Raw genomic sequence first — 126,675 nt, forward strand, 5'->3', positions numbered from 1 at the left:
AAAAAGCACCTTGCAATCTCTCCCATGCTATTTCTCTTCCACAACCAACTCTGCAGAGGAGAACCTCAAAAAGCCAAATGCAAACAGGAAGAATTTGGGGGAGGGGCAGAGGCAGGTGCAGGTAGTAACCCTTCTATCATGAACCTCTTGTATGGCCAAGCGCACAGGAATTTCATGTACAATTTGGCAGCTCCAGAGGCTCCCAGGTCCAGCTGGGTCTGGGCCCTCCTGGACCTGCTAAGTAGTGAGCTGAAGCCCATGGCCAACTCCTAGGGGCCTGGGAACCAAGGCCAAGCTGAGACTTGCCTGCCTCATTCCCCAAATGGCCAGAGGTGCCTGGACTGGGCAGTTCCTCTTAAGAAAATCTTCAGACTACCCAGGAAAGGTTTGGCAATATGGACCACATCGGCGCAGAGCTGGGAAGGCCCTGGACTGCACCTTCACAGAGGAGGAGACTGATTGTTCAGTTCGTCCTGCCTCACCCAGCTTCCTGCCCTGGACTATGAGCAGGGACTCATGCAGGCCCATTCTCCACATAGTCATCTTGGGCTGTCTCCTCCCTGTGCCACACACATAATTGTGTGGTAACCAGCAATGCACTAAAGACAAAATTAGGCAGGACAGCCACCATAAACACCCCCTTCCTAGAACACCTGGGGATTGCTACTGGTTCCAGATTTAAAATAATCAGAACCGACCACTTCTCCCTGCCTTGGGGTTAAAAAGAAAGGAAGAAAGAAGGCCAGGTGTGGTGGCTCACACCTGTAGTCCAAGCACTTTGGGAGGCTGAGGTGGGACAACTTCTTGAGCCCAGGGTTTCAAAACCAATCTGGGTAACATGGTAAGACCCCGTCACTTAAAAAAAAAAAAAAAAAAAAAGGCCAGGCATGGTGGCACATCCTGCTAATCTGAGCTATTCAGGAGGACTGCTTGAGCCCAGAAGGTCAAGTCTGCAGTGAGCTGTGTTAATGCCACTGCACTTCAGCCTGAAGCCTGGGTGACAGAGCAAGATCCTGTCAAACTAAACTAAACTAAGCTAAACTAAAAACTAAACTAAATAAAATAAATTAATTTAAATAAAATAAAATAAAATTAAATTAAAAAGTCTACCACCATTAGAGCCCTTAGTCTTACCTCCCAGGTGTGGGGAGCACTAACCTATAGTAGACAGGGATTCAAACGCAGTGGCCACGCTTGCAGGTTGGCTTAGTCTTTTTATCCTGTTCCCATGTCCTTTTTTTTTTTTTTTTTTGGAGTCTCGCTCTGTCACCCAGGCTGGAGTACAGTGGCCGGATCTCAGCTCACTGCAAGCTCCGTCTCCCAGGTTTATGCCATTCTCCTGCCTCAGCCTCCCGAGTAGCTGGGACTACAGGTGCCCGCCACCTCGCCCGGCTAGTTTTTTTGTATTTTTAGTAGAGACGGGGTTTCACCGTGTTAGCCAGGATGGTCTCAATCTCCTGACCTCGTGATCCGCCCGTCTCGGCCTCCCAAGGTGCTGGGATTACAGGCTTGAGCCACCGCGCCCGGCCTCCCATGTCCTTTCTAACCACAGGTGTCTGCTAGGAGCTCCTCTAGGGCAGTCCAGTCCACCCGGGCTTAGATCCCAGCCTTGCTACTAACTGACTAGGTAGGTGCCTGACCCTCCTCTGGGTCTTTCAAGGTACCAAGAGTCTTAGAAGCAGTTTTTCCTTCCCCTCTCAAACCCCCACTGATGCCTCCTCATTCACTGGTGACCTCAGGACCCAACTCACTGTTATCGTCTCCATCTTTTTTGCAACTTTAACAGCCACACAGATGAGCCATACAAAATCCCGGCCACTCAGCTCTGAATCTACTTGGCTCGTGACTTTCTCCTTCACACCAATAACAGCTGCCAACTGCCATGGTTATATCTGTCATCAGAGACTTCATCGCCTCTCTAAGACTGCCAATTTTCCTTCTCTAGTCATAGCCTCTTCCTTTCTATCCCTCTAGAACTCCACAATTCTCTCACTTTCCAATTTGAGACACCTATTTTCTACCTCTCCTCTCCTCATCACTCTCCATAAAGACCTGAACGCCTCTCCCCGAGGGAAAAATGCTACACCTGTCACCCAGGGCTGCACCCACCAGCATCTGTCCCCACAGACTCCCATTAGGGTGGAAGAAAATCATATTCCACCACCCGACGCCCGATCTCTGCATTGGTCACTGGGCCCTAGCCCTTTTAGCCTTCTCAAGAATCTCTTTCACACATCTTCTTTTACTCTAGAATGCTCAATTTCTCCTTCTTTGGTGGCTCACTCGTATTGATGAATAAAGATGCCTAGTATCATCCATCTTTTTTAAAAGAAGTTCTCTGGTGCCATTTCCCTCCCATGCCACCACTCCATCTCTGTGCCCCCGACAGCAAAATCCTCCAGAGTTGCCTCCACTTGGCCTCCACTGACTTACATCTATTCTACACCCATTTCAATGGGGCTGCTGTCCTCAACATGCCTCCAAGTTTCTATCAGGGTCACAACTGACGTGCAGCTTTTCAGAGGTCACGGGCAATTTTCCATCCCGCTGTTTCTCCGCGGCACCTGACATGCCTGACTACTCTAGCCTGCAAGATGTCTGTTGAACTGGTCTCTTGGGTGTCCTCCTGCCACCTGGGCCATTTAGTCTCCTCCTTCTTCAGTGGAGAAAGTAGGCCCTACACCTTGCAGGACCCCTGAACAATGGTCTCAGCCAGCCCCTCTGCTATCCACACTCTGCCGCTAGATCTTAACCTTCCATCCCAAGAGAACAAGGAAAGATATATATATACATATCATACATATAATTTCTTTGAGACAAGGTCTCTGTCATCCACGGTGGAGTGCAGTGACACAATCAGAGCTCACTGCAGCCTTGACCTCCTAGGCTCAATCACTCGCACCTCTGCCTCCTCGGTAGCTGGGACTGTAGGCATGCGCCACCATGCCCAGCTAATTTTTGTATTTTATAGACACGGGATTTGCCATATTGCCGAAACTCCTGAGCTCAAGCAATCCACTCGCCTCGGCTTCCCAAAGTGTTGGGATTTTAGGCGTGAGCTACCATGCCAGGCCCATAAATATTTTTAATGCTTGAATCTCTTCCTGCAACAATTTGGCAGGACAGAGTAAGTGGTGGAAAGGAAAAAGGGAAGTAACATATTCTCAAGGTTAGAAAGTTTTGCAGTATCATGAAAATGTTGACAATCACGAGGCTCGTTTACAGCAAGCGGGCCACTCTTCCAGTTTGGGCTCCACTCAGTTTTACTATCCGAACAGTGGACAGAAATATCACTTGAAAGAGTAATATTCACTCTGTAACAGGAATCAGGAATGCAGAAATGAAGAAAAACAGTCCCTAAAGTTTTCAGTCATAAATCTGATGGCAGGAAGCACAAACAACAAACTTGTCTTGTTTTACTGCTTAAAACATAACAGGCCGGTAAACGTAAGTTTCACTTATAGCCATGTTGTGGGACAGATTTATCATCCGTACCATGGTAACTACACATTACACCTCGTATCTCGAGCAGTGAGTTCAGTCTGACTGCACACACCAGAGAAAAGGTGACATTTATTAACTAGAATGGCTGATTACCAGCACAGCCCATACATACCCAACTATCTCCCACTTGGCTGAACATAATCTTGTTAGGGCTGAAATGTGGCCCTAAGGGATCCATTGCTACAATGCTGCAGTGCAGAGAGGGAGTTGGGGTACAATTATGCTCACCATCATTTAAACAGATTTATTGAAGTGTGAGCAACTTGCATGTGTAATTAACCACCAGCTAGGGTCATTTTTAAAGAAAAAAAAGACATCAATTTTCATTGCATCCAAGGGAACAGCTTATGAACCTACAACTAAGAAATTATAACCATCTAATTTCTAAAACACAGCTTTCATAGAAAAATGTTTCTCAAGCTTAGTGGGTGTAAGAATGATCAAGTGAGTTGGTTAAGAATGTAGTCTTGGCCTCACCCTCAGCTTCTGATTGAGTAGGCGTAGGGTAAAATCCATACATTTTTAATCACTGGCCTTGGCACTTCTCATGTACTAGTGTGTGCTTCATGAGAAATCCTGTTCTAGAAATTTTCATTTCCTCAGAACAAGAAGTGGAAAGTAAACATTGGCTATCAACCACATTAACAAATCATTTCCCGGGTCCATTTAATAATCGAGTTTCTGAACTGAATATTTCCCATAAGAGATCATTTCTATGCTAATATGTTATTTGCTCTCATATTATAAGGTTTGTGTGACCTTGACTTAGTATAATCCTAAGTACTATCTCCTTGTGCTCAGTGAGGACTCAAAATATTATGCTGGATAGTCAACTGTAGGTTCTAGTAAATGTAAACAGTCTGTAGATAATCACAACATTGCAACTTCAAGAGGTGTCAAAGAAACTGATTTGCTCCTGGTGAAATGCAACCCATGATTTCAATTATAGCATCCTTTAGAAAGAAGTGTTTAGCGCATGTCTGCTTGCTGGACTTCCCTCAAGAATGGGAAAATATTTAGATCAACTCAGATATATATAAATTCCCCTAGTTACGGCATCATAAACTCAAGGCTATACCATAATAGTTTTCTTCACATTTACATTCAAATGTTCCAAATTAAGAAGACAGAATATTTTAGCATTTTGCTAAGTGTACAATTTTTACATTGGAAAAAAATCAAGAACACAACAACAAAAAAAAACCCTACTAAGCCAGAGAATTAGAATTCTATTATAGTTCTATCAAGTCTGGCCAAAAAAGAGGCTAGTTAAGTTTCTAAAAAAATCAACAGAATTTATGTCAGCAAAAAACAGAATATTGTAAATAGAAGTGCTAGTCTTTATTGGGTATCTCACATGCGCTAACCACAGTGTTCTACAAGTACCCCTCATTAGTCCTTAAACCCTGAGGCACTCAATTACCACACTTTATGGAGACAAAGTGCCAAGATCCACAAGAGCCAGGACCTGGAGGCTCCTCTTCCCAGGGGCCTCACATTCCCACCCTTCACTTGCTGCTCACTAAATTCAAAGCTCAAATTCAGCATCTGCAGCTAAACATACTAAAAGTAGTCAGTGTATAATGATCAAATTGTTCTACATATTAAAAGCAAAGTATCTATATTGTATGCTGTACCAAAATATCTCATGTACCCCATAAATATACACACCTACTATGTACCCACAAAAATTAAAAATTAAATTTCTTTTAAAAAAGCAAAATGTCTAATGGTGTCAAGAATTAGAGCATGTATCTAAAAATACAATAAATTCTCTGCTCTATGCATCTTATTAAAACTTAAAGAGATTCAGATGTCAATTTAAACTTTTTCACTTTAATACAATTCTAGTTCCTATTTGCTATACATATTAAAACTATTACTGAAAAACTAATTCTCCCATATTTTATGTCTACGCTGGAACCACAGAAAGCAAATGTGTATGTATCAAAAAATCTTTGTAAATCTAATGCTGAGGTCACACAGGACAAATTACTAACTAATACATAACTCGTCGCTGATTGTGAAATTGTCGTTCTTTCTAAGATCAGGCTACAATTATTGGTTCCTAAAATCCATTAAAGCTCTTCAAATGTTATATGGTAAATTTGCACAATGCATTCATTCTAAAAATGCTCTACATACCCACAACCTATAATTTTTCAGTAATGTCATCTGACAGTTCACCTTTCTTGCTCACAAAAGCTAATTCAAGACATTCTGCACTACACCAAGAACAATGCTCAACCATCAGTAAATATTTACATACATTTGTTAATCGAGTTTAAGGCCTATCATATGCAAGGCTACAGACCAATATAGTCAGCCTCTTGATCACAGTCCTAAATACTGCGTCACCCAACAGTGGCTTCCATTCACAGAGGTACCCTGGAGTACTCAGAGACAGCTACCTATTAAATAGACAAATGACACTGCAACCCTGTAGTTACCCATTCACCTGGTTATAGTATGTCCTCCTGCCTAAAGATACCTAAGCTTTAAAAAGTGACTATCAATGAACTGATAGTGGAATTCATACATTAAATTAATCTCTTTGAAAGTCACACAAGAATACTATTGTACTTTAGGAATGAACGAGCATTAGGAAATCCACAGTAGCTTATCTGCACTAACGCTAGATAACATTTAGTTACCCCATTATTTCTCACTCTCTCAAGAAGTCAACCAGACAGCTACTGTATGTCCTTGACCAAGTCTGAAAAGGTAAAAGGGCACATCTAAGCACTGCTGATTCAAATAACTCAGAGCTCAAATGCAGGGACAGAATGAGAAAAGATAACCATGTAGGTGTCAAGCAGTGTTTGTTATTTAAACTATAGAAGACAGGATCCATCCTTTGGTTTAGCATTACAGTAAATCAGTATAATTTATTCTGAAAACGTAATTTTAAAATCATTCTGGAGATCCAAAATAAACTAGAAGGGGAGTTGGAAAAATAGGAATGTTGTCTATAGTTTTAAAATACTAAATGCATTAAAATTTCCAGTGACGAATGACTATTTCAATGTAATTTCTTCCTGATACAGAAACAATTCCTGATACCTACCCTTCTGACAGAAAATATTAGACTTTTTCTTCACATTCAATTTGTTCACTTTCTTTCTTTTTTGAGACAGTCTCATTCTGTCACCCAGGCTGGATGGAGTGCAATGGCATGATCTCAGCCCGCTGCAACCTCTGGCTCCCGGGTTCAACCGATTCTCATGCCTCAGTCTACCAAGTGGCTGGAATTACAGGTGTGTGCACCACGCCCAGCTCATTTCTGTATTTTTAGTAGAGACAGGGTTTTGCCATGTCGGCCAGGCTGGTCTTGAACTCCTGACTTCAAGTGAGCCACCCACCCAACTCCCAAAGTGCTGAGATTACAGGTGTGAGCCACCATGCCTGGCCCTGTTTTCTTTAAACACTAGTTCTGCACATAGCATTAAAGAGAAATCTCAGAAAATATAAAGTCTATCAGAGTGACTGTATCACTAAGAGAAGATGAAGCAGAATATGAAAAAATAAAATTTACTGTTTATTTCTTTGTTACACAAAGAAAATTAAAGGTGGTCCAAGACATCTTAGTCCATCTCCTATGTCCTTCTGGCCATAATTACACACACAATAATGGCAAGCTAGATTAAGAGTCTAGCTCAGGGTCAAGTTTTTCCACTTTAATGACTATCTCCGGAGCGAAAGCAGCAGCACCAGCTTGTTGGTTCTCTGTCTCTGACTCCGACAACACTTCTTCCTTTATTTTTACAGGCTTATTACCGGCCTCCTCCTCTTCATCTGAAGACTCATCGAGCTCCCATTCATCATCTATGTCCATTTCAAATACTCTCACATGACGAAGATTTGAGCTTAACTAAAAAAGAAAGGCCATAAAAGCACTTTTAAATTAATGGCTTAACTAATATATCATATATAAGGAATTAGAAATCAGAAGTCTGAATCAAAGAATGGTTTTATAGGAAACATATTCCCATCAATTTACAACAAAATCAATAAACTCAGCCTTCATTTTGTATAAAAAGGTCTCCACATAACAACAGTGGCAATTTCATGAGATTAAAATCTAGAATTATTATTAACTGCTTAGTAAGCTTTATCAGAACGAGAGAACTAAATAGCTAAGTCCACATGACCATAATCAATACAAGCTATAAATCACAGCAAAAATATTTGCACAAAAGGACCTTACATGTCATGTATTTGATGAAGGTTCCAAAGAAGCAATGTTACTTCTTGTAATTTCTTAGTTGCTGAACGATCTGTAAACACTTACCACACAGGATACTTTTCGAAAACCATTCCCAGCAACATACTGTGCTTTCATACTTTCCAGTAATCTCCAATGCTTCTCGAAATGCATGGTACGGGTGGGAATAGCACTACATTGTTCATCTAGCCTAAAGAGGGAAAAAACCCACCCAGGAATGAAAAGGGGATCTTCTCCTCCCTAGTTTGCTACAGGTGGTATTAGGGTCAATTATGGCTTTGACTTCTACTCATACTTCCACTTCCAATATAATTTTAGCAACTAAAAAAAGAGCTGTGATATAATATTCTATAAAAATTCATCTATATTCTGGCTGGGCACAGTGGCTCATGCCTGGAATCTCAGCACTTTGTGAGGCCAAGGTGGGAGGACTGCTTGAGTCCAGGAGTTCAAGGCCGGCCTGGCCAACAGAGTGAGACTCCATCTCTGTAAAAAATAAAATAAAATTAGCCAGACAAGGTGGCACATGCCTGTAGTCCCAGCTATGAGAGGCTGAGGCAGGAGGGTCACTTGAGCCCATGAGTTTGAGGCTGCAATGAGCTATGATTGCATCACTGCACTCCAACCTGGGTGACAGACACAAGCTCTGTTTCAAAAAAAAAAAAAAAAGAAAATACTGCAATTCCAAATAGGCAGAATATCATTTTAGTAAGGTTTCTGACTCCCTTTCAAGGAAAGCAAATGGATACATTTTTAAATTAGAGATCTGCTTACTTAAGTCTCAATTAAAGCCATCTCTTGGAATTGACAGTATACTTCCCACATGGGCACTGAGGTCTTAATTCTGGAAGGAAAATACTGAAGGCAAATCAAAAATAACTAATTCCAACCAACTAGGGTTAATGCAATCCTTGAAAACGTAACTAAAAAAAGTCCCATTCTCCACTCCAAATAATTCCCCACCTTGATTCCAGCAAATACTTCCTGATTTACTAGTAAAGGGAAGGGATAAAAAAAGCTATTAAGGCCAGCATATTTTGAATGAAAAATTGGAGCACTTCTGCTCAGCTACCTCTGTGGTTACCCCTAGTAATGAAATAACCATTATCTAGCATGCCTGAAAGGTTGGAATTTATAATGTGCATTAAAAAATATTTAACTGTAATATCAAAAAGACAATTTTACCAGTTACCTTGTAGAATAAGTCCCAGTGAACTGATATTCTGCAGAATCTTCACTGTTATATACTAAAGACAATGGCAGCTGGACCAAGAGTCTATCTCTTCCTTCACGTCCTACAGTGTCTTTAAGAACTACTGTTACAGTTTCATCATCATAAAACTGTGCATCTAAACAACTGTAGATGCTAGAATTAAAATAAGTTTTGTTATATCAAAGATGATCATGACTACTGAGAAAATACTGTATGCATGTCATACTGGCAGCAAGCAGAAAAAAATTTTAAAATTAAGTGACATTCTGTACAGTAACATTTAAAATATACCATTGGTTTGTATTAAAATCAGTTATTTTTTGTACTGATTATTCACATATATAACCAAATCTTAAAAATGGGTAATCATGACCCCCCAAAATCTGTGAAGTTGTTTCAGTTCTAGAAAACCCCTGGCCATCGATGGTTAGGCCTTAAGAAATTCTATGAATGACATAGAAATTAAGCCTGTGGAAATTCTATGAATGACACCTTATATACACGTTCAGCAAACAGAGTTGACTAGACTGAGAAATAAAAATAAGATACTACACATGAAAAATAGGCACAGCAACTCCAAAGACTTTATCATAAAAAAAACTTCTTTTATGTGAGGAAACAAGTGAGAAAAAGATCAGCCTATGATTAGTCACTTCTTTCCCTTGCGAAGCCTCAGGGATGGCTTAGGTACTGTTACCCTTTTGAATCCTAAGAAAATCTCCCATCACTGAGAATGGCATCACCTCATAATTTTTTTGGTCATAACAAGAACTTCAGTCCCGCAGGGCATCTGCCCACGGGAACCACATTACTTTCTTTGCCAACAGGGAGCTCGGGAGTAATTATACGAAACCATATGACATAAACTGCAGGGCAGTAAGGTTCTATTCAATCACAAGTCAAATCATTCTCTATGTATAAATACACAAAGAATCCTGCCCTCGATGTGGGAAGTGACAAAGCCCTTTTACCTATATCATCACCGTAACTGAGTCTGGCCCGATTCCTAAACATATACACACATCACCCAAACAAGATTCAAGACTTACCTTCTTCTGACTTTTTCCGTTGTGGCATATGTAAAGCTCCCAAATTTAATAGCAATTAATCCATTACTCACAGATCTCCAAGAAAGAAGAGGGGAAAAAAAAGACTCAGTGGAACAACCTGGATAGTCAATAATCCAAACACTTAAAAGAACATGATTGTCAGGGTCAGTACATTTACTTCTCTAGAACACTGAGAACTGGTTTAAACGCCTAGATAGATAAACCAACTTGGTTTAAAATCATACAGTCACCAAAGTAAACAGATTTAGCCAAAGACATTTGGCATTTGGAATAGAAATAACCAAATTCTTTCTTTTTGGTTACATCTTGGTCTCAACATTTTCTTCAAATTCAGATTTAAAATCATTTTTAAGATACCAATGGCATTCTAAATATGATTTGTTTTTCAGAACTTCTACTTTGAATTTCTGAGTAAGTCTCTGTTAGGCAAGGCCTCTTGTTTAATGAAAAGCATACTAAACCCTAGGCAAAAATCATTTCTATAAGGCAGCCACTTTAGAAGTTTTTAACTACTAAAAATTTAAAACTTCTTTAACTTTTAACTTTCTGTAAGCTTTTAACTTCTAAAAAATGAGATATAATATTCTGAGCTGTCATATTTTTCCTAACTCTAAAAAAAAAGTCCTACATACGATGACTATATGCCAATAAAAATAAAATAATCTGGAACAAGATCATATAACTTCCTAATTCAGTGTTACTCTTAATGACATGAAAACTAACAATTACATGACAAATCTAAAAGTCACAAGGTAGTTTAAAATCTGAGATGCTGGAAGGCTGTATGCTTTATTCTTAAAAATAATAAACTCCTCTCTCTGAGTCAAACTTCAGATTAATACTTACTGGGAAATATCAGTATGTCTCCTTAAGATGCACATTTTATAAAGTGAATCTTCTAGAATAGTAAAAAGAAGATAATGTAGATTTGAAGTTTTATTATTCCACCTAAGAAAAAAAAATTGTAATATTTTTTAACTATTGATGGATAAAACGAAATTGTACTGTTCACTCAAGATAGAGAAGAAACATACTTACAGAAAAGGAAATTTGAACAATCTACGTGTAGAATCCTCACTAAAATAAAAAGGAAAAAGAAATGAGAAAAATTTAAATTGGCTGCTGAATTACACCACCCAATAGGTAAACAGAATTACCTTCTGGTATCTCTATACAATGGAATACAGATTGCTTGATTCATCGATTTTCCAATTACATCCTATATAAAATAAGATTTTAAAATATAATTAGAGCATTCATATGCACACAGATAACTCTACAGAAAGTGACTGACCATCACTGTTCAAATGTAGTAAAAAATCGCCTATATCACCAAACCTTGTACATAAAAAACTTTAATGACAATTGTAACAGTAAGGAAAAAGAGAGAAAATTCTGAGCTAAAACGACCTTGGTGCTAAGCACATGGCAGGTTTAAGACCACCTCCCTCTGGTCTCATAACAACCATTCATTCACATCCTTCAGTAGTAAACAGAGACACATCAGCTCTGTAACCAAGACTATTTACAATGAATTTCTTCTGGGAACAAATAAAATACTCAAGATGTCAACACCTTTAGTAATCTTTATACACACACACACACACGTGTGTGTGTAAGAAACTTAAGTTGGAGTATTAGGTTGAACCATATGAAATTGTTATTTTTCTTAACCAAAAAGAGTTGAATATCAACATTTTCATAGTTCATTCTAAAAATTAAGATGGTTTACATTAAGTGAGCCACATACTGTAGACACTATTGCTACTACATAAAGACATGCATTTCTTTTAAACTTACTGCTGGCTTTTGCAAACACTGATCAATAATATTCTCCATCCGCCTTTTCACAAAATGCAATGATTTTCGAGGATAATAAGGAAACAGCAAAGGACTTTCTGGTTTCAAACAAAAACAGAAACAAAAATAAAAGAAGCTATAGCAAACTTATAATTAGAAGAAAATAATCTAACATTAGAGCCAGTCTGCACAGTTTATCTCAAGGTAGAATTTCCACTGACCACTTCATTGGATTTTCACACGACCTCATTAAAAACGACCATGGCCTTCTGCCTTTCATCAACCCCCACTGACAGCTCACTAAAAACAATCTCTCTCACTACAAGCTTAGACTCACCAAAATCCAACTGTAGGTCTCTGCTGGCTCTAAGAAGAAAGGAATGATTTGGGAACCATCAAATATATGATGAAATACAGTTCATTCTTCTATTCTTTGCCACAGTGAAACGACAACAGCAGTCCAGTACTGCTCAGCACTGTTTTTTAAGAGTCTCAAAAACAAGAGACTGGAAACTAGCTCTATATAAATAAGCTCTTTACTTTTTAAAAGATTACTTTATCAGGAGAAAATAACATATAATTTAGCACTTACACCTGCTGTGCTAGGTTTCTAAAATAAGTTTTGTTTTCTTTTATTGCTTACAACAGCCATATGAAGTAAACACCATATTCTCCAATTTACAGATGAAAAAAAAAAAAAATGAAGCTCAACAGGTTTAGGCAATTGCCCAGTGTGAAAATAACTAAGTATCTAGATCTATCAATCAAACCCAAGTCTGACTCTAATGCCCACCCTCTTCCACTGTGCTTCGTAGGCCCTCCCTTAGATAAAGTCATGCTGGATAAAATGAATTATAATCACATTAACATTTTAAGTTCTCAAAGTGACAGATGCTATGGTATCACAGAAAGACACTGATCTTTGCTTCCAGTTCCTAGAACAGAGCTTCCAAAACCCTTGGAATTTCCTGAGTGATAAAGGTGACAGGAACATTTTTTTTTTTTTTTAAAGACAGAGTCTCATTCTGTTGCCCAGGCTGGAGTGCAATGGTGCAATCTCAGCTCACTGCAACCTCTGCCTCCCGGATTCAAGCGATTCTCCTGCCTCAGTCTCCCGAGTAAAGGGACTACAAGTGCATACCACCACACCCAGCTAATTTTTAGTAGAGACAGGGTTTCACCATGTTGCTCAGGTCTGGAACTCCTGATCTCAAGTGATCTGTCCACCTCACCCTCCCAAAGTGTTAGGACTACCATGTTTTGTTTTAGTGAGGCAACTCTTGGCTGGCACCTAGACAGCTTTAGGATAGGGGCTGGCCACCAAAAAGAACAAGCCTTGATTAGAAGTTTGGAACTTTCAGCTCCACCTGCCAGCCTCCAGGGAGGAGAGAGGGGCTTGGAGGTTGAGTTCAATCACCAATGGTCAACGACTTCATCAATCATGTCTACATAACGAAACCTCCATAAATACACTGGGACAATGAGGTTCAGAGAACTTTCTCGGTGGTGAATATATCCAGGTGCTGGGAGAGCATGGAAGCTCTGCTCCTTTCTCTCTATACCCTGCCTGATATAGCACTTCTATGTGGCTATTCCTGAGTCATATTCTTTACAATACACTGGTAAACAAAAATTAAATGTTTCCCTGAGTTTTGTGAGTCATTCTAGCAAAACTATCCAACCTGAAAGGGAGGAAAGTTCTGGGAACTCTTGACCTTATAGCCAAGTCTGACAGCAAGCATGGCTACCCAAGAGATGTGGGTGATCTAGAAACCTGACATCTGACTCGAGGGCAGTCTTCTGGGACTGCGCCCTTATCCTGGGAGGTCTGCGCTGTCTGTAATTAGTGTCGGGATTGAATTGTAGGACACCCCGTTGGTGTCAAAATTGGTTGGTGTCAGGAGGAAAAAAATGTCTCTCATTTTGTTGTCAGAAACACTGAGTAAAAACCGCTCAGACGCAAACCTACAGACTGCTTCTGTGCTAAGTGCCAGGCATTAGTCTAAGTGCTTACGCAGATTAATTGATTTAATCTCCACACCAGTTTCTTGAGGGAGGCATTATTACCACCTTCTTTTTACAGATGAGAAACTATGGCACAGAGAGGTTAGGCAACTTGCTCTCAGCCGCGTTACTACGAAGCAGGAGAGCAGATTCCAACCCAGACAATCCAGCTTCCAGAGCACCAGCTTTTACCCATTACACAATACTGACCCATGTACCCTAAAGAAACTACACAGATCAAGTATTTAGCACTTGATTTCTGCAGTGTAAGAAAACAGTTGCACTGATATTTCCTCACTGGAATTCAGTATGGAACTCAATAGTGAGTTCCATCAGGTCTGTAGCTAAGATCAGGCCTTTCTTATTCAGACACATAAGATGTAGGGGGAAAAAAAGAGAGTAGGACCTATTTTCAGCCTGGCAAAGTTCCCTAATCAATAATAGCCAAAAGAGCAACAGGGTCCAGGTGCCACTACTCTTGACACACCGCCACTGGCCCTCCACAGACATCCTGCCTTACTCCCTGGGCATCCTGATTAAATACAGTAAATGAGTAGCATCTCCTGTACCCATATCCTCCCTCCATTCAATAGCCAGCTTGCACCAATGCATCTCCCTACTGACCTCAAGACTCTCCGGCAATACAAAATAGGTTCTGCTTTGAAAAAGAATTTGCAGCATATGTAAAGTTCTGGGCATCAAAGAATTCTCTCCCTCATTCATGCATTCATTCATTCACAGAAGCAGCAACCAAATAGAAGTGGCAGAAATTACTATAGGTTGAGTTTCACTTTATCCAAAACGCTGAGGTCCGGAAGTGTTCTGGATTTTTTTGGAATTTGGAATATTTGCATATACATAATGAGGTATCTTGGGGATGGAACTCAAGTCTAAACACGAAATTCACTTGTGCTTCATGTACATCTTATACAATATATTTAATAATTCTGTGCTTGAAACAAAGTCTTGACTGCACTTTGACTGGGACCCATCATATGAGGTCAGGTAGGGAATTTTCCACTTGTGGTGTCATGTCGGTGCTCAAAAAGTTTTCGATTTTGGAGCATTTCAGATTTTGGATATTTGGATTAAGATGCTCAACCTGTACTGCTAGTCTAGTTAAAACCTCAGGCTTTCACATTAACAGAATCCTAGCTCCATCACTAACCAGCTTGTGTGATCCCAGGCTTCTCTAACCTTCTGTTTCCTCATTAGTCAATGGGGATACCAAGTATCTACCCACAGAATCTTGTGAAGACTGAAGCAGGTATTGTGTGTATATACGGCAGATTAAGCAACCCATAAATGTTAGTTACCACCTTAAAGATCTAAGAAATTGCTAAATCTGGTCAGATTATTCTTTCAGACAGCAAAGAAATACAAGCTTTAAAATATTTTCATCTAAAATAGTAAGATGTGCTGGTATATTTAATGGCTGCTATTATGTGCTGCATCCCTCATAATGCTGGACAGCTTTACTGTATTAACATTCTGACATCCTAGAAAATGAAAGGCATAACAGTACACACACACACACACACGAAACTACAACCCGAGAATACAGTTGAGCATCACTGTGCTTTTAGAAGATAATAAATTGGAATTGGCAAAAAAGACTTTTCTCACTATTTGGTTCTATAGTTTCTCCTCAAAATCCTATTTTTTACAGGGTGCAAAACACTGAAATAAGAATACTTAGGAATAAGCAATCTTGCTATAGCATAGCTAACTTCAGAGTGTCTATCTATCATGATGATGTCATACACGATTGGTTATTTTGCTGTTCCTATAATTAAATAAGTCTAATAAACTTAGATAAGTGTTCAGCAAGTTTTCAGCAAAACTGTTTATTCAAGACCTAGTCTTAAATAAAAATAAACATGGCCCAAATCATGTTTATTTTTGGTTGGTTCATGAAATACCTTTAAGGTAGCTGCTATTTTGAAGAAAGTCATACCACTGGTTTCCTTCTGTGTTAGGGGGTGACACAAGATCATCATCTTCATCTTTCAAGTACTAGAAATACAGAATTAGAAATTTAAGTTTATTTCTAATAAACTTATTTCCCTTCCATACCTGGAAGGGAAAATGGAAAAAGAAAAAAAGTAAAAGACAAAAAAAAAGTTAAGTTTAGTAAATTGAAGAATTACAGTCTAAAATCTGTTCATATTTAACACTTTTTAATTTAACAAGCTACTTTGTTTTACTGCCAAGTCCTCTGAAAGTGCATTACTATAATTCTAAGTGAGCTAGCCAAAATCTGCTATGTGTATGTGGCAGAATTAATTAGTCAAGCAACTAAACAAACTGCAATATATTAAGATTACTATGTTGTAGATGTAGAGAGACCACAAATCGAACTTAAATTGTGTTTCTTTTTCATGAACACATTTTAATTTTATATATGCAAGTTATAAATTAGTTTCATAAGTTACCAACTGTCAATATACTGTCAATATACTCTATGGCAGTTGTTCTCCAAATGAGGTCCACAGGCCCCTGGGAATCCCCAAGATGCTTTTGGGGATCCACAAAGTCAATACTAGTTTTATAAAAATGTAGATGTCACCTGCCCTTTACACTGGGCTAACATCTGCACTGATGGTGGGGAAAACTGTGTCTCAGTCAAGAATCACGGTAGTGGTTCCAAATCATACCAGCAGTCACTGTATTCTTTTTCTGTCACATACTCATACTTTCATTTATCTTTAATGAAGTCATTAAATTATTAACTTTATTTTCAACTTTTGAGTACAAATCTTTAATATTCTGTGTGACAGAACTGAGAGTTATACATAGGCATTTTTGCTACACAAAAACATGGTGGTTATCTTGAGGAAAAGCACTTATGTTAAAAGCAAAAATAGGCTGGGCATGGTGTCAGGCCTGTAATCTCTGCACTTTAGGAGGCCATGGCAGGCGTATCACTTGAGCCCAGGAGCTCAAGACCAGCCTGGGCAACATGTCGGGTCTCTACGAAATAAAGACAAAAATTAGCCAGGCATGGCGGTATGTGCTACACTGTAGGCCCAGCTACAAGAGGCGAGTGGGAGAGGTGGAAGCTGCAGTGAGCCATGATTGCACCACTGTACTCAGAGGAAGCACCCTGTCTCAAAAAAAAAAAAAAAAAAAAAAAAAAAAAAAAATTTTTTTTTTTTTTTTTTTTGGAAAACCTGCATCTGCCCGTGTGCTTCACAACACGAAGACTTTTCTGATTAAATTGGTGGTGCTATTTAAGGTGGTAGCATTTAGAACAGCTGCATGACTCAGGGAACCAACATTTCCAAAATGACCAAAGCATGATGTTACAAAATTATGCATGGGCAAAGATCCGTTCAAAGTGTGAGGGAGATGAATGAATTTTAATGTAAAAAATGTTCACTGATGCAATCTTAGATTCCACGCTGAAACGAACCTTTAAGATATTATCACTTGTCCAGATTTGATGTAATAAAGCAAAGTCGCAATTATCTGAAAAAGCTAATAGAATACTTCTCCCTTTTCATATACACACCTATGTGAGGCCAGACTTTTTTCATATACACTGATACTATAGAAAAAACATATCAAAACAAACTGAATGTAGCAGCAGATATGAGAATCCACCTGTTTTCTATTAGGCTGGACATCAGAGAGGTTTGCAAGAATATGAAACATTACCACTCTTCACTAAATTATTTTTATTTTGTAAAATATCCTTTTTCACTAAAAGTATTTATATTAACATGTAACAGTAAGTGGGTATATTCTTTTTTTTTTCTTCTTTTTCTTTTCAGACTGAGTCTCACTCTGTTGCCCAGGCTGGAGTGCAGTGATGCAATCTTGGCTCACTGCAACCTCTGCCTCCTGGGTTCAAGCGATTCTCATGCCTCAGCCTCTCGAGTAGCTGGCAAGTAGCTGGGATTACAAGTGTGAGCTTCAATGCCCGGCTGTTATATTGTATTTTTGAGTGAATTAAGGAATAATTTTTTATTATGTTTAATTTTTAATACCTAATAATGCTATCAGCAATAGATAACTTGCATAAACAAAAGCTCTTTTCTAGTCCTCAATAATTTTTTTCTTTGAGACGCAGTCTTGTTCTGTCGCCCAGGGTGAAGTGCAGTGGCTTGATCTTGGCTCACTGAAACCTCTGCCTCCTGGGTTCAAGTGATTCTCCTGCCTCAGCCTCCCAAGTAGCTGGGATTACAGGTGTCCACCACCACACCCAGTTAGTTTTTGTATTTTTAGTCCTCAATAATTTTTAAGAATGTAAAAGGGTTCTCCTATCAAAATGTTTAAAAACTGCTGCTCTTTGGTAACTTTACTAAAAGGGCAGAGCTCCTGTATTACTTGGTATCGTGTTACTTTCCAGAAACTTTGGATAACAAAGACGAACACTGCTAAGGTTTTAAAATGAGTTCAAAGCCCATACCTGACCAACTCTTTCAACGTTGAAGTATTTTCCTTTTCGATTATAAAGGTCTGGAGCCTGGAAAAAATAAACATAGTTTAATTCTTAAGTAAACTCACGAAGAAAAGTATCTTAAATTTAAACCCCAAACTTTCCTTTTCAAGAGAGCTGTGAGTGGCAGTTATTATTTTCTTTTGTAGATTATAAGACACACAAACAAAAGTCTGGTTTACTGACTATGTTTAGAAACATAATTAGTTCAACAGTTTAAAAAAAGTAATGGCTATGGACTTCAATAACATTGGGTTAAATTTAATTATGTCTTGTCATTACCCAGGTTTACTACAATTTTTTTTTAAACTGCATTACAGGAGTATCAACTTCTTACCTCATTGAAATGTTCAGTAAGAAATTCAGCAACAAATGTGATATCTTTCTGAGTCATCTATCAACAAAAGGAACAAAAAGAAAACAAATCAAGATAAAAGAAAGCTGCTCAATAAAAGAAATGGTACATAATAATAAATGTGACATTTTCACCATCTACTAAAAGCCACGGGAAAACCGGCAAAGTTCTTTCAAAGAAATATAGATTATGCGACTGTGAAAATATGAACGCCTGGGGTTCCAAGAATGTAATTAAACATGTGAACTCATCTTCTAATCAGTTAATCCAATAGCTACAAAACTCTTTATGGCCTAAGGTTATTTATTATTTCAGGCCTTGTGCTAAGACCACATGTGCTGAGGTTCCTCCTTTGGGAATGGGCACTGGACCCCAGATAAGATGTGTCACCCTTAGTTAAGGGCTGCAGGCAAACAGTGCTGTCTGCTTCAGTGCAGGCCCCTGCTTCTTGTGATGACCTGCATTTACCCCAATTTAGTTCTTCAGCCGTCAGAAAATTATACCTAAGGATTCCTTCCAACAACTGACATATTTTACCTCCCAAAATAAAGCTAACAGTGATGTCAGAAAAACAACTATTGTGAAACTTTCCTGGTTTGCAAGGCCAGTCCCCCACAGTGCAAAAGATCTACTTAGCAAATGAGTTGTAGACAGTGGAGAATCCCTTTCTCATCTAGTTCACAAGCCTAATTTTAATGCTGTCCATTTTTTCAGGCTCAAAACTACCTAACCTATCTAAACAGTTTCAGCAGGGGTGAAGAAGAGTGAGCTGCAGGAATCAAGTGGAAATTCCGTCCTATTCTGTAGGACGTCCCTGGAAGGAGATTCCATCGCCGCTTGTTACAGTCCTTACAGGAACCCTTCCTTTCTTTCTTTAGAAAGAAACTGTTGCTTACCAGACTTTAACACAGGGACTAATATCTAAGCACCTGATTCCCAAGGAAAATAAGAAGCATTTAAAATTTAAGGAAGTCAAAGTAAGGAATACAAGAATGCTGTCTTACATGGATTATAAAACCTTATCCAAACACGAAAACTATAAATTTAGATAGTCGTAATAAAGGTATTCTATGAGATGAAACAATACACAAAACATGCTTTGGGAGGCCGAGACGGGCGGATCACGAGGTCAGGAGATCGAGACCATCCTGGCTAACACGGTGAAACCCCGTCTCTACTAAATAAATACAAAAAACTAGCCGGGCGAGATAGCGGGCACCTGTAGTCCCAGCTACTCGGGAGGCTGAGGCAGGAGAACAGCATAAACCTGGGAGGTGGAGCTTGCAGTGAGCTGAGATCCGGCCACTGCACTGGGGCCTGGGCGACAGAGCGAGACTCCATCTCAAAAAAAAAAAAAAAAAACCATGCAAATTTCTTTTTTAAAAAGGTGGTGCTTAAGGGATCTAATGTCTACATCCTGACTTCCTGTTAACTAATACCTGAGGAAGAGTACCAAGATGACCAGCACAGCTGAGTTCAAACAGGACAATGTGAACACTGTGAAAATGCACTAGTACATACTACCTTATTCAGCTCGGGAAGCACATGGTCTTCTGTCATTCTCAACATTGCTGGAAATACAAAGTTAAAAAACTATCTTTAAAAGCAAACTAAAACATAATTTTAATTTTAAATACATTTCAAAGACAAGGTGTTTGACTGAACTAAATCTTCAGTTTTACACAGCTTTTCACCAACAAAAACATTTTTCTTCCAAAAACTAACGGGTGCCAGAACTTTAATCTGCTTCATATTTTCAGGTTCAAAATTGTTGTTCTAACCATTCTAAACTATTCTTTTTCTTCTTCAATTCAACCTGTTGCCACTCCAGACAAATCTAACTGCTGTCTGTGCTAAGACTACGTGTGTAAGGATCCCTCCTTTTAACCTGGCGATGTTTCTGCTCTTAAAATCTGCAAGCCATCCTTTCCTCCAAAGTCTTACGATACCAAAGAAATCTGTTTATTTCCCTTGGTCTTTTCTGCTACGCACTTACAGTATATTTATGTACTTTTCTTTGATCTAGTATCTGTAGTTGACTCTCTTTGTCCTTTCATAGGATTGTCCTCATCAGTACTATGTGTTTTGTATTATGTTCCACCTAAGTCAAGACAAAGTATGTTTCATGTACTTCTGCATGGTATTTGAACATGGTTCTTCATTGCATTTGGTCAGTAATAAGCAAGTCAGAAGTACTTTTGCAAATACATAACTGTTTTTAATTAATTTAAATGTCTAAGTTATCTGAAAGGGGAGCTAAAATCTAGTTCCACTCATTCTTTCCATCCAAAAACACTACTTATGGAGCATACCCTAGGTGCTAGCGATATATCAGTATAAAAGATGTCCCTGCCTTCATGGAGATCACATTTTACAAAAAGAAAACCAAAGTTATACAGCTACTGGGGACAGAGCCAGGATTACAAGTAGATCTCCACTTCTCCAATCCAGTGTGCTTTCTACAATGTCCTGCTCTAATGAGAAGGACTGAGCAGTAAGTCATCTCTCTTCTAATCCTGATTCTTACTACAGTTAGAATGTGTAGTAAGGACAGACACTGCCTAAATTACCTCCAGTAATTATAAGTAAAACCAAACTACCTCTGCAAAAAAAAGACTCTTCTAAGTTCTCATTCACTTTTAATATTGTAATTTATTCTAATTAACAACATGGATCTTAAACAGGCCCGCCTGATAAGCACTCTGGTTCCTCATTCTGGTTAGTATTGGTACAGTCTGCAGAAATATCAAAAAGTATCAACATATGCAGATCACATTCAGTTTTTAAACAAAAGCAATTATGTTAGGTTAAAAAATATAAAGTCTGTTTTTACAATATTAGAACTGAAGATTTGGACATTTGTTTAAAGGATATCAGCACATTACAGGTAATTTACATTCTATTTTACTCTTTAGAGTTTCAACAAGTGTGACATAAACTACATTAAAACTAAATTTTGCATATGTTGGAGGGAAATATATGCTGGATTATTTTAAGGATATTGAGAGTTCACAGAAATAGCAATATAAATGGACCTAAATAAAATATGCATATACTGCAGAGTGAATACAAAACATTTAATATCAAGTCAACAAATACTTATTAAATACCTGCCCAAATGTGAAGACATTGTGAAGATACAAAGACAGGCTATAAGTGGTCTGCATTCTATTTAGCTGGAGCATCAATACACAATAGAAGTGGCAACAGAAATGTTCTACTTCTATGCAGCCACTAACCATTTGTGGCTGCTGAGAACCTCAAATGTGGACAGTATGGCTAAGGAACCAAATATACAGTTGTACAGGATTTCAATCTACTTAAATAGCCACATGTGGCTAGTGGCTACCATAGTGGACAGTAGAGATCTAAAGACAGAAGACCAAATAATCAAACAGAAGATAAGCTACCCAAGGACAGAGACTCTTATTTTTTTTTTCTTTTTTACTTTTAAAATCTAGCACCTAACAGTGCCTGATACTTACAAAAATTTTTTTAAATGTTATTTTAACCTATGGAGACATTACAAAGTTAAAAAATGTGAACTATCAGTGAGCAAACAGGGATAACACGGGCTACAAGTTAGCTTTAATAGTTCTGTGAGGAATGTTTCCAGCACAGAGAAAAATGTTTACGGTGACACATATTCCAATTATACTGATTTGATCTTTACAAATTATATGAATGTATTAAATTATCACGAGTACTCCAAAAATATGTATATTTATTATATACTAATAAAAATAAATAAATATTTCTGTGGGGAGGTGGGTGTATGAATAAAGTAAGACTGGCCATGTGTTGATAACTGCTGAAGCTAGGTGAAAGGTACAACAGGGATCATTATACAATTATCTCAATGTATTTGAAATTGTACTAGATTTATTGAAACCATCTAAGATAATACTCCTATAGTTTTTTTAAAGTGTTAAAATAAAAATGCATTTACTCAATGCATACAAGTTTACTGTATGTAACTTACCCACATACAGCCACCGAAAAAATGCTTTGAAGTTTTTCATACTACTGTCTATAACTCTAAAGAGATAAAAACAAAAAAATCAGAAATAAGATTATTATGTGGGAGGTTCATATATCACTGCTTAACTATCAAGAAATATCATAATCCTTACTGTTCTATTTTATTCTATCTGGGTGACATTTAAGTCTTTAGAACAGCAGATGTTACAAATTGAACACATACCTAAAAATAAAATTTCAAAAAAGAAAATACTGATTCTAAAAATAAAGCAAATAACTTAGATTCTAACTGGTTACAAGAGCCTTGCCACAAACTGTGTAATAGTCTTTCTTATTATTCAGTAAAGCATGAACTCCTTTTCTAACTTTGCAAATAAAATAACTCAGAAAAAAAACAGTTTTCAGCATTATTCTCATTTTAAAAGAAAATACTCATTGGTCAATAAGAAGAAAAAACATCAACTTCAACAGAAAACCATTATTACAAATTTGTGCTATGTCATTACCTCTGGTATCAATGGACCATTATTTTTGGAAGCTGATTTTTTATTCTAACAATTGAGATCTCAGAAGTTGAATTTCCCTTGGCTTTACACAAATGTCCCCCCAAAATTAAGTGTTATATAAATGGAAGTCATCTTCATTTTGATAAAACTGTTTCTGAATAGAGAGATGGGTTATCGCTTTTTAAACTATCTCTTTAAGCTCACATATATAAGATAATTACTCTAGACAAAAACCTGCGCTTTTCATTCCCAAATCTCAAAGCCCTTTCCAAGCATTAAGTTTCATAATACCACTGGAGAGGTAGGTCAGTATCATTAACCTTTTGGTACAAAGTAAAATGCCCGGAATAAAAGACTGAAACAACTCTTATGTTACTAAGCAATATAATCAAAACCCTCTTGCAGCAATGATAAAAGAAAGAAAAAAAGTTCCTTTGTGCAGTCAATATGTTCAACCCTATCCCAGGCCACGAGACCAACATCGAAATGCTCAATGCCTCAGTTTCTCCATCTGGAACCTGTAATAATTCTACTTACCTGAAAGAACAATAAGTTAAACTACCTTTCATTCATATTGAGAAGTGATCATAGAAAGCATAATATTTTATATTTGCTCTCTGCAAATATGGTGAACCAAAAAATACTTCAAAATACAGGAAAAGCAATGCCATTTCTCCTTGTGTTTTTTTGTCTTCTGAGCACACACATCTACAGCCTCTACCTTCTAAAATACCATGAAAATGGCCATGGGAGGAGAGGGGTACATGTGTTAGAAACTCACAAAAACAAAAAGAACAATAAAAAAGAAATTAAACTTCAGAAACGTCAAAAGTGACAGAGGACTGATGCAGCTCAACAGCAAAAGTGACTGACGCAGATTAAGAGCGGAGGCCCCTTGCCAGGCAGTGCATGGAGAGGGCACCTGGGAAGGAGCCTCCGCCCTGGAGAAGCCCAGGGTTGCTCAGACCTTAGCAATGTCAGCTCTAACAGAAGACCTCAGGGTGATGTGTGGGGCTGGACACAGTGACAAACTGGAACTATAACACAGAGTGGTCAATACGTTCTTTCCTCCAACACACGAAGAATGCTTAGGGGGCTACTCTCCGGAAGAGCTAAGGCACTTCCACGTGGGCACCAGTAGCCTGAAGCAAAGCTCCACATACTCTGGCATCTGCTCCCTGCTGCCCCAACCTACAGAGATTCCAAGCAACTTTAAACTGCCTCCTGAATAAACATGAGTAAGTAATCAAGCATCTGGTATTTAAAGAAACCTTGCGGCCGGGCGCGGTGGCTCACGCTTGTAATCCCGGCACTTTGGGAGGCCGAGGTGGGCGGATCACGAGGTCAGGAGATCGAGACCATCCTGGCTAACACGGTGAAACCCCATCTCTCTACAAATACAAAAAATTAGCCAGTCGTGGTGGCAGGGGCCTGTAGCCCCAGCTACTCGCTACTCGGGAGGCTGAAGCAGCAGAATGGCGTGAACCCGGGAGGCGGAGCTTGCAGTGAGCCGAGATCGCGCCACAGCACTCCAGCCTGGGCGACAGAGCGAGACTCCAACTCAAAAAAAAAAAAAAAAAATTAAAAGGAGTGCTATAATAAGAAATTGAAGAGAATGGTTCAGTTTAATGATCCTGTCCTCCAACCCGACCTTAGACATTTACTCCAAAGTTCACATCCCAGACCCCATCATCACCAACTGCAACCCTTCTAAGTCTCAATTTCAAGCATCCCGCTGACCAAACACCCCCTCCTATCTGTCCAGTCTCTCTCCAGGGGCCCCACCTTTCTCCCACCAGGACGCATCATCTACTGGTTCTACTGCCTTTCACCGTCTCTCGGCCTCTACATGTCCTCACTTCCTTCCTAAAGTAGTTCAGATTCAAGGGCCATCATTTTAATCTGGTACTTGCTTCAATTCCCTTGCTCCTCTTGCTTCATTTTGCTCATGAACCCTGGTAAATCTAACCGCTCCCCTGCTCTATGCCCCACTCCTGCAGCAGACCTGCAGTCAAGCTGGCTGGCCTCACTTTCCCACTCCCAGAGCCCTCCTGTTCCATTAGTGCCCTTGATCTCCTGCTGGACTAGACAGCTGCTTCACAGCTCTCCTTGTATTCTTAAACCTCCAACACTGCCTCCCCATCCTTACTCTTAGCTGATGACAGATGTCCTGTTAAGATAATAAAAGCACCTTGAAGGGAACGTCCCCCAGCTCCCACCTGCTCATACACTGGCCTCTGTGACCCTCCTCTCTCAGCCTTTCCTCCCACACTGATGAGCTCCTGCCTCTGCTTTTCCAACCCTTCCCCTTCTGCACTAGGTCCCACCTCTCTCATACTCTTTAGAGCCTCTCCTCTCTCATCTCAATTTTTTACCTTCTAGATCATTCCATCCATAAACATGCTCCAGTTCTTCCCAAGATAAAAAGAAGAAAAAAACCCAACAATTCTGCTTCCATCTACTGGCCACTCCCTTTACAGCAAAACTCCTCAAGAGGCTATACTTGCTGTCTTCTCTGCATCTGCTTATTCTGTATCGTACCAGTTTCCATCACTCCCCAAGGTGGTTCTTATCAAGGTCACTATCCTAATAATATTCTAAGACTCTATTCTATTCTTGGTGTTTCCCTTGCTTGACTTAGCATCTGTCAACCGATCCCTCATTCCTTCTTGCAATGCCTTCTTCGCTCAGCCTGCAGGACGCCTACTCCTCTGGTTGTTCTGTCTCTCCCATCTCCTTTGCTAGTTCTTCATTGTCCCCATTCTGAAATCAGGTCGCTCCTGTTCTCTACGCACACTCATTACCTCATCCAGTCCCATGGCTTTAAATAACACCAATGTGCTGATGGCTTCCAAATGCACATTTCCAGCCTGGACCCCTCCCCCTTGAACACTAGTCGCACATAACTAACACTGTGCCGGACGGCTCCACCTGCAGATCTAATGGGCATTTCAAATTCCACACGCCTAACACACTGACAGGGTGGCCAAAATTAACATCACTGAGAGGGGTGGATGACGGACACTGTGTGTGCTGCTGGATATGGTAACTTGAGAAGGACACGCCAATTATGTAGTATTTCTGGCCAGGGATGCATAACCTAAATATAATCATTTTTAAAAAATCAGATAACGCTAAAATGAGAAACATAAAGATATACAGACATACATATACATACATACACGACGTGCTTCTTAAAGAAATGTCAACTTTTATAAAAGACCAAGAAAGTTTGAAAAACTGCTGAAAATTAAAAAGATACAGCAACTAAAACAAATACGTGATCCTGAACTGCATCTTATCATACTGGACATATTGGGATAATTGCTAAAGGGAAATTGAACTGTAGGTTAATATACTGTATTAACGTTACAATTCCTAAATTCGTTAATTGTACTATGGTTATGTAAGAAAATAATTTTATCCTTAGAAAATATGCACTAAAGTATTCCAGGGAAAAGGCACCTGATAGAAACAACATATTCTCACGTTTCAGAAAAGATGAAGTATATGATAAATATAATATTTTTAAATGATGAATTAAGTAAAGGAGTACTATCAGAGTTGTCTTTATTATTCTTGTAATTTTTATGTAAAATTACTTCAAAATGCTAAGTCTAAAGAAGAATCCAGTATGTCCAAACCAAACTCTTGATCTTATTCCACACTCCCCCTCCCTAAACCTGCCCTCACATTTGTTCCCTCTTTCAGTAAATGTCAATTCTACGCTTTCAAGTACCAAGGCCCTACACTCATAATTATCTATGACTCCCTTATTATCACCTTCTACAAAGAAGCATTGAGAAAATCTTATTAATTATACTCTCAAAATATATCCCAATCCTGATCACTTCAGATTCTGACCACCATTTCTCTCTTGGCTTCTGTCCTTGCCTATCTATGAGCTTTTCTCAACTCTGAGTAGCAAGAGGGATCTTTCTGAAGCCTAAATCATATCCTTTCCACGACTCCTAACTCCCCAAGGGCTTCTCTTTACATCCAGAGTAAAGGCCAAAGTCCTAACAACTGCCCCACAGGCTCTATGCCACCTGGCCACCCTCTATCACTGGTCAATCTACCCCCTACCTTACTCTCATTCAATCCACTTCAGCTACAGTGCCCTTGTCCCTGCAACATGCCAGCCATGCTCCAAACTCAGGGCCTTCACACTTGCTGCCCCTTCCACCCACAAACATCAACAGTGCTTGCTCCTCCTGTCTCCTTCCCTCTCAGTGAGGCCTCCCTGACCACCTATATGAAATTGAATCCCCTACACCTTATCATGCTCTAGGTCCTTATTTCTTGCTTGGTTTTTCTCAACGTTACTTATCACTGTATTTAAAACATAGTTAAGTGCTCAACAAATATTTACTGACATTTGACAATAGTCAAAAAACTCAGACAATAAAAAAGACAAAGATATGAAAAATATAAGAGAAAAAGAAGAGACACAGAAATCAATCCACCACAAATTCTAATATCTGACCAAACGATTTCTAGAACACAAATCTAGTTTAAAACAAAGAGAAAGCTTGGCGTCATGGCATACTCCTGTAGTCCCAATTACTCGAGAGGCTGAGGCAAGAGGATCACTCGAGCCCAGGAGCTCAAGTCTAGCCCGGGCAACATAGAGAGACCTTGCCACAAAAATAAATAAATAACAATAAAGTAAATAAAAGAGGGAGGAGGAAATTATTAAAAGAATAATACAAGAGAATTCAGGTTCAAATGGCTTATTATAGCACAATGAATTAAAAGGCCCACACCTAAAAACAGTTATGACATTTCAGCATATCAAGAATAAACAGTAATGCTTTTACAGCTTTTTCAAAAGGAAAAAAAAACAACTATAAAGGGCTAAGAATCAATCAGAAGCACCAGACCTTCCATCAGCAACAAAAAGCACAGAATCCTATGGAACTCTGCTTTTGAAGTTCTATGTGAAAATCAATAACCCTCAGGGAATCCTAAACCCAGCTGTCAATTAAGTGTGAGGGTAGGAGAAAAAACACAAAAGGAGATAAAGTTTACCTTCTATGTCTGCTTTTTGAGAAAGTTACTAGAGGATGTTTTCCAGCAAAATGATTAAATAAGCCAAGAAACAAAGGCAATCCTAGCAGTTCTGGGTCTAACCCAGGAGAATAATGAAGAAAATGCCTAGGTGGTAGCCGTGCAGGAGAACTGGAGCACAACTGTGGGCTGAGGCAGAGGGGTGGGAGGCTAAAGAAGGCATCTGGAATAGGGGACTCCAGAGGTACTATACCACCCTTCAGAGGGGAAAGGACGGAAGGATGCAGAAAAGATGGACAATGCAAGAAAACAAGCAAGCCAAACAGTCTAAGAAAAACAAAACAGAGTTAATTTCTAAAAACTGACAAAAGAAATGTGGCACAGTCATACAATTTAGAAATATGGAGGTAACCCACAGAAGAACTAAAAATAGAAGAGTTAAAATGATTCCCTCTGGGGAGAAGACCTGAGGTGAGGATGACCAGGACAGGAAAATACAGCTTTACTTTATAAAATCTCTGTGCTGCTGGCTTGTCGGAATCATATAAAGACATAATTGTGATAAAAATTTAAAAACTGATTTTAAGAGACTCGTAATAGCTTACTAGGTTCTTATTTAGGTCAAAAGTGACGTATTCTTAGGTCAATGATTCCAGGTACTCCCAATACTTACTGAAGAAGTTCATTTGCCTTGAGTATAAAAGAACCCACAGCAGTTATAGCATCTAAAGGGAAAAAATAAATAAACGTCATTTGTCAAATTAAGTAAACTGTGTTTAATGTATTCCACTGAGAGATTAAATCACTACCTTCGATTCCTGCAGCATCTAGTCCAAGAGGTTCATATTTTTGCTTCCATGAAGCCATTCCTTTCAATTCACTTAAATGGTATAATAAAGACTCCGAGCCACTATCCAAACAGAGCAGAAATAAATTAGTATCATGATGATCATCAAGTGACTACCTTGCCTGAATACTTCTAAATTTTCAGAAATAAAAACTGAAAAGCAACTTTCATTTTCTTTCCATGAGAAATAATTATTTCTCAAAACTGTTCCTAAAAAGTGCAGCAGAACCATCTGGTCAATGTGACTACAGAGATAAACAAATGACAAGATCGAATTTTGTAAGATGATCAAATTGTGTTCCACAGTTAGTCCTGACCCTTTTAAGATAGTCATATGGCCATCTTGTTCACCCAACTACTACACAGTCAATGTTCAATAAATATTTCTTAAGTTCCCATTTTAGGTGAGGTACCGTGCTAGATACTGGGGACATAACGGTGAGCACAATCAAGGGTCTCATGGCACTGACAGTATAACAGGGAAGACAGTCATGACCACACAGTCATACAGTGTACCATTCCAACTACCATAAATGCCTTGAAGGAAACACACAGGGTGCAGGCATAACAGAAGAACCTGAGATAATCTGGGATTCAGAGAGGCTTTTCTGAAGGAATGAATGTGAGCTGAGAGCTGAAGAATGCATGTGAAGAACAAGGTGGGACAAGAGGAATATACAAAAGCCCTAGGTGGGAGACAAAACGTCAAGCTGGAGAAACTAAAAGGCCACCAGTGTGGGTGAGGCAGAGAGGCAGGTATGCTAAAGGCCACGCAAAGGTCTCCATTCTAGGGGAAGGCATTAGAAGTTTTTAAGCAAGAGAGAAATATGTTTAGCTCCACTGGGGAAGACATTCAAAGGACAATGTGTACTGAAAGAGCCCAACTAGTCCAGAGGGTGCTACAGTGATCCAAGGGAGGGGTGATGTAGTTACGGCCAAGGACTCAGCATAAAGGAATTTATCAAAATTTAAACCAACCACCTGGTGTGCTGGTTCACGCCTGTAATCCCAGCACTTTGGGAGGCCGAGGCAGGTGGATCACTTGAGGTCAGGAGCTTGAGACCAGTCTGGCCAACATGGTGAAACCCCCTCTTTACTAAAAGTACAAAAATTAGCCAGGCATAGTGGTTCGCGCCTGTAATCCCAGCTACTTGAGAGGCTGAGGCAGGAGAATCGCTTGAACCCAGGAAGCGGAGGTTGTAGTGAGGTGAGATCACACCGCTGCACTCCAGCCTGGGCAAGACTCCATCTTGAAAAAACAAAAAACCAAAAATCAAACAAAATAAATCAAACACTCAGCATCCACTTGTAAACTGCTTCAATGAAGTAGCTATGGATAGAAAAAGCATGAGATTTGAAAATCTAGGATGAAGTCTTGGCTCCGACACTTAGTAACTTTGGGCCAGCCATATAACCGATTCTAAACTTCTGTTTCCTCTTGTGTAAAATCACCAACACCTTGCCAAGATATTAAATACATAAATATACAATATTCTTGGTAAACTGTAAAATGTTAATCTCACTGTTCAAAAAAGGGATATGCCTTATTTCAAAATATACTTCATGCTTAGTTGATTAAGAAAAAAACCCAGATAGGGTCTAGCCTGGTGAAAAGATGTTGGAAAATTACTTCGAAAAGCAGAATTATTATTGACTCTTTCAATCTTGGGTACAGGAAGATTCTTCTCAAATGCCATGCAACAATTTTAGCTAGAAGATGCTTAAAAGGAGAATGCCAGATGAAGAGAAGGCGGCAGAAAGAAGGCCAATGCCAGGTACATGTGGATACAATATGAAAAAATTCTACGTCACCTTCATACCTCTGTAAGTGACTTATGACCAATTTTTGTATACTGGAGTATGATGACTCTATAGACTGGCCAAGCTTTTTTAAGCCCTAATTAAAAGAAGAAAACATATTTAGCATAAAATCAGGATATTATATGCCACTCGAAAAAAAAATTAAGAATGTGTTCATAGCCATTTAAATACATAGATACATTAACTGCACCTTTACTGTTAACTGATTCATCAAGAGAGTCTGAAGTTCAGCACTACAATGAAAAACAAAGTATTTTTAGTCACTTCTCTACTGGAAATCTGAATGCATCACTTACAACTTTTAAATGTCAAAACACAAACAAGAAACAAAATAAAGAAATAGCCCAACAAAAACTTCTATGCATGTAACATCACATATACCCCATAAATATGTAAAACATTATGTATCAATTAAAATATTATGTATCAATTAAAAAATCACATGCTATGACTATCAACTACTTTTCAAATAAATAATTACTGTTAAAAAAAAGCAAAAGCAGGAACACCTAATCTGAGTTTACTACCTTGCTTTCCCCCATAATAGCAAGTGCATGAACTCATCTTGAACTGATGTGGTTGTGTTCTTTTCCTAGAAAAAAGTGAAAAAAAAATTGTGATATATGTATTGCTTAAATTATAAGCATATTTATTCAAAATTATAGAAGCATGACTCCCTTTCCTTGCCTTAAACTTGCATCAAATCCATAAAGTGATCATCTGAACATCAGTGACTAGAAGACAGCCAGTCAGTTGTTCTAACACCTGCCCTTATTGCCAAAGCCCCGCCAGCTCCACGTCACAATCCTGTCCCCATTTAAGTTGTACCAATGGGAAAAGAGCCCTTTTTGCAAATCTGAGAAAGCAGTTTGAAGTTAAACAAAGCCATTTGAAAGAAATCATGATCTTAACCTTTTATGAATCAAACTGATTTTTCTCATGTACCTCAAAGTAAATATATACATAATGCATTAACTCTCTCCATGGGAAACTTCAGTGGCTTTACCTGCACAAACTTGGTGAGACGAGAATCCATCTGCATTAGTATTTCTTCCCATGCTTCACACATACATGTTAGTGACAAATTTATATACTATTAGCAAAAAAGAAAAAAAATTGAAATGGTAAAAAATATTCAAACCAACTTGCTATCTAAATAATATGTACTTATGATCAAGTGTTTCAAAGAAATCTAGAATTTACTTTCAATCACTGTTTTATTTTTATTTATTTATTTATTGAGACAGTCTTGCTCTGTTGTTCAGGCTGGAGTGCAGTGACGCCATCTTGGCTCACTACAACCTCTACCTCCCAGGTTCAAGCGATTCTCCTGCCTCAGCCTCCCAAGTAGCTGGTATTATATGTGCGTGTCACCATGCCCAGCTAATTTTTATACTTTGAGATAGGGCTTCCCTATGTTGGCAAGGCTGGTCTTGAACTCCTGGCCTCAAGTGATCCGCCTGCCTCAGCCTCCCAAAGTGCTGGGATTATAGGTGTGTGCCACTGTGCCCAGCCTCAATCACTCTTTTAACTCAGTTAAGATGAAGAAAAAGACTATAGCTTGGTCATCACTTAACAATGAAACATTCCACTGATTCTTAGAATTTCATAAGAAAACATTCTTAAATTTTTATCTGTTAAAACAAGTATCTCCAAAGCTTTTTATATAAGATATGTCTTATCTACACTAACTGTCAAAATACTGGTTTGGTCAACTATTCAATTTTCAAATAGGATCCTTAAAAAAATACCAATCTCTAGAAACCTTTAATATCAAATAAATTAATGACTGTGGTAGAATGAAAAACACGGCCACAATTTTTTGTAGCTCCTCCAGTCAGATGTAGTAGAGTCAATTTCTTCAGCCCTTGAGTCTTGCTTTGACTAACAGAATGCAGCAGAAATAACGCTGTTGACTCCAGGGCCTGAAACGTTTTTGTAGGCTTCCACTTGTACCCTCGATGCCCCATTAACCACCACCATGTGGACAAGCCTGTGCTGGCTTGCTGGAGTATGAAGGATGTGGAGTAGAGACAAGACATCGCAGCCAAGGGACACATATCAGCTGGCATGACCAAGTCTAGTCAAGATCAGCTGAACCCTCCCCAGGTCACCCAAACATCTTGGCTGAGTTCAGCCTAAATCACCAACCTACAGAATTGGGAAGTAATTTGGGGTGAGGTTATCATGAACAAGTGTAAACTCATGTGAAGACTGTTTTTCCCACAATACTTTATAATGTAAATGGTATTTTATTTATGGGAGTATTTTAAAAGATTTAAACTCTTTTGGAGGTGGAAAATAGGGTGGGGTGGAAGTAGGTTCTCAATTAAATGTCCCTTTCCTGCTTTAATAGACCTTATAAGATTACCTATCAGACAAGACACCCCTACTTCAGACAGCTTTACAAAACAAAATTTTGAAGTGTTTTATTTACAGAACTTTAGAAGCCAATAATACATATTCACGCAAAACAAGCTCTAAATAAATACCTGTAACAGAGCTGAAATATGAGTAAACTTTCTGGCCATCCGAGTTACTTCAGGTAAGAAAGAGTATAACAGATTGGTTTCAAGCTGTAAAATCAAAAGAGTAAAGTGAGTCATCATCAGATGCACTTGCTGCAAAGTATATAATTTACAGAATGTAGGTCAAACTATGTATCAGAAAGACTATGTCAGAATTGTGCCCTCTTCGAGCAGAACGGTTTGGAAACTAGCAGCACATAGCCTTAGGATTTCCTAACCTACACACAACCATACACAAATCACTCTCTCTGGGTCATCAACTCCTTCCGTGTAAATAGAATAAATGTAATATAACCTATTTTGCAACAGTATTACAAAGAAATTTTTTAACCACAAATATATGTAAAAACTTAAAGGAAGTATAAGGAATTAAAGGCTACTGATAAATATTGGGAAAATATCTATCAATGGTATATGAATTGTATCTCATTAAATTTGTCATCAAAAATTATCTGTTACCAACTTCACAGTAGTAGTGACTAATTTTATTATAACCCAAATGCAATCCTGGTGGTCATAGTTTCACATAACTTTAAGATGATGAGCAAGTATGAACAATCATTACTATAGTGAATAGTAAATCAAGAGTTCTCTGATGCTCTGAATACAAAGAGAATGTTGGAAGGCATCACACACATTGCATCTTGCATCTTTTTTGTTCTACTTTTGTTTGAGATTCACACATACTTAAGTGGCTGGGATATTTAAGATGAAAACTTTGAGACGATTTCTTGGCAAGGCTATGATACTCTATGGGAGCCCAATTAGTTTCCTCAATCTACAATGCAGACAGCACACAATAAAGTGTTTTCCCAATATTAAGTGATCGTTTTACACAAGATGCAATGTGCTAGTTAAGAGTACAGACTATGCAGCCAGACTGCCTAGCATCACTTTCCCATCCTGTGACATCAAGCAAGTTCTGAAGTATTTGTGTGTCCAAGTACTTACTTATAAAATGGGGATAACAACAGTATCTGCCTATTACGATGCTGTGAAGATTCAAATCAATTGTTCTGAAGCATTCAGTATACGGCACATATTAAACAATCAATAAATATAAGACTTTATTATTTTCAGGGATAGTAGTCCTAAGCAAACACTTGGTACGAAGTCAAACTGGAATAGCAACAAATTAATATGGTCATTAATAGACCATCAAAACACTTTTTATGAAAACTGTATTGGAGCATGGGGAGAATAATATGGTATTCACTATAATAACACTCAATATATTAGGATGTAGAAATTCCAAGTCAATTTTTTTGTATTATTTTAAGGATCATTACAATACAGTGAGATGTGGATAAAAACCTATATAAAACCTGTTAAATACATATTTACTCTCTACTGTTATCAAGTTCCAATACTCACCTGAAAGTATGAAACTTCTGAAGCACCACTGGTAGAGACTTCTGTGACCACTGATAATGATTTCAAATCACTTGATAAACATAATGCAAGACAAGTTCCAGCAATCTGTAAAAGAGTCAAACCCCTTAGTATATTATCATTGCTAGGTTGAATCTGATTATCATGCAGAAAGCAAAAATTCAGAGCTTTAAAAAGCAGAAACATATACTCCGAGCTCCAGCCACACACATGGAGCAGATGAAGGTAAGTGTCTGCCTGCATGGGCCTTTCTAGTTACAAGGCCACAAAAACAACCTGGTTCCCTCACCCCTACCCAAGTCTCAAATCAGGTGCTGGAGAAACAACATATTCCACAGAGCCTACCATATTTTCTACCCCTTTTGGGAGTGGTAAGATTGAGATGAAAAAGCTATGGAGAAGACTGAGACGTAGCAACTATAGTAGATTCAGTACTGGACTTAAGAATGCTTCTGAAGATTTACATTCCAATCACAAATTGAAGCTCTTTTACATCTCACACTGGAAAAACATTAAATCATAATCAAGTGTATCATACTAATCTTTCTGTTAAAGAAAAAAACAAACAAACAAACTTGACTAATTCCACAAATAGCTCCCAATCTTTATAGACATATCACAATTATTTTATCTTAGTAAGAAAATCATTCTCTGAACATTTAATTCTAAAAACTGAGACTGAAAAAAAACCTGGTGTTTTATTCTTTTTCCATAAGTACTTAGTATATTCTAAGAGAAACAATTTAGAAAGAGAAAATTTTAAAGAAATCTTACCCCCGTGACTCGAGCAATTTTAAACATTCCATAAGCATAAAGCTCAATAAATCCAGAGCTTCCTCCAAGGACAAGAATATTAAGCCTAATTAAAAATAATGCAACAAGCTGAGAACGAATCAACAACACAGATGATTACATTCTTAAACCAAGATATAAATTATTACTGCTTTCATATAATCTACATGCTAAAGCTCCCCTGCAGAGGGAAGTGAAACATCAAATCCACTAACACTCAATATTCAATCGTATCAGGTTTATTCCTTTTTTCAAAGAACATAAATTTCCTCTAGCCTAAAAAAAATCAACTTACGGTAAAATAAGAATACGTTATTTTAATAACAACTATATTTATGCACCATCAATAACAAAACAATCCTTTTACCAACTAATACGAAGTGCCATCAGTTTTATCATGGTTATGATGCTAAATATATTACACGGGCTTAAAAAACATGAATACTTAAATTTTAGAAACTCTAGTACTTATATCCTTTTATTTATTAAACATATGTGCATATTATTATTAAAACTTGATAAAACGAAAGGCCACACAATAAAAACAATAATAGATATTAAAGTCTATATATTGTTTGAAGGTATTAATGTCAACAATGAGGCCAGGTGTTGTGGCTCATGCCTGTAAAGCCAACACTTTGGGAGGCCAAGGTGGGTGGATCTTCTGAGGTCGGGAGTCTGAGACCAGCCTGGCCAACATGGTGAAACCCCGCCTCTACTAACAATACAAAAATTAGGCCAGGCACAGTGGCTCACGCCTATAATCCTAGGACTTTTGGAGGCCAAGGCAGGTGGATCACAAGGTCGAGAGATCAAGACCATCCTGGCCAACATGGTGAAACCCCGTCCCTACTAAAAATACAAAAATTAGAAAGGCCTGGCGGCGGGCACCTGTAGTCCCAGCTACTCGGGAGGGTGAGGCAGAAGAATCACTTGAACCAGGAAGATGGAGGTTGCAGTGAGCTGAGATTGCGCCACTGCACTCCAGCCTGGGTGACAGAGACTCCATCTCAAAACAAAAACAAAAACAAAAAAACAAATAAAATGGCAAATAAAGGATTTGCTCTTAAAGCTTCTGAAAACTGCCTCAAATATGAAATAACTTTAAGAAATTAGACTTATTTATCTGTAAGACTTACCTGACGTCTCCCAAGAGCTTAATAATTTCATCAGAATTTTCTTCACTAAAATATACAAATAAATTGGGTCATCTTTCAATTCTATCTTTCAAATAATAACAGATTATCTTACTTGAAAACAAGAAAAGGCATATCTTACCTAAATATTTTTGAGGTGTTGCTATAGCTAGAAGAAAACAGAGATTAAGGTAAAAAATACTCTCAGAAAAAATACATATTTTAAAATGCATGAGAAAATTGTCAGTGTTAAAAGCAGAAGAAAGAGAAATCTGCAAGATTAATTTCAAAGAAACCAGTGATACATACTTTTTTGGCAGTGTAGGTAGTTTAGGTAAGAGGAGATTTGATTCGTCCTCAGCGTTATAAAATGATGTGAGAACACTAAAAAGGAAAAAATGAAAGTATTATAAAAACACCAAAGATTTTACTTCTCTTACCATTAAAAATGCTAATTTTTTAAAAAGATACCCAGTTTTACAACATTATCAAGTAAATAGATGCCACAAATACTATACAGTTATAGTCAGTTTAACAGTCCCAAATGAGAAAAGTAGGAATTTCTTTGTTATTTTAGGGGGAAAAAAACATCAGCCTGCAAACTTTAGAGAAATGATAATAAACATTTCTCTTAGCATATCAAATGCATTCATATATACTCAGATACTTAGAATTTATGATTTCTTAACTCTCACTTAAAAACTCACACTAAACATATGACTACTAAGAGTAATTTTAAAGAACACTGCAATTACCCTATCTTTTATTTATGATACAGGGTCTCACCCAGGCCGGACTGCAGTGATGTGATCATGGTTCACTGCAGCCTCCACCTCCTGAGCTAAAGCCATCGTCCTGCCCCAGCCTCCTGAGTAGGTGGGACTACAGGTGCAAGCCGCCATATCCAGCTAATATTTTTTATTTTTTTGTAGACATGGGGGGTCTCACTATGTTGCCCAGACTGGTCTGAAACTCCTGGTCTCAGGCAATCCTCCTGCCTCAGCCTCTCAAAGTGCTAGGATTATAGGCATGAACCACTGTGCATGGCCTACTGTATGATTTGATTATTGGTTCTATGACTTATATACACTTGTGGATTTAAGAATCCAACAGGTATATGAGACTACACCATGCCTTTTGAAATAGTCTTATTTTCCCCCTTTTCCTTCCCAATTCTAACTCCAAATAAGGTTGGAAATAAATGAATGAGCAAGTAAAAAAGTGGTGATTTAGCAAGTATTTTTTCCTACTTTAACAAAAAGGAGCTGTCTTGAGAGACCCTGGAATCTCCATATAACTTTTCTAAACTGTCAGTAGGAAGTATGTTGGGAATACACATAGCAGATAACTGGGCTGGAATAGGACTTACATGGTATGCTCTGACCCTCTAACTTTCTACAGATTCACATAACCATTTGTAATCCTTCATGATCTGATGATGGATTTATCACTCCAGTTTATCCGCAGTGAATTTCAAACCCCAGGTCAAACCCTTGTCATCCCATTCTTTCAGGCTTCCCTTAGGAAAGCTGGCAATTAATATTCAGGATTTACAAATTCATTTGATACTTAGTATAAGTTAATTAGAAAGGAAAAGTTAATACAAAGAAAATTACCATATTTCCCCAAAAAAGAAAAACAATTTTTGTTTTCAGCATTAGCCAAAACCACTGATTCCTCCGGCCTTCTTCACTGTAACCCTAGTGTATTACTTGACTATACAGACTAAGGCAGAATTATTTTTATGAAACAAAGAAACTATCAGGACCATGGACAAAGAAAAAACCTGTCCAGCATTGGAACAGAAGGCTCAACTTAGCAGTTTCCATATTCTAAGAATACTTACTGAGACAAAAAAAAGTTCAGATGATATATATCATGAAATGGAAATTAATATATGTATTAATTAACATAACTTTAAAATTACTGACTGGCAAATTGAGGTTGTTTTTCATTTCACCATTTTATGGAGCTTTGTTTTTTTGTCTCAGTAACTATTTTTGGAGTATGAAATGACTAGAAAGAGGAGAAAACTCTTAGCTATTCAGGTTTACTGCTCCAGTAAGAAAATACAGGCCTATCTCCTTCAACTGTGCTTCCCTTCATCCTGCTTCCCAGATACTGCATTTTTCACAAATTAAAAGTTTGTGGCAACCCTGTGTCAAACAAGTCTATCAGCCAAGCAAGTTTACTGGAGTCCTTTCTCCAGCAGTCATGTGCTCACATGTGCTTCTGGGTCACATTTTGAAATATTTGCAATATTGCAATTTTTTTCATTATTATAGTATTTGTCATGGTGATTTGAGGTCAGTAATCTTTGATGTTACTATTGCAATTGTTTTGGGGGTGGGGACCACAAACCATGGCCATATAAAGTGGTGAGCTTCGGCCGGGTGTGGTGGCTCACACCTGTAATCCCAGAGCTTTGGAAGGCCGAGGAGGGCAAATCACTTGAGAGGAGCTCGAGACCAGCCTGGCCAACATGGTAAAACCCTGTCTCTACTAAAAATATAAAAATTAGTTGGGTGTGGTCGCGCATACCTCTAATTCCAATTACTCAGGGGGCTGAGGCAGGAGAATCACTTGAATCCCGCAGGCAGAGGCTGCAGTGAACCAAGATTGTACCACTGCACTCTGGCCTGGGTGACAGAATGATAACTGTGTCCCAAAAAATAAATAAATAAGGCCAGGCGCTGAGGCTCATGCCTGTAATCCCAGCACTTTAGGAGGTCGAAGCAGGCGGATTACCTGAGGTTGGGAGTTCAAGACTAGCCTGACCAACAAGGAGAAACCCCATCTCTACTAAAAATACAAAATTAGCTGGGCATGCTGGCGCATGCCTGTAAACCCAGGTATTCGCAAGGCTGAGGCAGAAAAATCACTTGAACCTGGGAGGTGGAGGTTGTGGTGAGCCGAGATGGCGCCACTGCACTCCAGCGTGGGCAGTGAGAGCGAAACTCCATCTCAAAAATAAATAATAAATAAAAATAAATTTTTTAAAATGGAGAAATGTGAGTGTTCTGACTGCTCTACTGACTGGCCGTTCCCTCTCTCCCTTCCTTTGCACAGGACTCCCTATTCCTTGAGACACAATATTGCTACCAGATGAGTTAATATCCCTACAGTGATCTCTAAGTGTTCAACTGTCTCACTTTAAATCAAAAGCTAGAAATGCTTAGGCTTAGAGAGGAAGGCACGTCGAAAGCCAAGATTAGGCCAAAAGCTAGGCCTCTTTTGCCAGTCCGCCAAGTTGTGAATTCAAAGGAAAAGTTCTTAAAGGAAATTAAAAGTGCTACTCCAGTAAATCCAAAAATAGTAAGAACGTGAAATAGCCTTACTGCTGATATGGAGAAAGTTTTAGTGATCTGGACAGATGATCCAACCAGCCACAACATTCTGTTAAGCCAAAACCTAATCTAGAGTAAGGCCCCAACTCTCTTCAATTCTATGAAAGTGCTGAGAGGAGGCCGGGCGCGGTGGCTCACGCCTGTAATCCCAACACTTTGGGAGGCCAAGGCGGGCGGATCACAAGGTCAGGAGATCGAGACCACGGTGAAACCTCGTCTCTACTAAAAATACAAAAAATTAGCCGGGCGCGGTTGTGGGTGCCTGTAGTCCCAGCTACTCGGGAGGCTGAGGCAGGAGAATGGCGGGAACCCGGGAGGCGGAGCTTGCAGTGAGCTGAGATCCAGCCACTGCACTCCAGCCTGGGCGACAGAGCGAGACTCCGTCTCAAAAAAAAAAAAAAAAAAAAGAAAGTGCTGAGAGGAAGCTGCAACAAGTTATCCAGAACATCCAGCTAAATTACTGAAGGTGGTGGTTACATTCAACAACAGATTTTCAATGGAGAAGAACAGCCTTTTATTGGAAGATGCCATCAAGGATTTTCTATTTATTTATTAAAAAATATATATATATCATATATGTATGATATATGTATGTATATATATGATATATATATGTATATATGTGTATCTGTGTGTGTGTGTGTGTGCATATATATATACGTATTTTAAAGCCAGTGAAATATAGCACCATCTGGGACTTTCATAGCTAGAGAGGAGTCAATGACTGGCTTCAAAGCTTCAAAGGTATAAGCTGATTCTTTTGCTAGGCATTAACACAACTGGTAACTTTCAGTTGAATTCAAAACTCATTTACTGTTCTGAAAATCCTACAGCGCTTAACAATTATGCTAAATCTATCCCATCTGTGTTTTATAAATGGAACAACAAAGCCCAGACGACAGCGTATCTGTTTACAGCATGGTTCACTAAATGTTTTAATCCACTGTTGAGGCCTACTGCTCTGAAAAAAGGTTCCTTTCAAAATATTACTGCTCATTCATGACTGGTCACCCAAGAGCTCTGACAGATATAAGATTAACATTGTTTTCATGCCCGTTAACACAAAAATCCATTCTGCATCACATGGGTTAAGTAGACTGTCAAGTCTTGTTTTTTGTTTTTTTTGAGACAGGTCACTCTGTCACCCAGGTTGGAGTGCAGTGGTCCACTTACGGCTCACTGCAGCCTCAACCTCCTCAGGGTCAGGTGATCCTCCCTCCTAGCTTCCTGAGTAGCTGGGACTATAGTTACCATGCCTGGCTAATTTTTAAGAGGGTTTCACCATGTTGCCCAGGCTGGTCTTGAACTCCTGAGCTCAACAGATCTGCCCATCTTGGCCTCCCAAAGTGCTGGGATACAGGCATGAGCTGCCATGCCTGGTCACCTTTCAAGTCTTATTATTTCAGAAAAACATTTCATAAAGCTAGAGCTGACATAGATAGTGATCACTCTGATGAACCTGGGCAAAGCAAATTGAAAACCTTCTAGAAAGGATTCACCATTCTGGATGCCATTAAGAACATTCACAATTCATGGGAAGAAGTCAAAATATCAACATTAACATGAGTTTGGAAGAACTTGATTCCAACACTCATGGATGACTTTGAGGGGTTCAAGACTTCACTGGAGGAAGTAACTGCAGATCTGGTGGAAAGAGCAAGAGAACCAGAATTAGAAGTGGAGCCTGAAGATGGGACTGAATTGCTGCAATCTCATGATAAAACTTGAACGGATAAGGAGTTGCTTCTTATGGATGAGCAAACAAAGTGCTTTGTTGAGATGGAATTTAGTCCTGGTAAACATGCTATGAGCAATGTTGAAATGACAAAGGATTTAGAATATTCCATAAACTTAGTTGATAAAGCAGCAGTAGAGTTGGAGAGAGCTGACTCTAATTTTGAAAGAAGTTCTACCTTGGGTAAAATGCTATCAAACAGCATCTCATGCTACACAGAAATCTTTCCTGAAAGAGTCAACTGATGTGACAAATTCCACCATTGTCGATGTTAAGAAATTGCCACAGCCACCTTAACCTTCAGCTGCCACCACCCTGATCAGTCAGCAGCCATCAGCACCAAGGCAAAACCCTCCACTTCCAGTGAGATCACCACTCACTAAAAGCTCAGATGATCATTAGCATTTTCTAGCAATAAAGTATATTTTAACTAAGGTACATACTTAATTTTTTTAGACATGATGTCATTGCACACTTAAATGTACCATAGCATAGTATAAACATAACTTTTATATGCACTGAGAAACCAAGAAACTCAAATGACTTGCTTTTATCGCAGTGTTCACTTTATTGCAGTGGTCTGGAACCAAGCCCACAATATCTCTGAGGTATGCCTATAGATGTTTATCAGAAGGAAAAAAAATCTAAGAAAGCATTAAAAAATTTCATCTTGATAAACTGAAACCAAAATTTAAATGCAACACACATACACTTAATACTCAAATACTCCTAAGTTTCCATTTAAAAAAATTAAAATCTCATGAATATCCTATGACTACATACGTTCTTCTAATTACCTGCTTTCTACTGTCACTTCCATCCAATGCATACAGGAAACTGGAGCCTCCACGGAAAAAGAGTGTAAGCTCTCAGGTTTTTCTACATCACACAAAACAATTTTCTTGGTATCAGCAAGAGCAAAGGCCAAAACTAAAATAAGAAAAAACAATCAGAATAAATTAGTGTAACATTTGAGAAAAATAAATGGATGTTTCACTTACTGCCCAGTTTTACTCTTTTAAGTGCATCTTAATCATGGCAATTTTTGACCTAAACATCCTTCAATATTTTAAAAACTAAAAAAGAAATATTTGCATATGCTGTAGTTACATTACTATCTAAGCTTATTTTCAAGTGCTCAAACTTTATAGGATATCTACTACTTTCTCATGTATCACACTTAACGTCTTACACATCAAAGTCTCCAAACTGAAAACCCTCTTGTCAAGCAGAAAATACAAAAGAGGCTTCCACAAATAAACAATTATATCTTATCACATGTCTAAAAGGTAAGCGGTGATTCCATCTGCTTTGTTCTTGGAATGCTTTTTATTCTTCTTTTATGTTTCTAAACCATGGTGGGAAACGAGGCCATTAAACACACATAAATCTTTCTTTGAGTGCGGCTGAATTTTCTAGTATGGTTTCTGTACGCAAGTCATTATTTCTTCCTAATGTGCAATTTAAGAATTTAAGAATTTCCAAAAAGAGGGCAGTGAGTTTCACTGCATATCACCATCACATGCAACTTTGCCAGATGTGAACCAATCCCAGCCTTCTTTCTTAAAAACAATTTAAAACAAACTTGATCATTATCTAACAAAAAAACATATTTTACTGTTCAAAAACATGAGATTAAAAAAAAATGAATAACACAACTACTTAAATACATTTTAACACACACTTTTATGATTTATCTTTGACATTCCATGTTTTTGAATGATTTAGAGCAAGATCTCAGAACTTTACTTATAAAAGTCCTCTAATCGTACACATATTCTACATATACTCCAAGCAAAATGACTACAGAATGCACACAGAATGTTTAAGACATTCCTGGAAATTCCATTTTGGGACTTAATCTAAGGAGCTACTGGCAAAGTTCTTCCCAGTGTTCAGAATGTTTACACAGCATTGCTTATCAAAGCCAAAAATTGAAAACCATCTAAATACCCACCAAGGGGGAACAGGTTTAGTAAATTACTAAATTTACTAAATTTAGTAATTTAGTAGATAAATATAGTGGGTTAGCATGCAATTAACATTAATGTGGTAAATCTATCCACACTGATGGGAAAAAGTGAGTGGGAAAAAGAAAAAGAAAAAGCTATACAACAAAATGGCATGCACCAAATAACCGTCTTTTGATAAAACTACATCTAGATCTCTACATGTATGCATTTTATCGGAAAATATTGGAAAAGATGTTCACCAAAACAGAACAATTGTCATCTCTAAGTGATCTGCTTTCAGGGATTTTTTTTTTTTTTTTTTGAAACGGAGTCTTACTCTTGTAGTCCACGCTGGAGTGCAGTGGTGTGATCTCGGCTCACTGCAAACTCCACATCCTGGGTTCAAGCAATTCTCTGCCTCAGCCTCCTGAGAAGCTGGGATTACAGGTGCCTGCCACCACGCCTGGCTAATTTTTGTATTATTAATAGAGATGGGGTTTCACCATACTGGCCAGGCTGGTCTTGAACTACTGACTTCGTAATCCACCTGCCTCAGCCTCCCAAAGTGCTGGGATTACAGGCATGAGCCACTGCGCTAGGCCTAGGGAATTTTTAAGTACTTATTTATATTTATCTAGGGACAAAATTAAGCAATGAGAGCCAGGTGCAGTGGTTCACGCCTGTAATCCCCAAACTCTGGTAGGCCAAGGTGGGCAAATCACTTGAGGCCAAGAGTACAAGACTAGCCTGGCCAACACAGTGAACCCTTGTCTCTACGAAAAAACACAAAAATTAGCCAGGGATGATAGTGCACACCTGTAGTCTCAGTTACTCAGGAGGCTGAGGGAGGAGAATTGCTCGAACCCAGGAGGTGGAGATTTCAGTAAGCCCAAGGTTGCAGTGAGCCGAGATCGCACCACTGCACTGCACTCTAGCCTGGGCGACAGAGTAAGACACCGTCTGGGGAGGAAAAAAAAAAAAAAGCAATGAGGAGCACACATGTTACAAAAACAATTCACTTTTTTCTTAAAGCACCAATAAAATTTTTAAATAGTTTATACTTATCTACAGAAAAATTAAGCAAAGAATAACACATATTTTACAAAAACAATTCGCTTTTCTCTTAAAGTACCAATGATATAAATGAACTTTAAATTGTAGTTTACAGCATTTTACTGCACTGATCGTATGTGTACAACAGTTCCAATACGGACTGTCATTGTAAAAACATTACATGGAGAAGGAGAGTTCAGTCACCAGAGCCCTAACAGGCGATAACATAAGAGGGTGCCAGAAGAAAGATCACACACAGAAATGGAAGGTATGGGGCCAAAGCTGATAGTGCCTCAGGTGAGGCAAACACACATGCACCAAGGGAATATGTGCCACCCATTTCGTGCGAAAATATATTGTGAAAGAAAAAGGCCATGATGGCTTTGAACTAACTCACTGGCGAGTGGCAAGTGGTGCTTGGGCCAAATAATACAGGACAAGATGACAGTGGAAAGAACAAAACCAAAACATTTTGTATATTCCATCAGATTTCACTTTGGAGTTATCTCTGCCGAGAAGCTAGATTTTATTTAAGAAATATCTTTGCTAAGAAACAAGATAGCAGAATTACTCTGAGTTCTATAAAAATATTTTAAGGCATTTTTTTTTTAAATTCTCAAACTGATCTTTATAACTCTAACGTATACTAAGAACAATAAATCCTTTCTGAAAATGGGCTTTACAGAATACTCTTTGTGAAAATAAAAACATATTTTTTGTAATATTATCATTACGTTTGCCATCTGGTCTCCATGCCAGACACGTCACCTCCTTTCCTGTATTTTCATTTGGCGGAAAACTCCAAACTCGATGAAAACTGGCCAGCCGATGAAGTAAAACCTAAGACAAAGCAGATAGAATGGCAGGAAATTAAAAATCCATTTCCAAAAATAAAATAAACTTAGAGCCTTACTAAAAATTTTTTTAAATGACCATCTCTCACTTAGCTATCAGAAGAACAGAAAAAGACAACAGTGTCTGAATGAACACAAGGTCTTTTAAAACAAATGGGTGAAACAAGGTCTAATTTAATCCTGTACCTAATCTTCTTTTTTTTTTTTTTTTTTTTTTTTTGAGACAGAGTTTCGCTCCTGTTGCCCAGGCTGGAGTGCAGTGGCGCAATCTGAGCTCACCGCAACCTCCACCTCCTGGGTTCAAGCAATTCTCCTACCTCATCCTCCCGAGTAGCTGGGATTACATGCATATGCCACCACACCCGGCTAATATTTTATTTTTAGTAGAGATGGGGTTTCTCTATGTTGGCCAGGCTAGTCTTGAACTCCTGACCTCTCAGGTGATCCACCTGCCTCGGCCTCCCAAAGTGCTGGGATTACAGATGTTAGCCACCGTGCCTGGCCCTGTACCTAATCTTTTATGTCAACGGGTGACTTATCTTTTATAAAGAAGGCTGTCCAAGGTGACAACCAAAAAAGAAATAAAAGAACACAAACACCACTAAAAAGGTAGCTAGCTGTAATATAGTCAAATTATACTAAGCTTGGAATTAGTCCACGTGGTACCTAATTTCAGCTGTGTCACTCACTAGCCATGGATCTTAGACAAATCACTTAACCATTCTAAATCTCCATTTCCACACCAGTAAATTCCCACCTTGGAAGGTCAAAATGTTGCCCAAGAGCTCTACGACTGCCCCTGTAGCAGCTTCTATACAACCACTGACAGTAAGGAAGAAAAGGCTTCACAAAATGCACATGCTTCTCCAAGACCCCTCCCCATCTCCACACTCAGCTTCACCACCATGACCCTGCCTTATCTCACAGATCACAGCACGCTTCACTCCGGGTTACATCATCTCCTGGACTTGACCCTCTCTTTTCTGAAACCATTCCTGCCATTCCTTACTTCTGAAACCCTTCCTCTGTGCTTTCTATAGCTCACGGTCAGGTGTCATCATGAAATTAATATCTTCATACTTTTCTCTGAAATGTGCCTCTCATCTGAGGACAATGCTTCCCTGCAGCCTTGCTAGGTGGTGGCCATTTTGTATCCCACAGCCCTTGTACTGCTACTCTTGGGCAGGAGATGAAGTAGGTGTCTTCCTTGATGCCTGATGCCATTTCTTCTCTTCTTGAAAATCTCCTAACTTTGAATCACATGTAATCACACCATACGACCACTATCCCTCTAATTGCAGTCCTCTACAGACCCCTAGGCCATTCCCCTCATTCCTCGAAGATCTGGATACCTGGCTCCCTTATGCTTTCTAGCAACACACTCATCCTCATTTTTGGTGATTTCAAGAGCTATGATGCCCTAGCTCTCAATTGCCTCTCCTCCAGTGATCACATCTTCTACTGCACTCAGCCACTCTCAGGGTCACACCCCTGGCCTGGTCATTACCAGCAACTGCAGGGCCACCAAAATCTCCATTTCAAACTTCCCACTTTCCATCCACCGCCCCTCTTTACAGCTCATCTCTACAATACTCAACTCCAATTCTTTGACCTCACCAGGATACAGTCTATTGATTCTACCACCTATTTACTGTCCCTCTCCCCTGCCTTCGCTTCCCTCCTTCATCAAGTTAGAACCCAAAGTTCAGAAACACAATCACTCCCCTTGCACATAACTTCAACTCTCTTTCATCTTTCTCTTGCTTTGTCATACTTGCAAAACAACAATCCTGGTTAAACCCAACGATGCCTGCACCCACACAGCCAAACAGAACGGAGAGAGACACATACAACCTCATTCAACCAGTGTCTCTCAAATAACAACACCGATCTTGTGTGGCTCGTAACACTGACAGGTAATCCTATTAGGCTTCCTAAGTCCACCTGCCTTGTTAGCTTTTTCATACCTCTTCTTTCTCAAACTTCCAATATATTTTTCTCCATCTTCACCCATAGACAATACCCTTGCTTCTTCCTTCACTGAGAAAATGGATATAATAGTGCCCTCTATCACACCTACCCATCTGATTGCACGGATGTGCCTCCTGTCTACCTTCCCTCCTACTTCTGTGGCTGTATCACCTGCTGCTCTCTAGAGCCACAACAGAGTTTCAAAGCATCCCGGCAGTGGAGGGAGACGAGATTTCATGGAGGGCCCTGAAAAATGAGACATCAATACCCCGGCGACTGGATCATGGCAGATAACATGGTGCTGTAGTCTGCAGGGTGCTACGATTTCCTTATCACCTAGTTTCCAAATTTGACTCTATACAACTCTCACCTGGCCAGGTAACTCTCAAGCCAGAGGCGGAAAGATGCACAGGTGAAGGTTTCCTTACAAAATGGCTGGCAGGTAATAACTCTCAGCAGAAAGTTGGGTACAACTGGCTTATACTCGATGAAGTTTAATGTGAACAAGACATGGTGATAACATTCATGCACGTTCTCTCTGGAATCCAATGCATCCCTTCCTTGTCCAATTTAAAGGTATTTTTAGTGGTGGTTATCCAACCCGTAGTATAAAACGTGGACAAGAGAAGCCAGATTCTTAAATGTATCCTCTGTGGCAGCTACATGCATGCACTTCTGCAGCTGAAGTTTGATAATAACTCCTCCTTCTGCCATTAAAACTGTAAGCAAACTTAGGGCAGGGTCCCTGGATCTACCACTATGTCTAGCTCATGAGTGGCACATCGTGCGCTTTTTTAAAAGTTCATTTAATTAATAAACCAATGAGTGAAGACGACTTGGGGAAGCAGGATTGCGTGACGGTGTTAAGCTGTGTGAAAACTGTTACTTTAGCCATAAAAGTACCGAAAATAGCACAGACATCACCTTTCGCATACATACTTAAAGTTTGCTGCCGTCCTGGGAGGCAAGGGTAGCAGGTGGCCCACCATGTCTGCAGAAGGGGAAACTGAGACTCCGGCCGCCTATGGCCCGAAAGAACAGGCTCGGGCTCGGTGTTCTAGGGACCCCGGGAGCAGACCCAGCACACGCGGGCTCCCGCCGGCTCACTCACCTCGCCCGCTGTGTTGGCCAAAGCAATGAGATCCCGCTTGGGCGACCAGACCAGGAAAATAATCTCCTGCGGGAGCTGCTTCTCTCCCACCACCCGGAAGGACGGGAAACAGGTCGGAAAACGCAACATGGGGACGGCCCTGCAACGACACCCCAGTAAGAGGCCGGCAGAAGCTCCCGGCCCTCCACGAGGAGCCCCGACCGCGGCTGTACCTGCAAGAGTCCCCACCGGTGACTAACACAGCCCCAGCGACCTCACCCCTCCCTCTGCCGGCCGCGCGCCACAGCCTCCAGACCGCCCCGCCCCGCCGCTGTCGCGCGCTCCAGGCACTTCCGGCGTCGAGACTGCCTCGCGAGAGGAGGAGGCGGGGCGGGGCGCGCACCGGGTTTGGAGGGGCTGAGAGCCAGACCCGGCGGACGGGGACCGGGCGCTGTGGGCGAGGCAGGGAGCAGCGAGGGGCGGAGCGAGGTGGGGATAGGATGGGGCCCGTGGGCGGGGCAGGGAGCAGCGAGGGGCGGAGCGAGGGAAGGTGGGGCACGTGGGCGGGGCAGGGAACCCCGAGTGCCGCGGAGAGGGAGGGAGCGGAGCCCCAGACCCAGGTGCGGGTGGGATCGCTGGGCGCGGGGACCCAGAAGGGCCCGAGAAGGGCGGGGCGGGCCCCTGCGGCCGCACGCGGGGCTTTTGGGAACGCGTTTGTGCACGTGTGTGGGCATGCTTGCATAGGTTTCCCGTTTTCCCGGAAATTCGCTGCTGTGGACGACGGGACGTTAGGGGTTTATGGGGTAGGCTTCAGCAACAACGGGGAGATGATAAAGAATATGAACTTTAGGTCCTGATCAGCTGGAGCCTCCTCTGACAGTTACTAAGCAAGTAGTTCTCATGTCATTCCTGGTGGGTCAGTATAGAATTTTAAAAGTCCCCCTCTCCAAGCAGCACCCCAAACCAATTAGAAGAAAATTAACCCTGGATGGGCCCAGTATTTACTAAAACTCTTCGGGTGATTCCAGTTTGAAGAGAGAAGAGGCGCCTGCCTAAAACCTCCCTAACAGGAAAATAATACTGTGACACCTCATCCCATTTAACCCTCAAAACATATTGATAGTTGCAGACCCATCATAACGAATAGAGTGTAGGCTCATACACGATTTCTTCTTGGCATTTACTATGTGGGGGAACTGAGGCTACACGAATGCATGGGACAGGAACTCTGCCCAGAGGCTCACGGGTCAGCCTGGCAGACTTGTACATCAGAATTCATCTGATGTTGCTTTATGTAGGACACATTTAAATGAGTCAACATGTTCACAGTTCCCACAGCTATGACCTCCCTAAGAGAATGTGACAGTGTCATCCTAGGGTTCTTAAACCCTCTGGTAGAAAGTCTACTTTTCACTACCTTTGACTTGTTCAAAGAAGAAAGAGACCGCAGGACCTTTAACTTTGAACAGGCCCCATCTTCTAGACCTTTGTCTGGATCTAGCCCCTGGGAAGTGGATGACGGAGGGAGACTAATTCATTCAGCATCAAGTAACTATTTTGTGCCAAGTACTGCTCTTAGCCTTTGACTTTATACCTACCCAGGGGCTTTGCAACCCTTGCCTTAGCTGCAGACAACTTAGCATGTGCCCCCAAATCTTCCAGAATCAACATTTCTAAGGTAAAAATGCATCTGCCTTTTTCACAAAACGCATTTTCAGGTGTTAATGTTTTGGGGCAGTTATAATGGATCACCTGGTGGGGGTCCAGTATCTATGCACTTGATATTCTAATGGAAATTGAGTGTCCATTTTCCTGGAATTTACCTGAATACAAACACCCACACAGCACGTGAAAATGACTGTTCCCAGAGGCATAAACACTGTACTGCAAAGGACTGAGTATAACTACCTGCACATTAAGTCTTCACGGAATATGAACTTCCTAAGCCTTACAGCAAAGGAAACAGCATAGCTGTGGAGTTCCAGGTGTGGGCAGGAAACAGCAGAGTTTGATGCTGCTATAGACCAGGGGTGTCCAATCTTTTGTCTTCCCACATTAGAAGAATTGTCTTGGGCCACACATAAAATACATTAACACTAATGACAGCTGATGAGCTAAAAAAAAAAAAAAAAATCACAAAAAAACTCATGTTTTAGGAAAGTTTATGAATTTGTGTTGGGCTGCATTCAAAGCCCTCCTGTGCCGCAGGCTGCGAGTTAGACAAGTTTGCTATAGACTCTCATGTGTGTTGGTAGGCAGTAGGGGGCAGGAATTGTTCTTGGAAATGATCCAAAGTAGCCGTAAGGCAAGAAATATTAACACATTGTGTTTCCAGCCTTTTCTTCTTCCCACTGCCCCATAAAGATTTTAGCTTTACCTCCTCTGTTTTTTTTTGCCTCCCCCATCCTTAGGAAAATACTGCTTTGTCAAACTGGCTCATTTGTGCATTGGTGACACAGAATAAAGAGAAAAAGGGAAGAAGGCTCAAGGATCAGGCATCAGTGCTTTTTAAGGAGGCAAGGGCAGGAGAAATAAATATTTGCTTAAGTATGTTCATTACGAGGTTATTTACTAAAGTGAAAAAATGCAAACCACCTAGATGTCCCATCATAGATTTTTGAAAAATATATCTATCCTGAAGAATACTATGCAGACATAAATCGATGTTCACAATATACTTATGAAAAAGCATGCGACATAAAACGGTATGTAATTAAAATTCCATTTTCTTGAGGGAAATTTGCGCATGTGTCTGTAAACCTATTTATGCAAGAACTTATCTTTGGAAGAGTAGGCAGGGAAGTTATAAGAGTGGTTATCTCTGGGTGGTAGGGTTAGAGATGCTTCTATTTTTCCTTGATTTACCTGGCTCATGTATTAACTGTAAACAGGCAGCAACCTTTGTTTTCCTGTTTTTTGTTTGTTTGAGACGGACTCGCTCTTGTTGCCCAGGCTGGAGAGCAATGGCGTGATCTCAGCTCACTGCAACCTCTGCCTCCCAGGTTCAAGCGATTCTCCTGCCCCGAGTGGCTGGGATTACAGGCACCCGCCACCATGCCCAGCTAATTTTTTTGTATTTATAGTAGAGATGGGGTTTCACCATGTTGGCCAGGCTGGTCTCGAACTGCTGACCTCAGGTGATCCACTCCCCCCGACCCCCCTTAGCCTCCCAAAGTGCTGGGATTACAGGCGTGAGCCACCGCACCTGGCCTGTCTTCTTTAAGCATGTGGAATGTTTGGGCTGACTTCCTCTAGTGTTCTCCCACTCCTCCTCTCCACACTTGCAGATGAAGAAAGTGGCCCATCTATTCAGGCCTACCATCTTAGAGATCACCAGGTTTCACCTCTTCTAGTATCCAGTGGTATCAAGCAGCTAAACCAGGGAACTTGTAACTAACTGTCCCGCCAAAGGCAATTGAGATAAAACTCAACCTCTCAGAGCTCTGAGATCTTGTTGCTCAGTGTTGGTGCTATTTGCCTCATCTTGCTGAGTTAACATTTATACTATTGCCTGAAATCAAATAGCAGAGGTCTTATCTTTACTTTATTGCAATGACCTTCTTAGCTGACCCTCAAGTAATTTCAACCCAGGCCCTCATGGTCCAATTAAAATCACATCAAATAAGTAAAACTGGATTTTCCTTTAGATTTTGTGGAAGCTGTCCTACCTAGACAGCTCGAAGTGTACCTGCTTCTTACATAGCATAGTGAGGGTGTGAGGCATAAAGCAGGATATTAAATGGCATTTCCATTCACTCAGTTGGTATTTATGAACACCTACTACCTAGAGGGTGAAGAAATGTGTTAGCTTGGCTGCCTGCTTCCCATTAACTGAGGTCACAGGTGATGCGGCTGGTAATCTCTATCACTGTAGAAAAGGCACAGTTCTCGTGCCTAGTAAGCAAACACAGTGATGTTCACAGGCACTGCCATCAATGAGCTTCTAATCTGTACAGGGCTAAACAAGTATGTAAAGTCATTCTTATACAGGGCATGATTTAAGTACCATAAAAGAAGTATAAAAACAACACACAAGCATACACATTTTTATTTCTCTGGCAACAGATGTACTACTCCAGTGGAGAGACCAACAGGGACACTATGAAGGCAGTGGGAGCAGACCAGGACCCTTTGTAGGTTGTGATTTTATATATCAAGATTAGTCAAACTTCTCCCAGATGCCTAGTATTTTGCAGTTTACTTTGAAGGGGCCTTGCAGATAAGGCTACTCATCTTCACACAGCATATCCCCACGTTTAAAACTTCAGTGTTAGGGTGGTCCTCATATTGACTCTAAGTCCCTCCTAATATAAATCTGTTTTCTTTTTCAGTACCTAGAAGAAACATATTAGAGTGGGTCCAGTCTGTATTTCAGGCATGCCTACCACTTCAAAGACTCTAGAAAATTCCATTCTTACATCAAATTTTTATTGAGCACCAACAAGGCACAAGATGCACAAGAGCAGATGAAATGGGTGCTGACATTAAGAGACCTAAATCTTTGAGGGAAATAAAATCTGTAAAAATAATCACAGAATAATATGTGAAAGGCTTTAAATGTAGTATAGAACGCCAAGGGGCCAAAGAAGGTTTCAGTATCAGGGACTCGTGGAAGATTCCCAAACCAGAATGGACTGGTCACATGGAGGGACATATTCCAAGCAGAAAGAACAGTATCAGATGAAAAGAATGGGGCATATGGAGTAATAAACTAGTCTAGGTACTGGACTAATGTAGGAAAAAAATATGAAATCGGGCCTACAAAAAGACTTTGTATCTGATTAAATTACATAATACAAGAAGAATGAAATTTAGCTGTAATTATTTATTAAAAGTGTCCTTTTAAAAAGCTTAGAAAATGTTATCTGTCAAATGTCAGGGATTTTCTTCTATTGCTATTTTGAGAAGGTATCTTAATGTTCAGATGTTCAGATCTCTATTAAGAATAAATGACCTCATCCCGCTTCACATTCTACCTCCCAGAGACACATTTTTACAGCCTACTAATTAGTTTATTCTCTGAAAAAGGAATAGAGATTAAGTCCTTAAAATTAGTATTAACTGAATGTAAGTGTAAAATCACCAGATTTCCTATTTTTAACTTTCTAAGACAGTAATAAAGTTTTAAAGTACGTTATTCCTGGCTGAGGGCAGTGGCTCATGTCTGTAATCCCAGGACTTTGGGAGGCCAAGACGGGCAGATCACCTGAGATGAGGAGTTCGAGACTCGCCTGACCAACATGGAGAAACCCGGTCTCTACAAAAATACAAAAATTAGCCAGGTGTGGTGGTGGGCACCTGTAATCCCAGCTACTCAGGAGGCTGAGGCACGAAAATCGCTTGAACCCGGGAGGCAGAGGTTGCAGTGGGCCAAGATCCCACCATTGCATTCCAGCCTGTCTGACAGAGCAAGACTCTGTCTCAAAATAAGTAAGTAAGTACATTATTCCTGATTATAACTATTTCCTCAATTCTAAGATGTGTCTTTTTTATTTGCATTTCAGTATTTCTGAAATCAGATAATCTAAAAATTAATTAATGAAGTATTATTTCTCTTCTCCCCTGAAAAGCTATGATAAAATCAATGGTGTATTTTACAAGTGATGGTATCTTAAAATTAAGGAAATATAGTGATGAGAATAACTTTGGCCTTCAGAACTCAATTTTTCAGTAGTCACAGTCCCTCAGGTGTCTTAGTTTCAGAGGAGATTTCAATAGATTTTATCATGGAATGGTGAACACCATAAAGTCAGGCAATGTCCCTATCCTTGCTTGAATCAGAGAGGGGAACTCTCACAATGGTTTTACAAAGTTCATATCTCACCCAGTCACCTCCAAATGTGCCCCTCCTATCATAGCACTCCATGTAACAAAGGGGAGAAGAGCTTTCTGATGCTTATGAAGTCCAGGGGTATAACTCATCTTTTGATGTCAACTGAGGTACACCACTGCCACACTGATCTGGGCCACACTTGAGTATTCTACACCAGGCATCAGTCCTAACTTACCTGGAATTTAAATACCAGGTAGAGTGCAGTTCCTCTACCCTTCCTTACAGGGCTCTGGCTAACCCCAAACAAAGATGCCTTCAAATCTGCTTTATAGCAGTTGTTTGGAAACAAGAGAAAAGTCATTATGCAAATATAAGTCATTCAAAACAATTCAGTCTTAAGGAGATAATAACTAGCAGAGAAATGGGGAGATGAACTGTTTGTTCTGGGAGTTCAAATTACTGCAGTTAAGTGCTTTGTTTTCGGGCCAAAAGATAATCACCATTAGACCCCAGTAACAATCTTTATTGTTAACATAACTCACCAATGACAGAGGAGAACTGAGAGCCAAGCACTTGGGTCTCATTTAAAATTTAATCACAAAACAAACCTCAGGTATAGCTGATATTCTCCCCATTATAATAATGAAGAAACCAGGGCTTTTAGAGAGAGAGTGGCCTGGCCAAGATCATACAGCCAGGAAACGTTAAGGGTAGGAATGAGGAGTTTAATTACTAAACTCTCCTGACTTCTGCTCCGAACTACTTTTACAAAGAGAGAAATTGACTGCATAGGTTAAAAGACACTGGAATGACAGAGCAAGTCTTAGTTCTAAACATCTCACTCATTCAACAAGCATTTAAGTGATTCTAGACCATCAAAAGACAACTGCAAAAAGTACATGGAAAATAAATATTTAATAATAATGTAATTAAAATTACAATCTCTATATCTATACAGTGCCTTTGTAAAAACTCTTTCCATCATCTTCAAATTCAGTCTGAAAATAATTGTACACTGTACTTTTCAAGTGGGGTTTAAACTATTGTTTCATATTTAACATAAAATACTTTCCTATTTAAATGAACATACTTTTATGTTCAAGGTAGACAAACTTCATAGGTTTTCACTTTCGTTTTCTTCTGACATCTTCTGCAAAAGAATGCTGTCTGCATTTTCTAGATTAAAGAGGCTAGAATAATGTGACAGAAGCTGGGTGAGGTGGCTCATGCCTGTAATGCCAGCACTTTGGGAGGCCAAGGCAGGCAGATCCCTTGAGGCCAGGAGTTCGAGATCAGCCTGGCCAACATGGTGAAACCCCGTCTCTACTAAACATACAAAAATTAGCCAGTCATGGTGGCATGTGCCTGTGATCCCAGCTACTCAGGAGACTAAGGCAGGAGAATCGCTTGAACCCGGGAGGCAGAGGTTGCAGTGAGCTGAGGTCATGCCATTGCACTCTAGCCTGGGAGACAGAGCAAGACTCCGTTTCAAAAAAAATAAAAATAGAATAATGCGACTGGGAGAGACTTAAAATGAGGAAAAATGAATGCTGAAAGAACTAGTAAACCGGCTGAAGATGGAACAACTCCCAGTCTCCAGAGAGGCAGATAAGGGACTGTAAGCCAGCAAATGCCACCTGCCTGTTATCTAGCTCAGAAAGGTGCATACCTCTGGAAGCGGCTGAATTTAAGTCCAGTGTGGCACTTTCAGAAAATGGCATCAAAGGTTGGACCATAAATCTTTCTTATTCTCAAGTCACTGGACATTTAAGAGCCAAGATATTGATGGGCTCTTTCCCTCCTTTTCTTTCTCCTTGTAGCAGATGTATGATTCATGGATTGTCCTTTCGTGGTCTCCATTTTCATCTTATTACTTTTTCTTTGCTTCTGCTTTCCGACAGCTCTGGAAAACAAGGTGCTAAATTATTTCACAGAATGAGCACAGTGAATTATGTAATTATGTTGAAGTTTAATTAACTAGCTAACCAAATAAGAAAATAGAAGAAGGGAAAGAGTCTACTGTATTGCAAGCATAAATCCTCAGTCTCTTAACCATAACAACAAGGAAAGAGTCAGAGGCCTGACCAAGCAAAATGTTTGAGAAAAAAAAATTATTTAAAAGATGGTTACTATGGATTTAGAACAAGCTGTCTGGGGCAAACACACCACAGAGGTAAATGCAAAGGCAGTGAGATTGGACTTTTTAAAAAAGTTTTTTGTACATCTATACTGCTCAACTCAGCACTTCGATCTCCAAATCCTTGAATGCTGTTTTTTTCAGAGAGGAGCTGATACATGGGGCAGTTAGCAGAGGTAGAAAAATGAACAGCACAATGGAAAAAACCAACAAGCCTTGAAAGGGCCCGTTTCCTAAGTCCTACAGATTTTCCTTTCCTCAGCGGATCTAAAAGTCTTGACAAGTGCCATGCAGAGTATCAGCATTTTGTGGTCCTTATCTTGAAGATTAGCTTCAAAATAAACAAGCTGGAACTCACCCTCTGAAAACACTGAACCACACCCGACAAAACAGATTGTTTCTGGTGTTCTCCACACTAAGTTACAGGCAACCTGTGGCTAAAAAAATTACTGGCCCATCCATTCACTTTCTCCAAACTAGCTGAATCATGTCATGATGCTCATCACATCCAGAACCAAGGAAGGGGCCAGAGCTACAGCACTGCCAAACCAGGATTCTTCCCCTGATTACCCAGCAATAACAATTGTTAGGTTCACCGCTCATAAGCGTCTCCATAGGAAAAGCTTATTCTTGATCTTGTCAGGAATAAACCTGGGAAAAGAGCTTCATGAACAATGTATCCCCCAATGGGTTCAATTTATGCCTCACTTTTTGTTTACTCAGCATATATGTTACCTGTTGAGAATACAAAAATGAATGGGTATAATCTTTGACTTCAAGGAGCTGGGAGACAGAGATATAAGGGGGAGGATAGTCACCCCCTCTCTATCCCTACTTTTTTAGGTGAAGATATTGAGGCTATGAAATCAATGAACATTCCATGAGATCTGGCAGAACCAGCTTGATTCCAGGACCTGTGCTATACTATATACTCTAAATTATTTATATATATGCAAACTGCTAACCATATAATAATCACTCAATAAATATTAGCCATTATTAGTTCCATGTGACTATTACGCAGAATTTTGCTTGACAACCTTAAATTTTTTCATATTTAAATTTTGCACTGTGGACTAAGGATACCTTATCAGTTCAAAATAGAACAGTCTACAGAAGAAGTAGGATTGAAAACTTAAACAAAAAAGTTATCTTTATAGTATTATACTGATCAGTGCATACTATATAAATCTATTTCCCCACTTTTTTGAAGTAGGATAATTTCTTGATAAGTGATGATTTAGCAAACTTAATGAAATACAGTATAATCTCTAATGGCAAAGTCAGTGAAGCCATGTGTGCCTGTACACAAAATTTAAGTTTCTCTTTGGCTCATCCACTTATAAGCAGGACTAAAAATGAATGAAATTTCACTAGGGGATACAGTAAACAAAAACAGGAGGAAAATATTTGAAAATATTCATTTGTAATATGAATATACAAAACTTCCCAGAGATAAAGTCTTTGAATGGTGATGAACTGACTATAAGTCAGTTTTATTTTGTCTTAAAATTAAATTGACCTAGTATTTGTCCTTTAAATTATAGATATTTATGTAACTGATAAAATGAGCTTTAACCACAAGAGGGAGCCAGCATCATTCCAGTTAGCAACTAAAGAAAAATTAACACCAAGGAAAAACAAATTAATGTAAGACAGCTGTAAAAAGCCTGAGATGGAAAGACCTTTTATGTCATGTATGCTAAAAAGGTTGTTATTTTTCACTATTGTAAATAAAAAAATAATTTTGCTTTGTCAATTTCAAAATAATTTTTTTTTTGTTTGTTTTTTGTTTTTTTTTTTTGAGACAGAGTCTCGCTCTGTGGCCCAGGCTGGAGTGCAGTGGCCGGATCTCAGCTCACTGCAAGCTCCGCCTCCTGGGTTTACGCCATTCTCCTGCCTCAGCCTCCCGAGTAGCTGGGACTACAGGTGCCCGCCACCTCGCCCGGCTAGTTTTTTGTATTTTTTTTTAAGTAGAGACGGGGTTTCACCGTGTTAGCCAGGATGGTCTCGATCTCCTGACCTTGTGATCCGCCCGTCTCGGCCTCCCAAAGTGCTGGGATTACAGGCTTGAGCCACCGCGCCCGGCCTCAAAATAATTTTTTTTTAAAGCAGTAACTATTAATAGGAGTTTAGGTGTCTTCTCTGAGGAAAAAAGTAATATTATTTAAGAATTATCAGGCATCCACATCTCAAAGGATTTGCTCTTGGAATTAAACTTGATAAGATCTAGTACTGAAAGATACTAGATGATTTCCCCTAATGAAACAGTATATTACTGCCAAATAGACTATATTTAGGAAGCAATGAAGGGCCTACAATAGAGTATCAAAATGCAAATTCAGTTTCCATGTAAGTTCACAGAATTAAAGGCTGAGCATGTCACTGACTACCACCCAGCATCACACTGACAATGGTACAGCAATCCCAGACCAATATGATTATGAGGTTGTATTCAATTTCTGAAGGTTTATTCTAAGGGAAATATTTTATAAGATGCTTCAGTAAGCTTCTTTAATTAAGTTTTTAAAACTTTACTTTATCCTGGATTACTCAGTGGAAATAATTATTTAAAGTAGAGTAAATGTAGGAACGAGGCAGTTGTAATGGTAGCCAGAATTCAAGTGGCTGGACCACAATGGAAAAAAAAAATTTCACTGACCACAAATAAAACACATGGGAACGAATTGTAATATTATCATAAATAATTACCAAAGTATCAGATATTTCTAATAAGAATCCATTTTTCTTTAATTACAAGTCATAGTCATATGGTAGCCCAATCTGAAATTTCGTATGTCATATAATGTCACATTTAGCTATCTGGTAATCTCCAATTAATAACTGTGTGACATTAGTTTTCTTAGCAATAAAGCAAGAGCACTTAATCACTATCATCCCTTTTAGTTAGGAAAAAAGTATAATCATTCAAATTAGCCCTGTTAAAATAGCAGTGTTTTTCTTTTTTTGTTTTGTCTTGTTTTATTTTGGGGATAGCTATTCCAGAAGCAATGCCTTTTCTAAATATGCTATTGTCATTGCTCTCCCTTTACTCTGAGTTGTAATCGATAACTGTAACCAAATATTGGTAAGAGATGTGAAAATAATCACAGGAAAAAAAGTAATAAAAATTTCAAATATTTAAGTATTAAGCATGTCTAAATATTTTTCTTAAAATTTGATATAAAGAAATAGCTCTCTTACAATTTGCCTACTGTAGAATTATTTGATATTCAATCTGAAATGGCTTCTCCAGCCTTTCCTGCCATCGTGTGTCTAGATCTGATCTGTTCCTCAAAGCCTGACTTAAATATCATGTCCTTCAATAAAGCATGAACTGTCAAGCCCTGTAACTTTACACATGAGATGTAAAGCTAAGGAGAGGTAAAGTTAACCACTTTCTACCTCATATTTTGGTTATTTTCATGTCTAAGCTATAGAACTGTAAGCTCTTTGAAAGCAAGCTCTTTGAATCATCTTTCTCTCCTCTCTCCATCCATCTATGCAACCAGTACATAATAGTGAAAGTGACAATTAACTTGGCACTTTAAGATCCTCCAAATGTTGCATGCTTTTATGGATTACCCTGTATAAAACACAGATGGAATACATTTTTCTAGTTAAGTATTCAACTGACTTGTTAGCTCTTTTAGATGTAGCAATGTTAGGACAAGTACTGCGTTTATGATCCAATTCACCACAAATAAAGCAGCCATCTTTGGGGCCCTCGCAAGAGTGATCTGGAACAGCACAGTGATTGCAAATGCTACAGTGGATCCAGGCTGTAAAATAAAAATTAAGTTTTAAAAGAAGTTCATGTAACGTAATTTTTCATCTTATTAACTTTTAAGGTAGGATATACGAACAGTGTTTACTTGAAATATTGTGGCTAGTTTGCACAGCTAGTTTTAGTTTGGCTAAAGAGACCAGGGAGAAGAGGTTAGAATTCCACATAAACTAGCTAACTTCTTTCTGTTACATGCAACAAATTCAGCCCTTCTCCAGTAAGTTATGAGCTGACAGCTACTGTCACAATGGAGGCTGGCTGAGTGACACAATGCCTTATTAAAATAAGTCAAACCAAATGCCACACTGAAACAGGTGAGCAATCATCTCTCCTGCAAGGCAGAACAAGGCAGAACATACATGTTGATAACTATAAAATTAAAAAGCAAATAAATTACAAGTCTCTACCCTGATTAGTTTTTCCTTTATAAATCCAATGAAAAATCCTATTTAGATGGAGAAAAACTCTAAAATGTGTTCATAGGATCTCAAACATTAAGTCTCAATACTTACAAGGCTTTACACACTTTTTACAGAGAAAGCAATGGTTCCATTTCCTGCCATCCTATCAAAAAAAAAAACAATTTTTAAATTATATTTAATTTGTTATTAAAAATCAAGTTCTACAATTAAAAATTAAAATGTCTTATTAAAATCTGTGTAAATTATTCATTCCTTATTTCTGCCTTTTCTGGGCTTCACAATTAAATACTTTGATTTTAATTTATGCATTTCTCCACTCAACTCAAATGCCTCCTTGATGGGCCTCAATTTCCTTAACTGTAAAACTAGGAGATTTATCTAAATGATCTTGAAAATCCACTCCAGTTCAAGCAACCCAATCTGCACAAAGAAGGACTCAAATGAAAATTTCAAGAGAATTAATGATTCATAATTTTATGTGTCTATACTGCATAATCCTTAATGAAATTCATATTTGAGAACTTTACATAATTTAGAAAGACAGATTATAGGTTACTGTTTGATTAATTTTAAAACTATGAAATAAAAATATCTAGAAAGGTGCATAAAATATGTCCAATTTAATGAGTATTGTAAAGCAAACACGGATAAAACCCACGAGGTCAAGAAAGAATACCACCAGCCCTCTGGAAACTGTCCCGTGCCCCTACTCAGTCACAGCATTCCTCCCGTCCCCTCCAAATGACACCTCTTTAAATTGTGTGATTGTCATTTCCTAGCTCTTGCTTCCTTTTACTACCTTTGTGTGCATCTCTAAATAATAAGTTTGTTTCCCTCAACTTTAAACTATACAATCTGGGCATAATTTTTTTTAAATGAAGAATACACAGCATGTCTCAACTAATAAAAACGAAATATAAACAATCAGATGTATTAACATTGTTAAAAACAAGTATAACCAGTAATACTATTCTATACTCATGAAAAATGTACTTTCTAATGTTTATATAAATGCAGCCTCTTCTTTAGAGAATAATTTGTGCTTATGAGCCAAATTAAACTTCACATGCCCTTTCTGATCAGATTTAGTTAAAATAAACAAAACAACTTAAGGGTCACCCTGCCTTCCTAAAAAATTAGGGGGTTTATTTATAATTGCCAAAACTTGGAAACAACCAAGATGTCCATCAGTAGGTGAATGAGTAAACAAGTTGTGGTATATCAAAGGAATAGCATTCAGAGCTAACAAAAAAAGAGCTATCAAACCATGAAAAGACATGAAGGAACCTTTCATGCCTATTACTAAGTGAAAGAAGTCAATCTGAAAGGCTATATACTATATAATTCCAACTGTGTGACATTCTGGAAAAGGAAAAACTATAGAGACAGTAAAAAGATAGTGGTAGCCAGAGACACCCTTCAGGAAGAAGGATAAATAGATAGAACACAAAAGATTTTTAGTGAAAACAGTGAAACCACTCTGTATGACACTGTAATGGTGAAAACATGTCATTATACATTTTTCAAACCCATAGAATGTAAAACACCAAGAGTGAACCTAATGTCAGCTCTAGGCTCGGGGTGTTAATGATGTGTCAATGCAGGTCCATCACTTGTAACAAACGCACCCCTCTGGCAGAAGATGCTGACAGTTGGGGAGAATGTGCATGTGTCAGGACAGGGGACATACGGGGAATCTCTGTACCTTCTGCTCGATTTTGCTGTGAACCTAAAACTCCTCTAAAGAACCAAGTCTATTAAGAAAAAATAATACCTAAATAAATAAATAGGAGGTATGTCCCTTTGCAGTCCTTCATCTGTAAAAAATCAAGGAGTAACTGTACCTAATCAGGCTGTTGTGAGGATTAAATGAGTTCATCCATGTGAAGCTCTTAGGAAAGTGTCTGGCATATTAAAAGTGCACAGTACATGTTATTAATTATTTCGCCAGAATGATGATGGTACCTAATAGGTCAGTGCCTTATTTGAAACACCATAATTTTTCCCTCAACATACACATAATTGAGCATGCATTTAATGCCTTATTTGAAACACTGATAATTTTAGCAGTCCCAAGTACCATTTGAAGATGAATTCAAATGACTGTTGGTGATGATGAAGGCAGTTAAGTATTTTTAAAAGTTGTTGTACTCTATAACTTAAAATATTGTATTATAGCATAATTAATAAATGACAATACATATTAATACAAATCATATTAACAAAATAACATTTAAAAGGTAATAAAACTAGTAAGCTAAAAATAAAATGAAAATATTTAAATAAAAATACATTCTATAAGAACACCATACCTTGGATGTGCAAGAATTACAGTGCTCACAGTGTTGATTCTCTAGAGAAACATATCGTTGACACAGAGAGCAAAATCTACAGAGTAAAGGACAGAGAAATCAGCTGCATACATTTATTGAGATTTACAGAGTAAATAAAACTTTACAAAGCACTCATTACAAAAACTGAGTGCAATCTGAATTCAATTCAATATGAAATTATGGACCTAATTTAAAAGTAATAGAATAACCTGATTCAACACTGAAAGCATTTGACTGACAGATACATGTAACTTTATTTTCAGTGACTTGTGTACTTCAAAGTTCCACTTTGATCTTACCTGTACCCTTCTTCAGTAGGAAGGATTATTTTGTTGGGCGGAATGTTGGTGAAAATACGCACAGGAGACTGTTTTCGACCTGTCTTTCCGTGTTTATAAAGTGCATGATTATCATAATCTACCTAGAAAGTTAAAAATTAAAGCAGAAAGAAAATTTACTCAAATTAGTCAACATTAAGATTCTTTAACCAATAAATGAACAAACTGATGCCAATATATGAGTTAAAGTATTTGTCATGCCACGTGTCAGGTTCCAGTCCAAGCTGAGGACCGAGGGGAGTAGGTGGACCAGTGGTGGGCAGCTGGAATAACACTCAATGATCATAGACAATTTCGACATGGCTTTTACTCTCTCTGGGCATAAGCAAGACTGGGCGCAAGCCATGGGTGCAAGCCGACCTGGGTGAAGGCCGTATGTACAGCGTTAGCAGGTAATTATACCTTTTACAGACAACAATGGCTCCAAGCCAAGCACGAGCACATGTGGGTGATCACCTAATGAGCCTCACATGGCATGGTTACATAACGTGTGGAGTTGTGCAACTGCGCTCCAAACCTGCTAAGTCACGCTGTGCGGGAAAGCCACCTCAGCCTACTCCTGACTAAAGCGCAGCCATCTCTCTTACACTCCACCCCCTAGGCCAAGGGTGTCCTCTGGGTAGGGACACGTGCCCATAGAGTGGAGCCCTGAATTCATAACACACAATACCACAGAAAGCAACAGCTCCAGGTTATGGCAGGCAACCACCTCATGGTGACATCACCCCAATGTTGCTTTATACATTAAGCCGTGTTTTTGTTCCTCTACCTTTAAAGGCATTGCGGCAGGCAACAACAGATTACCTTTTGTCCCCATACTTGGTCGGAGGAGGTCATCCTTCCTCCTATAGGGTCTTGCCACATGGCCTGGCCCCACAGGGGCTGGTGACCAACTAGTCACCTTTGTAACTTCTAGGTAGTTAACCACAAGGTTAACCCTTGATAGACCACCCAGGTATCAGTACAGATTACCATAGGTGTCACTTCCTTGGTGATCACCATCCACAGTGCTCTAAGTTCAGCCCATTGGCTACTTTGCCCATGCCCGGTTGCAAACCATATAGTATCAGTACTAGGTTGGACTGCAACAGCAGTCTAGGCAGCAGTAGCACCTTGGCTAGACCCATCTGTGTATCATGCCCCCCCCCATCAGGAATGGGGGGATGCCCTTCCTTAAACAGCAATGGCTCAAGGTGTAGGGTTGCATAAGGCTATGCCTTAGGCCCCATGGCCTTATCTTGCATTAGGACTACAGGTCCCAAGACATCTTGCAACTCAGATGCTAAGGGACTTGTACTCAGCATACTCTGCTGCTCCAAGTAGGTGCCCCACTTTGCCAAAGTGGATGTCTGTGCTGTCTCAGTTTGGGAGGTTATTATCCACGAACACACCCATCACACTATCAGGCAAGTCATACGCACAATGTCTGTAGCCTGTCCTGCCACGCTCTCATGAATCTGAAGGGCAGCATATGAGTTATGAACTACTTCTTTATCAATCAACAACAGGGCTCAGCTCCCTTCCACAGCTGGGACCAAAAGCCCACTGGTGTTCTCAAGTGCTCCATGCACTGATATTGGCCCCAGCCAAAACTATCTGTGGTCACATGTACATCCAGCTCAAATGGGTGCCCCTGTCAACTACCTATAGGGCTTATGCCTGCTAAATGGCCCACTTGGCTGCCAGGAAGGCGGTCTCAGCTGCACCATCTTAATTCTAGGCAAGGGGAGTGTTGCTGCTTCTAAATCTGCAAGAGAATCAGAGGTGGGCATAATATCATTAACAAAACCATGGCTAATGGCGGGGCTATGCAAAAAGCCCTGCAGCAACTTGTGAAAGTCCAATGTCATCCTCCCATGAAGGCAAACTGTTCCTGGCTCTCTGGAAAACAATGCATTAGCCAACTCCACTACATAGTGATACTATCCCAGTTCCATCAAGTGGTCCATCAAGTCCGTGATAGACGGCACAGCTGCCAAGTCGTGTAAAATATCCAACCCCAGAATGTATCTGCACTGGTGTCTACCAGCACCAGCACTTGCTGTACATTGGTGGGAGACCAGTGGATTACTAATTTCACATGTGGCCTCCTCGGGAGGGGCACCTCGGCCAGTTCCCTCATCAAACAGACTTTACACCCCCACCTGGCTGCAGCACATAGTCTTTGGGCTGGAGTGCCAGGGTGGCACCAGGTCACGCAGAAACGTTCTTCTCCTGCTTGGGTATTTTCTAGAATTGTTGCTCTGGAAACAGCTGCCTCCACAAAGTTCACTGGGCTGCTTATCAACTTTCTCTTGCTCCACCCTGGCCAAAATCAAATATATCCACACCTGTGAGCATGTCACTCACTGGGACCCCCTTTTCTCCCATTGGGGGCACCCCTGCAGGTGGGGCACCTTTCCCTTCTTTATGGCACGGAACCCTCGATCCCACCAACAGCCTCCTTGGTATCAGACCAGGTGGGGGTCTCTGGCCAAGACAACAGACCCAGGCCTGCATCCAGAGCAGGCCCTAATTCCTTTTCCAAGCTCTGTAGCCAGGCCTCCAGGCGCCCTGCATGTGCCTGGAGGTCCCCATTCATGGCAGCTTCTAACTCTTTTTCTGAGTTGTGTAGCCAGGCCTCCAGATGCCCCATCTGTACCTGGAGGGCCCTTACCTCTACTTCATCCCTCAGGGACTGGGTGTGTACTTCTCGTAGCACAGTCAAAAATGCCCATCCAACTCTGCTGGCAAAAGCTCATTCCTCCTCAGTGCTCTGCATTTCTAGCTGCTTCAGTGCCTTCTCCATACTCGCAGGGGACCCATCTACCGCTGCCCAGGTTTCCACTGGAGCCCATTCAAGCAGTACAGCTGACACCGGGCACCACAACCCATGTTGTGGCCACATGGCTGACCCAGAATCACCAGGGAATGAAGGCTCACTCTCCCCAGTATCCTGTTCGTAATGTCAATTGTCACGCCAAGTGTCAGGTCTCAGCCCAAGCTGAGGACCAAGGGGAGTAGGTAGACCAGTGGCAGGTAACTGGAAAAACACTCGAATTGTAGACAGTTTCAACATGGCTTTACTCTCTCTCTGGGTGCAAGTGAGCCCAGGCATGCGCCAACCCAGGCACAGGCCATATGTACAGCATTAGCAGGTTAATTATACCTTTTACAGACAATAGTGGCTCCAGGCCAAGCACGAGCTCACATGAGTGATCACCTAATACACCTGCAGTGTGGTTACATAACGTGCAGAGTTGTGCACCTGCGCTCCAAACCCGCTGAGTCATGCTGCACTGGAAAGCTGCCTTGGTCTACTCCTGACTAAAGCACAACCATCCCCCTTGTAGTATTTAACAAGAAATTCTTAAGAGCAAGAGTTTACTTACAAACCAACAGCTTCTGTAGCAGTAAAATTTCATTATTAAAAAGATCTGTTATGACAAATTTACATTGTCTAGTATTAAAGGAACAACTCTAAGCTTTTATCTAATACAACAGACTTTATGAGAAAATCTATCATGTATTCAAGAACTTAGCTTTTGGCATTAAAAAATTCAGCCTTTGAAAATGTGTGTTCATTTGGTCAGGGCTTCCCATTTTGTGTGTGAAATTTGCTCTGTGTCATCTTACGTAAGAAGAGGGTACCGGTACTTAAAATTGCGTGAAGGTTAAATGAGATAATGTTTGTAAAACACTTGTTCGAGGCCTGGCATAAGGCAGAAAAATGGAGATGAAGACACAGGCTCACAATTATAGTTGTTCTCCCCACAGTGACTATTTCAAATATGTACCTCTCTCCTCAAGGTCCCTAACTCAACTTTTAGTTTCAGCAGATTATCTTGAAAGCAAATCGAAGTGAATAAGCATGACTTCTATTAGCCTCTTGCTTCAGTCTCCTCCTGCAACCTATTATCCACAAGCATTCTCAATTTGGTTTTAAGACTGCTATGAATCCACCTGGTCATTAAATCCATCTTTCTTTACATCAGTAGCTCTCAAAGTGTGGTGTCTGGATCAGCAATATCAGTGTCAGCTGGGATCTCATTAGGAATGCAAATTCTCACCTTACCTAGGGTCTAATAAATCAGAAACTCTGGGAGTAGGGCCTGGCAATCTGTGTTTTATCAAGTCCTCCTGGCACACTAAAGTTTAAGAACCACTGCTTTAGATTATCCACGAGAAAACCATGAGGTTTTTTTATGAAGTCAGTACAGGTAAGCCTGACATTCAAATAAGTTATGTACTGAATTGTTTCTATTATAAACAAGAATACAAAAGAACTTACAACAAAACTGGCTTGTAAGCTAGCTATTTAATAAGTGAATCACAAAAATGTAAGAAATTGAGGGCAAGGGAAAGAGAGGCCTTTAAGGGGAGATTCCTAGGCTTGTTCTCCAGCCCTGTCTAGTTTAAGGCTAAGCTTCAGCAGTGGGAAAAACTAAGTACACTGTAGCACAGGATGAGGAGACCCAAGGGACAGTGTGGAAAAGCCCTTAAGGGTTTCTGGCTGTCTATGGTGAGTCTGCAGTCCAGCATAAACTGTAAAAGCTGGCACGGACTCACAGTTGGCCTATTTGGAAGTACAGTACCACAACAAGGAAACTTTCAGGTCAGATCACATTTGAAGCCCCGCGTTCAGTCACTACATTTCAAAAAAGATGTTGATAAAACTAGTTCATTTCTTTGAAAAATAATGGGAATGGACAGAATTTATAGCTTAACAAATTGGGGATGTGTATCCAGAAAAGAGATGACTGGGAGGATCTGATAGCTATTCTATAACTGAAGGGGTGTCATATGGAATAGAAATTGGACTTATCCTTTATTGCTTCAGAGAATAGAACTAGGACCAATGGTTGGAAGTTAATGGGGAGCATATTTTATCTTCATATGAGAAAATTTTCTAACGATTAAAGCTATTAAATAAATTGCATTGCCTTCTAAGGCTGTAGGCCTCTGCTCACTGGAAGCATTCAAGTGAAGCTGGATGACGGTTGGTCATGAATTTAGTGGAGAGGATTATTACGTTGGGAAGTCAGCCTAGGTTACCTCTGTTTCTTTCCAACTTTGAAAATTCTATGAATATATGTTATCTATTAGAGGCTAGGGTACAAAAATAGATTTTACTACAAAATCACCTTAAAATAGTACCTTAAGTCATTTTCTTTTAAAATCATTTAAATTCATAATGTTTCCCCTAATGCACTCCTCTGTGTACTCAATAAATATATGGTACCTTATTAAACCAACAAAGATATTTTGAACATTTATGAGTGTCATAAGAAAAAAATTCTTCCCAAGAGATTCATATGAAGCTTTTCAAATGTTGGAGAATAATATTTTAGAAAGATTTCTAGTACATGGAATATTCTATGTAACATACTAGATAGCAGATGGAAGAGAGGGAAAAAAAAGAACAATTTCTTTATGGTTACCCAAGGAGTCAGAGAATGTATGTGTCAGGAAGGTGGTTGATTGCTTGATTTTGCATAACCTAATTGAGATTATTATTATTTTTAAATGCGGGTTTGTTGTGCTAATTAACTATAAACATATGGTATGTAAAATGCATGCTGCTAGAGTAAATTAATGTACCTCTAACATATATCCATATTTCATAGCTTCAGCCACACAAATAAACCTCCTATGGAAGTGCTGTAAAGCAAACACAATTTTGCAAATTGCCTATCACTAGTAGTAGAGCTGATACACCATTTTCCCATCATTATCCCTGACATTTCACTCACAATGATGATGAGAGGCATTTTCAAATAGAAAATTTCTCTCATGGAACTGATTAATGTGATGAAGTACTGTATAGAAATGAGGGAAAGCACAAAATCTCTGCAATTCCTAATTTTTAATTTTATCTATACGCAAATGTCTTCTGTAACATGAGACTGAAACTAGTTAAATGGAGACCAAGACATCCAAGTCAACATTTATTTTGTGCCTACTATGTTCCAGGTATCAGGTCAGGAAAGAAAGATTAAATAAGACTGAGTACTTGCATTTCCGTAACTCCCTAAGGATTGTCTTCTACTGGATTTCAGCACACACAAAAGGTCCCCAGTACCTTCTTCTGCTCCAGCAACCAGCTTCTACCACAGCAGTAAAGTCTATCGTAATCCCCATATCCCATAACCTCTTATTTAAAAGTAACATGTGAACATCTTATACCCCTTTTTACTTCAAACCCACTACATGTTTTATGTTTATTATAGATTAAATTTTAGGACTTTTGGTAGCCATCTTTTAATTTGCAATAATTTTCCAGAAATTGCTGCCAAAATATCTTCATTTCTGACTGTGAAACTAATCTTGAAAAACACAGTGTCCTAACAGGCTGATGTTTAAAAAAGGAAAGCTTTGACAAAAGCAAAGAGCTATACTTTTAACACCCCAGACAAGTGTCCCATATTAAGTACAGACAAGAGAGAACAGAATGTCCCAGGTGGAAAGGAGGTGAGATCATCTAATTCAGACACAGAAAATTCAGGACATGAACACCACCACTCCCTAACCCCACCCCCATGGCAGACACCACTAATCACATTACTCTTTGCTACTGAACCTGGTATTCTCAACAAATTCTCCAGAAAATCACTAACAATTTATCAGGCTTAGTACCAAAAGAGAAACTTACCTGCCATCTCTTTTCTAGTTCAATCATTTTATTTTATAGGCAGGGAAACAGAACCTAGAGAGATAAAGTGACTTCTCCCAAGATTAAGTAGCCTCTAAAAGGCAGTGCCAGGACTCAGACTTCTGACTCGAAATCAGAGTTTCCTTTCATCATCACATCCTCCCTTTCTAATCTGTTGTTAATAGAACTCTTGGTTTTCTAGGTCGTGGATGACTGTTTTATTCCGTGTTCATCAAGTGTTTGATCACTGAAGAGTCTACATAATTTATGTTTTATGAAGATTTGCAGCATTTCTGCCTTCCTCTTACCTGGGAAGTATTTCCAAAAAAATAGATTTCGTGATTTGGGGATTTTTACTGCATTGTGGTTTGAGGGCTTATAATCATCTCAGGTGATGTCCCCCCCGGCAAAAAAAAAAAAAAAAAGGCCTAATCAAGGTCTATGGGAAAAGATCTGTGAAGGAGGAGAGGGGACTCAAAGTTTTCATTCAATGAAGGCTAATATAAAAGAAAAAAAAGTACCACAAAATGAAGTTAGGCCAGGCATGGTGGCTCACACCTGTAATCCCATCACTTTGGGAGGCTGAGGTGAGAGGATTGCTTGAGTCCAGGAGTTCGAGACCAGCCTGGGCAACATACAGAGACCCCCATCTCTATTTAAAAGAATTTTTTTTGCTCATGCCTGTAATCCCAGCACTTTGGGAGGCCGAGGCGGGCAGATCACAAGGTCAGGAGATCAAGACCATCCTGGCTAACATGGTGAAACCCCGTCTCTACTAAAAAAAAAAAAAAAAATACAAAAAAATTAGCCAGGCGTGGTGGCGGGCGCCTGTAGTCCCAGCTACTTGGGAGGCTGAGGCAGGAGAATGGCGAGAACCCGGGAGGCGGAGCTTGCAGTGAGCCAAGATCGTGCCACTGCACTCCAGCCTGGGCGACAGAGCGAGACTCCATCTCAAAAACAAAAAACAACAACAACAAAAATTTAATGAAGTTAAAGTAACAAAAGAAAAAGAGGAAAGCAAAATGTTCAGAAAGGAGTAATAGGTCTAGAGAAATTTTCAAAAAATAGAAAAATTGTCCAAGAACGTACATCAAATAATGTTTATAAATACATGAGGAGATATGGCAAAATCAGTTTCTCCAACATGAGCATGTAATCACAGTACTGTTCTTCCCTTTAGCAGGAATCAGGAAAAACAAATTTGCTTTGTTTTAGATTTTATTCTCATTTTTCTTTCCAAAGGTTGGCTTTCTTTTTATTGAGAAGACTGCTTGTTAGCCTGTCAGACACACATGACCTAATCAGAACCTTTCTTCATCAATACACTGAAGTATATAATTATTGTCCACACTTGGACCTTGCAACTATTTCTCAAAACCAGAACCCTAATATTTCCAAAAGTTCTTCCTAGTAACACAGACTGCCTAACAAGTGACAGTTACTCCAAAGTTGCCTCTCTCATCTGCTGTATTCTGGATCTGTCTTCTTTTGCCCTCTCACCATTTCAAACTCTTGTCCATAGTGGGGGAAAAACAAACAAACAAACTCCTCTCTAAATATGGATGCAACAGTTTTCTAAGGGCACGAATTATTAGGTTGGTGCAAAAGTAATTGCGGTTTTTGCCTTTTTTTTTTTTTTTTTTAATGGTAAAATTACTTTTTCACCAACTTATACAATTATGCAGTTTTAATCTCTCAGATGTATCAAAAAAGGACCTGAGGAAGAGTTTTACCCCTACCTTGGGACTATATGAATGATGACAGTGACACTGATGGTGATGACAATGCCGACAGCAAGAACCTAAACTTAATACTTGCTGTGTGTTAAGGACAGGGCTAAGCCTTTCCATGCATTATTTCATAAAATCCTTAAGACCTTAAGAGACAGCTATATATTATTGCCATACTCATTTAACAGGTAAGATAAGCTTCAGCGGGGTTAAGTAAGTGCCAGCACCAGGATTAAAACTCAGATCCTTTTTGACTCCAGGGTTCATGCCTTTTCACTCAATTATCCATTTGACATACACATGGCACCTACTGTGTGCCAAACATTGCACTAGATAATTATCCACACCAAAGGCAGTAGATGCTGCTGAAAACTAGGACCTGTTTACACAGTTAATATTTTTAGAATATGTCGGCTATCTCTGCATTGCAAATGTCTATATTAGAAGCATCCCTCAGACAAGAAACAGGAAACCTGATGCCCCAAAAAGGAGTTAAATGAGCTCTGAGAAAACTTACGATATAAATTTTGCCCAAAGCAGAGCTCAAGAAGTCAAGTTTAAAATAGCTTGTGCTACACACTTTTAGAACAAAACCTGTTAATACTACTTAATAGCCATAAAAATAAAATCCATTATATTTGATAAAGTAATCTCAGTTTTGGAAATCTATTTTAAGCAAGTTATATAAAACATGAAAAAACTATATGCATAAAAGGTGTTTATAGCAGTGTTATTTATAGTACCTTAAAAGGTAAAAACAACCTATAGTCCAAAGAGAAGGGAATAATAAATAGCCTGCATATGAAATAATTTAGTTATTAAAGCATAAAGATTGGGTAGCTATGTTTAAAAATGTATACTTATAAGACATAGTGAAGAAAGCAGAATTCAAAATTGCCTTCTATGATTACAAACCTGTAAAAAGTACTTTTAAAAAAAGATTAAAAGTGAACACTTTGAAAGTATAGTGTCTGCTGTTTGGGAGGAATCACAGGTAGAGTCTTTTACCCTCATTTTTGGTAACAGTTTCTTTCAGAATTTTAAAATAATTTTCATAATGGTATATACCTTCAAGATTAGAAAGATTAGAACCAAGTGCCAGCTTGCAACAGCAAGTGAAGACATTTACGGCTAAAACTCTGCCTTAATCAGAGGCTAGTCGATTATTCAGAAAACTCAAATAGAAAACTCTTACAAAAAGAGGAAGCAGGCTGGGTGCAGTGGCTCATGCCTGTAATCCAGCACTTTAAGAGGCTGAGGCAGGCAGATCACTTGAGGCCATGAGTTCAAGACCAGCCTGGCCAATATGGCAAAACCCTGTCTCTACTAAAAATACAGGGAAAAAAAATTAGGTGGGCATGTTGGCACATGCCTATAGTCCCAGCTACTCAGGAGGCTAAGGCAGAAGAATCACTTGAACCTGGGAGGCAGAGGTTGCAGTGAGACGAGATTGCACCACTGCACTCCAGCCTGGGTGACAGAGTGAGACTCTGTCTCAAAAAAAAAAAAAAAAAAAAAAGAAGCAGTACCTGCCTGAAGACCATACACGGTGATGGCAACAACAGGGTTAACTTCAAACACAAGGGAAAAAATTACAGGAAAGTGGAGTTTAAAGCAGAATGAACTTAAAAGGCCAGGTGGAGCTACTGTGGACACAAGCCTCATTCTCATTTCAGGCATGGGGAAAATTCCACAGGCATCGCTGTGAAGGAGGAGGTCTACTCACTCCAATAGCTTCTTCCCAGAATCAACACATTCACACAGAACCATCTCTGCCTTCTCCGACACTCCTGACATCCCAAGAGTGACGCAGTAAAGTATGCATGGCATTTCACCAACTAGAAAGGTGATTTACTTTTCTCTACCCTCTGAACAGAGGAAACCAACATTCATAATGATGAACCTGGGGGGCTGCACAATCTCCTAGTGATGATGAAAGATTAAATCAGCCGCTCTAAAACCTAGCACACTGAGAATCACCCAAGGAGCTTGGTGAGATATTTTTTCTTGGGGCTTTGTCCTCTAATTTTGATTTAGTGGGTTTATTTTGGTACTCAATCTGTATTTTCGACATGCACTCTAGGGATTACAGACCTTCAGGAACCACTGGACTGAACTACGTATGGTATAATTTTAGTGTTTAATACAGCTCATTGTATTTTAATTTACTAAAATCAATGAATAGTCTTATACCTATTTAAGTAGAATCTCCATTCCCCAACCATGCGAGAAAACAGAATCGGTACTCTACCTGGTAATCCAGCATCCGAAAGCTTGGAAAAAACTGACAAATTCGGGATTCAAAAAAATAGGGGAAAATCCAGAAAATGGGTAGTTCTTTGTGACTGTCATCTAATGGATCACAAGAAGGGAAAAATAATAGTAAATTAAAGAAAAAAATAGAAGGTTACAATAGAAAAACTTCTGCTAGCATGAGAAATTGCAATGATTCAACACATTTAAATCTCGTACAAAAACAGAAAATGTTTACCAGAGTGCCATTTCAAACCTGACTATTCCCAAAGGTCAGTGGAAATATTCCTTTGTATTGAAATATAGCTACTAAGAGTATGTAAAAGTAACCCATATGTATATTACTATTGTCTAGGTAAGGCAAAGATGTTACCTAAAAAGTTGAAAATAGAAAAGGAGTGTCACTTTTGAGGCACAAAGGTAGTCATGACGTAGTGGAAGGACCTCTGGACTAGAAAGCAGTAAGTAGGCCTTGGGTGTGAATTCCAGCTCTGCCACAACTCTTTATCTTAGTTTTCAGGGATGAATCAACCTTGACTGCATCACGGAAGATTCTTAAAAACAGTTTTCCCAAAATTAGTGTTTGTGAGAGACAGGGAACACAGCTATTACTTACAAAGCACCTAGTATAGGCTAGTACTTATTACAGCACTATTACAGCTAAAACTCCAACAGGCTGAAAAGCCTTAATTCAGAGGCAAGACTAATCATAGTGCTTACACTAAGCTATAATAAGTACTTTCTATGTGCTGTCTCCTTACAATAATCCCTAGAATTAGATATTATCCCATTTTACAGATAGGGAAACTGAAGCCATAAGCTATCAAGTCCAATGCAGCTAATAAGTGGCAGAACAGGAATTCAAGCCCACAAAGCTCTTTATTGCTTCCCCAATGACACTGACTTTATCCACTCTAATTAGTGGACTTAAAAACAGCAAATAAGTGAAATACTTAACAATATGAGTCACATTTTAATTTCATTTGCATTTTGTCTCCCAAAGCACTATTAGTGGAGAAGCATGATCACAAAATTCCTGACACTCTTAACAAATTTATCAACTTGCGAGCTAGAAAATATTTCTAAAAAATGAATATACCAACTAATTAGATAATTTTATAAAATACTTTGAAGCCCTAAGTCACTTTAAACTGAATAATAACCCCCAGCCACTAGACCACCTCTAGGGCTGGGAATCTGTGTACTGATAACCACAATCAGTCTATGGGATGTCTAACCTCCAAACTCATATCCTGGCAAAGTGTAGAGCCCTGGACCTCAGGCTGAGTGCCTTCTTAGTGTTCTGGGCCAGGCTTCAGGAACAGGGAATGTATGGTCCACAGGGCAGAGGTATGTGTCAGCTTTGTTCAAAAATCTATTCCCAGTACCTAAACAGTGCCTGGCACACAGTGGCTACTAAGTAAATATTTACTGAATGAATGACAGCAGTTCACTGCTGTTCTGCATAATGTCCCATTATCCCCATCAAAAACATAGTATTTTTCCTATAAGCCATTAAAAAAAATCCACATGATTAGAATAATACAAAGTATATCATGATAATGAAGTTTGCTGCAACATCAAATAAATCTGTTTTTAAAAAGAGAACTCAAGACGTGTATATTCTATCAGTGCTCTGATTCACTGAGCTCAGCTAATATTTGACAGGAAGTAGATACATAGATACATGTTTACTTTGCAGTAATAAATTATACACCTTGGCTTTGACCTTCTTTCCACATAGCAATTAACTTCTTGAATGTAATAGCCAAAGGTTCAACCAAGCCACCAAACGGAGGATCCGTCACCATAATGATTCCTTCGCCTTTATCTTCCTGTAAAAATGCTCTGCAGACTTCAAGGGCAGTCTGGAACAAATAAAAATTCATTTCTAAATTAGGACTAGAGAGAGGCACTTCATCCTATTTGGAGGAGAATGCATTAGACTCAGTCTCACTCTTAATACTGGAAACTTCACCGAGTCATCTTGCCACCACAGCATCCCTCAGTGACATTCTGGAGCCTCTCTTTGCCCCCATAAGATTTTATCTTTGGGTTCCTTGATAAGCAGGTTTTTAAAATTGCAAATTCAAACACCAGCACTATCAGAAGACTACACATTTCAAATGGTTAAATTAAAAGGCTAAATTTAGTGTCCTAAAAGAAACTCATTACCCATGAAAACCATCTAAAATGTTAAATTCAATTCAACAAACAGAAGCTGGGATGGTGCTAAGCACTAGGGACACAAAGACGAAGAAGACATTGTTTTCCTATCTGGCTTGTCCAATGCCATGAGTTCGTTTAATAACAGCTACAAATTACCAGTTAAATATGCACATGTGTTTGAGTATCAGGCAGACATATTTGAACATGCACTGTAAGTAAATAAAAAATGAAAGTTCACAAATGACAAAGCACATCTGGTCCATGACACCATGCTATTAACACATTTTCCCAAAGGTTAATTTAAGCTTTTTTAGTAATTGCAAAGTAAACATTAACAGGGATATTTAACAGTTTTTGCTATGGGTGAAGTTATTAAGAGATACCATATAACAGTATCTCCAGTCAACTGACTTGCAAGTAGCTTTCAAGTACAGTCCCCTTGGTATCCCTGAGGGATTGGTTCCAGGACACCCGCATATACCAAAATCTGCAGGTGCTGGAGTCCCTGATATAAAATATTGTAGTATTGTACTTAACCTATGCACATCCTCCTATATAGTTTTAATCACCTCTAGATTACTTATATAACCTAATACAATGTAAATGATATATAAACAGTTCTTAGACTCTATGGTTTAGGGAATAATGACAAGAAAAAAGTGTACATGCTCAGTACAGTCACCACCACCCTCTTTTTTTTTCCTAAATATTTTTGATCTGCAGTTTGTTGAATCCACAGATGCAGAACCCACAAATGGGGAGAGCTGACTGTACTCATCTACAAAAATAAGTCAACACAGTATACAAAATGACATGAGATTTAAAAATTTAATGGCATTTTAAACTTTAATAAGCCTATATGTACTTTATAATAAAATATATTTTGTTCTACTGCTAAATCAATTTAGAAGACCCCACTGATAAGAGGAAAACCTTTTTCCCTAGGAGAGTCTTCATTAATTTCCTACTGGAACTCCTATAGCAGAGGATGACTTGTCAAGAAGGTTAATCATTTTTCAAGTGCTGTCTGGCACTTCCTTAACCTGCTTACAAGAACAAGGACTGAAAGCACAGATGATGATATTGAAATCTTCAAACTCCTTAGAGTTAAAAGTAGAAAAGAGAAATTACACAAGTAAATGATGTCTAGCTCCTAACCTAACTTTAAAAATATTTTTAAAGGATTTTTTTTCCAGGTAAGAATCAATGGCATCATAGCCCAACACGAGTTGCTGATTGTCTTAATGTTGATCTTCTACAGGAAACAGATACTTGCTTACACCACCAATGTTCACAGTAATTTGACTCTTTATCTCAGTTATCATTTAAAAAGTGCCCGGCAATTTAATTAGCCATCCTCTCTACATACTTTAACTGACTTTGCCATTAAGGCCAATGACATTTTTTAAATACTATATGATTTGCAATGAGAAATCCTATGTGGGGAACTCCCACTTTTGAATCTAGTGGACTGTAAAATGCTGAGGTGTACTAGCAGAGTCTTCTATTCTCCTAAGCACCCTGGACAGCCTCACAGGCACTGAGCGGACACTTAAATACTTAGTGATTGATTAGTGGATGGTAAATCTCTAGTGAAAAACTTGACTCCGGGAGTAGGTAGAAAAAAGGCAGATAGTAAAATCATTAAAACAATGGGTTTCTGCAGATCAATCTCTATAGCTGCAGTGCTATTTAGAGGTTGCTGCTGAAATATAGAGTAAGAAAAGCCTGAGCTGGACGACTCTTTTTCTTCAGGGAAGATAAAGTGGAGCTCAATCTTGGCAGCTTCTTCCAACCATTATTGTAGAAACTTATAAGGTAATGCTGTACACTTCCTATAAGCTACAAAGAGTTTCGAAGAAAAACCCTAATTACCTGTTACCCTTTAAAAAAATAAAAAATTGCTAGCCAACCTTTAGGTATTTAATTTTATCCTTATTTTGTATTTATTGTTCAAAATAAAAAGCAAAACCATAGTATGGTATTAAAACAGACAAACAACAAGAAAATCCTAACTCACTAGTGTAGCATCAAGCAGTGATTCAAACTCGATTACTTCCTCATTTACTACGACACAGCCCTGACCTCACCTGACGTCAAGGTCCTGTGGTTTCAAGTAGGCTGGATACCGCCACATCAATATCCTACCAGCCCCACAGACTCAACCTTTCCAAACTTCACTTCCCTCTGTTTAGATGAAAAAATACAAATCCAGGCCATTCCACCAAGTCAGCTTGGACTTCTCCCTCAGTACAGTCTTCTCACTGCCTCTGTGAATGCCTAGACAACCCAGTTCTTTCTTCTCCTTTTCTCACTGCCACTGTCCCAGCTGAGAAGTCCCTCATCATCCACTGGCAAGTGACTTTCAATTCCCACCTGCCTTTACATTCACCTCAACAGTTCTCAATTCTTAGTGATTACCAACCATATAAACGCTTTGGGAAACAGCTGAAATACATCTAATTATAACTGCTGTTTATTTCAATACCTTGCTTTAATGGCTTCACAGCTGAAAAATATTAATATATATCCCAATGCTAAATTGATTCAAATGGAAGGAGTGCTATACTTACTAAATCAGGGGACTCATTTTTCAATCCCAACCAACAATTTAACATTTGTTTTCATTTCCTGAATGCTGACTTTTATAAAGTCTTGCTTGGTTTTCATCCTCCTATCATTAGTTAATATCTCAAAGCACAATACATAGTAAGCATGGTTCACAATTTTTACAAAATTGATATATATGCATATATTTATGGGTATGCTTCAAAGTGTCTTGATAATTTCACAATATTTTTGGCCAGCGTCCTGGCAAGTGTGATTACTTGGTTGGTTACAGATTTTATTTTATAATAGGCCTGACACAGAGCTCAAACTAAATGTATCAGCTCTACTATGCTGTTTATTCTGTGACATTATTAGCCTCATATTGAAAGAAGCTTTTTTTAAGCTGCTGTCCTTTTTTATTTTTAAAGATCTTTTAGTTTTTAGAGCAGTTTGAGGTTCGCAGAAAAAGTGAGAGGAAGGAATAGAGATTTTCCATACACTCCCAGCCCTGACACATGCATTTAATTACAGTGTGGTAAGTCTACAAAGGAGAACTTGACCCTCTGGGGAGTGGGGGTCGGGGAAGGCTGGAACAAAGTTCTAAAACATGAGTGGAAGTTATCAAGGCAAAAGACAGCAGAAACCAGCAGGAACAGCATGGGCCTTCCCTGTGGTGCAAAGGCGTCTGACCAGTTCCAGATGAAAGCCCTGTTCCCTGAGCACAGACAGCAAAGGGGAAACAGGGAGAGGGGAGGCTAGAGTGGAAATCGGGGTCAGATCACACAGAGCCCCATGGGCCTTCTAAGAATATGGGCCCTTCATCCAAAAAGTAGTGAGAAGTCTTAACAAGGGAATAATAAAATCACCTCTAGGTGCTCAATAAACAGTGAAAGAACAAAAATAAATACCAGTAAATAGTAGAACAGTCACAATTTGACCTTGAGGGAATTTAGCAAAAGAACAAGGGAGGTACTCTGAAATCTGTTATTCTACAATAAGAGAACAATGAGATAATGGTCACAACTCTTACCTTTCCATCAAAGAAATGATGGTTAAACATATTATAATGGCAAAAGCTATCTTCCATATAAAACTGTGAATACCTGTAAAATAATTACAGAGTTATTTGCCCAGTCACAGCGATAAACAAATATAAGCTAAATTTTAAAACTAAAAATCACACCTTTATTTTAAAAATTTCATCATTCTTTAGTTTTTTGAAATAAAGAATAATTTCCAAAAATTTCAGGTAATTTTTAACAGTGAATAAATAACAAACATAAATGATTTTCCCATGTTTAACCAGTAGTAAAACTACAGAATACTCATATATAAAACACACATGTTCCTATGTACCAGGAAGTTACACATAAACAATGAGGTTACTGACAGATGATTATGCGATTTAAGCTTGCAATGGGTTGGCAATTAAGATACATCTCTCATGGTTAATAATTTTAAGGAGAATACTAAATCAACATTTCTGCTCAACAGCTGTTCATTTATTTTCTTCTGTAGGTGATTTTTTTTAAGTATTTAATACAGACCAGGCACAGTGGCTCACACCTGTAATTCCAGCACTTTGGGAGGCTGAGGCAGGCAGACTGCTTGAGCTAATGAATTTGAAACCAGCCTGGGCAACATGGCAAAAGCCCATCTCTACAAAAAATACAAAAATCAGCCAGGCATGGTGATGCATGCCTGCGGTCCCAGCTACTAGGGAGGCTGAGGTGGGAGGACGGCTTGAGCCCAGGAGGCGGAGGCTGCAGCAAGCCAAGATCACACCACTGTACTTCAGCCTGGGCGCTACAGCCAGACCATGTCTCAAAAAAAAAAAAAAAAAAAAAAAGATAATACAAATTACAAATTTTTTTTTGTCTAATGCAGGCTTTTCAATATAATAGGAAAAGCATATGGATTTCATATTTACTAAATTAGTGTGAGGAAAGAGGAATATTTATTTACTGATAGAATTATTTTGTTTTGCTAACACAGTATTTTAAAAAGCCACTGGCAGTGAATGAGAGTACCACCTTTGGGTATTAACATTTTATAAATTCCCGCTAATTTACTAGGAAAAACTCATATCACATTATGACTTAAATCTGCATTTGATTACTTACACAGCGGAACTTTCTATATTTCTTAACTGTATTTGTACTGTCTGTCCATATGTTTTCCCCATTTATGTATCTAGGTCTTAATGTCTGTGTTGCTGATTTCTCAGTTTTCCATACAATATAGAAACCTCTTTGTTATCTCAATAGGATTTTGAACTTCAACTATTTTATTACACATAATTTACATATGAATCACATCGTCCTTCTTGGGAATTTGTAACCTGGTGAAAAAACTGAAAAAAATCTGAGACACATCCTTACTTACTACGACTTCTTGAACCGAATCATGATACTGGCAACTTCTTTGCTTGTGTTTCTACTCAGTTATCCATTACTGTCTGTAACTGATCGGTCGCCCATGGTGAGTATTTAATGTAAGGGCAGCACTGGTTTATCCTCTTCCCGTTAACTGTGGCTAACAGCACAGGCTCCATAGTCGGATGGTCTGGTTTCAAACTGTGTGTCTCTCGCTTACTGACTGGGTATCCTTAGTAAGTTATTTAACCTTTCTGAGCCTCAGTTTCTTCATCCATAAAATGGTAAAAGTAATAATTTCTACCACATAGGACTGGATAACAATGAGATAATGTATGTAAAGTACTTAATACAATGCCAGCTACATAGCATGTACTAAAATGTTAAGTACTGTTACTGTTATTTTAATAATTATCAGCTGTAAATATTTATGCCTTAATGCCCCTAATATTAAGAAATTATGTTTATGTTCACCAAAAATAATCCAAGCCTCTTTCTTCTTGTTCTGTGGAGATGGACAAAGAGCTGCCAACCATTCTCGGTGTAATATCCTTTAATGTCATTTAAGACACTGTTAGCACATTTCCTAAAATATAAATTTGCGCTGAAGAAATAAAAGGTTTAGATAACTGGAAAATATTTAAACTATATACTGTAACCTAATGAACATTCCAAAAATTGACTGTAGGCAATGTCAAATGACCATTAAACAAATATGTCTTCCTATTTAACTAAATTTCACATAACTGCCTTTAAAAAAGAGTGTATTAGTACTAGTACAGCCATGTGTAAACATGGTATCATTTGAGGGTTTTCTTCTCTCTTGCACTGCTTTATGAGTATGACCAAAGGAAAATACAATCCCTTTTTAACTTAATCCATATTATTTTCATTCCTTCACAAAGATACAATAGTCATTTTTAAAAATTAAAAAAAGAAAATTTGATTTACATGAAATTCAGCACAGCACACCTCTCCAAAACATTCTGGGCAGCAGTGTGCAGACGCAGAGAGAAAGAAAAGTGAAGATTTCAGTTCTAAGTTTCCATCAAATACATAATTTGAGAGCATAATTATTCATATTTTAAATTATGAAAAATCACTCAACTTTGCCCTCTTAAAATGAAATTGGCCACAAAGAATTATTCTCTCCATTGAATAACGCAAACAAAACCAATCAGAAATGCATGCACTTGAAAAATGCTCAAAAGGACATTCATTTGGCCATTCATTCTCTTTAAATGAGAGTCAGTTACCAAGTGTGAAACATGCTCTACACACAGGAAATGTAATCAAGAGCTGAATAAAATTAGTTCATGAAATGAACCTAAGAAATTCATTTTTTGACATAACTTTATTTGGATAATAGTTTGCCAAATAGAGTTTCACATCTTTCATGCTAAAATTAGAGCATATAGAAATCCATCTTAGCAAATGTGAACTTCGTATCTTCTACCCCCTAAAAAACATATTTATAGCACATCCATAGAGAACACTGGAGTTTGAGGCAGTTCTCCAACCTTGGATAAACCTGTTGTAAGGCACCAAGAAACCAAAGTCAAAGTGCCAAAAAACTACTCATTGTCACTCTATACTACGCAGAATTTTTTTTCTGATTTAACTGTGGTCTTTATGAGAAATCCAACCACACACTCCGCCATGCTGAAAATACAGGTAACAGCCTCAGAGAATTCCAGCAACTTATGTGTTTCAATAAACCAGCTCTCTCTTTAGTGTTGACTTTCTATAGAACTGACTCAGTAACAGACTACGTTATCAAAAAAACTGAGCTGTGATATCCCCAATAGAACACCATCAGTTTTTGTTTGCAAGGCACATGCAAAAGTTTAGAAGTATGAAAAAAAAAGTATCAATATATTCCATACATTATAAAATAACTTTATCCACATCCCCTAACCCCTACTGTGACCAGGACATTACAACTACAGGTGCAAGAAAAGGAAAACTAAAAGACATGGCATTAAAGGTGAAATAGTTAAGGGGCCATATAAATCTTTCAAATTAAATCAGGCAAGATGAGGAGTTCTGGAGATCAGTTACAAACAACGTGAATTTACTTAACACTACTAAGTTGTATATCTAAAGATGGCTACTATGGTAAATGTTATGTTTTATGTATAGTTAACCTTTGAACAACACAGAGGTTAGGGGCACAGCAGAAAATCCAAATATAACTTTTACCTTCTGTGTCAGTCCATTTTGCATTGCTATAAAAGAATACCTGAGATTGGGTAATTTGCAAAGAAAAGAGGTTTATTTGGTTCACGGTTCTACAGGCTGTACAAGCACAGCACCAGCATCTGCTGGGCTTCTGGTGAGGCCTTAGAAGTTTTCACTCACGGTGGAAGGGAAAGGAGACCTGGCATGTCACATGGCAAGAGAAGGCGCAAGAAAGAAAGGAGGAGGTGCCAAGCTCTTTAAACAACCAGATCTTGTGTGAACTAATAGAATGAGAACTCACTTATTACCACAAAGACAGCATCAAGCCATTCATGGGGAATCAACCCCATGATTCAAACACCTCCCACTAGGCCCACCTCCAACACTGGAGATCACACTTCAACATGAGATACCAATTCCAAACCATATTAACTCCCCGAAAGCTTAACTACTAATAGCCTATGATGACTGGATGCCTTACAGATAACAGTCAATTTACACATATTTTGTATATGTTTTATATACTGTATTTTTACTATAAAGTTAGCTAGAGAAAAGAAAATGTTATCAGGAGAGTCATTTGGAAGGTCAAGGTGGGAGGATTGCTTGAGGTCAGGAGTTTAAGACCAACCTGGCCAACCAGCAAGACCTGTTTCTATTAAAAAAACATCATAAGGAAGAGACAATATTATTTAATATTCATTAAGTAGAAGTGTGTCACCATAAAGGTCTTCATCTTCATAATGAGTAGGCTTAGGAGGAGGAAGAAGAAGAGCGGTGGCAGAGGCAGAAGAAAATCCATTTGTAAGTGAACCTGAGCAGTCCAAAACCATGTTATTCAAGGGTTAATTGTATTTTTGAACAATTTTAAAAAGTAAATCAGAGTACTAGCAATAAACACCACAAAATAAAATTCAGAAAACCATTTAAATTATAATAGCGCCAAAAATAATAAAACATCTAGAGATAAATGTAATAAAAGAAGCAAAAAACTTATATGCTGAAAACTACAAAATATCATTTAAAGAAATTGAAGACCTAAAGAAATGGAAGGACATCTCATGTTCATGGACTGGACAACTTAATATTAAGATGGCAATATTCCCCAAATTAATCTACAAATTCAATATAATCCCTGTAAAAATCCCAGCTGGGTTTTTTTTGTGTGTGTGTGTGGAAATTGACAAGCTGATCCTAATATTCATATGGAAATGCAAGACACCCAGAACAGCCAAAACAATCTTGAAAAAGAACAAAATAGGAAGACTCATACTTCTCATTTTCAAAATTTACTATACAGCAACAGTAATCATGACTGTGTGAGAGTGGCATAAGGATGGGGATAGATCAATGGAATAGAATTTAAAGTCCATAAATAAACCTATATATTTGTGGTCCTTTTGTTTTCATTGTGGTACCAAGCCAATTCAATGGGAAAAGAAGTCTTTTCACAAAACGGTGCTAAAGCAACTAGTCATCCACATGCAAGCAGTTAGACCACTACCTCATACAATAAAAAAAAAAAAAGCAGGCCAGGCGCGGTGGCTCACGCCTGTAATTCCAGCACTATGGGAGGCCTAGGTGGGCGGATCACGAGGTCAGGAGATCGAGAACATCCTGGCTAACACGGTAAAACCTCGTCTCTACTAAAAATACAAAAAGTTAGCCAGGCGTCGTGGTAGCCCTTGTAGTCCCAGCTACTCGGGAGGCTGAGGCAGGAGAATGGTGTGAAGCTGGGAGGCAGAGGTTGCGGTGAGTCAAGATGTGCCACTGCACTCCAGCCTGGGTGCCTGGGTGCCTGGGTGACAGAGCGAGACTCTGTCTCAAAAAAAAAAAAGAAAGCTCGAAACAGACTAAGTGGTGTAAAAGCAAAAATTATAAAACTCTTTGATGAAAACATGGGTATAGATACTTATTGGATTAGGCAAGACTTTCTTAGATATGACACCTAACACACAAGCAACTGAAGAAAAAAGAAAAACTGGACTTCATCACAAGTGAAAAGACAATCCACAAGATGAGAGAAAATATTAGCAAATCATATATCTGATAAGGGTCTAGTATCCAGAATATATTAAGAACTCTCACAATTTAACAAAAATACAAACAACCAATTAAATAGTGGGCAAAGGATTGATATTTCTCCAATAAGATAAACAAATGGCCTATAAGCACATGAAAAGATGTTCAACATTATTAGCCACCAGTGGAATCCAAAACAAAACCTCAAGGAGATACCACACTTCAAAAAGACGGATGATACTAAGCATTGGCAAGGACATGGAGAAATTTGAAACCTCATATATTCCTGGTGAGAATAAAATATGATGCACCTACTTTGGAAAATAGTTTGGCTGTTCCCCAAGAAGGTAAACATAGTTACCACATGACCTAGCAATTCCACTTCTAGGTATAAGGGCTGAACTGTTTCACCCGCAAAATCCTTATGTTGAAGCCCTAATCACTAGTACTTCAAAATGTGGCTATTTGGAGACAGTCTTTAAAGAGGTAATTAAGTTAAAATAAGGCCATTAGTGTGAGCCTTAATCCAATCTGAGTGGTGTCCTTAATAGGAAATTTGGACAGAGTAAGAAACACCAGGGATACTCACACAAAGAGGCCTTATGAGGAGACAGTGGTCGTCTGCATGCCAAAGAGAGAGGCCTCAGGAGAAACCAAATCTGCTGAAACCTTGATCTTGGACTTCCAGCCTCCAGAACTGTGAGAGAATAAATTTCTGTTGTTTAAGCCACATAGTCTGTGGTATTTTGTTATGGCAGCCCTAACAAACGAATACCCAAGAGATCTGAAAACCTATGTTCACGTGGAATTTGTACACAAATGTTCATCGCAGTATTATTCGTAATAGCCAAAAAGTGGAAGCAACTTAAGTGTCCGTCAACAGATGAAAAGATAAACAAAATTTGGTATATCCATATAGTACAATATTATTCAGTCATAAAAAGGAATGAAGTACTGATACATGCTACCACATGGGTGAACCCTGAAAGCTTTACGCTAAGTGAAAGAAGTCTGACACAAAAGGCCACACAGTACATTACTCCACTTACATAAAAAATATCTAGAATAGGCAAAGCATATCCATACAGATAGAAAGTAGATTCATGGTTGTCAAAGGCTGGGGCATGGCAAATGGGGAAGGACTGCCCACAGGGAGAGTGCTTCTTTTGAAGGTGATGAAAATGTTGTGGAATTAGATAGTGGTGATGGTTACACAACCATGTGAGTATACTGAAAACTACTGTTTTATGTATGTAAAATATATCTCAATTTTAAAAAAAGAAACAGGCTGGGCATGATGACTCACACCCTGTAATCCCAGCACTTTGGGAGCCTGAGGCAGGCAAACTGCATTAGCCCAGGAGTTTAAGACTATCTTGGGCAACAGGGTGAAACCCCATCTCTACAAGAAATATAAAAATTAACTGGGTGTGGTGGCACATGCCTGTGGTCCCAGCTACTTGGGAGAGACTGAGGTAGGAGGATCGCTTGAACCCAGGAGGTCAAGGCTGCAGTGAGCTGAGATCACGCCATTGCATTCCAGCTTGAGAGACAGAGCAAGAAGTTGTCTCAAAAAAAAGAAAAGAAAAGAAAAGAAATATACCTAAAATATCACCAGCAGGAAAAGTTTTCAAGGTTATGTATCTACTTTTTAAAGTGTTTGTATGCATAAAAAAGGTTTAAAAAGCCAAAACCCATAATGTTTTGGATGGCAGAATTAAAGATCATTTTTCCTTTTTTAAAACCAAAGTAAACCAAGGGATTCTTGCAATTTTAACAAGTTATTTGAGAAGACACAGTATGATATCTCCTACTCTGTATAAATCAGTCCACTAAAACTAGCTTGAAAAAGCTTGTCTTTAATAACTTAGAATCATTATATAACTTTTTGTTTTTTGTTTTTTTTTTTTTGAGACGGAGTCTCGCTCTGTCGCCCAGGCTGGAGTGCAGTGGCCGGATCTCAGCTCACTGCAAGCTCCGCCTCCCAGGTTTACGCCCTTCTCCTGCCTCAGCCTCCCGAGTAGCTGGGACTACAGGCACCCGCCACCTCGCCCGGCTAGTTTTTTGTATGTTTTAGTAGAGACGGGGTTTCACCGGGTTAGCCAGGATGGTCTCGATCTCCTGACCTCGTGATCCGCCCGTCTCGGCCTCCCAAAGTGCTGGGATTACAGGCTTGAGCCACCGCGCCCGGCCCATTATATAACTTTTAATGTAAATTCAAAACCGTACTATTAGAAAGATCACACTGTTCCATTTTCACTGAAGTAAAAGTGCCAAAGGTAGGAATATGAGTGCTGCTGACAACTGTATACGTTGTCTTGACTAGTTTAGTTATGGACATCTGGTTTTTTGTCTCTCCAGCACCTACATCCCTACTCTTTAAGTTGAACACCTTTTTCCTGTGGAGAACCGACTCCATGTGATTGGTCAGAGGCTGGCTGGAGTAACCCATCTGCCAGGCCACAGTGATGGCTCTGGAATCAGCAAGTGACCCCAGCCAGGCTAATCCGAACACTCTCTGGAGTTTGGCTGCTGGAGCTCTCAGGAAGAACTGCCTCTTTCCACAGGGCAGTTAAGCCGAAGACCAGATAAGCTTAAAGCTTCCCACCACCATCCCTGGCAGTAGGAGGGAAGCTGTCTGCAGAAAGAAATCAATACGCAGAGAAAGACAGAATGAGAGGTGGAGAGAGAAAGAGGGAGCCCTAGCAACACTGTGTGAGGCTCACTATCTCAACTAGACTACAGCCTGCTATATCCCAGACCTCAGGAATGTGAACCAATAAATTCTCTTTTACGTGATTGTATTTCCAGGTCTCCAAGGAAAAAATTCCTGAGTGCCTTATTCTAAAAATACAAATAACCTAGAAACCAGTTTTGATTCATCTGAAAATCTCTGTGGAACAAGGCAGGAGGATACAGGGAGAAAGGGAGAGATAGAAGGATGACAAGAAAGAAACTGACTATATGAGAAAAGCATATATACAAGTTCAAAAGCAAAGTTATTTCCAAAGGATAGCTTAGTTTTTGAAGCCAGACTGCCTTGGCTTGAATTCTAGCTTGGGCACTTATAAACTGTGATTTTGATCAAGCTATTTAACCTCTTCATGCCTCAGTTTTCTCATCTGGAAAAATGAGGATGATGATAGCATCTATCTTACAGGGCTAATGTGAGGAATGAGTCAGGGCAAGGCCTGCAATATAACAGGCACTCAAAAAACACCGGCTATACCAGGCACAGTGGTTCACATCTATAATTCCCGCAATTTGGGAGGCCGAGGGAGGTAGATCACTAGAGGTCAGGAGTTCGAGATCAGCCTGGCCAACATGGTAAGATCCCCTCTCTACTAAAAATACAAAAATTAGCCACGCATGGCAGTACACACCTGTAATCCCAGCTACTGGGGAGGCTGAGGCAGGAGAATCACTTGAGCCCAGGAGGCGGAGCTTGCAGTGAGCTGAGATCACACCACTGCACTCCAGCCTGGGCAACAGAGCCAGACTCCGTCTCAAACAAACAAACAAAAATACCCGCTATTAATAATACATTATAAGAACCCAAAAGTTAAACTTCTACCTTTAAAATCATGCATTTAGAATAATTTAATACTTTAGGAAAGAAATACAGGATTTAAAAAAAGAAGTTGCTATCTCCATGCATACTCATACAATGGAATATCATACAGCCAGCCATAAGAGGCATGAAGTGCCGCTACATGCATGGGTGAGCTTGAAAACATGATGCTAAGTGAAAGAAGCCAACCACAAAGGTCACAGATTTTATGATTCTATTTATATAAAATATGCAGAACAGGTAAATCCAGAAAAGAGAGACAGAAAGTGCTTGTGAGGGGAAGTGAACTCTAGGCTTCTTTTCAGTGTGATAGAAATGTTCTAGAAGTACCCAGTGGGGATGGTTGCACAACACAGTGATTACAACAAAAACCACTGAAATATATACTTTTAAATGGTGACTATTAAATGAATTATACCCAATTAAAAATAAATTGAGTTTATCTTTAAGAAGTCTATATCATCATTTGTCAAGGATCACTCATGTTAAGCAGATGTTAGTAAAGTGTACTAGTCCTGTTAACAAGGGATGAGTGGTTACCAGGCCAGACCTATTCATAAGGAATGAGACAGTATAGGTAATTGCTGAGTAATGTGCTTGCGTATGTTAGACAACTTAGAGTTGACTCAGAAATCTAAAGGAAAATAAATTATTAAAGTTACACTTCATTTTATTTTATTTTATTGAGACAGGGGTCTCACTCTGTTGCATAGGCTGGAACGCAGTGGCGTAATCTCAGCTCACTGCAACCTCTACCTCCTGGGTTCAAGCAATCATCCCACCTCAGCCTCCGGAGTAGCTGGAACTATAGGCACGTACCACCACGCCCGGCTAATTTTTGTATTTTTAGCAGCAATGGGGTTTCACCGTGTTGCCCAGGCTGGTTTTGAACTCCTGGACTCAAGTGATCCACCTGCCTCAGCCTCTCAAAGTGCTGGGATTACAGGCATAGGCCACTGCACCCAGCCAGGCTACACTTTTATTATTATTATGTTTTTTGAGACTGAGTCTTGCTCTGTCACCCAGGCTGAAGGGCAGTTACGTGAACTCAGCGCACTGCAACCTCCACCTCCCGGGTTCAAGCGATTCTTCCGCCTCACCCTCCCAATTAGCTGGCCACGCCCAGCTAATTTTTTTTATTTTTAGTAGGCATAGGGTTTCACCATGTTGGCTAGGCTGGTCTTGTACTCCTAACCTCAAATGATCTGCCAGCCTTGGCCTCCCAAAGTGTTGGGATTACAGGCATAAGCCACCGCACCTACCCAAACTACACTTTTTAAAGTGACATTTTACACTTTAAAAATCTGTTTGGTGTTCGGTGGCTCATGTCTACAATCCCAATACTTTGGGAGGCCAACGCAGGAGGACTGCTTGAGGCCAAGAGTTCCAGACCCCAAATCTGCAAACCTTTCTTTTTTTAAAATTACCTGGGTGTGGTAGTGCTGGCCTGTAGTCCTAGCTACTAGGGAGACTGAGGCTAGGGGATCGCTTGAGCCCAGGAGTTTGAGGGTACAGTGGGCTATGACCATGCCACTGTACTCCAGCCTAGGTGACAGAGCGAGACCTTGTCTAAGAAAGAAAAAAAAAAAATCTGTCTGCTTTGTTTTTAGGAAGCAGAGCTAAATAAAAGGAAACACAAAGCCTGATTCCTTCAAGAACACATTAAAAATACTAAGAACATTGTGTCTTATAAATTCAACATGAACTCCTGGTATTAAACAATTACAGAAACTGAGAATCTAGAGAATTATAGACACAGTGGACGATGTATTTACCATCCAAGTTACAAGTTAAAGGTTTGTAACTTCCAAATTACCACCAGAGGGGAGATTCAAGACCTGTTCCTCCCTCTGTGTCAACTCAGAAATCATCAGATGCCATTTAATGCCAACCCTCTCACAAAGTCTATCTGATGGCTAATCCTCTGCTTTGGCACCTGTCTATTCCCTACTTAGCACTCCCTTCACTCCAGGCTATGTTCAGTAAAAGACAACATGTACAACATCCACTAAAATATACTAAGAGAAATATCTGAGTTCCCACACTTCAAAGATCTAATGAAACAAAATCCTGGAAGTCTGATTAAGTATGAAGCAGTTTAGAATTATCTTGGAACATAACACATGAGAAGAAACCTCACTCAATAGGGATTCATCTCTAGATTATAAGCCAAAGACAAACTAGACACATTCATAGAGAAAATCTAGGAAGCACGCCAGCAAAATGAGAAATCGACTGCCTCCCTGTTTGAAATACAGATTACATGTTGAATTTATTTGACTAAAAAGTTTCCTCATAACAAATTACTACTTCCAAATGTAAAGAGTTGTAACAGAGTATAAACAATTAAAAACAGAAAAGCATTAAAAAGAAACAGGAGACAATGAAAGGAAATACTGTATTTTGTAAACCTACCGAAAATCAATATCCAATAAAAGGCTTTTAATGTTAGACTTCTTGTCACCTGATGCTGTCAACCTGATCAGCTCATGCAACCTAAAGCAATTAGTGAAAGCAAATGTAATAAGAAATTACAAATGTCATAGATAATAAGCAAACAAACAACAAAACCATCAATGTTCTTCTGGTATTTATGATATTTCAATGAAACACTGAAGAGAATTTCGCAGGTATAATCAAGGTTTCAATTTTGCAAACATTCTTTTAAGAGCAGAACTTATTTGAAACAGAGAGGTCTAAATTATAAACAATTTAGGAGTTAAATCAGAAAGAATATTCTCCCATGTATCAGAAAGAAATCTATGAAGAGTTTTCTCAAATGGAATACAGGTTGCAAACTCCTTAAAAGAGGGACCGTGCTTTACATTTTAAATACTCATGCTTCATGCTATACCTTGCATAGAGCAAATAACTACTTAATAAAATCTTCATACAGTTTCAATCGCAGTGAGAAGATAATTCTTTAAAAAATCATATGACATACCTTGGTGTTCCAACACACAGTACTCTTCTGAATCCAAGGGCAGAAAGTAAGTCTACCAAGAACTGACAGCTCCGATCAGCAAACAGATACTGGGCATTTGTCTTCTTGTTTTCCAGTGGATAAAGGAGTTGACTGGGCCTTCTTAACTGGGTGATGGACACGTCACCCAGAACCTGATGCTCACTATGTTGCCCCCAGTCATCTGGTAACAGCAACTGCTGACATCTTTGACAAAACTTTCTCTGAGTCAAGGGCAACTCAATAAACTTCAAGTACCTTCAAGAAAAAATAAAACACAAAGAAATACGTTTTAAATTTATTTTGTAAACACAACATGTTTTGCTATTTTTAGCATCCAAAAAGTATTCTTACTTCCTAAAGAGTACTGCATAAAGAAGAAAGGAAGAAATCTGTGGAATGTTGGCTAGAATTTATGTCTGGCTGCATACCTGCAAAGAGGAAAAGCATCAGCAATTTCATAAGAATTGAGACGCTCCAATTTAGTCACTGAATGAAGATCAATATCCGTTTAAAATGTGAACATAATATATTACTCAAACAACTTAGTAGTAATGACAACTACTATCAAGTTTAAATTTATTGACAAATCCATGTGTTCTAACTTTTATCTGTTAAACAGTCTGGCTCACTTGACAGTCATTTTAAAATGAGAAATTAAGATCATTCTTCAAGTTCTTATGACATACTTAGCAAGAAAAATCACCTCCTAAAAGAAGTTTCTCAAAGCTCCTCTGTTCTTAGCAGTACTGATGGAGTTATAAGCTCATCTCCAAAACAGCAAGACAATATTCAAAGCCTTAAAACAGACTACACTGAATATCCCATTTGATTTCTTCCAAGTCACCATTATATCCTATTTCAAAGTCACCATTTCTTTTTTCTTTCGTTTTAAATTTTATTAGAGATTATTGAAGAGAGAAAATAATCATGGTCAGTATGTTTAAAAACTGCTGGTTTTGTATATGTGATGCCAGCTATGATATCAGAGTAAGAAAACAAAAGAAAAATAAATAATATGATTGAGGACCATGGAGAGTCAGAAATGTCTAAAACTAAGCAGGTGAAAATAAATAGTGCACTAAACAATCCTTATAGTTTGGGAAGAGTCGTATCATTTTTTTTCTTTCTTTTTGAGATGGGAGATGGAGTCACCCAGACTAGAGTGCAGTGGCACAATCTTGGCTCACTGCAGCCTCCACCTCTCAGGTTCAAGCAATTCTCCTGCCTGGGCCTCCCAAGTAGCTGGGACTACAGGCGCGCACCACCATATCCAGCTAATTTTTCTATTTTTAGTAGAGACAGAGTTTCACCATGTTGGCCAGGCTGGTCTCAAACTCCTGACCTCAGGTGATCCGCCTGCCTCGGCCTCCCATAGTGCTGGGATTACAGGCATGAGCCATCACGCCTGGCCTAGTCATACAGTTTTGATGAAACTAAATTCAGGAACTGCAACATAAAGACTGTGAACTTAACATGTAATCAAAGTGAGTTTTAAATTTTTTATATCTAAGCACAGTTTCACTTCAAAGCACCCAAGGCAGTGACAAATAGATATTCTGAATGGCTGCAGCAAGAAATAAACTATCGTGCCAGTAATTTAAATGTTTCTATTTCTACGATAACTGTTCTTTTGACAGCTTTATCTAAAACTAGAAAGAAAAAAGAGATAGAGGGATATTAGAAGAAACTTCTAAGCAATTCAAAGTGAGAATGCCAGTAAAAGAAAGGGCCCTATGACATGAAATGCAAGGGAAAGCACCAATAAACACTTCGGAAACAGAGATACTGAATTTACTACTATTACCTTTCATCACTAAGTACTAACAATGTTGAACAGGCCAGGAACAGTGGCTCATGCCTGAAATCCCAGCGCTTTGGGAGCCTGAGGCAGGAGGATCACTTGGGACCAGGAGCTCAAGAGCAGTCTGGGCAACATAGTTGAGACTCCATCTCTACAAAAAATTTTAAAAATTAGCCAGGTGTGGTGGCACAGGCCTGTAGTCCCAGCTACTTAGGAGGCAGAGGCAGGAGGATCACTTGAGCCCAGGAGTTCAAGGCTGCAGTGAGCTATGATGACGCCACCACACTCTAGCCTAAGCAACAGAGTGAGGCTCTGTCTCTAAAAGAAAAAAATGTTGACAGCTTCCACAGACAGTTATGATGGAGTAAGAGAGACCAGATTTACCATTCTGGCCTTCAAAAGAAGTTTTAAAAAGACAAAATATATGGAAACAGCAGTTTTAAGATATCGGACAACTAGCAGCCCAAAATAGTGAACCCCGAGGGAAGGGAACAGAGGTGAGTGGTATGGCTGCCCAGCTTCCTGCCTGCGGAGAGCCGGCGGCACGGGGATGGGGAACCGACACACAGCCTGAGGAATTGATGAGACAGAGCTGAGCACTCCAGGAGACGAGGCGGCCAGAATTCACAGGAAGAGTACTGGGGGAATAACCAGGGAGGACAGGAGAGCAGAAAGCTGTACACCGAGAGAGAAAAAACGCTCCAAGACTAGCTGACGATTCCCCTCGAGTCTTCCGCTGAGTACTGAGCAGCACACGCATGTGCAGAAACTCCCCAAGGCGAGGGAAAGAACCACTGGCCAGAAGCAGGTGGAATCATCACTGGAAAACACACACAGGTCCAGAATGGTTTGTCTCCCAACAAGCCAACGTGGAAATGCCTCAGAATACACAAGTACTCAGAAGAGCACTGCCTCAGTAGGGAGGAAAAATTAGCCCTAGAACCACGAAAGGTTGCTCAGTCCTGCCTAAAAAGCTTAAAGACAAGCCTTCAAAAGCAGGGTCAGCAAACTCTCTGTAAAGGATCAGATAATAAATATTTTGAGCTTGGCAGGTCATAAAGTCTCTCAGTCACAACTATTCTGTAGTGATACCACAAAAGCAAACACAGCCAAGTGAAAAGGCATGGCCAGAGTTGGCCACAGGTAGTAGTTTGCTAAATCCTGCTCAAGAACGTCAAACTACAACAAGTAACTGTCCCAGAACAAAATAAAAAATATATAAAGGAATTAAAAATATCCAGTATACAACATGGTAAATTCCACACTACTAGTATCCAATAAAATATTACCAGATATGCAAAGAAACAGAAAAACATGACTCATGATCAGCAAAAAAAAAAAATCAGCCAAATGTGGTAGCTCACATCTGTAATCCCAGAACTTTGTGAGGCTGAGATCGGTGTCAGCTGAGGTCAGGAGTTTGAAACCAGCCTGGCCAACATGGTGAAACCCTGTCTCTACTAAAAATACAAAAATTAGCCGGGCATGGTGGAGCACACCTGTAATTCCAGCTACTTGGGAGGCCGAGGCAGGAAAATCACTTCAACACAGGGGGCGGAGGTTGCAGTGAGCTGAGATCACACCACTGCACTCCAGCCTCAGTGACAGAGTGAGACTTTGTCTCAAAAAAATAAAAAATTAAAAAATCAAAATCAAAAAGTCTAAACAAACCCAGAAATGACATAGGATGATATTGGGAGAGACATTAAAGCCACTCATTGTAACTATATTCCATGTGTTCAAGAAGGTGCAGGAAAGCATGAGCCTGTTAAGCAAAGACATACAAAATATAAAAACATCCGGTCGGGTGCGGTGGCTCATGCCTGTAATCCCAGCACTTACGGGAGGCCAAGGTGGGTGGATCATGAGGTCAAGAGATCGAGACCATCCTGGCCAACATGGTGAAACCCTGTCTCTACTAAAAATACAAAAACTAGCTGGGCGTGGTGGCACACGCCCCTGTAATCCCAGCTACTTGGGAGGCTAAAGCAGGAGAATCACTTGAACCCAGGAGGCAAGAGGTTGCAGTGAGCCGAGATTGCACCACTGCACTCCAGTCTGGTGACAGAGTGAGACTCTGTCTCAAAAAAATAAAAGGAAAATATAAAAAGACCAAATCTACAAAGGTTTGTTAAAATTATTTATTTAAAAAAAAAAATACCCTACATGGGAATAACAGTAGTTCAGGGGCTAAAGAGAAAAAGCTTTGTGAACTTGAAGGCACGGTCTCAGAAAGATATAAAATGAAAAACTGAGGGGCCTAAATATGTGGAAATGAAGCCCTCAAAATAAAGGGGAGGGTGGATTTTGAAAATATAATAAATGATAATTTTCAAAATTACATCAAAAGATCCACGAAGCTCAGAGAACCACAGTACAAGAAACATGAAGGAAAACTACAAGACACATCATAATAAAATTATTTATTTATTTTCTTTTTTTTTTTGAGACAGAGTCTCATTCTGTCACCCAGGCTGGAGTACAGTGGTGTGATCACAGCTCACTGCAACCTTGACCTCCCAGGCTCAAGCGGTCCTCCCACTCGGCCTCCTCAGCAGCTGCAACTACAGGTGCTTGCCATCACACCTGGCTAATTTTTGTATTTTTTATAGAGACAGGGTTTTGCCATGTTGTCCAGGCTGGTCTAAACTCCTGGGCTCAAGTGACCCACTTGCTTTGGCCTCCGAAAGTCTTGGAATTATAGGCACGAGCCACTGCACTTGGCCAGAATTATTTAAAATCAATGATAGGCCAGACGCAGTGGCTCACACCTATAATCCTAACACTTTGAGAGGCCAAGGTGAGAGGATCGCTTGAGCCCAGGAGTTCGAGACCAGCATGGGAAACATGGCAAGACCCTGTCTCTACAAAAAATACAAAAATTAGCCAGGTGTGATGGCAAGCGCCTGTAGTTGCAGCTGCTCAGGAGGCTGAGGTGGGGGGACTGCTTGAGCCTGGGAGGTCAAGGCTGCAGTGAGCCGTGATTGCGCCAAAGCACTCCAGCCTGGGTGACAGAGCAAGATCCTTTCTCTAAACAAACAAACAATGATAAAGAGAAACCAGAGGAAAAAAGATAGATTGTGGACTGAGCACGGTGGCTCAAGCCTGTAATCCCAACACTTTGGGAGGCTGAGGTGGGCGGATCACTTGAGGTCAGGAGTTCGAGACCAGCCTGGCCAACATGGCGAAACCCCTTCTCTATGAAAAATACAAAAATTAGCTGGGCATAGTGGTGGGTGCCTATGATCCCAGCTACTCAGGAGGCCAAGGCAAGAGAATTGCTTGAACTCGGGAGGCAGAGGTGGCAGTGAGCCGAGATCGCACCACTGCACTCTAGCCTGGGAGACAGAGTGAGACTCCATCTTGGGGGAAGAAAAAAAGATAGATTATGTACAGAGGAACAGAGATAAAGATAAAAATGACATCAGGCTTCTCACTGAAAACAATACAAGCAAGATGACATTGGATCAATACCAATTCTATGCAAATTCTTTCAAAAAACTGGAGAACACTTCCCAATTCATTTCATGAGGCCACCATTATCCCAATACCAAAACCAGGGGAAAAAATACAAGAAAACTACAGACAAACATGCCTCATGAACACAAACTCAAAAATTATTAACAAAATGTTAGCAAATCAAAACCAGCAATATATAAAAAGGTTATTACATCATGACCAAATATAGTTTATCCTAGCAAAGCAAGGTTGTTTAAAAGTTTGAATTCAATCAATGTAATTCATATTAACAGGTTTTTTTGAAAAAAAGATAATTTCATTAGGTGCCCCCCCCAAAAAAGCACTTGACAAAATCAAACACCCACTGATGATAAAGATCCTCAGGCTAGGTATGGTGATTCATGCCTATAATCTCAGCACTCTGGGAAGCCTGAGTCAGGAGGACTGCTTGAGCCCAGGAGTTTGAGACCTGCCTGGGCAACACAGTAAGATCCTCATCTCTTCAAAAAGTAAAGAAATTAGCTGGGTGTGGTAGTACGCACTGATAGTCCCAGCTACTGGGGAGGCTGAGGTGGGAGGATCACTTGAACCCAGGAGGTAGAAGCTACAGTGAGCCATGATTGTCCCACTGCACTTCAATCTGGGTGACAGAGCGAGACAGATAAGAAAGAAAAGAAAGAAAAAACAGACAGGAAGAGAAGGAGGGAAGGAGGGAAGGAGGGAGGGAGGGAGAGATAGAGGGAGGGAGGGACATTCTCAAAAAACTAGGAATAGAGGGGAACTTCTACAAGCTGATAGAGGGCATCTAAGAAAACCTATTACTAATACCATACAGCTGAAAGACTGAATGCATTTCCCCAAGACGGGGACAAAGCAAAGATGTCTGCTGTCAGCCTTCTACTCAACCTTGACTAAGGGTTTCTAGCCAGTTTGATAAGACAAGATAAAAAAACAAAAGACATAAATTGGAAAGGAAACATTAAAACTTATTTATTCACAGACAACATGATCATACATGTATAAAATCCTAAGGAAATCTTCAAAAAGCCTGCTAGAACTAGTAAGTAAGCTTATCAAAACTTCTAAATAAAAGATCAATATATAAAATCAACTGTATTGTTAGAGACTAGCAATAGACAATTAGAAACGTAAATTTAAAAAAAATTTATAACTGCATTAAAATACACGAAATACTTCGTGATAAATCTGACAAAAGATGTGTAACTGTAGTACACTGAAAATTACAAAGCATCACCAAGAAAAATTAAAGATGACTTAGTAACTGAAGAGATACACCACAGTCACAGACTAGAAAACTCAATATTAGTAAGATGTCAATGCTCCCCAAATGTATCTATAAAATCAACACACTGTCAATCAAAATCACAGCAGGATGTTTTGTAGAAACTGAAAACCTCATTCAAAAAATGAATATGAAAATAAAAAGGACCTAGAATAGCCTAAACAACTTTGAAAACAATGGACAAAATGAGAAGACTTACACTACTCTATTTCAAGAAGACATTAAAAAGTCACAGTAATCAAGACAATATGGTATTTATGTAAAGATATACCTATAGGTCGAGGGAAGAAAATAGTCCAGAAAAAAACCCACATATAAAGTCAACTGATTTTTGAGAAAGGTGCTGCAGTAAGCTGAATGATGCCCCCTCACTCCCCACATCCTACCAAAGACAATATGGAACCTGTGAATACATGTATAGGACCAAAGAGAATTTACAGATGTCATGAAGTCACGAATCTTAACATGTGGAGATTATCCTGGGTCATCTGGGTAGACTCAATATAATCACAAGGGTCCTTATAAGCAAAAGGCAGTGGAATGAGGGAGAAGATGACGTGGTGACAGAAGCAGAGACTGGAGTGTTGTGCTATGAAAACGGAGCAAGGGGCCACAGCCAAAAGACGTAGGTGGCCCCGGATGCTAGAATAAAGCAAGAAATGAATACTCTCAGAGTCTTCAAAAGGAACGAGCCCCGCCAACAGCTTCACTTTAACCTGCTTTAGTTGATTTTGGACATTGGGCCTCCAGAACTGGAAAAATAAATCTATGTTGTTGTAAACCACTAAGCTTGTGATAAGTTGTCCCAGCAGGGTGACAAATCAATTTAGCGAGGAAAGGATAATACTATCAACAAATGGTGCTGGAAAAGTTTTTTGTTTTTTTGTGGGTTTTTTTCACTCTAATCCCATAGCAGATAAGGTGCTGGAAAAGTTTGAAAGCCATAGGCAAAGCAATGAACCTTGACTCTTACCTCACTTCATATAAAAAAAAGAACCCCGAATAGATCATAGACCTAACTCTAAGACCTAAAACTAGAAAACTTTAAAGAAAACATATTGGAAAATAATAATGACTGGGTTTGGCAAAGATTTCTTAAATAAGACTCAAGCACAAAGTGTAAGAATCAATAAACTGAACTTCGTCATGACTTAAAATTTTTTTCTTCAAAAGATACTCTTAAGTGACAAAAAATAAATAAATTGGACTTAATAAAAAATTTTAAGCTTTTGCACAGCAAAGGACACCATTAAGAAACTGAAAAGACAGCACAGTGGCTCACGCCTATAATCCTAGCACTTTGGGAGGCTGAGGCAGGCAGAGCACTTGAGGTCAGGAGTTCAAAATCAGCCCGGCCAACATGGTGAAATACCATCTCTACTAAAAAAAAAAAAAATTAGCTGGGTGTGGTGGCACACGCCTGTAATCCCAGTCACTCAGGAGGCTGAGGCACGAGAATCACTTGAACTCGGGAGGCAGAGGTTGCGGCGAGCTGAGATGGCACCGCTGCCAAAAAAAAAAAAAGAGAGTGAAAAGACGACCCAAGAATGGCAGAAAATATTTGCAAATTATATGTCAGGTAAAGGACTGTATCCACAATACATAAGGAATAACTCAACAATAAAAAGACAATTAGCCCAATTCAAAAATAGCAAAGGAACGGAATAGACATTTCTCCAAAGATAATACAAAAATAGTCAATAAGCACATAAAAAGATGCTCTACGCCATAAACACAAATTAAAATCACAATTCAATATCACTTCACAATGGCTACAATTAAAAGGACAGATAATAACAAGTGTTGTAGGAGACAGGAAAAAATCTGATTCCTCCTACATTGCTGATAGGAATGCAAAACGGTGCAGCCACTTTGGAGAAGTTTGGCCGTTTTGGAAAAATTAAACGTATATCCACCATATGATCCAGCCACTCTGTTCCTAGTATTTACCCAAGAGAAATAAAAGCATGAGTCCATACAAAGACACATACATAAATGTTCATAGCAGCTTTTTTCTAAGAGTCAGTAGCTGGAGGAAACTTACACGCCTACAAACAGGTGAATGGAAACATCCATGCAGTGGAACATTATTCATGAATAAAGGAATGAACTGTTGACAAACACATCAACATGGATGAATAACAAAAATATTTATGCTAAATAAATGAATGCACCTGCCCTTAAAAAACAGTACATACGTTACATACTGGCCAGGCACAGTGGCTCACGCCTGTAATCCCAGCACTTTGGGAGCCAAGACGGGCAGATCACGAGGTCAGGAGATAGAGACCATCCTGGCCAACATGGTGAAACCCCGTCTCCACTAAAATACAAAAAAAAAAAAAAAAAATTAGCCGGGCGTGGCGTGCACCTGTAGTCCCAGCTACTCGGGAGGCTGAGGCAGGAGAATTGCTTGAACCCTGGAGGCGGAGACTGCAGTGAGCTGAGATCGTACCACTGCACTCCAGCCTGGCAACACAGTGAGATTCCGTCTCAAAAAAAAAAACAAAAAAAAACCGGACATACTGTACCTACTGTATGATTACCTTTATATAAACTTATAGAAGATGCAGACTAATCTATAGTGACAGAAAGCAGATCAGTGGATGTCTGGGGACCCTAGGGGTGCAGGGATATAGAATAGGGGGGCAGGCAGAAACTTCTGAAGGTAATAGTATGTTCATTATCTTGACTGTGGTGATGATTTCACAGGCAGATGTATACGTCAAAATTCATCAAATGGTACATTTTAAATATGTGCAACTTATTATATGTAAAGTATCGTACCTTAGTAAAGGTAAAAATGTTGGGGGAAAAGTGAATTTTCCGCTAACAATCCCCATATCACTAGGGTGACCACACATCCCGGGTTGCCCAGGACAGTCCCAGTTGACATCTTCCATCCTGGAGTTCCATCTGGTTATTGCCTCCTTCCCCTCCAGTCTCAAAAAGTATCTAGGTCTGGATTTAAATTCTACAGTCACCCTACATACAACCCCCATAATATTGTGAAAATTAAATCAAATTCCAAAAGTGCTATATCACAAACAGTAATAATCAGTGGTATTTTTTAAAAAATGATCCTGATTAATCAACTTTGGAAGTTGCTGCAGTACCGAATCATTTTTCTAACAACTAGTTAAAAAGGACAGGAGGGGAAGGATGAAACATTTATCTTTCCTTTCCCACATCAATGCTAACAGTTGATGAAACCAAGTTCTTTTTTCCAGAAGAATTACAGCTAATGAATGCATAAGCAATGACAAGATTCCAAAACCCTTTACAACCTCTGGGCAACGATCATCAGTTACCACTAAAATCATTAGGCAAAGGGCTGATGGGGAGCTTTGTAATGGATGCTTTATCGCTGGCTAATACCTGAACACGTGATTAATCTTAATATCACAAAAAGTGAAAAACCAAACATTATCTGCCTTTTGATGTGAGGCAAAGAATTAGCCTTAAGAGGCGACTATAGTTGCTACTGGAGAAGGAGAAATGCAGAGGTGGAAACAGGAGTGTTGATTGTTCTTTGCAAAATACACTCTCATAGAACGATTTGATTCTCCTACCACATATAGATTTTTTAAACAGAGATACAATTCATGTACCATATAATTCACCCTTTCAACGTGGACAATTCAGGTGAGGTGCAGTGGTTCATGCCTGTAATCCCAGCACTTTGGGAGACTAAGGTGGGTGGATCGCTTGAGGCCAGGAGTTCAAGACAAGCCTGACCAACATGGCAAAACCCCATCTCTACTAAAAATACAAAAATTAGCCGGGCATGGTGGTGTGCACCTGTAATTTCAGCTACTTGGGAGGTTGAGACACGAGAATCTCTTGAACCCGGGAGGCGAAGGTTACAGTGATCCAAGATCACGACGCCACTGTACTCCAGCCTGGGTGACACAGTGAGGCTCTGTCTCAAAAAAAATAAAAAAAAATAAAGTGTACGATTCAGTGGGTTTTGAACAGAAGTCTTTTATAAATTAAAAAAAGGTTAAATCAAAAATTATATGTGGCTATTGTATGATTCTGTTTATATGAAACGTTTAGAATAGGCAAATCCATTGAGACAGAAAGTAAAATAGTGGTTTCTAGAGGTTGGGGTGGGGAGTGGGGAAATGGGAGTAACTGCTGACAGGCATGAGGTTTCCTTTAGAGGTGATGAAAATGTTCTGGAAATAGATTGTGATAGTTGTACATCTTTGTACAGTGAGCCATGATCATGCCACTGCATTCCAGCCTGCGTGAGAGAGCAAGACCCTATCTCAAAAACAAACAAATAAATAAAAAGAGAGCCTGTCAGCCTGCATCACAAAGCAAAATCCAACCACCCTATTTCATCATTTCTAAGGTATATATTTTTTCATATTTTAGCATCTGCAATATGGAGATAAGATTTATAATTGCTGTTAGCCAGACAGAGGCCAAGATGTAGTTTAGAACTCGTGAAAACTTGGTCCTTGCTCTTGAAGCTGTCATGTCTTCAGGCAAGTGTTGTGCATGGCTGGAACTACGGGTGGAGAGTTAATTGCCATCACCCTGTGATTCATTACTGAAACACATCATGTACATTCAGTCAGCCACCAGAACAGAGCAACAAGACATACATTTGATATCAGAGAAGTAAATATCCCTTGGCCAGGTACTGTGGCTCACACCTATAATCCCAGCTACCCGGGAGGCTGAGGCAGGAGGATCACTTGAGTCCAGGAGTTCCAGATCATCTTGGGCAATATATTGAGACCCCCAACTCTAAAAATATTTTAAAACATTAGCCAGAGCTGGGCGCAGTGGCTCATACCTATAATCCCAGTACTTTTGGAGGCTGAGGCGGGTAGATCACTTGAGGCCAGGTCAGCCTGGCCAACATGGTGAAACCCTGTCTCTACTAAAAATACAAAAATTAGCTGGGCATGGCAGTGGGCACCTGTAATCCCAGCTACTCCGGAGGCTGAGGCAAGAGAGTCGCTTGAACCCCAGAAGCAGAGGTTGCAGTGAGCCAAGATCACGCCACTGCACTCCAGCCTAGGCGACAGATGAAGACTCCATCTCAGACAAGCAAACAAACAAACAAATTAGCCAGGAAGACCCCTTGATCCCAAAAGTTTGAAGCTACAATGAGCTATGAATGCACCACTGCACTCCTGCCTGGGCAACAGATGAAACTCTGTCTCCAAAAAAAGAAAGAAAAGGAAAGAAGAGAAAGAAAGAAAAGGAAAGGAAGAAAGAGCGGCAGCAAGAGTGAAAGAGAGTGAGCGAGAGAGAGAGAGGGAGAGAGAAAGAAAAAAAGAGACAGAGAGAGAAAAGAAAGAAAAAATATTCCTGGTTGAAAGAATAACAACAATAATTAAGGCCTTTAGAGGACCTAAGAAAGGAAAATACCACAAGTAGAGGAAGTTGTATCGGGTTTTGTTACTCAAATGTGGTCATAAAGGACTACCTATCACCCACTGAGTAACACCAGCTGAAGGCTGAAGTTGCAAAATCACTAGGAAGGGAGGAGAGAAAGTTCAAAGCAATGAGGGGCTGCTGTGGAGATGATTCACTCACCATGAGGAGCTGAGTTTAATCATTTTTAGAAGAAGGAACAGAAGAACACTGAAAATGAACCTCCACTTACATGATACATCTTTGTGCTTTGTCAATTACCTCTTTCCTTTACATATTTCCAAACTGCCCTTCAGAAAGCTTCGCTGCTAGTTTATTAACCTTTTCTTGATAAAAGATAAACTGAGATCTTGTGCATATTTCTCTCTACTCAAAATCACAACATAATCAGCAACTATCATGCCTTAAATTTAACATTCAGACATACGGCCTTCTAAAAGTTTGGTAGACAGAACATGAGAATGTGAAGCGCTCAAGATTACTCAGCTCTCCCCGCTTATTCGTATTTACAACACATTCCCCAAGGGGAGGGAAATTCATTCTGCTGCATGGCTCAGCATGATTCACAAATTGCAGGCTAGCATTTTGAAATGTCATTTTTATTGATCTCCATTTGATGTTCCATTTGCCTTTCCTGGAGTACACAAATTATGTTTATGGCATTTCTCTAATAGCAGACTTTGAAAATCTCAGTTTAAATGAGATCTGAAAAAAAATAACCAAATATCAACGAAACAAAACTATTTGGATGCACATAAATTAATGCTGATTTTAGCATTTAAATATCTTCCCTGAGACTTCATAGGTCACAACAAGGGTGCAAACATACTATATAATAAACATAATAACACATTTCAGAGCATAACAGGCAGCTAAAAACTATAAAACAAAGCAAATCTCAGGCAGGAAATGTAAATATGTCAACTGAACACATATGAAACATAAAGCATGATTCAAAGAGTGAGATTAGAAAAATGAAAATCAAATCCTATTCTGTAAACCTAGAAATCTGTGCAGCGTCACCAGTCCCGTAATAAAAATCAGCTACCAGGTCAATTTATCTTGCTAGCTACCGTAAGTCCTTACGAATGATTTTAAAAATAAATTAGTCAATGAAAAGCTATTGTAACCACACAAAAACATGAAAAAATTTGCTTTATAGAATATGTACAATTTTTTTAAGAATCAGTACAAAGTTCAAATGCAGTTTAATATTTTCAAATATAATAGTTGTTTAATAAGCTAACTTATAAATGAGTTATACAAAATTAAATTATCCACATTAGAAAATAATTACACTCTCAAGCAATAGTACATCATCCTTAGGTCTATTCACATGTAAGAATGAACTGCTAGTCTCAAGCTGAAGACAAAGAGAATAGATTATTTACTATGCCTTTGATTTCAAAAAGCCAAAGTCATAATAGGACTCTTTATCTTAAGACACTGAATATTTTCAGAAGAATGACTGATTTCAAACTGCTCCATAGAAAGCATATAATAAAGCATAGGAACATTGATTACAAAGTGATACAGTGAAATCAATGATATTAAATTTCTACCCATCTTCCAAAACCTGCTCAGATGCCCTCTCCTTACTTATTGATCACCTAAGCCACAAGTTACCCCTAAGACATCTGACTTCCAAAGCACTTAGCCTTTTCTACGAATACTGTGGATACTTAACACACCTTACTTTATACTAAATAATCTTTATCTATATATCTCCACCCATTACTAGCATTTTAAATGTTATTTGAGTCTTCAATAAATACCTGCTGAATGAATGAATGAGTCAATGACTGACTAGGTGGATAGATGTTTGTTTGGAGACTTCTGGCAACAAAATCCAAGGTAATGGGTCACAGATGGTTTAAGATATTGAAAAGCATTTTATTGAGACATGCTGGCAAGAATTAGCACTAGATAAAAGATGAAATTATGGCCCCCCCAAAAAAATAACCTTTTGGAAATTCTTTAATAATTCTTATTTTACCCAGTTTTTATGTTCTAATTAATATAAAATATGAATTTCAATTTTTTATCAAAAAAACATACTCTGGCACTACAAAGATAAGAACAGTGGTTTAGGCCTGGCATGATGGCTCATGCCTATAATCTAACACTGGGAGGCCAAAGATGGAGCCAGATCACCTGAGGTCAGGAGTCTGACACCAGCCTGGCCAACATGGTAAAACCTTGTCTCTACTAAAAATATAAAAATTAGCTGGGCATGGTGGCAGGTGCCTGTAATCCCAGCTACTCAGAGGCTTGAGACAGGAGAATCACTTGAACCCAGGAGGTAGAGGTGGCAGTGAGCCAAGATCGTGCCACTGCACTCTAGCCTGGGTGACAAGAGTGAAACTCTCTCTCAGGAAAAAAAAAAAAAAAAGGTTGAAAAAAAAAAAAAAAAAAAAAAAGAACAGTGGTTTAGCTCCAAACTAAAATTTTACTATGCATAGAAATAAGATCACTTAGATTTTCTTACAGAGTTTAATTAAATCACCAATATCCTTCTAATAGAAACATGTTTATCAGATAAAAGTGTTAAGGACAGAATATGAAACTATTATACATTATGGCCACAAACAAACCTGGCATAGGAAAAGAAGCCAGAAGGAAATAATACAAAATGACCAAGGTGATGACTTCAAAGGAAGAAACTACGGGCCATGTGTTTCTACTTTCTCCATCTTCAATACTCTATTTTCTCTCAATAATCATTATGATAGATCTCTACATAAGTCCTTACCTTTTCTCTCCTTACATATCCTCAAATTAAATCGCTATGCATCATATATTACTATCTGCTTTTACATTTAAAAATAACCTTTTAGAATCAGCCATAAGATGAATCACAGCTTAGTACTTCTCATAGACTGAACGTGATAAAGTATAACTCCTACAAGCCTCAATTTTCTCATCTAAGTAAACCACCTCTGCAGGACTAAATAAGATCTCATGTAAAACACCTAGCAGCACAGCGCCAACCTCACAGTAGTGCTCCATTTTCTTTTCTTTTCTTTTTTTTTTGAGACAGGGTCTCACTCTGTCACCTAGGCTGGAGTGTAGTAGCATGATCTTGGCTCACTGCAGCCTCTGCCTCCCAGGTTCAAGCGATTCTCCTGCATCAGCCTCCCAAGTAGCTGGGATTACAGGCGCCTGCCACTACGCCTGGCTATGTTTTGTAATTCTACTGGAGATGGGATTTCACCATGTTGGCTAAGCTGGTCTTGAACTCCTGACCTCAAGTGATCCACCCACCTCAGCCTCCCAAAGTGCTGGGATTACAGGTGTGAGCCACCGTGCCTGGCCTTGATTTTCTTTAATTCCCTTTTCAAGATGTTCTGGGTGATGACTGAATTCCCATACAGTAAATACACAGACATCTCTGATTAACCACTGTAGTTAAGGGGTAATCAAATTATCTTGAGAAATGCCTCTTGTATCAAAGGACTTTAAAATCTACTACTAAACAGCTCAGGAAAAATATAAATAGACCCCAGTACTCCTCTGTGCTTAGTCTAAATGAGGCTTCACAATCTTTCTGAACACAGCAGCCCAGGTAAAATGAAGGAGCTGCCATAAAAGTGAAAACCTATTTGTCATCAGTAACCTAGACAAGAGGCTTTTTAAGGAGCTTCTTCCAGCACATACTGTATAATGTCAGTGACACAGGTGAGAGGCAAATTCTTTTCACAAGTTTGTTGAAAAATTAAATCTATGACTCTAATCCACCCAATAAAACATTTCAACAATGTAGATTTTTAAAAATAGATGTTTAGAGATTTTTCAAGTTTGGTTTAGTATTTCAAAAAAGAAACATCACAGCAAATCTTCATGACAATGGATCTGATAATGGATTCTGATCTGTACACCAAAAGCACAAGCAACAACAAAAAAATTGATAAACTGAACTTCATTGAAATTAAAAACTCTTGTGCTTCAAAGGACATCAAGAAGGTGAAAAAACAACCTACAGAATGGGAGAAAATATTTGCAAATCATATATTTGATAAGGGTGTAATATCCAGAACATATAAAGAACTCCTGTGACTCAACAACAAAAAGATAACCCAATTAAAAATGGAAAAAGGACTTGAATAGACATTTCTCCAAGATCCTACATAAATAGCCAATAAGCACATGAAATGATGATTCACATCATTAGTAATCTGGTAGAAAACAAAAATCAAAGCTGCAATGACATACCGCTTCACATACACTAGGATGGCTATAATCAGAAAAACAAGAAATAAAAAATGTTGGCAAGGATGCGGAGAAATTGGAACACGTATACCCTCCTGGTGGGAATGTAAAATGGTGCAGCCACTATGGAAAGCAGTTTGGCGGTTCCTCAAAAAACTAAACACAGAATTACTGACAATTCCACTCCTAGGTATATATCCAAAAGAATTGAAGACAGGATCCCAAACTGTATACCAATGTTCATTGAAGCATCATTCACAACAGCAAAAAAGTAGACACAGCCCAAGTGTCCATCAACAGATGAACAGATTTTTTAAATGTGGTATAGACAGACAATGGATATTATTCAGTTGTAAAAAGGAATACAGTTCTGATACATGCTACAACATGCATGAACCTTGAAGACATTATGCTACGTAAAATAAGCCAGACCCAAAAGGACAAATACTGTATAATCTCGTTTATATGAGGTACACAGAACTGTCAAATTCATAGCAACAAAAATAGTTGGGCACAGTGGCTCATGCCCGTAACCCTTGCAGTTTGGGAGGCTGAGGTGGGCGGATCCCTTGAACCCAGGAGTTCTAGACCAGGAGTTCTGGGCAACATAGGAAGATCTTGTCTCTATGAAAAATAATAATAAATTAGCTGGGTGTGGTGGCGTGTGCCTTAAGTCCCAGCTACTCAGGAGGCTAAGGTGGAGGACTGCTTGAGCCCAGGAGGTTGAGGCTATAGTGAGTCGTGACAGCACCACTGCACTTCAGCCTGGGCAACACAGAGTGAGACCCTGTCTCGAAAAAAACAACCACAAAAATAAATCAGAGGTTACCAAGGTTTGGGAGGAGGTGGAATGAGGAGTTACAGCGTAATGGTGGCAGTTTCTGCTTGGAGTGATGAAAAAGTTTTGCAAATAGGGACGATGGTTACACAACACCATGAATGTACTTAATGTCACTGAATTGCATGCTTGAAAATGATTAAAATGGCAAATTTTATATTATATATATATAACTACAATAAAAATAAATAAAAGAAAGTAAACTTAAAGGCACAGAAAAAGGCAACAACAAAGAAACATGACAGCTAAACTAATAAAGAAAAATGACACCGCATCAGTACCTTTCCACACACTGCCTTCGGGACAGGGGAGGCTGACATCTTCGGTTATGAGCTTCTCGGGCAGCAAGTCTAGCTCCTGACAACTGAAACAGAGTACAAAACCCATTGAATAAACTGGGAAATCTCTATCATCCTAGAAGAACTGGCAACACATTCTGACATCAAGAAGCCAGAAATTCAACCAATTCAACAGGCATTCATTTTAGGGGAAAACAAAACAGTGAAAACTGGGTCAATTCTAGAGCAGCTTGAAGCAATATCCAGCATATTAAAGCACTGAGATTAACATATGTTCACTGTAGCATCATCCACAATAGCAAAAAGGTGGACACAAGCCACGTATTCACCTTAATGGGTTTGCAGAAGAGTGGTATATGATACTGTTTTACCACAAACCTAACAAAACTGAAAATTCTCTTGTCAAAGCTTTCAGAAACTTCAACTGGAGCCGAGTTCAAGAGAATACCAAGTTCATAACTATATCTCTAAATGTCTTCATTGGTCATCTAATAGCTGTATAAGGGATGTTCAATGCAAATGTTCAAAAAAAGTGTTTTTAACACTTTCTGGAATGATCATGATTTCTCTTTAGTGAGAAATCTATATTTGCCAACAGTGCTATCGACTGAATGCTTGTGCCCCCTAAAATTCGTATGTTGAAGCCTTAACCCCAATGTGATGGTATTTAAATGAGGGGCCTCTGGGAGGTAATTAGGTCAAGAGGGTAGAGCCCTCGTGAATGAGATTAGTGTCCTTCTAAGACAGACAGTACTTGCTTCCTCTCTCTGGGAAATGACGATATAATGAAAGGATGGTCCTCTGCAAATCAGGAAGAGGACAGGACCTACACCAGACACCAGATCTGCCAGCATCTTGATCCTGCACTTCCCAGTATCCAGAACTGTGAGAAACAGATGTCTGTCGTTTAAGCCACACAACCTACGGTACTTCTGTTATAGAAGCCCCAGCTAAGACACAGAAGATCAGTCACCCAATATTACCGCCTCAGAGTCTTATGGAGAATTAAGACTTTGAGACAGTAGTTTAAGGTATCAGTATTCAGAGTAAGCATGAACTGCAGTTTTCTGAACCAACAAACATAATATCTCCATCTCTCTTAAGAGATTTTCTTATATGTTCAGACCGCATATTTTTATTGGTTTACACATTCTCAACAAAGTTGTCACATACACCAAAAATAAAAAATAAATATCCAAAATGTTGATATACCTTTTCATCTTCCCACTGAAAAAAATTACAGTCTTTTCTATCTCTACAGGCTGAACAGGCATAAAACCTCCGAGTTTCTTCTTTCCCTTGGGTCACCTTTACAAACAGAAGAGTGGGTCCTAGTTCCAGAATAGAAAAAAAAAACAAAAAGTGTCAACAGTCATCTGCGTCAAGTTCTTAGTTTTCACCGCCCTTAAATAAAATTTGTTTGAGCTTTACGCACAATTTATCATAATTAAATCCATTTCTTTGGTTGGTTGTTTTTTGTTTTGTTTTCTTGAGACAGGGTCTCCCTCTGTAGCCCAGTGGCAACATCATGGTTCACTGCGATCTCTGCCTCCTAGCCTCAAGGGATTCTCCCGCCTCAGCCTCCCGAGTAGCTGGGACTACAGCTGCGTGTCTCCAGCTGTTTTTATTTTTTGTAGAGACAGGGTATCACCATTTTTGCCTGGGCTAGTCTCAAACTCCTGGGCTCAAGCGATCTGCCCGCCTCGGCCTCCCAAAGTGCTGGGACTACAGGTGCACGCCACCATGCCGGCTTCTCTGTTTAATGAATGTTTCTTTTCTCTCTGTTACAACATTCCGGCAGTGACTACTCATAAATAATTTTTGAAAACAGGTCTCTCCAGGAAGAAAATGCTACTGTCGGTATAGCTGCTGTCTACGTTGTGAATGTTACAAACGTGAGACTAAAACAAGGAAGGGACTCAGAGAATTGAGGACTTTGACATCTCTTGCGCGTTTACCCTTGCAGCGAAAACCTGAGCTTTGAGTTGGACACGCCCATTTTCTGTAAGTTAGACAAAGTCTAGTTCGCAGGCAAGGATTACACTCTGTCTTTCTCCCTAATTTTTTATTTTTGAAGGGACAGCAAATCAACAAATGAAATCCCCAAGTACTTGTCAACGAGAACTATTCAATACCATGCATCCTTCTCTTTGCCTACCTTTCTGCCCCTTCCCCCCCAAAAAGAGATGAAATAGTCCTGGAGCCAAAACCACAAGAGTGGAGACTTCCTCTGAATGTTTCTCAAGTAAGTTGAAAAACACCACGTTCCGAGGAAGGACTATTTTCTAGACTGCACACTGGTGAGAGAAAAGAGGCTGATAAAAATACAGGAGCCCCAAAAGCCACTTCCAAGCCAATTCACACCCTCAGCGCCCGGCAGTTAGGCTGAGCCCAGACTCTGACCCACCGTGAGGGCACAGCGGGGCGGGGACGGCGGGATCCGAGGGAAGCACCACCTCCATTCCCGAGCTCCCCCGGCACTCTGCGCTGCCCTCTGCCTCCACGGCTTCAAACCCATCCCTGAGGGCCGCCATCTTCCCGCCGCCGTCCCGAAAGCCTCAGTACGAACCAAGAATGCTGAGAAAGAGCGCCCCCGCGACCCAAAGCGACCGACAGCGCCCCCAGGCGCTTAGGAGGAGCTGGGGCGGGGGCTGCCGCGGCGGAGGCCACGCCCCGAAACGCAGTCCCCGCTCACCTGGGGGCTGCACATAAGCGGCCCCTAGCGGTGGGGCTCGCAGGTCACTCGTGGGACCTGTGCCATGAGCTCAGCGCCTGAAAGCACCCTCTTTTCTTAAGAATATAGCCAGGAGGTGAGATGATTCGAACAAAGATTTAGTTGTATTGTAGGTCCAAAAGGCAGCATTACCACCTCTGCCAAAGAGCTGAAATGGCTGCAGCAGCTGCGATTGATGGACCATTCTTTGTTTTTCAGAATCACAGTCACTGCATCATCCTCTGTAACTTTTGAACAACGCTGAAAGTTGCACATCATAATTGCACACTCATTGACACTTATACATTAGAAAGAAAGAAAACCGTGCCGATTTGCAGATGACATGACTGTCCACATTTAAAAAATCCCAAAGAATCTATCAGGAAAACACCTCCGATTTAAACTGAGTTCAGCAAGGTTGCAGGATATGAGATAAACATACAAACATCAACTGGATTTCTAAATACTAGCAATGATCACAAGAACACTCAAAAATAGAATACCACTTACAATCATTCAAATGAAATGGGTGTAAATCTAACGAAATATGTACAGTGTTTTATGTATGCTAAAAACTCTAAAATGCTTGATTTAAAAAAATCAAGGCTGGGTGCAGTGGCTCACACCTGTAATCCCAGCACTTTGGGGGGCCAAGGTGGGAGGATTGCTTGAATCCAGGAGTTCGAAACCAGCCTGGGCAACAAAGTGAGACCATATCTCTAAAATAAATAAACAATTTTTAAAGTTTTTTAAAAATCAAATAATAGCCGGGTGTGGTGGCTCACGCCTGTAATCCCAGCACTTTGTGAGGCTGAGGCAGGTGGATCACGAGGTCAAGAGATCGAGACTATCCTGGCTAACACGGTGAAATCCTGTCTTTACTAAAAATACAAAAACAAAAAAAGTAGCCGGGCATGGTGGGGGGCGTCTGTAGTCCCAGCTGCTCGGTAGGCTGAGGCAGGAGCGTGGCATGAACCTGGGAGGCAGAGCTTGCAGTGAGCCGAGATGGCGCCACTGCACTCCAGCCTGGGCGACAGAGCGAGACTCCGTCTCAAAAAAAAAAAAATCAAAGAATAACTAAACAAATGCAGAAACATGCTGCACTCATAAATCAGAAGACTCAACATAGTAAAGATATTGGTTCTTCCCAGGTTTAATGCATATACAGGTTTAGCACAATTGCTATGAAAATCCCAGCCAGATTTCTTTGTAGATTTAGACAATATTCTGAAATTTATATGGCAAGGTGAGGGAACTAAAATAGCTGAAACAATTTTGAAAAAGAATAATGAAGTGGCAGGAACCAATCTACTCAATTTCAAGTCTTATAGTGCAGTAATCAAGATGCATCCACATGTCTGTGATTGTAGACGAAATAGTCTCCTTATGTTATTTAAAGAACCATTGGGGCATGTGCCTAGTTAACATCACACATTGATGCTATGGCTTATTACTGTAAAAACATGGCTGTTTTTCTCTCACATTTCATGTAATGGTTTTACTCAAATTCTCCATCTGCACCAGTAGTATCTGTGTGTTTGATGTACCAGTGTCCCCTTTTTCAAGTTGTCCAGCACACTTTTTCAGTGTACATTATCTGCACATGTCTGGTTTTTTGAGATAGGCAATTTTCTACAGCTATGAGGATGATACTTTTGGACACTATCTCAAGACCTAACTAGCTGGGCACATGTTCTCAGGACCTCTTGAGACAGTGCCCCAGGCAGAATAAAAATTAAGAGACCTAACTACCTACTCACATGAACTCTAGCACTTTTATTTACAAATTTGTTTTAGATGTACAAATTTGTGATCTTAAAAGACTTGTTTATAAAATTTGCAACTGAATTTGTGAACTCATAAAACCAGAGTTACTGAGTCCATATTTCCTCTTTCTCTTTTAAATAATGCTGATTCTGTGAGGCAACCTCTCTAAACAGCCAAAACCAGTATGGATGTGCAGCCTTTACAGATAAGCTTCCCCAAACAGTAAAAATACAACAAAGGTTGATCCAAATAAGGTAAATGGGAAGGCACTGCGAAATGTGAGAGCTGCCGAAGGTTTCAAACATCAGGCCATTTTCTTAGCAGAGGGATAATTTTGGGGAGAAAAAAACTCACCTTATTTTCAGATATATATGGTAAATAGCCTGTGTTAAATATTACTGATGGGGTTATGAATATGACCAGTAAGTTATAAATGTTTCATTTAATTTCCTGATAGTGTTTTGAGTCTGTACAGGAAAATGCTTGAGTAGAAACATACCGAGAGATTCAGCAAGGTTCTCAAAGGAAGCCAAAGACATAACTGAAAATAGGTCCATTGAGGCCTAAGCACCAGGAGAGACCTAGATTACACTTATCACACAGAGCGTGATCCTGGGCTGCTAAGATTGCTGGAACTCAGCTACTCTCCCAGCAGACTGTCTGGTCAAAGTGGTGAGTTTTCTTTCTTTCTTTTTTTTTTGAGACAGAGTCTCACTCTGTCGCCCAGTCTGGAGTGCAGTGGATCAATATTGGCTCACTACAACCCCCACCTCCTGGGTTCAAGCAGTTCTCCTGCCTCAGCCTCCCAGGTAACTGGGATTACAGGCATGTGCCACCATGCCTGGTTAAATCTTTTTTTTTTTTTTTTTGGTGTTTTTAGTAGAGATGGGCTTTCACTATGCTGGCCAGGCTGGTCTTGAACTCCTGACCTCGTGATCCACCCGCCTCGGCCTCCCAAAGTGCTGGGATTACAGGCGTCAGCCACTGCGCCCAGTCCAAACTGGTGAGCTTTCTAACAGGGCTGGTAGTCTCCTTCCTTGGCTTCATCAATAGAACAAATCAGTGTCTTTTGAAAATCTTCAATTCCCAAACCTCCTTCAGAGAAAATGGTGAAGCCAGAGGAGAGTTCTGTAGTGGAGCTCTGACCATCTTCTCTATCTTCTGGTAACAGGACTCCAGTTTTCCTTTGGGAAGCCAACCCTCCCGATTTTAGCCCATGTAGTTGTGAGAGGTGTAAAAAGTGGCAGGGACTGGCTTGGATTTGGGCAGGTGGCTTGCAGCTTCTGCTGGAATGGCTGAGAAAAAAGGTGTCTTGATTACATGTTTTCATCTCCGTGGCATTCATGATGTTGATTCCTTATGTGTCCAAGGGGTTCAGCTCTCCAGTGTTACCTGGGCTGAGTCACACGTCTAGTGTTTGGCGCATCCAGGATCATCTTAACCCATTTATGCCTGAGGTTGCAATTTTGTGAATTTTTGCAATCAGACCTTGGCGATGACCTTGAGCATTAGGATATAAATAACTCCCACGTGCTTAGCGTTCCAATAATGCAACACTAGTCAAACATGGGTTGGGGCTGGGATAACTCAGCTCTGCTCTGTGTATCTTTCCTCCTCCTCCTGGAACCACCAGGACAGCCTGGGCATATCTTTTTCATGGGGATGACAGATGCACACGAGAACTAGCAGAAGCAGACAAGTTCCGTGAGGCCTGGGGTTGGAATTATACCACTCTCACTTCCATCTCATAGTTTTGGCTCAAGTAAGTCACATGGACCAAGCATTGCAAAGTTACATGACAAGGAATGTGATCAGGAAATGGTGAAGAATCAGGGTCCATAACACACCACATAAGCCTTCTTCACCAGGGTGCGACCAAGGAGCCCGTGGCAATATTCCCCACCCCTTGAGGAGCACCTGCCTTAGAAGGAAGCCAATAAGAAAAAAGCAGAACCGGGAGACAGGAAGGTCTGAGGACACCATGTGAGCATCTAGATTCAGCCATGCCTGAAGTTTTCTTTTCTTTCTTTTTGAGACAGAGTCTCACTCTTGTCTCCCCAGGCTGAGTGCAGTGGCACGATCTCCACTGACTGCAACCTCCTCAGCCCTGGGTTCAAGCACTCGGCCTCAGCCTCCTCCCAAGTAGCTGGGACAGAAAACGCCATCACACTAATTTTGTGTATTTTTAGTAGAGACGGGGTCTCGCCATGTTAGGCAGGCTGGTCTTGAACTCCTGACTTCAGGGTGATCCTCGCCTGCCTCGCCTCCCAAAGTGCTGAGATTACAGGCGCAGCCACTGCACCACCAGCCTGGAAGTTTTCTGCACCATACCTCAGTGGCTCTTTAAGCCAGTTTGAGATGGGGTTGGTTCTATCACTTATAATCAAGAATGCTGATTAATGCTCTGTGGCTGCAGCCATAATATTGGATGGATGTATCTGTCCTTGAAGTCCTTCTCCAGTCAAGATCAGGTTACTCTGACCTTCCTTCTCCCTGCCACACTCCCTGTAGACCTGCCTGTTTCCAAGTGCCTCCATCTTTCCTCCCTCCATCCTCTCCAGCCTTTGTGGAGGAATGTGGACTCCTTGCTGCTTTTTGTCTTGCTGCCCCAAAGTAAGCTCTCACAACTGTTTTTTGTTGCTGTTGTTCTGTTTTAAGGGGAAAGCGATCAGGGAAGACCAGCAACAAGAATAAAACCTGCAGAGACCCTACCACAGCAGCCTCTGCTTTCCAGTTCTGGATCCCGGCACCCCTGCTGAGAGGGCCCCGCAATCCCCTTGACTTCATCTCTCTAATTTCCAAGAGTAAAGCTCACCAAACCTTTTTCCAGCCCTGAAAAGTCTCAACTGTGAAAACTTGGCTGGGAAAGGACTTGGATACAAAGGGACTCTGTGTAGCCTTCCTTGGATCTTTGAAAAACAGCGACAACACTGCTGAATCAAACACCCTGAAACTAAGGACGCTTTCTGATAAGCTATTGAGATTCACTGGTCATTTCTGCTGTGCTGGACAGGAGCCTCAATGGAACAGGCCTTTCAGAAGCCAATAAAGACCTGTGGCATGGAACTCCTGCGACTTCCTCCATCCACATCTCAAGGAGCTGCCCTGTCCCCTGTCTTCCTGCCTGAATATGATGCCTTTCTGGCATGAAAGCAGGGAATGAAGTGCAGGAGAGAACGTGTGTGTGTGTGTGTGTGTGTGTGTGTGTGTACGTAACTGCTTCTTGTAAACGCATAGAAATTAAACCTCAAGATAAATACATCTGGCTGGCACGATGGCTCGCGTCTGTAATCCCAGCACTTTGGGAGGCCGAAGCAGGCAGATCGCTTGAGGTCAGAAGTTCGAGACCAACCTGGCCAACATGATGAAACATTATCTCTGCTAAAACTATAAAATTTATCTGGGCATGGTGGCAGGCCCCCTGTAATCCCAGCTATTGGGAGGCTGAGGCAGGAGAATCACTTGAGCCCAGAAGGCAGAGGTCACAGTGAGCCGAGATCACACCACTGCACTCCAGCCTGGGCAACAGAGTAAGACTCCGTCTCAAAAAAGAAAAAAGAAAGACAAATAAATCTGCTGAAAAGTAAAATACCATGTTTAGTGGGTTGTTCCCCAAATGTTCATGTTCACTCAGAACATCATATGTGACCTTACTTGGCAGTAGGCTCTTCGCAGAAATAATCAGTTAATGCTCGAGATGAGATCACACTGGATTAGGGTGAATCCTATATCCAATGACTGGTGTCCTTATAAAAAAGAGGAAAGGACACAGGGAGACAAAGGCCATATGAAGACAGAGGTGGGCAGAGATTGGAGTTATCTGCCACAAGTCAAGGTACGCCTGAGGTCTCCAGAAGCAAAAGGCTTCCAGAAGCTTCTAGAGTTCCTCTAGACACTGAGGCAAGAAAGAGGCAAGAGGTGGTTTTAGCTGAAGGTGTGGCTTCCAGCCTCAGCCTGCTCACACAGGAGGCTCTGGGCACTGCAATATTGCCTTCTTTGAGGCTGGGGCTTTTCTAAACCTCTATCAGTCAGTCACAGGCTGTGAGTCTCCCTGTCACAATCCCAGATGTAAGCAGAAGTCCTGCATGGGACTTTAGAGAAGCCCCTTATAGGAATTGACTAGGTCTATCTCCTTGTTCTTTCCCCTCTCCTCCTCCCTGCAGTGTGGATGCAGATCTGAGGACTGAAGCTCTCTAGCAGCCACCTTGGATCATAGAGTCACCTGGAAACAGAGGCCAAAAAGATAGGAGGAACTGGACTACCTAACACGGCTTCTTTGATATGAGAATAAACCATTGTTCGGCCGGGCGTGGTGGCTCACGTCTATCATCCCAGAACTTTGGGAGGCCAAGGTAGGTAGATCACCTGCCTGGTTAGGAGTTTGAGACCAGCCTGACCAACATGGTGAAACCCTCTCTCTAATAAAAATACAAAACTTATCTGGGTGTGGTGGCAGGCACTTGTAATCCCAGCTACTAGGGAGGCTGAGGCAGGAAAATCACTTGAACCCGGGAGGTGGAGGTTGCAGTGAGCGGAGTTCGCACCTTTGCACGCTCCGGCCTGGGTGATAGAGCAAGACTCCGTCTCAAAAAAAAAGAATAAATCCTTGTGTATTTAAGTCACTTGTATTTTGTGTTTTCTGTTACATGCAACCCAATATAGGCTTGGGTTTTTTTTAAAGCCAAAAAAAAGTGTGATTTGTAACTAAAATTATATATACTGTATACTCTCCAAATGATTACTTTCCTCCCTTAAAAAGGGAAGAATTACACCAGTACACAATATATACATGTAACCAAACTGCACTTGTGCCCCCTAAATCTATAAAATTAGAAAAAGAAATATAATATGAAACACATATGTAATTTCAATTTTTTCAGTAGCCACATTTTTAAAAATACAGGCAAAAATTTTTTAAGATCCCAATAATGGAAGAATTAGAACTTGGATAATTTAAATTTTTTTTTTTTTAATTCTACCAATGTGTCTGGTGCTTTAAATATAGAAACCACTTCATCCATATATAAATTCACAGGAGCTGTGATTGCACTCATCTCAATGAGGAAGTAGGATCAGAGAAAGTTGCCGTGTGGGGCGGTGGTAAAGAATGTTGGCTCTCAAGTCACATTGTCTTCGTTTTTGTTTGTTTTTTGTTTTTGTCTTGGTTCGAATCACAGCTCCACCACTCCTAGCTTAGGCAAGTTACTTATTCTTTCTGTGCCTCAGTTTCTTATTCTGTAACATAGGGATGATAACCATAGTAGCTACCCTTCTAAGGTACCGTTGGGAGGATTAAGAGTAATAATTCATATAAAGTACTTCCCACAGAGCCTGGAACATAATAAGCAATTAATCAAGTTTAGTCATTATAAAGGCTCAGGATTAGAGTTGAGCCAGAATTTGAACGGAAATCTATCCAAGGCTGAGGCTGCTGCCCCTTTTGTAGTCTCAGTAGATGCATTATAGTGACCCTTTCTCTATGGGATGGAGTGTGCTGCCTGCTCCCTCGCCTCTGTTCCACCTCCCACCGCTGCTTGCTTGGTTAACACCTACTCATCCCCCAGGAGAGGGAAGCGTTCTCTGAGCCCCAAGATTGGGTTAGATGCTCCTGGGCTGTGCTCCTGCCGCATCCTGAATGTACACTCCTGGTATGAATTATCACTCCACATTATAATTGCCTAATTGCTGACTTGCGCTCCCCTCTACACTGTAAGCCCTTTGAGAACAATGGTTGTGTATTTTTCTTATATCAACAGTACTGGCTAGTGGCTCATAGTAATCCCAGTACTTTGGGAGGCCAAGGCAGGAGGATCTTAAGCCCAGGAGTTCGAGACCGGCCTGGGCAACAAAGTGAGACCTCATCTCTACCAAAAATTAACAACAACAACAAAAAAATTAGCTGGGTGTGGTGATGTGTGCCCATGGTCCCAGCTACATGGGAGGCTGAAGTGGTAGGGTCACTCGAGCCTGGGAGGTTGAGGCTGCAGTGAGCCGTGTTCATGCCACTCCAGCCTGTGAAACAGAGTAAGATCCTGTCTCAGAAAAAAATTACTGGCACATAATATTTACTATCTATGTATCGATTAAATTACTACTATAATCACATTTTTTAAATCTGCAAATATTTGAGCTGGAAGGGACCACTTAGACATCTCATCTAGTGTTTCCACCAAGGCCACCTGGGGGAATTTTGGAAATGTGTGGAGGTGTTTTTGGCTTTCACAAGAATTGGGGGACAGTTCCGGTATTTGGAGGGCAGCTGGGTGCTGAGTGACCTATAATAGTTAAGACAGTTCCACCTAATATCCCACATACTTTTATTGTCTGCACATTTATGTAGATCAAAAAGCTGTTATAATGTCTTCAGCCTAGAAGACGTTATAACAGCTTTGATTTACACTATACAAAAACAAACTATTTTTGTACAGTTTTAATGTATCTGAGTATTTCAGGAACACAACTACTGTGTGTGTGAAGGGGAAATGACACTGTGTTTTATCCAGAATGCTCACTATCATGGAAAAATCACATGAGCAATAGCACCTGGGCCCATGGTATCTGAATTCCCAGTACAACCTTCCTGTATCATCTGCATCTGTAGCCACTGCATTCATGATCATTGTGTCTGTCAGCAATTTTTGCATAATAAGCCATTCCAAGGCAAATAATGATCATTCTCTCCCATGCATGGCTGGGTTTGCTGGGGGTTGGTTGGTCTTGGCTGGGCTCAGCTGAGCAGTCCTGCCTCAAGCATGGTTAGCTTGGCTTGGCCCCTTGCTTGTGTTGGACCCAGGTCTGTTCTTAGTATCTCATTGTGGGACCCAGGCAGATGGGGCCTCAGATTCCTGGGAGAGGCTCTTCTCATGACAGTGGCAGAGGCAGGAGAAAGCGAGCCTCCCTGCACAGCACATTTCAAGCTTTCATTCAGTCTTGTCTGCTGTTAGCCCAAGTGGCCAAAGCAGGCCCCATCGCCAAGCCTGAAGTCAACACGTGGAAAAGTAAAAGCACACGCCTGCCGTGGAGGTGGAGGAAAGAGAGTAAATACGTTTGAGCAAAACTCTAACCTACCTTGGTGATTCGACCTGATTGTCTTAATGTAGCCCTGATCTCAAAATGTCATAGACAAAGAAAAAAAACCCATTTTGCCTTACATATCTCCAGTACTAATGTACTCTGATAAGAAAGTCCATGCCTCTGATGATTTCATTATAACTTAACCACGTGGTCATGACTATTTACATACAAAATACAGACAGTCGTGTGTCACCGAATGACAGGGATACATGCGGAGAAATGCATCACTAGGCGATTTCATCACTGTGTGAACATCATCGAATGGACTTACCCAAACCTCAGTGGTATAGCCTACATCCCCCTAGGCTACGGGGGATAGCCTCTTGCTCCTAGATTACAAACCTATACAGCGTGTTACTGGACTGAATACTAAAGGCAACTGGAACCCAATGGGAAGTATTTGTGTATCTAGGCATCTCTAAACATAGAAAAGGCAAAGGAAAAATGCCGTAAAAAAGATTTTTAAAAAGCTACACCAGTCTAGGCACTTACCACAAATGGAGCTTGTAGGACTGGGAGTTGCTCTGGGTGGGTGAGTGAGTGAGCGAGTGGTGAGTGAATGTGAAGGCCTAGGACGTTACTGTATGCTACTGCAGACTTTGTAAATACTGTACACTTAGGCTATGCCAAATTTTACTTTTTAAAAAGTAATTGCATCCCAACACTTTGGGAGGCTGAGGCGGGAGGACTGCTTTGAGCCCAGGTGTTCAAGGCCAGCCTGGGCAATATGGCGAGACTTCATCTCCGCTGAGATTTTTTAAAAAAAATTAGTTGGGCATGTCGGCATGCACTTGCAGTTCCACTGTGGGGGCAGTGGGGGGGGAGGGGGGGGTCACGGGGAGGAGGGGTGGGATGAGGTGGGAAGATCTCTTGAGCTCAGGAGGTCAAGGTTGCAGTGAGCTGTGACTGCACCACTGCACTTCAGCCTAAGTGATAGAGCCAGATCCTGTCTCAAAAAAAGAAATGGCAAATAGAAATTACACCACAACAGCCCAATGGCTACAATGTCACTAGGAATTTTTCAGCTCCATAATCTTTTGGGGCCACCATCGTATATACAGTCAGTCACTGAGTAAAACATCATTATGCAGTTCATGACTATATTTTATTATAAATAACTGTCCTTTTATTTTTAATATATGTATTTTATTGGAAATTAGGTGTTTAGATACATTGTATAATGTATTAATTTCATTTCAAGAGAGTCAAGAGGTTTGCCAAGTACTTTTATGAAAAGGGGGCTGTGAACCCGCACATGTGAGACTCACAGAGGTAATCCAACAGAGCTCAGCATAGCAAGAGGCAGGAGAGCTGAGCCAGAGGGCCTCCCTTGGAGTCCTGCCCTCCCGTGTACAAAGTGTGTCACTTCAGACAAGGTGTTTCACATCCCTGAGGCTTTCTCAGCTGTGCTATGCGGTAATAATACAAAACTCTTCCTGGCTGCAGTAAGAATTAAGTAAGATCTGGCTGGGCGCGGTGGCTCACGCCTGCAATCCCAGCACTTTGGGAGGTCGAGGCGGGCGGATCACGAGGTCAGGAGATCGAGACCATCCTGGCTAATACGGTGAAATCCCGTCTTTACTAAAAATATAAAAAATTAGCCAGTCGTGGTGGTGGGTGCCTGTAGTCCCAGCTACTCGGGAGGCTGAGGCAGGAGAATGGTGTGAACCCGGGAGGTGGAGCTTGCAGTGAGCCGAAATCGAGCCACTGCACTCCAGCCTGGGGGACAAGCGAGACTTCGCCTCAAAAAAAAAAAAAAAAAAAAAGAATTAAGTAAGATCACATGTGTGACATTCAGGATGCTGACAGGACACAGATGACACATTCAAGTGGGTTAATTGAGGGGCATTTCATAGAGGGACAATTTGCCAGGTTGTGGGCCAAGTTAAAATAAACCACTCAGAGAACACGCATTATCTTAAGGCTATTACAGCAGGGAGCCATTTCTACCCCCAGGTCTACAAGGCCAAAGCGACCTGGAAGTTTCTGGAACTTTCTTAGAACCCAAATAGAATAAGTATATGGAAAACGCAACTCTACAATGGCTGTGGCCTTTGGTAGAAGGCCTCAGCCAACCACAACAAGCCCACTGGGCAGAAGCTGGTGAGATAAATGTTTCAATCTCACTCTCCTCCTTCTGCCTACAGATCTTTCTTCTGCGTGTCTCCTATTGGCAAAAAGCAACCAGAAGTGAGAAGTGTCCATAAAAGTGCCGTCCATCAAAGTCAGCCTCCCAGAGCACAAGGCAGCAGGGAAGGATGGAGAGTAGATTTGGAGGAGAAAACAGGAGATGTCCAGTGTAGCACGGACAACAGTTAGCACCCAGTAAAGTAAGATATACCAAGATACATGTGATAGCAGCGTGAAAGAAATAAGGAAGCACACACACAGACATGTACACATACAATACATATGCGCGCACAGGAAATTCAAATAACCTGCCCCAAATTATAAGGAGAACCGCCACTAGAATCGAGTTAATCTCTTCATTCAAAGTCAAAGACTTTTTCCACTTCATTCCTCTAAGGATTACATTAAATTTCTGCATCAACCATGACAACTTGTCCCAAGTCTCAGACTTTTGAAACTTAAAGGTAATAATGTTTGTCCTCAAGACATATTAAGGGGGTACTGTCCCAATGAAGGAGCAGGACTTTAGCCAGAAATTCAGGGAATGAAGCATTTCCAACTCCTCACAGACAACACAGATAGCAAGTGTAGCTAGATGTTAAATTGCTTAGAAGTCATACTAGGGCAGTTACTTCCCTGATTTAAACTAGCACTTGGGTTTAAATGCAGTTCCTGGTTACCTTTAAGTACTGCAATTTAAAACAAACACTTGAAGCCTACAGTAGCTTTCTAGATTGTTCCCAAAGCCACCCTGAGATCAAAGGCAGTGTTGTTCTCCCAGACTGGCGTCCAAGCAGAAGCACCTGGTTAAACCAGTTCCATCGGCTATGGGATCAGCCCAGCCCTAGATGTTTATACAACGTTCTGACTCTTGGGGGAAGGCAAGTTTACTTGATTTTTCTGCTGCTTCTGCGAGTCTCAGAAGTTTCCGAAGCTTTACCTGTCAGGTAGGAATTGTGCAACCAGAGCTTCTGGGGCAGGCAGAGTTCTGGGAGTCAAAGGGAAAATAAACACATCTCTTTGCTTACAGAGATTAGCGGCTTCTTTTTGAAATCACATGCTTTCAATTTCTAGATCTTAAAAAACCCAGAGAGAACATGCAAGAGCACCAGCCACTGACTGCCAGGTTAGCATTTCACTGGCTAGACCCAGGCGCCAGGACTCTGAACAAATACATTTGGAAATGTCACTTGGTCTCTCCTGGAGTCAGGTTTGGATCAGTCTCTAGCTTGGGACCTCAGGTGCCTTTTCCTCTCAACCCCAGATTAACCCCATATATGCCATGGAACAGAAAACTTTAATAGCTTTATGATTCTAAATTTGTCACCATGCTCCAAGAAAGGTGTCATCAAATCTAGAAATCTGCATGCACACATATTCACTTTATGCAATAATCCAAACCCATAAACACGGGTGTATGCCTTATTTCATCATCTAAAACCAAAGATCCAAAAGTGCCGTGAACACACAGACTCTGCTCAGTGGAGACCAAGACCGTTCGTGCCACATTTTTCACAAAACAACCCTCATTTCATCCTTGGTACAAACGCCATGAGCTATTTGCTCATGTCTTTTACATGTGGAGAAAGAGCTGATGTGGGAGATTGCAAGATCTGCCCTAAGACATGAAACTAACAAAGGGCAGAACCAAGATTTAAACTCAGATGCCTATCTCAAAACCCAAACTCAAAACAGAATTGTACATACTTTCTATCCACTTATTGAAGACAGACAATATTTAGAACATAAAATAAGTAAGTTTACAGTATTTTTAAGTGACAAAAGTTAAATCGATTGTCATTTGCTTAGTGGTAGAATAAAAACTTTAAAGCTTAAGGATTTATTTCATTGAAGAACTCTTTATATGGTTTCTGAAGTAGGTTAAAAATTAGTAAACAATGATGCTGATTAATAATGCAGTTTGCCTAGATAAATGCATTTTTGTTATGTATTTTTAACCATTCAAGCAATAGGCTCACAATATTTAGGAATCTTCTTATGAGAAACACTGGGTAAAAGCAAAATAGCTCACATTAGTGAATGAGAACTCACAGATTAGAAGTCAAATACTACATTGTTGCATGTTATGTATTTTGTTCCCCTGAGATTTCATCCTTAATTAATATCAATCATGACAATATTCTTTTGATATTGTGAAAAGAGTAGTAGGTTTGCTTGATGAAAATCGAAAGAGCATGGTACTGGCATAAAAACAGATGCACAGACCAATGAAACCGGATAGAGAGCCCAGAGAGAAAGCCACACATTTGTGGTCAATGGATTTTTGGCAAAGATGCCAGGAACACACAATGGGGAAAGGACAGTCTCTTCGATAAATGGCACTGGGAAAACTGGATATCCAATGAAGAAGAATGAAGGCAGACTCTCACCTCACACTATATACCAAAAATCAACTCCAAATGGATAAATACTTAAAATATAAGTTCCGAAACTGTAAAACTACAGAAGAAAAACATAGAGGAAAAGTTCCATGACGCTGGTCAAGGCAATAAGTTTTTGTGTGTAACCCCAAACGCACAGGCGACAAAAGCAAAAATAGATAAAAAGGATTCCATCAAACTAAAAAGCCTTTCAGAGCAAAGGAAACAATCAACAGAGTGAAGAGACAACCTGCAGAATGGGAGAATATATTTACAAACAATACATCTGATAAGGTCTGAATAGCCAAAATATATCAGGAACTCAAACAACTCAATAACAAGTAAACAATCTGATTTTAAAATGGCAAAGGATCTGAATAGACGTTTCTCAAAAGAAGACATACATGGCCAACAAGTGTATGAAAAAATGCTCAACATGATTAGTCATCAGAGAAATGCAAATTAGAACCGCAAGTGATGGAAAGATGTGGGGAGAAGGGAACCCACGTACACTGTTGGTGAGAATGTAAATTAGTACAGCCACTATGGAAAACAGTATAGGAATTCCTTCAAAACTTCAAAATAGAACTACCATATGATCTAGCAATCCCGCTGCCGGGTATATATCTAAAGGAAATGAAATCAGTATGTCAAAGAGTTATCTGCACTCCCATGTTAATTGCAGAACTATTCATAATAGCCAAGGTATGGAATCAACCCGAGTGTCCATCAATGGAAGATGAATAAAGAAAAGGTGGCATAATACACAATGAAATGCCACTCAGTCTCAAGAAAGAAGAAAATCCTGTCATTTGTGACGTGAATGAACCTGGAGAACATCATACTAACTGAAATATGTCAGGCACAAAAAGACAAATACGGCATAATCCCACTTATATGTGGAATGTAAAAAAAAAAAAATTGATCTCATAAAAACAAAAAGAAGAACAGTAGTTAGCAGTGGCTGCGGGGAGATGTCGGTCAAAGGACACAAAATTTCAGTTAGATAGGAGGAATAAGTTCAAAAGGTCTACTGCACATCTTGTAACTGCAGTTTGTATACTGTGTTGTTTGGTTTTTGTTTGTTTCTTCTGTTCTGTTCTGTTTTGAAACAGGGTCTTGTTCTGTCACCCAGGCTGGAGTACAGTGGTGTGATCCTAGCCCACTGCAACCTCGACCTCTTTGACTCAAGTGATCCTCCCATCTCAGCCTCCTGAGTAGCTGGGACTGTAGGCATGTGCCACTGCACCCAGCTAACTTTTGTATTTTAAAAAATGTTTCTGAGACGAGGTTTCACCATGTTCCCCAGGCTGGTCTCAAACTCCTGGGCTCAAGCTATCTGCCCATCTGGACTCTTAAAGTGCTAGAATTACAGGTGCAAGCCACTATACCCAGCAATACTGTATTGTATACTTGAAAATTGCTCAGCCTGGCACA

General features: G+C 39.8%; 2 protein-coding genes across 7 annotated transcripts; both read right to left on the reverse strand.

The window, feature by feature from the left end:
• Positions 1-7,021: 7,021 nt before the first annotated feature.
• Positions 7,022-48,988, reverse strand: ANAPC4 (anaphase promoting complex subunit 4). Of its 4 annotated transcripts, none has more exons than XM_003898551.4 (29): positions 48,864-48,987; positions 48,652-48,790; positions 45,450-45,555; positions 42,508-42,640; positions 36,938-37,012; positions 36,771-36,797; positions 36,632-36,676; positions 35,475-35,559; positions 34,683-34,787; positions 33,273-33,356; positions 31,787-31,873; positions 31,308-31,372; positions 30,971-31,013; positions 30,780-30,856; positions 28,922-29,022; positions 28,786-28,837; positions 22,598-22,653; positions 20,140-20,186; positions 18,598-18,654; positions 18,231-18,287; positions 15,739-15,832; positions 11,813-11,910; positions 11,170-11,231; positions 11,051-11,089; positions 10,859-10,960; positions 9,992-10,066; positions 8,922-9,095; positions 7,796-7,919; positions 7,022-7,375 (listed from the first exon to the last, which is right to left on the reverse strand). In XM_003898551.4, the coding sequence occupies exons 2-29, from the start codon at positions 48,778-48,780 to the stop codon at positions 7,148-7,150; spliced, it is 2,427 nt and encodes an 808-aa protein (XP_003898600.1). In that variant the 5' UTR covers positions 48,781-48,790; positions 48,864-48,987; the 3' UTR covers positions 7,022-7,147. The 4 variants fall into 4 exon arrangements, 3 of the variants coding, with proteins under 3 accessions (XP_003898600.1, XP_009204884.1, XP_009204886.1); XM_009206620.3 differs by having other exon boundaries at positions 20,137-20,186; XR_002521978.2 differs by having other exon boundaries at positions 7,258-7,375; positions 7,712-7,919; positions 20,137-20,186; positions 48,864-48,988.
• A 6,311-nt stretch (positions 48,989-55,299) lies between these two features.
• ZCCHC4 (zinc finger CCHC-type containing 4) lies at positions 55,300-111,749 on the reverse strand. Of its 3 annotated transcripts, XM_003898550.5 has the most exons (13): positions 111,581-111,747; positions 110,386-110,504; positions 109,156-109,238; positions 91,847-92,122; positions 91,318-91,398; positions 79,784-79,856; positions 75,752-75,902; positions 74,033-74,133; positions 63,382-63,503; positions 63,062-63,137; positions 60,840-60,891; positions 60,178-60,322; positions 55,300-56,306 (listed from the first exon to the last, which is right to left on the reverse strand). In XM_003898550.5, exons 1-13 carry the CDS (start codon positions 111,705-111,707, stop codon positions 56,171-56,173), a joined length of 1,542 nt encoding a protein of 513 aa, XP_003898599.2. In that variant the 5' UTR covers positions 111,708-111,747; the 3' UTR covers positions 55,300-56,170. The 3 variants fall into 3 exon arrangements, with proteins under 3 accessions (XP_003898599.2, XP_009204883.2, XP_031520546.1); XM_009206619.4 differs by lacking the exon at positions 91,318-91,398; XM_031664686.1 differs by lacking the exons at positions 55,300-56,306; positions 60,178-60,322; positions 60,840-60,891; positions 63,062-63,137; positions 63,382-63,503 and adding an exon at positions 65,581-65,724 and having other exon boundaries at positions 111,581-111,749.
• Between the last annotated feature and the right edge of the window lie 14,926 nt (positions 111,750-126,675).

The sequence above is a fragment of the Papio anubis genome, chromosome 3, assembly GCF_008728515.1.
Source record: "Papio anubis isolate 15944 chromosome 3, Panubis1.0, whole genome shotgun sequence".
Taxonomy (NCBI): domain Eukaryota; kingdom Metazoa; phylum Chordata; class Mammalia; order Primates; family Cercopithecidae; genus Papio; species Papio anubis.

Coding starts and splice junctions, on each gene's coding strand:
- ANAPC4 (XM_009206620.3), bottom strand. CDS start 48,780: ATGTTGCGTTTTCCGACCTGTTTCCCGTCCTTCCGGGTGGTGGGAGAG. Junction 30,857..30,970: donor TGAATCAGTTAACAGTAAAG/GTGCAGTTAATG, acceptor TCTTTTAATTAG/GGCTTAAAAAAGCTTGGCCA. Junction 11,232..11,812: donor AGTGTTTGCAAAAGCCAGCA/GTAAGTTTAAAA, acceptor TATTTTATATAG/GATGTAATTGGAAAATCGAT.
- ZCCHC4 (XM_003898550.5), bottom strand. CDS start 111,707: ATGGCGGCCCTCAGGGATGGGTTTGAAGCCGTGGAGGCAGAGGGCAGC. Junction 110,505..111,580: donor CGCCCCGCTGTGCCCTCACG/GTGGGTCAGAGT, acceptor TTCTGGAACTAG/GACCCACTCTTCTGTTTGTA. Junction 60,323..60,839: donor TAAAAAGTGTGTAAAGCCTT/GTAAGTATTGAG, acceptor TTTATTTTACAG/CCTGGATCCACTGTAGCATT.